Source organism: Lepisosteus oculatus, chromosome 3 (assembly GCF_040954835.1).
Source record: "Lepisosteus oculatus isolate fLepOcu1 chromosome 3, fLepOcu1.hap2, whole genome shotgun sequence".
NCBI classification, from domain to species: Eukaryota; Metazoa; Chordata; class Actinopteri; order Semionotiformes; family Lepisosteidae; genus Lepisosteus; species Lepisosteus oculatus.
Window position 1 is genome coordinate 1550750 of NC_090698.1, and position 119270 is coordinate 1670019.

Genomic DNA, 119270 nt, shown 5'->3' on the forward strand with positions numbered 1-119270 from the left:
CCTCTTGCCTTTCCGAATAAAGTTCCTTTAGTTTCTCTGATCGATATCACACTGTGCAAAAATCAACACAATTACCTTGAGATCTAAAACTGAGACAAGGCAGCTGCATAACAGAAAAAAGAGTCTGAGCCAGACCTGGGCTGAACTCACAGATGGGGTCGTTCTGTCGGGACAAACCAAGCTTGGCTCGCAGGCAGGAGAGGAATGGCAGAGCAGTTCACTGAAGAAGAATCTCATCAAGAGCTCAGTCTCCAGGAGGGCTCCCCATGAGGGCACTGAGCACACAGCATGGTGCAGTACAGGTGCCCCGTTATTCTGACTCTGCAGTTGAACAATACATAGTTCTCAGCCAGCGATCGTGAGGGCTTGGGGAGACGGGGAAGATCCCTCCCTTCTGAGGCCACCATCCGGATTCTAGATGCAAAGTATTTCGTTTGATAGACAGGCGACAGTATGAAACCCACTGGAGCCTGAGCACCGGAGGGAAAAAAGCAGAGGACTCACGATCAAGTTAAAATTTCTTACCCGAATGAAATGGCTAATATTATGAATGCTGGACTGGCTCACAGTGACAGAGTGACCTCTAAACGGCTAGCCTGTGGGTCTGAACAACAGCATGTCCACCAAGTCAGAGACAGAAATGTTCACAGTGCGCACAACTGTTTTACTTCCAGGGAGGACAGTTTGATTTAGTTTTACCACCGTCGATGGATTAACAGATCATTTTGCTCACAAGGCCCTGTTTTTTAAGCAGCATTGATCATGTGTATTTCACCAAATATGCTGCACAATCTCCACCCTGATGTCAAGCTGAATAAGACTTTTTTGTACCAACATCTCAAATGAGAAGAAAAAATTAAACATAATTAAAGCAAAGCAATCAAGCCTTGTTGCTCCCCCATCAGAATGTGCACACTTGGGCTGTATCTTTGAGTCACTCAATTCCAACCACGTGCCTGAGCTTAACCCCAAACCCAGAAAAAGCAGACAACGTTCCCACTTTGTGTTACTCCTACTGAAGCAGCTTGTGGGGGACCCCGTATTGAGGGATCCTTGACAGTCCCTGCAGTTCTCTGGGTCTCTAGCTCAAAAATGAAGAGGTCCTGGTCAATACACTTTTCATTTTGCACAGTATGAATTTAAAATATAAAATCATTTTAATATTAGGAGCAAACATTAAATAAGCCCTGTTTACCAAGAATAATTGTCTAATTCCATTTGTGGTTACCATAACTTTGTACAGTTATTTTACAAGAAAACAGAACAAAAGATATATAAAACATAGCAAAATAACTTATAAAGTGACTGTGACTGCAATGTGCACTAAGACAAAACCTTCCAAAGCATGATAAGAACTCCTCTTTTGGTAGCAATTTCAGCTAACTGTGCGTTTGAAATTATTTGTGAATTTAAAACAATAAATTAACCTTCTTATAGAAACAAAACTATGGCTATGCAGTTCCAAAGAAACAGACAAAGGATCATTGCAGCTCTGATCTAAACTCCACGATCTGGAAGCTGCTGAGCTCTGGAAGAAGAGTTAACCCACAGTGCTGCACAGCTCTCTTTGTCGTGTCTGTTCGTGTTTAATCTTTAAACGCTGAACTTGGTTTGTACATCATTAAAAACATTTGACTTTTTGTCGCAATGAGTTACAGTTTAATTCCCCTCAAGTTACTTATTGGACATAAATATGGCAACCCTTCCTCAGTAGTAACTTTAATAACAAAATGTTGCATGGTTTTACGGGAAACAAACCGTGATTGCTCATAACCCTGATTTACACAAAACACTTACAAAAAAACAAAACGGAGTAAAATAAAGTACGCTCTCAAAACAGAATCGAGCCATCAGTCTTGGCGGGCGTCTGCCCTTTATTTTTTGATACTCAGTATTTTCATCTGAAGGCACTCCTCTCGCAGGGCCACCAGCTCCGTCTTGGCCTCGTTGTAGAAGCTGGGCTTCTTGGAGGACAGCGGCGTCTCCACGGTGACGGAGGCGCTGGTCAAGATCTCGGGTCGCCGGGCCTTGGTGAAGATGCGCGTGAGGGTGCTCAGGGCACGGGTCACGTCGTGGCGGGCCCCCTCGTTGACGAAGCAGTACAGGATGGGGTCGGCCACGCAGTTGAGGCTGGTGAGCGCCAGGGACATGTGGTAGGCCGTGAAGATGTTCTCCTCGAAGCTGCAGTCGGACAGCTTGCTGAGGAACACGGCGCTGCGAGACAGCAGGATGACGTGGTAAGGGGCGAAGCAGAAGAGGACAATCACAATGAGGCTGAGGGCCAGGCGCTTGATCTTGGCTTTCTCCTGCTTCTCCGTGGAGATGTTCCCTTTGATGGCCTTCAGGATCCCATGGTAGGAGAACAGCATGAGGATCCAGGGGAACAGGAAGCCCAGAAATATGCGGTACAGGTTCAACCAGGCCACCCAGTCCTCCATGGGATACTTCTCAAAACAGAAGGTGTGGTTGTAGCGGTCCTTGAAGAGCTCGTTGTGGAAGAGGGGCGTGGAGTTGGCCCCGATCTCGATGGCCCAGACGACGATGCTAACCAGCACCGCAGTCTTGACCCTGCGGATCCTGGCAAATTTCAGCGGATGAGCCACAGCCAGGTAGCGGTCCACGGAGATGCAGCAGAGGAAGGCGATGCTGATGTAGATGTTGGTGTAGAAGATGAAACCAAAGAGCATGCAGGACTCCTGCCCGTGGATCCAGTTGTCGTGGTGGAGGAAGTAGTCGATCCACAGTGGTAGGGTAGCGATGTACAAGAGGTCTGCGATGGAGAGGTTGATCAGGTAGATTCCAAGCTCGTTCTTCTGTCTGACCTGCAGGTAGGCCGCCCAGAGGGCCATGCAGTTGGTGGGCAAGCCAAGGACCATCACCACGATGTACAAAGTTGGCTGGAAAAGATGGTCGATTTTCGAGTCCACATTGCAGCTGATCGAAGAGTTGCTCATTGTCTTATCGTCGTAAACAGTGAGTCAAAAATTAAAATAACTCCAATGAAATCAAAGATGTTTATAATCCACTTCACAACAGTAAAGTGTTCCCAGTGTCTCCTAAGGTAACAGAGCCGTGCTGGCATTTGGTTTTGAAAAGAATCCCACTGTCCTGTTTTGAGACCATTACCCACACCAGTGAGCCTTGATGACAGTTGAAGTCAGTAAGTGTCCTGAGGAGGAGGCACCAGTCAGCAATCTAAACAGCGCTCTGCCCTTTGTGCCTGCCCCCTGGGACGTACAGAGATCCTGTCAGCAACAGAAAGGGATAGAAATTTCCTGTGGTGGAGTTTTAGGAGATTTGTGCAGTACATGCAATAATACATAGTCAGGTTTAGCAGCCTTTGCGTCTTTAGCCTGGGGGTCTTTTCCAGCGAGGCTACCTCAGGATGGCTCTCCAGTTTCCGTCCCCTGTTCCTGCAAGAAGCGCTTCCCAAGGGCCAGAGGAGGTGCCTGTTATCACCAGAGGGACACGCGGTAAAGCCTGGCTCTCCCCTAAGGCTTCCATATATATCCTGCTGGGATATTCCCAATGTCTTTCCAGCACCACAGAGGAACTTCCTGGCGTCTTCCCTCTGTTTCTGTCAGGAAGGTGAGTTGGTCGCATCAGCGGGAGGCCAGCTTCACGGATTCTCTGCTGGCCTTTGCCTTTACCCCATCTGCAGGACAGAAAAACAGGGGGGTGACTGGATGCTTCTGGAAACGGTAATGAGAAGTAAACTAGACCAGCCGACAGGCATGGATTTAGAAAAGACAGGCCTTGCCTAAATAAATGGAAATCCTTAACTGAAGTTTGGGATGGATAGCAAAAAACAAGCCAATTTCACCCAGCTGTTCTAAATCAAAATCATTCCCACCGTCATCTCAAGCAAACACCTCATTTCACATTCCAATCCAGTATTCCTCCTCCACCCCATCTGCCACATTCCCAAGCAGATTCATCCAAAACTATCCTAAAATACTCAATAAACATTCACAAGGCATCTGATTGTTGGGTGTCGGTATTCATCAGGAAATTCTGTTACAAGCAACAGCAACAATGGATAGTAAGAGAGCCTTTGACATGGTGTAGTTAGGCTTTTAACAAAGTTCCTCATTAAGAATTTTCAGGGGGATGAGTCTGTTGGTATTGAGAGTTTAACATAAAACAGAGAGTACAGATTGGGAGGCGAATGCTCAAATTGGTCAAATAAGTAATCAAGTTACAGCAACAGGGATAATAGTGACTGAGCCTCATACAGTATGTATTTTAATGAGATAGAATATAGTATCATTAGTAAAATAGTCTAGGAGTAGACTATTTTTAAATATTCCAAATCCTAAAAGCCACTGACAAAGGGAACTGCATGGCCTCCTTTAGAATCATCTCACACAGGAATCGGAGGACACAGATGGAATCTGGAGAAAGTGTATTCAAATCTGAAAACAGGAGGAAAATCCTTACACAAAGGGTTGTGGGAGTCTGGAGCAAATTACTAGCCACGCTGTTGTTAGACCCACTCAGGGCTGCTGGTAGATGAGATCCTCAAATTTATTGAGGATAAGTGATTACAAAAAAAACTACTCACACTAAATAGCCTTCTGTAATTTGGAAACGTTCTTATGTTCTGTCTAATACATCAGCAAATAGATTCAGCTCATAATTTGTCCAGGCAATTATAAAAATAATTTCTCTACTCATGTCTTAAAAAGATTTCAAGATTTTGCTCAGGCAGCTCAAAACGTGAAGCAGAATATTATATGAAATTGGTCACCTTACATACTTCTGTGGGGTTTTACTATGCCAGAATTCTCAGTAGATTGATTTCTTTCATTTCATTGATTTTGAAGGTCCTGTACTAATAATAACAATAAGCTGATGGTTGCAAGTACAAAGGAGTGAGGATGAGTGAGTTCAAACCATTTGAGATTTACTGAAAAAACATATATGCTATACATATATATAAACATCTCCTATACTCGATGAGGACTGTCTTACTCATTAGCGTCTGTTTCAATTCAGGTTTAATTGCCAGTATTGTGGTTGTGTATTATCTAAACCAGAGGTCTCCAATCCTGATCCTGGAGTGCCAGTGTGTCTGCAGGTGCTCCAGGTCTCAAGCACAAGAGCACCTGAAGAGCTGGACGAGGCTGTTAAACCGGTCCAATTAAGCCAATAATGAGATGCTTCAGGTCGTTATGAACCACACTGGATTGAAAATGTCTAGACACACCAACCCTCCAGGACCAGGTCTGGCGGTCCCTGATCTAAACACAATCTTAAAAAAAATCTCTGTGTTGCACAAATTCTCAGCTTAATCAACAAACCAAACATTTAAAAAAAATATTTGTTATGATTAAGCTGAAGACACATGAAACTAAAATAAACATTTCTGCTGTCACAAGCACGGCAGAAAGATGACCCTGCTGGGCTCGGTACCTGGCGCAGACGGGATCTGCTGGCAGTGCTGGGGGGAAGAGATGTGAACACTTTGTTCCACAGCCTCAATAATGGGTGGAGCTGGGGACTTTTCTTCTCCATCCTGCCTGCTGGGGCGCTGGCTCTCTGGGGCACTGGACTGACTCAACTAGAGGCTCACTAAGGGGCTGAATGTCAACACAGCTTAAAGACTGACCCCACAAACCACACTCCTGCTCCTTTCAGGACCTCGAATGTCCAAGTAACGGTCATAACTGGGTCCTTCCTTGTAAGGAAAGAGACCTCAGGCAGGAGATGAATTAATCACATTATTTTGTTTTATCCTTGAAGCTTTGACCATCTCTGGAACTTGAAAGCAAACTGGCAATAACTACCAGTTCCTAGACTTCCAGGGAAGATGAATGCAGAACCAGCAAGGGCAGGATCTGAAATGGCCCACAGAAAACAGATCTGTCGGGACAAGGCAGACACAGAGCGCAGCAGACACGTTTGGAAAGCAGAGCTACAGATTGAATGGGTGAGGCATAAAAAGTGAATACAGCATGCTTGAACTGGTGAGCAGGGGAAAGCTCTGGGTTGCAGATCAACTGGATAAAGAACATCCAAATAAGGTTCAATAAAAAGCACTGAACAAGGATCCGTCCAGGGTATACTGAAGGAAGGACTCTGCACTGGAGCTTGGATACAGTGATGCATCTGCGTTTGAGAGTGTGTGCTGGCTGCAAAGGAACAAGTGAAAGCTAGTTCTTATGTTCCACTTCTAATTCCTCTTAGATGAATCTCTTCTTCAGGTATGAACAGCTGAGCCATTGCATTTCTTCTTTCTACTTTACAGCGCAGAATCAGCCTTTCCTTGCTCCTTGATGTCTGGGTCGGCAGCAGTGATGTCTCAGGGGGTGAAGTGGGGGTAGCGCACCACCCTGGGGTCCCCCAGAGCCACCATGTTTTCAGTGTGTTGGTGTGACAAGAGCGAGACTCAGCAAGCGCATGTTCACAAGTCTGCCTGTCACCACAACAAAACACAAAAAAGAGATCAAATCCACCTGAGCTGAAATGAAAAGAGAGGAAAAGAGCTTGAAGCTGTACAGCCGCAGGGCTACAGTGCTGTATCTCAGAGGGCCTGATAGCAGGAGTACAGCTGCTCTTATCTAGGTCTTGACATTCCAGCCAAACATCTCTCTTGCCAGCTATAATTAAACTTCCTTTGAATGCCTTCCTTTACAATCTTCTGTGAATACATTCTAGAAAAAAAAACAATAATGAGCGTAATTGCAATTTCAAAAGCTTGCAATCTGTGACTGGGGCAATTTACTTTCAGGGTACAACTTTGATAAAAATCTCATTTTGTGATTAGCTTGAAATTTCTCCTCTTGCTGGGCAGCTTATTCATAGCCTACTGTGTACTATATTTGCTGGATTATAGCACAAAAGAGATAAATTAATGTGTGTAGCCCAGCAAAGACTGATCTTATTCAGAAACAGAACAAAAAACAGCCAGATTGGATTTCAATGGGTTTAACAAATCTGATAGATTCCTTTCATGGTGGAAACACATTTGAAGAGTTTTTCTGTTCTACTTTACATTACTAAGGTGCAGCTTGCCTTTTCAATTCTATGTATATTTATATTTAGCTCAATGTAATTGCATGGTTACTGTACTTACTTACTGCCTGACGTAAGTTTCAGTATAAAAAGCAAAAGAAAACAGACCATGAAATGCAATACACCTTTCATTAACAGGAGTATCAGCAAAGCTTATCTCTCACATATCGTGATCGTGTGCACTTGTTTCCAGTTCAGATACAGGTTGCACTGGTTTATGATAAAATGGCTCACACAATTCTGGCCCTGCAGGGCTAGTGTGTCTGCAGGCTTTCATTCCTGCTCAGCTCTTAACCACCGATCTCGGCTCATTCTTTGCCTAATGAAACCAGAAAATCATTTACTTGTCCCAGCTCTTCAGTTGCTGGTGATTTCGGGGGAGCTGGAAGACCTGCAGACACACCAGCCCTCTGGGAACCAGGACTGCCCTGAGCTGACGCAGGGAGCTCACACAGGGGCTGGACGTGTCTTCTCTGTGTGCAAATGAAAATGAGGGCACCTGCAGGTAACGCTCACATAGCGCCATGTGACCAAGGGAAACACATTCAAGTCATGATATTTGGATGCCATTATTCATGTGCACAATGGGAGTGTTTGTGATAAGGATCAATATTGCTGCTTGGTGCAGCATATGATCAACACTATTGTCACAAGTTTGGCCAATGGCACAGTCTTTCACTGGCAGCACAAACTCTAAAACACACTGCCTGTTGAAGTCTCTACGGCATACTCTTGCTAGTGACTTTCATGTTACAAGGTCCCAGGGGTTTCTGGAGAGATAGTGGCTGGTGTGCTGCCTGATTTTTATTGGCCCCAAATAAGTTCAATACAAATCAGGTCAGGAACAGTTTCAGTCCTTGCAGTCAAGTCGTCAGTACAAATCAGTAGGAATCAAGTCAGGGACACCCTCATTGTTTTTCTTCTTTTCTAGTTATCATATATCCTCCTCCCTGGTTTCCTGCTTAAAGCTTTTAAGCTTGGAGAGCTGCCCTGCACTTGCCTAAAACTCTTGAAAGCCAGTTAAACTCCTGGAATTACAAAGGCAAACACTCCGGCCAGATTTCAGATGTCCTTTAAAGTTTCTTCTTTAGTCTGGTGGCACTAAGAAATGTGTGAGGTTGTCAGAAATCCACTTGTGGTAAAATAAAACAGAAAAAGACCTGCCTCAAATACCGAAAATCACACCGGGACCCACTCCAGAATGACAGATGTACAATCACAAGCCAATTCGCAGTGCTTTGTTTGGCTCTAAATCCCACTAAAATTAGGTCCCTGCTGTGTTAGACAGAATACCACAATCTCTCTGCCAGAACATTTGATCTCGCTGCATTACAGCTACGGTCCTTGTATCCGCAAGTTTCCAGACAAACCCAGAAAACATGAGGGTCAGACCACACAGTGACTGGCTGTAATCTGATTGCAACTTCAGCTTTTCATTGTATTTTTGCTTAATTTTTCAAAAAAAGGTATGGAAGCAGTAACTGGATCCACATGGGAACAAGAGGTCTGTAATCTTACTTAACCCTTCAATCAATTTAATTCAAATGAAATAAGTGCTTCCTGGTTTCAGTCCCCATGCATGCTTTCATAGTTTCCACTTGGCCCTCGACTGTCCCTTGGAGACTAAAGAGATTCAGTTACCCTGGCCTGTCTGTCCTTGAAATTTCTTTAATTGAATGTTCAAATGCAATTATGTTTAAAACACTGTGAGACTTTGGAGAGAGACAGTATGTGAAAATTGTTTCAGTTGAAAATTTAGACTCAATGGAGTATAGTAGTCAATAAGAACTCAACGGAGTATAGTACAGACAGTACAGTACTCAATGGAGTATAGTACAGTCAGTACAGTACAGTACTCAATGGAGTATAGTACAGTCAGTACAGTACAGTACAGTACTCAATGGAGTACAGTACAATTGCAGAGTCACGGAGAAGCCAGGAGCAGTGGTGACCGTTCAGAGACTGAGATGAACAGCAGCTGAGCTTCGGGATTTCTCTGCATTATCAAAAAGTACACAGCAGAGAACACCCAGAGAAGTGCAACAAGACTCAGTACAGGTCTTTAGCAAATGTCTTACACAGGAACTTAACCCTTTCAATTTCGATAAACCACAACTAAGAAAACTCTTGTTTTGAGGTTTTAAAAACTTTCAAAGTAGTCAATGAAACTGGCCCCGGTAGTTCCTTCAACACAACACTTGGGACAGATCAGCAGCGCACTTTGTAGAGCCAGAGATAGAAGAAAATGTCAGAGCTATTCCTGATGCCCTGATAGAAATGTATTGTTTATAACGATGACTCGATAATATCATTACCAGGCTTCCCGTGCCTGGAACAAGCACTCACTCCCACCAGCACAATATTAACACTCAACGGCCGTGAACTCACAGCAGCCCTGCCTGCACAGCAAGCAATACAGTATGACTGCCCTATCTTCCTCACACCTGAAGAAGGCTGCCCAGCCAAAACATCACGTTTTCTTTCTTCTCTTTTCAGCAGGAATAGACCTATTACTTGTTCCTAAGCAATCCGGTAAGAGAGCACCAGGGGAAAGTCCAAGCAGGCTCCACCTGAAACAGATGACCGACTCGTTTGAAAAACATGAAACGGCAGAAAAAAAATGAGTGTGCAGAAAAACATGGTGAATGTCCATTTTTAACGTTCTGTCATCAGCTTCGTACATCACATCAAGATTGTTCCATACCAGTTCTGCCAGAGAACTGTATAAATTTGAGGTTTACGTCTATAAAACATACTACATGCACATTAACAAACAGTTGCAGGAGTATCTGATAGCACTTAAAAACTGCCTCGGGGATTGCTGTCTTCTCCAGCGGCCCTAACTGAAAACCAATGTGGACACTGACTGCTGCAAGGCACACAGAACCAGGATGCACACTAGTGACACGTAGCATCTAGTGTCACAGTAGTGATATCACAGGTGTTACTCCTGACAGCGCAGGCCATCTCTGCACACGGCTCCAATGCCCAAGGCCTTCAAGGAGCATGGCGCTGAGGAACTGACAGGAGGTTCTGGGGCAGGACTGGCTTGAGTTTCTCTTCTCTTATCAGCATGGAATAACCCTTTACTTGTTCCATTGTCCTCTCTAGTTCTCCCGCTAATTTTGCTTCCTTCCAAAAACAGCTAACTCAGAAAGCACTCACACACACACATACAGCAGAAAGCAAGCAGCCTGTTGCAGGAAAGACTATTTTGCTGTTAACAATCAGAGATCAACAACCGTAGTATTGCGTCACATTTTGCTGCATAAGATCACCTAAGGAGTTCCTGCAGCAGATACTGCATAAGAGTGTGTTCTAGTTTCAGATAACAGCAGAGCTCATTCAGGAGGAGCTTGAAAACAGAGCTCTTGAATCCTCCTGAACAACAGGTCCAGGCATCCATGCAAACACTAAGTAATCTTTCAAAATAGCACCAGACTTCATTAAAACTGCAAGATCCATTAGTCCCCAGGACAAGCCCCGCTTGCCACACATAAAAAGCTTTTAAAATCAATACAAAGGATTTTTTACTCGAGGATATCCATGGAATGACTTAAAAGCCAATACTTTGGCAAATGTAAGGCCCTTCTCAACAGTGTTGTGGAAGCAATGCAGTTACATACCACTTAGTCATGATATTCAAAATAAATCACAATAATATCCCCAAAAAGACAATAACTAATGCATTATTCTAAGGGATCTGGAGCTACAGACCCCGAGTGCCTCAGGATTTTGTTTAGAGATTTAGGGAGAACCGTTATCAGAGCCTGCGGGGAAGATCCATCCCACCACACTGGAAACAGTGACCACATGTAACTGAAAGCAGTCAGATTCAAACGGGACAAGGGGTATTCCTTTGGAAACCGCTCCTACAAAAAAACACACAAATTCCGTTTGGAAGAACCGCATGGTGAACAGAGGAGAACGATAATTCGCACCACTGAGTCCGGCGGAAAAAAGAATGAGGGACAGGATGGCTGGAAATGAGCTCCTCTTCCATAACCGGGATGACGCCGGACAGGAGCTTTTTCCTGCATCTTTCACAGGTGGGAGGAGGCCGATCGAGGCACCAGCTTCTCCTCCCGCCGCCAAGACTCAGCCCTGCTGGGTCTGCTGCAGCAGCGTCACCCTGCGGCCTGTGGCTAACTGACCCCTGACCTCACGCCCGGACCCCCTAGCGGGTGCGGGGGCTGGCGTCTGGGGGTTGTGTTCTGATGCACAGGGGGGCGGCCGGGTGTAGGTGTGAGAGGGGGCGGCTGGGCAGTGCCGAGCAGCGCCAGGGCAGGAGAATGGCAGCGGAGAAACTCTGGAGTTATTACTGGCTCCACGTCCCCTCTGCTTCCTGTAGCCAGGAGCTTTCCCAGCTCTGCGCTGCTTCGCCTCCTCTCTGCCCTTGGCTGCTTTCTTAATGACGTCTTCCGAGCCTGAGCAGCTGGCCTGCCATGTCCTCCAGGGAGCCCAAGTGGACGAGGATGCTCTCTAGCTGAAGCCTGGGATCAAATCCCCCTGCTCTTCAAACCAGCAGTTACTGGAAGCCTTACTGGCACCAGGACATGTACGTCTCCCACAGAAACAGACCCACACACCAGTTACCAGTCCTGAGGGTTACTGGTAGCTTAAGTTCAGATCCCGTTTCTTCCGCTTGGCCCGAAGCTCTTAGCTGTTCTTTGCGTGAAAGTCTTCTCTGTCAGATTTCTTTCAAGGTGAACACCAGAGAAATGCACCAGGCCTGAGCCCGCCCAACGCACAGGAAACTGCTGACGAAGACAGCCTGCTCTCTCACTCTGCTTCCAAATCTCTTTTGTCCTGTTTCTTTACTAAAATACAGTAGTTAGTCTGTCCCATTCCCAACAAAGACACAGGCACAAGAAGGGGTGGAGCAGATAAGACATAGGAAGAGAGAAAGTAAAAGAGGAGGGAAGACCGCTATTAAATTAAAAATTTAACAACCACCAGTCAGCCAGAATGAAACACTAGCCACTCGGATACAACAGTCCAGAGCACCCAGACGAGGTAGAAACAGTTCCTCAGGGATTTTCTGCTTCGCCATGAGGGTCAACACTGATCTCTGTGTCAAAAGCACCCGTGAGATTAAAACTGGGAAAAAGAGCTGCCCAGCATGCTGGTAGTGCTGGCTTCCTTTTTGTCTTTGATGCTTTACAGCCATCTCACCTGAGACATGGTTGACGAGTGCAGAGGACTTGGACATGTTGCGAAAGTGAGTTTAATTTCTAGGACTGGTGGACAGAAAGGCAGAGAGATCAAGGGGTTTAGATGTTTGCTGTGAGGCACTGGGTTTGTGTACATTGGCATGTCAGCCTCGCTAATCTGCATGGCGATTTCGTCTGCAGCTTTTATCATCGGGGAACATTTTTGCAGAAAGCCAAAAGCAAATAAAAATCACAATAATAACAGGAACAGACCGCTGGGGGAATAAATAAAATGCACATTTGTCGTGGGAAGAGGAGCCCTGGATGACGTGCTGTTCAAACACAGGTTTTATCTGGAGGGTCACAGAGTACAGGAACTGGGCAACAGCCATTGTGCCTGCAGTCTGCCTTAAACATCACAATCTTTTAATCAAATGAGATGATAACAGTAATAATATGGCTCCCAACACTTCTAGAGGCTCCACTTTTGCCTTTCTTTTAGAAAGCTGGCTGCATGGAAGCTTCATGGAAAGTTCAATATTTATGTCATTTTTTTTCTTTTAACAGCTGTGAAAAGGCAGGGAATACCATGAGACTGCCTGCTTTCTCCTTGATGTGACGTGTCTGTGTTGAAGCTTCTGGGAGCATCTGAACTTCAAAGGCAACCAAGCTGTCTGTTCTGAGCTCACTGCATGGACCATCGCATGAGAAGCCACCACTCTGCAGCCATGCTACACTACACTAGGTCCCCATCGCATTGTTACAAACGCATTGTTATCCGGTAGCTCAGCCTTGTGCATCATGCAGGCCCTGACACAGATGCTCAAGCAGTAGGTTGACATTTGCAACAACAGTGCAAGAGGGAAACTAGCTGCTGACTCTGCAGTACTTTCTAATCCTGCAGAGAGTACTGACGTGGTTGATGCACTTATTTCTGAACCTCTAGGTTGCAGCATCTGCAAAGCAGACCATCTTACTTAGCCAAACCCTGAGTCTCATGAGGTCACCGAGGTCGGGTCAAGGAGAGGGACTGCACTGGGGATCTCAGTGTTGGGATCTTAGTGACTCCCCTTGGGACTCAAAGCAGAAATGGCACAAGCGCAGCAGGGCCTCGTGGAGATCACTTAGAAACATCTGATGGCTGCTGGATTTGACAGGTCTACTGTTCGTCAGAAGTTCAAATCAGGTTAAAAATCATTCGCCGACGCATCACACCGATACTTCTGCTCAACAACAGCCGATACATTAAGCTCAAGCTGAAACAAGCAGAAGAAACATCCCCTGAGCCCCAGAAGTGTTATTTAGTCTTCCTTGCAGATGCAGAACTACGTTGCCGGAAATTCTTTTCCATGCAGAATAATCTTTGCTGGGTCGCAGTACCCTGCAGGGCGTGGGAGTCTGGCATCTCAGGCAGCAGGAGTCGGCGTGGGACAATCCCGGGACACACGTGTAGGAAGTGCAATGAAATGTATGAAATCTATACCTCCAGAGGCTCCCAGGGCCCTCGCCAGGGGGCTTCACCTGTGGCACAGGACACTGCACCAGCCTGCTCAGTGCCTGGAGGGGCTCTTCCTCCCAAGCCTGCGTTCTAATGCTCGCAAGGGCACCTCCTGAAAATAAAGGAAGAGCTCGAGGGATATCTGAATATTTCTACAGGCCTAACCTGGCATTCCCAAACGTGGTCCTGGGGACCCCCAATGTCTGCTGGCTTCCTTTTCAGGTGAGCTCTCTTTTACTGCACCTCGAATTAATTTCAGTTTATTTGTCAGATGCACAGGTGCAAGGCAATGCTTATTTGCATGTGTGGTCCAATACAAAGACATTAAGGAGACACCTAAACACAGAACAGCAGCAGCAACAACAAGGCTAAATAACATACCACTGAAATACAAGTCAGCATAGGCAGTGTGGAAAAAAACATCACTGTGAGTCAGTGGTAGAGGTGACCCAATAACAGGATTAATTAGAACTCTTTAATTATTTTCAGCTCCAAAACATTGCAGGTTGCCTTGTAACTACTGCATTTCGTAAGCGTCTTCCAAGATCCTTTGGGAGACCAAAGATTTGTCAGCTTTTGAGCAAAAAAAAAACAAACAATTGTAAAGGTTCCAAGGATGTAGGTCAATTAAGGATTTGGTTAAATAACGGGTGGAATGAAAGCCAGCAGGTGTGGGGATCCCCAGGGCTGGTACTGGGGTTCCTGGGCCTAACCATGTGCCCTCAAATTCTGGGTGGGATTCCTCCTGTCGTCTGCAACCTGTTATGTGTTCTGCTGTAACACCTACACCACACAGCTTCCCGCGAAACACCCCCGGAGAAACGATGGAACTTTCCCAACAAACTTATTTTTAGTCACCAATAAAATGTCAAATTGCCCCATATGCAGGGATTCCACTAATTACGTTTCCCACAGAATATTGCCTGGGATCATACTTAACGGCTCCACACTGGCCTTAAAAGAGTTCTTGGTAAATAAAAAACTAAATACTTGAAACAAACCAAAAATAAAGAACATTACGGAATGATTTATGGAGGGAAAAAACGACTGGGATAAACACCATTTGGAGCAGATTACAGAGAAGTACAGAGACACTAAATTATTTAAAATCCTGAGCTGTTAAAACAAACAAATACTTGAAGATGTCTTTGTTTGTTTATGCCCGTAAATGGAGACATCTATACAGTTTACAATTTGCTTCCCCATTACATGCACCCCATTACTCCTGGGGAGTCTCTCCTCTCCTTGCTGCTTCTACAGATAATTGTCCCGGTATAGAAACACAAACGACACTGTGGATTGCTACCAAGAAGCACCTAAACTAAACTAAAAGCTGTTTTGGTCTGATGCTGCCGGGAGACCCGTTGCCCAGGAAACCACAGAGGAGGAGGAATGTGGATGAGGAGTGTGGCACCTGCTGGAGAGAGCACCCCATCCACAGCACTATATTAATGGGGTTCACTCACCGGGTAATTAGCCATTAAATGTGTGAGAGGAGAGATGGCAGCGAGAAAGATGTCAGAAGCATCTTAATTCTGCAAATGAAGACAAATCCTACGTGTGTAATTGAGACAGAGAGAAGTGAGCAAAGGCATGAAAATCTAATTTTTCATTTTATTTCCCGTTGTACAACTCTGAGACCCTGGTAGCAATAACTCATGAAAGAATATTTCCAGCAGCCGCACATTCCTGTTGCTACTGAATCAGTCACACTATCATCCTTGTGGATACCAGAGCAGCACGTGCACGAGAAGACATGTAAAGGACAAGATCAAGGTGCAGGTCTATTTTTAAAAGACGCGGAGGCTGCAAGTTCCTTTCTGAAACAATACAAGCAGGTGTTCACTGCTCCGCTCCAAAGAGCTTAATGTTACTGCAAAGCAGTGGGAGCTGGTCTTGCAGAAGTGCCACAGAAGCATTCCTTTCTCAGATCAAGTAGCTACTAACTACCAAATGAGACAGATGCAAAAGAGATAAGGTCATTTGACCTGTTCTTATACTCTTAAATTCAATACATGCAGAAGAAGGTTCACAGTGCATTTTATAGGACAGAGGCTGTGTGTACAGACCCACCAGACTGTGCAAGTACATCAGGGACGGGGAAGCCAGCACCACAGTATTATGTGTCTGGGGCCACAGTCGTGAGGAATGCTGAGGCTCCTCGAGCTCCTGAGGAATGCTGTTGCACTGCTGGGATCACACACTGAATTTGGACTCAGGACAGAAACAAAATAGATGCCCTAGGTCAGTGGTTCTCAAACTTTTTGGACCAAGTACCACCCCTAATCCAACCAAAGCATCCAAGTACCACCTACAAGTCATCATCTCATAGGAACCCCAGAAATTCTCATTGACCAACATAAGTGCACCTGCACACACACTCACACATACATATAATAAATATTATAATAATAAACTTTATTTCATATAGCGCCTTTAAAGGTGGCTTCTCAAAGTGTTTTACAGAAAAAAAAAACATTAACAACAACTAATAAAAAAGCACCATTTCAGTGAGAGGGGTGAGCCTGTTTAGATGAGCAAAGCAGATGTGAATTAATTTTTCGAGCCTTGATACAATTCACAACAGAGTCTAACAGATATTAAATCGTCAGGCATTTTCTTGACGGCAAAGGTCTCGCGGTGGATGTTGTAATGCGTACATTAATTTCTGGAGCAACCTCTCTAATTCGTGCAACTACACCGTTATGTCTGCTTGTCATTGCTCTAGCACCGTCTGTACAAACTCAGACGCATTTGATCCAGTCGAGGCCATTCTCTTCGATAAATTCATTCAAAGGCTGAAATATGTGCTCTCTTGTAGTTCCTGTTGGTAGCGGTTTACAGAACAGGAAGTCTTCATGGGACATACCCTCAAACTCGTATCTAACGTAAACGAGCAAATTGACCAGATCGACTACAGACTCATCTAATTGCAGTGAAAAACATCTGCTCATCTTAACGCGCTCTATCAGTGTACTTTTGATATAATCCTTCATTTCAATAATTCTATGAATGACTGTGTCTTTCAGGGGGAGGGGGGCAGCAGGTCGAGTTGTTTAGCAGCTTTTTCTCTACACATAATACGTGTCAGCTCTTTTGCCAACGGTAAATAAGGTTCTTCAAAAATAGTGTAGCTTACCTGCTTTAGCAATACGCAAGCTTGCATTTTTCTGCGTTTCCGTTTTTATTTCCGTATTTATTTAAAGTTTTTATTTCATGCGCATGGGAGCGAAACACAGAGACGCTCGGTGTATTTTTCTCAAATTAGAACAGTTCTTAAAGAGTTTTCTGTTATCACGCTTTCGTGTGCTCACAAGATTACCTGCGTTCGTAGCACGTATTTCTATGCATTCCTGTGTTTACAACGTTGGCATTGTTCCAAAATCACGCACATTCTCCTTTCTCCCTATTTGCTGGAGATACAGTAGCTTTTTTTAAATACAATTGGTCATTTGCATCCATAGCACGCATTCCTATAGAGTGGTATAGAATTACAGAGTATCTCTTGTGTCCACTGAAGTATTAGCGCGCACTGTATCATAGTACGTAGGCTGCGTATTCGACACGTATTAAAATACAAAATATGAAAACCCGTCCCGATTTTTCAGCGCACACGACACAGTTCTAGGGTCATTTGGCGTACCACCTGGCGGCACTCCACGTACCACTGCCGGTACGCGTACCACAGTTTGAGAACCACTGCGGCATAGGTCATAGGTCACAGCCAGTCAATATCACTGGGTTTTGTGTAACACACGAGTTCCACAAGAGTTTCAAAGCAGTTCCTCAGCTGCACAAACAATAGAGTCGAGTCTCTGAGAGCATAAAGAACAACATTAGAGTTATGGCATTTTCCCTCACTTTGCGGAAAAGCGGCTGAATCCAGATACCCGAAGGAGAAATCCTGTCTAGGGGATGGATTCAAGTGCGACTTGAGCCTGTTAATCTTCTTGGAAAACAGACTCACAAACATCTCATTTCCAGTTCCACATCACTGAAAGGCCACACGAACTCCAATACAATTTTAAGTCCTGTTCTAGTTCGGTTTTCCTCTGGGATCCTTTTTGTGGGTCCCCCTGTTGTGCCGTGCCTCAGAGTGTTCCAAAGTTGGGGATACATGCTAGCCCTGGGGAAATGTTCTCGATAACGAAAGCTGTTGAACTCCCTTTGAGGAGCTTTCTGAAGCGCTGCCAAGCCACGACAGGCCTCTGCAGCAGCTGGGAGCCCTGCATAGGATGCGATAAAGCTCCCATTATCTCCTTCCTATTAGCAGCACACAGCTATAAACAACAGATTCCTGACACTGTGGGTTCAAGTCGGAGAGTGTAAAATAGACAGTGGGACTCGAGAGATCTGCCTCAAGACTGTGCCTAGGCTGCCCGAATTCGGTACCGATGTACCTTGAACTCTCAACAAGGGTGATTATGAAGGAAGCCGTGCTGAGCTTTAGATTGATCACAACCCCATGTTAAACCCAGCCCCGTAGCTCATTCAGTCACCCAGCGTGGGGAGGGAGCACATGGAACACATTTCAATCCATTATTCAATGTCATTCTTTTTGCCAAGTGCAGTTTTAAAGCCTAGAACAGGCCTGCTGAGTGGCACCCGGAGAGCAGGCTGAGCTCTTTGATCCAGGTGCTGCAGGTTCAAGCCTGGGTCATGTCTCAGACCAGGATTCTCCCCGCTGCCGCGCACAACTTACTGAACACCGCCCAGGTTCTCTCAGCCCTCTACCTTATAGTACTACAGTGCAATTTGTAGGAAAACGGATGTTCAAACACGCAGGTTCGTTATTACTCAGAAACATTAGAAACATTCCTGTAGAAACGTCCTAGATCTGGCTTGTGATCAGCCTACCACAGGCAGGTTAAATATATATGCGCAATACAGAGATTTCATGACAATAGACACTGAAAACAGTCACTGTCCAAATATAGATCCCTGTGATACTGAACTAATGACATCACCCGAACCTGATTATCTATCCCTTATCTGTAGTCCATTGTTTTTACTTAACCGATCTGCAAATCAAAGACACATTTCCTGAAATGCCTACTGCCAGTAATTTGAAAAGCCATCTGAAATCTAAATACATTATATTGTTTGGTTTTGATAATTGTTTCCAAAGCCTTACATGCAATAGAAGTCAGTCTCATAGTTCTGTTTATTTGGTTTAGTTTTGTCGCCCTTCTTATGGATGGGCATCACACTGGAAATCCTCTAATCCCTGGAGAACGAACTGCCCTGTCTGGAACAGCTGTTGGAAGAGCTGCGTCAATGTCTTACACATAAAATCATTTCCCTAAGACGAACTGATAGGAAACTTTCAAGTCATGGAGATGTATTCATCTTACATGCTTCAGGTACACAAAACACTCCTGTCTCTTCTATGTTACTACTCTTAAAAAAAACTTTGTCCTTCCACTGACTGAGGCAGGTTATTGACCTTAATGAACACGTGATTAGACAAGAAACTGTATTTTGGATATCACTGTTGTTCTTTTCAATAAGATGACTTTTAGTCTTCAACACGAGGACTTCTACATCTTGGCCTCAATGCTACAAATAAGCTGCCTTGCTCCAGCGTTTCCAGAAAAGATCAAATGACTACCCCAGCTAGCACAGAACATCTGGATAACCTCTCATCCGGTTTGCGATCCCAATGATACAGAATTCTGACCCCTTCCTTCAAGATATCGGATGTGCTGGGGTTATACAAAGGCACGCTGCCTGTAGAAAGTCTTGCTTGTTAACACCACGTTGCCACTCCAAGTGGTATAAGCTGTTTTCTTTTTCTGCTTCAGCTGGCACAGTGCCGGGAGAGAGGCTCAGGGATTTGCCTAATCGAATTTTATTTGCCATCATGTCTTCCCGCACTTGCAGGTGCAGGACTGTCGGCCCGAGCTTACAGGGCAGTCTCAGCGCATGGTACTGTTCTTTGTTTTGCAAAATTGTGGTTTACAGCTCTTACCAGATCCTTCCTGAGAAAAACATGGCACTTACTGAGGTTTTTTCACATTAACATACGATGAGCATAAAGAACGTGTTTGCAATATATTTAAGAGCCACATCCGCTGTATATAAGCTGTGTATTTAAACAGCTTTTAGTTCCACTACAATAACTGCACCTTGTTCATAGGTGCTTTTAACTGGCGGGCTTCTATTGATAGAACTACAAACAAGGCAATGTCAACACCTCATCGTATTTCAAAGATCACCTTCAGACCCATGCACACCTGCATTCATGCATATACAGAGCAAACCATGCGAGTGAAACACCAAGCACAAAACGGAGCACATACAGCAAGATCTAGCTTGTGCAGGGCCCGGTGCAAATGCTCATGCTTGAGGCTAATATTTATGCCATTAATACAGCAGCGCAGCACAATAAGAAGTGGACAGCTTGGCTAGGCTTGAGGTCAAGAGTTATTTTAAGGATTTGACTGGGTGCTGGTGCGACCTCTGCCACCACTGCTTACCCCAAACCCCAATTTCACACCTGCAAGAAACAGTCCTGCACTGTGGAGAAGAGCTCAAGCCAGTTTATGTGCGAGAGGGACTTCTTCATTATTCTTCCTCGTGTGAGTCACATTCTATTAACTGCTCCAAATCTCTCGGTCTCACAGCTGCTCCTGCATGTAATGTACCCAAACCACTGAATATTAACATAATAGATAATAAGGAACAAGTAAGAGGTTTATTCCATGCTGAAAAAAAGAAGAAAGAGAACACAACGTTTCGGCCGTGGAGCCTTCTTCAGGTGTTCTTCATCTTCATCTATTATAATAGATAATATATCCACTATTTGCACTGGAACAGTATATGTCAAAACCCCAAAGTCTTCTCCATCCATGAGCAAGACAGTTTTTGTCTAATCTTTGGGATTGAGGTACAATTAAATATCAAGTTTTGGATTGCACCTTGACATTTTCTGTAACGTACACACGCACATCCTCTAAAGACTACTCAAATCATTCCTTAGTTATTAATCCTGCAATTAAATCTGAGAACAGGAGGCATTTCTTGACACAAAGTGTTGTGGGGGTATGGAACAAGCTACTCAGCCATGTGCCTTCTTTGGCAAAATGGCTGGATGAGATCAATTAGCTGCTGATTACTGAATTAATGTTAATGTTTCTTTATTAGCCCTATACAATTTCTTGCATTAGGAATGCGTCTTTTCGCATACCCCAGCTTTTCTCCAGGGAGACACAGACACACAGACAGGGAGAGAAGCTTGGGGTCAGAGCGCAGGGTCTGCCATTGTACGGCGCCCCTGGAGCAGTTGGGGTTAAGGGCCTTGCTCAGGGGCCCAACGGAGTAGGATTCCTCTGCCGGCCGCGGGATTTGAACCGGCAACCTTCCAGTCACAGGCGCAGATCCTTAGCCACAGAGCCACCGCTCCACCCCATAACATGCTCGCTGAGCCAACAACTCCTCCTGTTTGTAACCTTTCTAGAGCTCTTCCATTATTTAGAACAGCCCGAGAACCTCTACAGTCAACAGCTATGTGACTTGGAGGTATTTTGAAAACCTGAGCTGAGCTCAGAGAGATTAAGAACAAAAGATTTCAAAAAGGTAGCTCTCCAGATTGCATAAAACACGTGAGACAATGTTCAGGTTTAAAAGTTGAGAGGCTTTGCTCCAATTATACAGTACCTGAAGAGCTTTTTAAAATTCAGCAGAGAAGGTTTTGGTTCATCTATATATACATGATGAGTCACTCAGAATGAGGTATTCAGTCGGGCACTTTATATCTAATTATGTGTAGATCACTTAAGTCTGTTCACCAACCATACATTTTCAGGCTCAGTTATTTGCATGTGTATTAGAATTAGTTATTTTTACCACCAAGTGTGTTTCACTGTACTGCAGCTCTCCCGCCTGTGCAGTTCCTCCTTTTGGACTATCTATTATATGTGCGCTACTCACAAAGCTTAACAACAAATCCTGTCATCTCGTCCGCCACTATCAGAATAGATTTTTTTCTGCCCACTGTTAAAACTCCCTGTATTTGGTTTAAAAAATTCAAGGGACTTAAAGCAAACAAGCAGAATTTTCCAGATAAGATTTGTGGGATTACAAAGGACCTGTTTTTCAGTCAGGACAGCTGAACCTTTTTTGTGTCCTTTGTAATGGAGAAACATAGGGCTGAATACGTTACATACGCATGTCTGCACTGAGCATTTCTTACACTTACTCCTAGAAATAAGATCACGAGACATAAAAAATACCATATAGACGGGACAGGGGAAGTTTTACACAATACTGCATATTGCACAATACGTAACAAGCAATCAGTGACTCTCAATCACAGCTTTTGGTGTCAGATTTGTATAAATTAGCATCATTTCTGGGTTCATTTTCTGGTCCTATGGAGGTGAAAGTGTCTTCCGTAAGCAAGCGTTTAAGAATATTATACTGTAGTTGCTAAATCACCAGCCCTTAGCGAACCTCAGTCACTTTCTTGTTGAAGCTTTCATGTCAAACAAATGCAATTTTGAGAACAGTAGCAAGACTAGGAATTAAAAAATAATGCTCCGCCTTTGGAGGAAATTACAAAATTGAGGCTTTAGGGCTTACATGGCTGTGGTTTGTGTTTGTTAATCCATAATTAATACAAGAAACAACATCCCAATTCCTCCCTCTTGAAATCTGGGGTCTCTGTATATGAAACATCTTGGTGCTGAAGAATTAAACCAAAATTAGAGGAAACAACATCTCTTACCAGCTGTTGTGGATGAGCCCAGAGTTTGTGCCTTTCCTCATATTCTAGAAACACAGAAAGAAGCCTTTCCTATTCTCCATCCTAAATTTCCATTTAGTTTATATAATAGCCTCCTGTGCTGCCCCCATCTGTACCCCTCAAAAATCTCCTCTCAATCCCATTTGTTCCAGACTGAAGAGACTGAGTCCCTTGTCATATGTCTCTGCCTACGACAATTCCCCCATACCAGGAATCTTTGTTGTTGAACTCTTTCGAAGGCTATTTGTGTGCTGGCCAAATCTGAATGTCATATTCTAAATGCGGTCTTACTAAGGCATTGTTAAGCTTAAGCATGACTTCCCATGAATTAGTCCATACTTTTCAATATTTACACCAGCACTCTGCTATTTTATTGGTTCCCTGCATTGTCTGGAGGAGGACATGGAAGAATCTACATAAACACCCAGATCCTTTCATGCGACGCTTCCTGCTGCGCAGAATGAGCACGTGATCTGTACAGTGTGTTCATCATTCCTGTATGGATCACTCACCCATCACTTCTGTATTTTCTACTCCCTTTTATTTTGCACTGTCTGCAATTTCAACTTGTCTGCGGGATGTACAAGAAACTAAATGATTGATCTAGATCAAAAGATCACTTTATTAGCTCTATACAATTTCTTGCAGACCCCAGCTTGCTCTCCATGAGACACACAGACAGGGAGAGAAACTTGGGGTCAGAGCGCAGGGTCAGACATTTATACAGTGCCCCTGGAGCAGTTGGGGTTAAGGGCCTTGCTCAGGGGCCCAACGGAGTAGGATTCCTCTGCCGGCCGCGGGATTTGAACTGGCAACCTTCCAGCCACAGGTGCAGATCCTTAGCCACAGCATGAAGAGCAATAGGCATAAGTCAGATCTCCAGTCTACATGAGCCCTCATACTGGTGCAGCTAAAGGTTATATCCCATACAATCTGATATTTCATATTCATTACAGCAGTTTCCTATCCATGTATATACATTATATACATTAGTGGATTCCTGCAGCTTTTAAGCTTTCTACAGTTTATTCACGAGGAAGCGTATGAATCTCATCCTGGAAATCTAAACACTCCGAAGCATGTGACATGAAATTAAAACGTCTTGCTTGTCCTGCTTTGAACTGCTGGCGCAAAGAAATCCAGTCAGGTAAACAAGACCATCCTTTCCTAGATCCACATGGGCCATCTCTATTCTTGTGCAAATATTCCTCTAGTTTGGCTCTAACTATTGCTTGCATGACATCAGCAGCAACAGAAATAAGAAGTAAGGCCCGTGATTAAAAATCCCTCATTTCTTAAGTATTACTGCAAGAATACCCTGGTAAAAAACGCTAGAAAGCTGACGAATGAAACAAGGCTAATAGTAGCTAATTGTTTTGAGGATCTCATCTTTCTTGAATGAAGCCAGGGAACTGACTGCTACAACATGACTGTGTATCCTGTTCCATTCTCCCACAACCCTTTGGGTAAAGAAATGCCTCTTGTTCTCAAGTTTTAAACATTCTTACCTCTAGTTGCCACCTGTGAACTTTGTTTTCTGTTTCCCAGTTTATTAAGCAGTGCTTAAATAGCTCCTGACTGGCTGTGACAGATAAGCCACCAAATAACTTCCGTAGGCGATTTCTTCTGAAACGTTCGTTCAGAATGCCAAATTCCCCAATCATAATTTCTTCAGATTTCCCGGGAGCCTGGCCAGGCTGCCAGGTTCGGATTCAAAACCCACCCTGAAGCCGCGCCGACTCGCGCAAATCTCTATCTCGAGAAGGTCCTCCAGAGGCCGTCGGCCGAGGCCAAGGAAAGGTCGACCGATCCGGCAGGGCTGCTGTAGCCAAGAGCGAGCAGCTCGTTAGAAAGAACAAGAGTAACGTCACTGGCAGCAAGAAGGGAATGGTTAAAGAAGAGTGTCATCCAACAGGATGCAGAGCAAGCGAGAAACTGCGTAACAGGAAGAAATGTGTTGAGACTTTAATCCCAGTTGTGCCATTTGCTGGCAAAAGAAAGGTCAGGAAGTGCAGCTGAGGGCTGCTTTAGACATCTTACAGAGTCACCGCGGGTGTGTTGGGGTCTGCTCCGTTCTGCTTGGGGTTTATTGCATTTGCTGCTCATATAAAGAACATGCTGTTAAGCATCATGATCACAACCATGGGTTTAGGAGGTTTCTTGCCAACAATACACAAAGTAGCTGTGCCCTCCACTCCTCCCTCCAAACCCCCCACAATGGGATCAACTAGAAATATCACAGTTTCTTCACAGCTGTGTGTGTGGCCAGGAGTGATTGTGATATTTCTCAAAAGCTGCAGACTGGGGGAGTGTGTCCCGGTGAACAGGCTTCTCTGTTTCTGGCAGAGCTCGATATGTGGGACTGTGTGTGTGTCTGCATGCCACTACAGAGTCTGTTTATTTTCTAGCAGGTCTGCTGCTGCAAGCTCTTGGCCTTATATGTCAATCTTCTACAAATTTACAAAGAAGTACCAGATAACACAAATCCTCTACTGGTTTCTTCTAGCTAATGTTTGAATTTGTGGCTTCAAATCTTAAAGATACGAGTTCATCAATACTCATGTTTTCACACCCAACAAAAAAACAGGAACAAACACCATATCTCACATATAGAAAAATATTAAGTCGCAATCTCGGTTCAGGGTACAGGGTTTTGGAAATATCTTCTCATGATTAGAACTGCATTTTTCTAAATGAAGAGTCTGCTGAAAGCAAAGGCAAAAGTGTTATCTTGAATGCAGCTTTACCAACTTTATTTTTAAAATACTTTCTGTCCAGTTCATTATTACGTATCTACCTGTATCTGTCTGTGTAGTGGGTATACTGTGCCATCTCGGTTTAGTTTATATCTCCCACCTGCCCAGGGACAGCTACTACACAGCTACAGCTTGTAGCTCCAAAAAGCAGTTTTGAAAACTGTACAGTATCTGTATTAAACTTGTACTGTCATCCATATTAAGCTATCACTTTTGCCCAATTCTCCGATTTTATAAATCCTAGAAACTTTCTGCTGTATTTCCTGCACAGCACAAGCCCTCAGTTTAGTCCTCATCTGCATGTTAATCTCCTGCCTGTCAGCATGCACCACGCGGAACCTGCAAGAATCCCATCACAGTCCTGGGATCTGGAGCCCTGAGTGGTCGCTCCGTCAACAGGGTCAAAGTTTTAGGAGCACGACATCACTTCGTTTTTAATCCAGGCCCTGGCATGCTTACCTGGAACTGTGTGTCGTTTTCAATCAAGTGTCCTCTTACATCACAAAAGCCTAAGTCATCCTCTGTCCAAGGGTCGAGAAATGAAGAAACAGGTCTCGGCTCGCGCTGTGTGACGGTTCACCCTTGCTGAAAGCAGAAGCCGAGGGTTTTTTTAAGAGTTACCTTCTCAGTGGGACGGGAAAAGTGCTCTTGTTTTCACCAGCCGGGTCTGTACCGCATGAAACAGAGAGAGGAGCCGGGCCAGGCCCACAGGCAGCAGGGAAGGGAATTCTCTTGTGGAAGAAAATGAAACAAAGAAAAGCAGCAGAAATCCGGAACCTTTTCGCATTTTCCACCTTTCCTTCCTTACGGCAGCGGGGAGTGATTAAAGTCTAGACACTGTTGGCCATGGATTGGTGCTGTCACAAATTGTTATCTGCTCACCCCTTCATCAGCGCAATTATACCTGGGAGAAAGCTGTTAGGCACGCTTCACCCTGCTATTTCAGAACGTGTGGGAACAAATTCTGCACGGCACTGCAGACAGGCAGAGGAGAAAGTGACAGGAGGGCCCAGCCACCTGCACGAGCGAGGATGTGTAGGGAAGAGGTCTTGGGCATTTCCATTCAGCACAGAGGGATCCCAGGAGATTGCACAACAGTCACCTCTATTGACAGCAGTGCTCAAGGGCTCCATGGAGCCTTTTTGTTCCAGGTGTCCAAAGACTGGACTGCAAATGGTTTACTGTGGTTTCCTTAAAACACAAAATCACAGCATTGCTGCTCCTGTAGGTGTCCAGATTACATATGCCCGAAAAGTGCCCGGTCTCAAGTAAGCCTTGGTATGCACAATAAAAAGGACACGCACAGCCAATCCAACCGCAAATAAGGGACCAGACAGTTGTTCGCAACCTTGACTCAATACTTCAGTTAGCAGCTTTGAAAAGACTGCTCAGGACTGCCTGCTAAGAAGCGAGCAGGGGAGGAAATTTAGTGTTGCATAAAAATACACGTAATATACTACCCCAAGCTAATTAAGTCTTCCCTCTCTTAATTTAGGTTGCTAGCTATTATTAGTTTAGAGTGTTTTTTTCTGCCGCAATGCTCTGACACCAACAATGCCAGCACAGTCTAAATAAATGTATCACAGTGAACACATAATATGTAAAAAAGTCTAAGCTGACGAAACGGAGCACAAAATCTACTATTTTAAAAGAACCCAACAACATGAGAAAATCAAAGTCCTTTGCTCTCAGCTCATTTCAGTTTAGATCTGAAATTTCTCATCTTAAGCAAACTGAACAAAGGAAGTAAGAGGTTTCACCTTTCAGAGGTTTAACTTAATTTCAGCAATTAAAGAGAGCCTGGGGCCCGAACCACACTGTGCCCCAGACGTTCAGATTGAGGGGCTTTGGTCTGCAGTGGCTCACTCCCGGCTCCACGGCTCGAGCAGCGCAGTCAGAGTGTTTACCACCTGCCCTCATCAACACCACTCACTCTCTGTGTACACGGCCCGCTGCGTCTCATCGCCGCTCGACGACAACCGCGACAGAGGGGAGGAAAGGGCCGATTACTGCGGCCAGGGCGGCAGGCTGTGCCCTCGTGTCACAGCGGGCCCGTGAGAATCCCAGTGACCTCTCCCTGGCACGGGACAGGGGGAGAGATGCTCTTGTTTCCCCATTTCATGCTTCAGTGAAAGACAGTGGAGTGAGGAGTCAGGCATCAGGAGAAGAAATTTAATGACTTCAGTGAAACTGCAACGATTTTCACATATAAATTCCCGGCTGAGCTGTGACTCAGAAGATGAATTCATCCCTATTACTCTAGACCTCTCTATAGAATTGTGTGCGCTTTTGTTTTGCACAGTTTTTGTTTAGATAATAAATTATGAACTCACTTCCCTCTTGCTAAAGTGTTTTCAAAATTTAAGTCAAATCCCCCACTCACACAATCCCATTTTTGGAATCAAGTGAGTCCAGGGGGAATTTTCAGACTGTAGGGATTTAACAACAATACATGAGAGATTACTCTTCCTTACATCACTCCGATTAGTGACTGATTAGTGCTCTGTATCCGATAACTGTGAAGTGCCTAAAAAACATCTAATCTCTTTGAACCTTTTTATTTCATTAAATTGCACAAATTGCATAAATTGCAAAATTTTACAATATTGCCATAAAGGTACCTTGACCAGTTTGGGAAGGTTTTCAATTCAAACATTAATTTCAGTCAAAACTGCTGCTACTTTTATCTGTCCATTTCTGTCTCAAAGTGTCAACAGGCTGACCTGGTCCTCTTACTTTTAAAAACACCTCGTGCAACAGATGAGATGTTTAATTACTCAATCAGCTTATTATTCAAGAGTCAACAGAGAAGCGTGTATAGAGATAACTAGAAGGAACTGCATTCCAAGAACAAAACGTGCTTTTTACACTAAAAATCTTGGGAGTGTGGAACAAGATACCCAGCCATGTGGTTCTCTCAGACACAGCTGGCCGAGACCCTCGGATCAACAACTGCTAACTCCCAGCTGGCTGGATGGGCAGAATGGCTCGTCTTGCTTGTAATCTTTCTCATACTCCTACGTTCGTCAGAGCCCCAGAACCTCTTTCACCAGCAAGCAGCTTTGACTCTTTTCAGTTGAAAAAATGAAACACCAGTTTGGAAGGCAGAGGCTGAGAGATTTCTCACGAAACTGTAGCTGCAATGTGACTAAAACAAGTGAGGCTCTTCAAAGAGGATATTTCTCAGGCTCCAGATCCTGCCATTTCCACTTCCGTTATTCTTAAAACACTTTAAAAAGAAACCTTGCCCAGTACATTATTCTGCTGGGTTGTTCACCTTTCATTTTGTCACTCCCTCCAAAAAAAGAAAAGGCTACAAGTTTCAGGGAGGAAATTTTGCTCTTCGGGTGTTTACAGTTAGAAGCGAACCGCTACCAGCTGCTTTTTCCACTGGGTTAATGATGGTACAAGTCCAACCTGTTTCATTGACAGGCTGTGTCCTTCAGCTGGCCAAGTGCAGGAGGTCTGATACCCTTTCCTAGCTAGACCCTGTCCAGCAGAGACACAGCTGCCGTTTCACAGCTCTGAGAGCATCAGAAAGGTTACGAGCGAGAGGAGGCTATTCGACTCAATGACACGGCCACACGGTTTCCACTGGTGCTCTCTGGTTCTGCTGCTCTCTTCTTCCGCAGAAATCAGCACAGCTGCCTGTGTCAATGCCTCGCCAAGCTAAAAAGAGGCAGATCTCCAAGCGGACAAGATAGAGACGTTAGAAAGCACCACATCACAGGGCATCTCAAAGTTTGCAAAGGAAGGGTGGGCACACCAATATAACCCACAGTGGCACGATTATTAAGGGTGGAGCGCAGAAGAGAGGATTGTGTAAGAGCAGACTCACACACAGACTTTCAAGAGCGTAAAGCTTTAAGGAGGCATCAGCTCTTAACCAGGGAAGAAGCCAACAATATGTGTCAAGTCCTGTACTCATCTAGACTTGCGTAGAAGAAGCCGGAGTGTTACAGGTGGAATACTTATGATGTTACAGTAGGAGATGAGATATTGTTTATAGGTCATTAATAAAACTCTTCCAGCAGTCCTTGAACATAGCCGATACCAACTGACTGGAATGCTATTAACAGGATGACAAAACTGAACTGAATAATTATAGACTCACTAGCTTTTAACATGTAAGGTTTTGGAAATGGTAATTAGAGTTAACTGGAAGGTCATCTTTGGAATGAAAGCTAGACCCCGCTGAAACTACATTAATGTCAGAGTTCCAGAATAAGTAACAGCTGCTATAGATACAAAGTGCAGGATATTGTGTTATATTTAGATGTTCAGTAGGCTTTTAATGAAGTTAATATTTCATGTAAAGTTCTTAATTTGCAGGTGGCAGGCATTCAAGAAAATGCTTGACTGGTGTTTGAAAACTGGTCACCTGGTCAGCCAGAAAGGACAGATAAGGGGCAAGTGCTCACACAGGAGTGTTGTTATTGAGGGAGCACCGCAGAGACACCACTGCTCTTCCTCATTTCTTTCAACCATCTCCTGTTTCTTGTCTAGCTGGTAAAACTACTCATGGTTGCAGATGATAAGAAAATAATGTAGGAGCTGCTAAGCAAAATCCAAAGAATGTGGACAAAAATCAGAACTGGCAGGTGGTGATTAATGCAGACAAGCACAGAATATGGCACAGAGGGAGCAGAAGACAATTGTAAACAAGATGGGAGACACTGAGCTGGGCGCAGCTACTTCTGAAAACGACTTACAGTTTATTTTATGTTGACAATTAACAAGTTATATAAAAGGTGGGGAAGCAAAAACAAACAAGACCAAACAAAATGCTAGATCATGCATTTCAAAGGGATGTCTTGTTAAAACTGCACTAGTAAGAATTCATTTAGAATACGGTCCACAGTTTTATTTACCATGTGATAGAAATATGTCTGCTGATCTGGAACCAGGCCAGAGGAGAGCAGCCAAATATATTCCACAGCATAAAGAAATGTAGTGCACTAACAGGCTAAAGGAACGGGATCTCTTTAGTCTGTAACCAAAAATAACTGGTTTCAAATCTTTAAAGACGCTGACAAAGCCAAGGCATGAGACGACTTCGGAAACAACAGCAAAACACGAACCACAGGACACAAGTGGGGAGGTAAAACTGAGAACAGAAGGCACTACCCTACACAAAGAGTTGTAAGGGATGGGAGCAAGATACCCAGCTTGCCGAAGCCCGTAACACCCTGGCTGCTTTCAAGAAGGGGCCAGTCTTAAGTTCTCATGTTCTCTTCAAGAGCAGTGCAGCGGAGACAGAGTTGCACCCGAGAAGCAGTTCAGCGTAGTAACGTCTGCTTGTCTCGGCTGCAGGACTTCAAACCCACAGGAATGCTTTGTAAGTGCAGCGCAGCTCCTCATTTTCCAGTCTGTAACCGAGGGCACCATCTCATAAAGGAACGGTGTGTTTTGTATTTCAAGACCATGTAAACTGCCTACTAACTTGTCCTCCAAAGCAGTGCATTAGCACTTTTTATTCTATTTCATATAAAACACACTGCAAAGTCCAAAAAACACACACAAGGGTTTCTCACTTGCCAGTAAATGCTGACAAGCTGAAACTGCACACCCTTACATTTTCACTCTGGCCGAGCTCCTCAGGAGGTATTGAGCCTGGAGATCATTAGCAAAATAGGTCTCTGTAGTGATACATATGCTGATAAAATGAAGGACAATGTTTTTTCAAGTGACATGAAAAAGCCTAGGCCAGCAATTACAGTGCATTCCTGTCAGCAAGTCAACAAACTCGACAAATTACAAGCATTTTAAGTAAAGGCAAAGCTTAAAAAACATGCTTAAAAAAAAAAGAAAGGAGATCAATTTGCTATAACCTTATGATGGAAAGGACTTTTCATTTGCAATTATCAGTTCCATTGATTGGAACCAGGAGGATCCTTTCCAGCTCAGGAAATACAAGCCACACGCATGATTAACAGAATTCCACAGAGCCCGGACGTCAATCAGTCTTCACTGCAAGAATACGCGTCCCGGCCACTGGATTTAGTACTCCAGGGTAACTGAAGGATGCCTGCTGTCTTTGGCAAGACACCTCATTAACCCGGCTCCTGTATCCTGTTTGCTGGATAAAAGTGCCCATAAGCCAGCCAGACAGCCCGCTGGGACCCTGCTTCCTGAAGAGATGATGCAGATACAGCAGCAGAAACCGCCACCATGCCACTCAGCCAGGAGTGCTGTTGACTGTCAGGTGTTTCATTACATCTTCTTTCATTTTTAATTCTAAAGTCACACCGAGAGAGAGACAGAAAGACTGCTGGACAAAACAGAGAAAATAGTTCTTTGCTCCATAGGAACATTACAGAGACACGTTGGTGGCTTGTTTCATACCCCTGCACCCCTTTGGGTAAAGAAGAGTTTCCTGCTCTCACTTTCAAACACAGCCCTGTCCTTTCTGCTTCCCTGGTTCACATTCCTCTGACTGCTGATGGTAAAGAAGAAGGAATTTGAGTGTTTGAGTCGCAGTCTTCTCTGTCCTGCCTGTCTCTGGCTGCGGGCGCAGGATGTTCCCTTCAGCCCTGGAGTGTATCCACCTGCTCCTCTCTCTACTGATTCCAGAGCAGCAATATATGTTTTGTAAAGTGGTGATCAAAACTGTGCACAACAGTCTACATGAGATCTACAAGTTTAGAACACTTGTTTAGAACACAATTTAGTTTACGCAGGTTTAACAATTCGTCCTAAATTTCTGTCAGCCTTTTCCATGGCTTTTCCACATTTGTCTATGTTGATTTATTCAAAATAAGGCAGCAATTGTGAAATATCAAGCACGCAGCGTGACCCTCCATGCAAATGTCAGCAGCGCACGGCACCTGGGAAAGCCCGGAGCGGCTGCACAGCAGGAACCGGACTGGACTTCACTCCCTACGGGTAACCCTGCTGGAAAGGCAAGGTCACCTTCCTCTGCACCTCATCCAGCTCTCCTGCCCCTCTCTCCCAGAGCGCCTGGCCAGCCTCTCTCTCGTGCTGCCCCGCTGCTCGCTCTTCGCTCAGCGCGCCCCAGTTCTCACCTCACGGGGGCACAGCAGGACACGCCATCTCCACAAGTCACGGCTGCTCATTTCAACACGGCAGGGCTTCAGATTCGAACCTCAGGGCTGCTCCGGCACAAAGACGCTGTGCCTTGATCTACGACTGTCAATGGACTCCCGGCTCTGATATCATTTAATATCATCAAGAGTGATACCACAGCGCTGGTTTCAATGTCACAGAGCTGCTCTCGGGTCTAGCTGGGATATTTAGCTCCAATTATTCAAAGTGCATTTCTGAGGCTTGCTCTCCAGTATGGCAGACGGATTCCGTAAGAGGAGACTCGTCAGAAGACTTGGACACTTGACTCAGTGTCCAACCCCTGCCTGGACGGACAAGGTCTTCCCCTGTTCACGCTCGAAGGACAGGGTCCAGCCCCACACCTACAGTATTGTCCGCTAGGCCAAGACGGGCGACAGAGTTTGAGAATGAAGTATCCAGGATGCCCAGTTACCAGAAGCAAGAGGAAGTAAAAAAAGACACAGAAATAAATCATGATGACTGCATGCCTGTCAAGAGTCGTGTGACTGTAATTAATACAACTACAAGCTATACTCCAAGTATCCCTGTTCTTAGGACATTTTGCACCAGTAGAGAAAAAAAGGCAACATAAACAAAAAATGTATCAGGGCATCTATTTGCAGAAATTTGCTCCAAGCACAAGAACATAACCTAGACCTGACAATGGTTTCTCACACAAGGACCAGTCAGGTCAGCCTTGGTCCTGAAGGCTCCCAGTCCAGCAGTTTCACAGATGCCCTTAAATCAGCACATTAGACTGGAACAAACGTGAGTCTGATCAGCGCAGTCTTTCTACCCTTTTGTGCCAGTTACAGCCTAAATGGGCTGAGGGGCCTCAAGACATGTGAAACCTTTCCTGGTAATATATCTATGTACCTATCATAGGAAAACACATACTGCTCTGACGTGATTTTTTACATAAGGGTATGAATTCTACGTCATCGACCTGACCTCCTCCCACCCACCTTCTGTTTACACAACACTGAGATTTTCTACTCAACCACATGCTATTAAAAAAGTCAAGCGTTTGTCGATCAGACCGGCGTTACTGCCGTTCTGGTCAGCGGGGCTGCAGCCTGGAGCCGGGCCAGTGTGCAGTGACAGGGCCTTCCCCTGCACATCGCAGGCTCTTGCAATTACTGATGCTCATCCTGCAATGCAGGACGGTCCCATCGAGAGGGCCGAGAGCCCAGGGCCAGGCCCTGCCTCTGCACCTCTCCCGCAGCTCCTTCTTCACACTCCTCCTCCCCCCCCCCCCAGCCCGGAGAGCCAGCGGACTCCAAAACTCCGCGACAGCAGGGAGACGACCGCAGAGCACGTCCCGTCTGCTGCACGGATGACCAGCACACACCTCTGAGGTGCACTCTCGGGACGTCCATTTTGAGGGAGGTGTGCTTTTGAACGGGGGGGAAGAAAGTCTGTGTCTTTAAGACAGAGAACAAGGGACGTCACAGCGCTTTATAAAAGTGCGTGACACGGAAACATTCCGGTGGAAAAACTTGCCCTGATCAATAGTGATGAGGTGAGATTCTTCGGAGGCTGCCGCTCCGTAGATCAAGCGATTTGAGATCATTTGACATGAAAGGCGCTACATACGTGCAAAGAATTGCAAGAAGAAAAGAGCCCTTTCAGGACCAGGAGGTTCTCCTCGGGGTTTTCAGGAAACACACAAAAAAAAAACTTATTGCGGACACAACACTAGTTTTCATTTACGGCTGCGCTCGTGGTCGTTTATCAGGCCTTATTAAAATGAAGGGGGCAGTAAAATGCAAATCTCAGAGAGGAGACAGAGAATCCGGCCAGCAAGAGTGTTATGGCAGTAATTTCACACGGCTCGTGCACATGTACCAGAGCGCGGGTGCGCCACGAGCCCGGCGGCTCGTGTTTGTTTTTTCAGTTGAAAGCCCATTATCTCGAGACGACCTGTCACCCCTCCCAATTAACGACATACGCCACTACCGCGCGGCATTCGCCAAATAATAGTTCTCATTACCAAAATCATTACAGTCCTGGCGTATCGCCACGACCGGCATCTCGGAGACATAGCCGGTGGGGCACAGTCTTCTGTATTTATTAATAAGCGAACACCATTCACCTGCGTTAAAGTCACTTGGCCTCTCACTAACCCCCTGGCTGTAATGAATTATTTACAGTGAATATGACAGGCAACCTGCTCGTTTGTGAGCGGGTGAACAGAATGACTTTCAAACTTCATGTCAGACGCTGAAGGGGTTCATACAACACCGGTCAGACGCGAGTAGGGAGCGGACCGATGGAGGTCCCTCCTCCTCCTCCCTTCTCCTCGGCAGGCCAGCGAGGAAGGCTACCTCGCCCGAGGGGCAGGAGTACGTGAAACATCTGTCGCGATCACCGCGCCTCGCCATACTCCTCTTATTATTTTAAGTCTTTGGGGGGGAAGAAAAGTTGCCCCTTTCGCTTTGAATCCGCCCGGGACAACGCAGACCGGTACAAACCTCGAACAGCTTACGGTGCTGGTACTTCAAAAACACAGGACCGCGTTAACGCGATAAACCCGCAAGACTTACAGAAGCGCCTTCGCCCGAGCAGGTCCAGCCGCCCCGACGCTGGCTGCGAGGGAAGAGGTGCTAAACTCTTCATCCGAAGCGCCCCGCCGTCGTCCCGCCTGTACTCTCCTCCCGCAGGCGTGCACAGTAATGAGCACACGGTCACGGTCACGGTCACGGACGGGACCCCGGAGCGCCAGCGCGTGTGCGCCGCGCGCCCGCCCGACACTCACCTGGGCTGGGAGCCGACACGCGCCCGCGGCCCCGTGCGCGGCGCCAGAGACGTGTGTGTGTGTGTTGGGGGGGGAAGTTCAGCTACTGGCGCTGCAGACCCCTGCGCCCCATCGTCCGCAGGGCTGTACTGTCCAGGGGCCCCCCAGCCGCTGTCGGGTGCTCTCACGCGATGCCAGAGGAAGCGGGGCCGGCTCGTTGTGCGCTCTGCTTCCGCGGCTGCTCCGGAGACAGACGGGTCAGGTTGTCTTCGCTCCAAATTAAGAAGCCGGCGGCAGCGTGCACCCTATCTCCCTCCCTTCTCCCTCCCCCTCCTCTCTCTCTCTCTCCCTCCCCTAGAAGATGGCACTTGCTCTGCTCTGTGTTGCTTCTCACTCGGACGGGTTTTTTTTTTAACTCTTCCGCCGCCGACACGCAGCTCTAGGGCTTGTGGGGCAGACGGGTGGCCGGGACGATCCGGGTGTGTTCAAACGTGTCATAGCTGCTGGAAATAGCCAGCGAGTAAACAGACACCGCCGTCGTCATCACCCGATATCACGACAATAATAGCGATAAACACCGCGCTTATCACTGACAAGTTCACGAGTTCTGTTCTAAAACGTTCTGAAGGATTGTTTTCCCTTCTTGTGATGTTCAGCAAAGAAAGTCATGGACTAGTTGCTAATTCAACAGCGCACAGTTCAGATTCGCTTCTCTGAATGATCTTCGCCTTGCAAGACCCAGCCGGGGAGCCAAGATGGTCAAATTCTGAGGCGCAAGAAGACCCATTTCGCTCAGGGACCCCTCAGTCCCGGGACACCCCATCAGCACTCACACCCGAGGCGGGGGGAATGAGAACCGATCAGTTTCACCGGCTGAAAGTTAAAACGAATTGATATAATTTTCATTTCCACTGATTTCAGGAGTTTCTGCTCCTCGTCGCCCAGGCGACCGCTCGCGGAATAGATTCAATATTACATCCCTGTGCTCTTCCTCCTTAGTGTTAGTTATCTTAGCCTCTCCGGAGTAGAGGTTAGTTTGCCATACTGCTGTCCGCCTCGGGTTTAGGGGAGAGCTTCCGCTATTACTGACTGTTTCGGGGAAGCAGCCGCATGCAGGCGCGCTTGCTCAGATGCTGGGCTGTGTCGCTGGAGACTGTACCCCTGAACAAGGAACAACTCCCGGGCTCTGCTGCTCTGCCCTCGTTTGTTCCCTCCCGGCGTATCCAGCGACAAGCAGGAATCAAAAACGGCTTCGCTCGTTACGGACTCGCCCCTCATGCACGTACGGCGGAGGAGCGCGGCTCGGGCGCTGCGGGCCCTCGGTGTCGCACCGGGCAGTGAGGAAGAGCAGTAGCGGGACGGGCTGCCGCAGACACTGGGGTGCTGTCCTCCGAGGCTTCGCTGACTGACCCCAAAAAATTCAATCTTTACGCTAAGGGTGATGGGAGCGTGGAACAAGCTACCCAGCCAGGCTGCTGAAGCTGACACCCTGGCTGCATGTGTCCCTCGACTGGGTTAGCTCCTAGCTCCTGGGCTCAGGGGCGGGAGGGATGGAGTGGCCTCCTCTTGTTTCTAGTCTTTCTTGTGTCCTTGTGCAGCATTTCATTCTTTCAGCATTTCGTTTCCTCTCCTCTTCCCCTGCGAGCTCCGGGGCCGGGCGTGGCCCAGTCCAGACCAGCCGGGTGTAAGCACTGGGCTCTGGCGTGACCAGAGGGCAGCTTGAATTCTTATTGTCTTGAGTTACAGACATGCGTTCATGGGAATAACCAAATACACCAAACTGGTTTATCATAAATTGGTCTGAAACTGGAACCACATGACCCAGGTGCTCCTTGGGACTAAGACCCAAGAAACCCTCGATCTGTGGCTTCCCACACTCAGTACATCCAGACTTTTTTCAGGGGTGCTACGGAGACGATGTTCCCCCCCGTTCCCACCCCTGGAAGGAGGAGGAGTCGGACTGATGCGGGACACACTGGGCTTTTCGAACCTGCGCAGAAGGCCAAGCTGTTGCGTCTCCGCGAGGCCCCCGGACGCCCTTGAAGCCGCGCAGGCTGGGAGACGGAGGCCCCGGGTTCCAGTTTCAGGTCTGCTCGGGAAGGTCGCGGGAGAGCCGCCGCGCTCGGCACGCAGGGAGCAGGCTGAAACTGGACACCCCGCGGTGCTCTGCGCAGTCGCGCCTGCCCAGCCTGCAGGCCGCAGCAAATAAGGTTATTTTGAGTCTGAGGTGCCTAAATGCTTTTAGCCCTGACCGTATTGAGTCTCGGTAGCGCGGGGATATTGAGATAATTCCATTGTGCATCATTTTCAGTTGTGAGGGAAGTGCATTAAATAAATAGGCTTAGCAGGCCCCGCTGTGACCTCCGTTCCAGCCATTAGGCAGCGGATGAGAACCCCCCAGCGCTCAGGTGGCAGCGCTGGTGCAGCGTGTCCAGCTGTGTGCTGCAGTGTCTCTGTCTGCGGTGCTGCAGGAGCAGGAGTGTCACCCCTCCCCCACCTCTCTGCCCTGTTCGCAGCACCTCGTGGCAGGACCCCTGAGAGCCAAGCGCTGAGGGAAAGACGCTGTCGCAAATCGTGGCGGCAGAACCGTATGCAGTGAAGGTAATTCTGGTGCTCTTTCTGGGGCGATCCGGGGTGAGACGGGACAGGCTCACATACCTGTCCGTGTGGAGTCTGCACGTTCTCGTGTGTGTTGGGGGCTCCAGTTTTCTCCCACCTACCAAAGACATGCACATCAGTATTGATTGGCTGCTCTAAATTGTGAGAGCAAAGGGGAGCTGGATTGAGTGGGATTTCATACGAAGGGGCTATTCCCAGTGTGACCAGTCCTGGCTAACGGAGTGCGGAGAGTACGGAGAGATGGAACTGAATCCTTAAAAATCTTGGAAGATGAGCCAAAAAGCAGGGAGTCCAAGAGTACAAAGAACAGTTTCTATCCATCATGTTTCGTTCCGGGAAGGGAACGAGCCCACACCTCACTGGGAAAATGCCAGAAACCAGGAGTCTGAGCGGGCAGAGCAGGGCAGTGAATATTGCTGGGTCCGGCAGACTGGCAGCCCTGCGCCCTGTGTTCGGTGCTAACTGGAGGAGGAAGGTTGAACGCCACTGCAAAGATTAGCAACTCTGAGGGTGGCATGTCAGCAGCTGCTGGAGAGAAGAAAAGACGTTGGTGCAAGACAAACAAAAAAAATCTGTTTCACGTCTGCTGCCAGGCAACGGCTATAAAAAATGTTCAGCAATTCAGGGAGAGTTAATCTGAGCATTAGGGAAAAAAACATCTGTAAACTTCATGGAAAAAATGAGCCAGATCTTTTTTTTTTCTGAACACAATAAGCAGAAAAGTAAATAAGCGCTTCAGCCTCTGCTCTCAAGAGGCGAGAGGTCAAGGAGAAAAATGTCGTGGTAATCGAAAAGAAGCAGCGCAGCTCTGCACAGGCAGGACCTGCGGGGCTCCGGACAGCTCCAGGCCCAGCTCCAGGCCCAGCTCCAGGCCCAGCTCGCGGCGCAGAGCCGGGAGGCCGTGCGTCTGTCGCTGACCGTTCCGGCGCTCTGAGAAACTGACCGGGGCTGGGTCCAGGCCTCAGGGCTCAGGAGTCACGAGCCACAGCCGGGGGGTGAGACGGGAAGGGAGGTCGGTCGCCCGAGGAGGGCCGATAGGGCCCTGACTTTACACGCTGTCACAGGGGCCGTCCGGGAAAGCAGGGAGTCATTTCCCCGAGTCTGTCCTTCTGCCGTCCTCTTAAAATAAACCGAGACGGCTCAGGAATTTCCTCTCTCCGGGAACCTGGGCACAGAAAATCCCTTTCCCCCCGGAGTGCAGAACTGCCACCAAAGGAGAGCATGGGGGACAGCTGACGGGGGGGACGCTGTGGCCGCCAGTCCGGGGTTCTCGGAGCGCTCGCTGGGTACAGCGTCTCGCGGTTCCGGCAGCGAGCAGGAGCCGGGAATTCCACTGGATCCGGCAGAACTCCTAGGTAAACGGATCCCATTGGTCCAATTTGATGTCTCTGCACAGAATGTAAGCTGCTGGCAACTTAAATGATCCTAGAAGAACAGTTGGACTTCAGGCCTTCTGCACCAGAGTTTCGAATCCTGGTACTAGCCAGTCAGGTCATGTGACACGTTGAGCTATGCGAGACAGGAGCGTCTGAATTGCAGTGGTCATGAGTGTGTTTTTATATTTTGTTGTGCATGTCTAAGCAGCTCATCAAATTAAACTTGATTCGCCCCCCACGATGACCGTTCATGAGGTTGCAAAAATACAGAAGAAATGAAATCGTCTGATGCCCCTTCCTCTCTTCTCTTTCAGGTGGCTGATGGCCCGGACCCCCCTCTCACCTTCCTCCTCCTTCTGAGACTGGTCCGCTGAAACGGCCTCCTGCCCAGCAGCGAGGAAGACCCTTGCAGATGGTTCCCCCCTCACTCCCCTTGTCAACGAAACAAACCTCAGACAGGCCCTGAGCAAAATGAGGCCATTCGTCTCCTCCTGCTCATATGTTTGCTAATAGCTTATTGATTTCAGAGCCCTTTCACCCTGTCTCATTGAGGAAAACGTAGCAGCTCAGCGCAGTTGTGTGCTCTTTGCAGAGCGCCAAAATGTCTGCATTTCTTTGAACACCCCCTGCCACAAGTCCTTGATTTCAGATTTTAAACACTTGTAAACACAAGGTATCACAATTGCCTATTTCACCTATCTATAGATGAAGGATTAGAGTAGAAAAACTGCAGCGTGCAGTTCTCCATACGTGGACTTAGAGCACCCTTCTCCCAGAGACAGCTGAGCCTTAACACTGGCTGTATTCCTTTGAAACTAAATTGCAAACTTTTGTCTCATAATGATCCTCTTTATTTTATATTGTATAGTGGTCTTCATGACACTTTACAATCAAACAAAGCGAATGCAAACGGCAAACGGAATGAAAAGGTAGTGGCTCCAGTTTCCTTCCACTGTCCAAAGGAATGCTGTCCAGGATGTGAGGTGGGTGTGTGTGTGCGTGTGTGCGTGTGTGCGTGTGCGCGTGTGTGCGTGTGTGTATGTGTGCAATGGACTGGAGTCCTACCTTGTGCCCAATGCCAGCCCACTGCAGTGCTCTAAGATTGAAGAGGCTGCTAAAATGGATACCTGAATAAAAACTGCACAGGAGTATATAGCTGTATGGTAAGTACAGAAGTCAGTTGTATGACAGGATATTAAAAATTATTATTAGAGAATGCGTGGATTGTTGTGGTTTGAGATCCCAGATCTCCAGAATGGCTCCAGTACAATAGCCACATGCATACTGTAAATCCACGCCTTGGATTGGAGCATCAGCCGAATAAATTAACAGTAATGAGCAATAAAGTGCTAACTGAAGCCCTAAGATGGGCAGGAGGATCATTCCACCACCATAGAGCACCAGAACAGCGAATGTGTAGGTGTGGAGGGATTAAACAGGTCCCTGATGCAGTCAGGAGCCAAACCATGCAAGCTCTAAGCTCTTAGAATGAGCAGCAGTATTTTAAATATTCTGAATTCCACAAGGTGACAGTGCAAGGAAGCTGAAACAGTTTATATTTGCTCCTGCAGTTTAGTTTCAGTTCAGAGGCAAGCAGCTCTGAGTTCTGGGCATAGAGCAACTTAGTAAGAACTCGTTGAGCAAAAACTACAAAACACACTGCCAACACGAGCCCTGGGATTCCTAACCCGGGTGCTTGGAGTGGTTTTCCCTGACACTCAGGTATTCCCTGCTCATCCTTACTGAGACCTCGGCAGACTGCTAATCCTAAATAATATTAGGACCTCACTTATTTTCTATCTTTACAAACAGACAATCTTGAGGCAGGAATACACAGAATTTGATCAGTGTTGTGCTACATGTTGTTCAAAACCCAAGTCACTTGTCCTGCTGCAAACTGAAACTATTCCCTTAGTGAAAAAGTTTTTAAAAAACACGGGCAGGGAGCAATTGGACACAAGGAATGTTTAATCAAGTGTGTCGCAGTGGCCTCGCTAACTGTGTAAGTTATTGTTACACAAAACGAGTTCACCTGAAAATAAGCAGGTCTTGAAAACCACACTGTGCTCTCAGTTCGCTTGCTGTCACTCTGCACTAATTCCTGGTCTGAGATGGGATGAATTAGGGATCAGAGTCTACTGTGGTGTCATCTTGTGACGTACGGAATATGTCAGTTTTGCAGAGGAGAATGCCGGAGATAATGTGAGGAAGAGGTGCTTGAGGCAGGCTGGGTCCAAAATTAGAAGCGACTGCCCAGAAACACTGAGGAAATACAACGGAATTGAAAATCAAAAGAGCTGCTCTGAGGCCTGTTTCGTGTCTTATTGTGCGCACAATGATTACAATTACTTGGCACCTCGGATCTAGTGTCGAGGTGAACTGTTCCGACAAAAAAAAACGCAACTGTCAGGTCGTACTTGTTTTGCCTTTCTAAGACAAATAACCCATTAAAAACCCTATTAGGACCCAAGGACACACATGGAAGGTAAGAGTTAGAATGTTGATGACTGGGAGCAAGAGGCGTGTTTTACACCAGGGCTGGTGGTTGTCAGCAAGAAGCCTCCATGTCAAGCTGTGGCAGCTGATGCAACCAGGTCTTTCAAGAATTGGCCATGGAGGAGAGATCCTTGGATTAATAAGTTACCAGTAGCAAGCAAGGCGGTCATTATGGCCCCTCTCCTGTTGTTATCCACACAGATCACCTGTGCACAAACCTTTTATTATTTTAAGAAGTGCAAATAACTTGTAAAATAACAATCATGATGTTAAAGAGGGTTGTCAGTGTGTTAAACATTTACCCTTTGTCTAAATGAGTTGTAATAAAATATTACAGCTCCTGACTGGTGATTCAGATGATGACTTTTACGTACTGGAAGTTCTGGGGAAGAATTCCTTTAATAACGGTAAGCTGAAATGGAATTCTATGACAGCCTAAGACAGGAAGTGGTCATTTTCCTAAACATCCTGCACAGATTTTTTTAAACAATACAGCAGATGGGCCAGGTTGGTAAAAAAGGAAAAACCCAGCCTTATTCAGTAATCAGCTATCCACGCCTCTGCCTTTTCTCCCACACAGAAGCGTACTACAGAAATTGTTTTGCCTGCTAACTGCTGGTTACACACGTTCCGAGTTGGCAGATGCTCCTGCTCCAGGCTCTGGGAGAGATCCAGCTGGCTTTGATGGCTAGGAATTTTCTTCCTGGTTCCAGACAGCATTCTGTGAAGCCTGATAATGTACCCACGGTGGTTTAAGGTCAGAGTGCAGGACCATGCATACTGTCTGTATGGAAAAAGATATATACACGTGTGCTGAGAGTAGCTGGGAAGCGAAGGTGTGAATTACCCAGCAAATGCACGTTGCAGGTGGGGAAAGCGAGTCATTTTTCGATGTTTGGTTATTCCTGAGCCATGCCTGTGCTGCTATGCCTGCTCCGAATTGCGTGCTGTCGGGACTGTCATCAGTTTGGCCCAACCCAGGAGACTCTCCAAGGTCGGAATTCCAGCGATGATGAGGAGGTCTGTGGGCTGTGCTGGAAGAACCGGGAGCCCTACGCCACCATTCCATTACGAGGGCTGCGAACAATCTCCAGACAAGCCTGATGCGCTGCCTTCATGTGCGTGAACACACTGTGTCTCCAGGGGAGGCATGATTCACAGTGTGCGCAGTCTGCACCGCTCGCAAACATTCGAGCTCCCCAATGAAGCCAAAGAGGATGAGGGCAAGAAGACAAGATGGAACTCTGTCTCTTTAAAAGAATGTGCATGTGACAACCAGATGAGCGTGTACAGAGCAGTGATTGTCAGAGGATCTGCACATCAACTCCTGCATGTCCTTGTGTTACTATATTACTTTAAACACCTTTGACACCTGAAGAAGACTCCACGGCCGAAACATTGTTTTTTCTTTCTTCTCTTTTCAGCAGGGAATAAACCTCTTACTTGTTCCCTTGTGTTCCTATGACTGCTCTCTAAGGGCTGTGACCCTGATACATCAGAGGCCTGTGCTACACCGGTTCCTCACTCCGGTCGTCCAAGCAGAGTTCAGGTTTCAGATCCATCTTCCCTTTTGAAGCTGCAGCCTTTGGGAGCAGATCACACTGCATGTTGAAATCCCCCCCCTCCCCAAATCAATCGAGCTGTTGTATTCATTTAGAATATTTTATTACAGCTTTTAAAAAGGAATATGTACAGAGTTTTATATTTCCACAACATGGCATGCAATATAGGTAAACTGAAAATACCATTTCAAAATAAAAATGCTGCTTTGTTTTTAACAGGTAAGTATTTTGCAAACATTGTGAAATGTTGTTGGTATCTGATCCCCTGTTTTAAATGTCTGCGATGCAGCAGATGTAAAACTGCCGCTGATCTTGAACACTTTCGAGTTCTTACTAGCTTGTGCTTCTACAACTCGGCTACACCGTATCACATAATTGCCTTTTGTTTTTACAATCCGCAGGGCCAGGCAAGAAAGACCATCTCACACAGCAGCTCACGCACTGGGTAGTGATCTGACCGAGTCACTCTTGTTGGTTTATATATGTTTCAAAGTGCATAACACCAGAAAACATAAACACCTGAATTTTCTCTCTCTGAACCAGGCACCTTGTTTACCTTCCAGTACGTACACACAAACAGCGTGTCTCACGCACGGGAAGAGCAGGTTTCTAACTCTTTCTCGCCAACTATTCACTAGTGAGCCCTCCGAGGGGCTTGCATGGGGGCGCAGTGTTCAGCATTGCTGCCTTGCAGCTCTGGGGCCCTGGGTTGAGTTCCTGGGGTGCTGTCTGTGTGGCGTTTGTATGTTCTCCCCATGTTCATGTGGGTTCCCTTTCGGGGCTCTTGGCTTCTGGGAGAATTGGCCCTGCTGTGAGTGTGTGTGTTTGCTTCTGTGTCTGCCCTACAATGGCCTGCTGTCATGTCCAGGGCATACCCTGCCTTGTGTCTGTTGTTTGCTCAGCTAGGCTCCACCTCCAAATTGGAACAAGCGGTTAGAAAATTTGCTGTGCTTCTGTGTTTTGTGGCTTCTTTTCACTGTATCTCTGTGAGGACGATACGTTTCTCCAGGCAGGGCTTCAGAGTGACTTCTCGGCACACTTTAGACAGTGGTGATATCCTATGGCTTCCTGAGCTCATGTTCCAGGCAGCGTTTATCTGACGTTTTCAGGCAAATAAATAAGCTAATGCAGCTGATGTTTTTAAGTACGGTAGTCTTATTTTGATTCGTCCTGGCTTACTGTAGATCTCCACGCTTAAGGACCTCATTCAAACAAATAATGAAAAAGAAATGTATATATACACACACACACACTTTTCTATCAAAATATTAAACAATGTTTTGTTCCATAGTGACTAATCAGTGATCCACAGTGAACCATTCTGTCCCAAGTCGTGGGAACAGGCAAGCTCCCCCGTGACTCCCAAGCAGTGTGAAGAGGTAGCAGACTGGGCTTTTTTTCTAAGCATGTTGTACACTGCACATGCTGTGAAAGAAGGCTGATCTAAGCAGTCTCACAAGTGGCACGAATGTGGGTGCATGTTCCTCAAGCGCTTTACTTAAGGCAACAGCTGACCTGTCTAATGTGTCAATTCAGACAGCCCCCAAGGGGTTCACAGGGAATAGTTGGCAAAAATTAAACAGCCCAAACAGGAATAGCAATCTTGGCCACAATAAGATACTAAGCTGTTCCCCATATCTCAGAACTGAATCTACTGTTTTTGGTCCCATAACTTCAAAGACACATGCATTAGTCTTCCACTAGTCATCCAGAAGATGTGAACCTTCGGTAGAAATGATTCTGCAACACGCTCCTGCTGCAGTCACTGCTGGAGGTGAACTGCCTCTCTGTTAGGAGTATTCTCGAATCCCAGGACTGAACCGCAGAGTTAACCGAAAATGAAAGAGCTTAAATGAGAAGAGAACAATTGTGGGGACACAAAGGACTGAAGAGGTTCCAAAGCATGGTTTTCAATTAAAAATTTAAACCTTTTGTGCACATCACAAAGCCTTATGCCTCTTTTTTGATCTAAGTGGACACATGGATGCTTTTGAAGACAATAATCTGTTGCAAAGCAAACCTGTTCCCTCGCTGATCTGCGTGACTGTGGTTGCAGGAAGCCAACGAGGCCTGGCTTCCTCAGGTCTGTTTCTGCGTGCCAGGTGTGTGGGACGCTAGCCTGTGGTGTGTCACATCCTCCTGCCAGGCCAACTGCAGCTTGCAGTACACACCCAGCACAGGCCTGGCACCGGCACTGTAGTGCAGGGCTACCTGGCAAACTGCCTTTATTTTGGGGAGACCCCCCTGCCCAACACCCCTCCACTGCCCAAAACAGCAAATGATAGCAAAGAAAAGGAAAGAAAATCGTGACGCAGAATGTGCAGTGGGGATCAAGGGAGGACAGTCTCTGCTTCTCTCTGCCCAGGCACAGGAGCCAGACGTCAGTCACGGGGCAACAGAGACTTCCAGCTGTTTCATTTCCTTGCAGTCTGTGCTTTTTACCTGAGCTCCAGCGTCAAGATACTTTTTAAGAGGAGAAAAGTTTCCTGGCTTGTCTGACAGCCTCATAATAAGGATCCCCGAGCCAAGAGTGAGTATTCAGTGGCTCTCGAGCGCTCCAGAGGCGAAAGGCCTGCCAGCGCAGATGGCTGGGAGCGTGGTCGCTGGGTGTCTGTAGCACTGACGGAAATACCGTCTGTCAGCCATGATCCTCACTGATACTCAACAGCCATCAACACCCAGGCACCACCTGCGGAGGAAATAAAGAAGCATCTTTTTCTTTCTCCATTACACAGTAACATGATTTCCAAAGCCCCGCAGCATCTCCTGGCAGGGCCTGGGTGATGGATCTGCCTGCCAGTTCGATTACACCAGCGCTCCAGCTGTGCAGAGTAATGGCCTTTAAACCAGCAGTGACATCATAAATTATCTTCACATTATCTTAATGGCATCGCCTCCGTCCGCCCAGAGAGGTGCGCGCTGACACCGATCCCCTCCAGGGTCGGGGTTTAAGCTCGACACTTAATCATTTGCGGAAAAGCTTGACTTGTTTTGAAACGAAGCCTGGAGCCTGTTTCCAGCCTGCAGCTTGAAGAGAGAGCAGCTGCCTCTGGGAAGGAAGGCCTAGCATTACGCTACTCGTAGAAATGAATGCCAGGTGAGCAGTTTCAAATGGTGCTGTATTAAATCTGTTTTGTGACAGACATGTCTCTTCTGGTCATTTATTTCTACGAGAGTTATCTAGTCCTGTGAGAACAGCAAACTTTGAAGGATATAAAATGCCCTTTAAAAAACAACTCTACAAACCTCCCAGGTTGAGAGAGAAATCTACTGTAGCTTTCAGTTTTTAAAAAAAATACAATTTTTAATGCATTTTTACATGTATCATCTTTAAAAAAAGGATTCTGTAAATGCCATGCCCAGCATAAAGAAGCATGTCATTGTGTCCTGAATTCGATTCTGAAGTAGAGCACCATCTGTGTGGAGTTTGCTAGTTCTACAGGTGTGCATTTGGGGTTTCTCCAAATGCTCTGAATCCCACATTCCCATAGCTAGGTTAATCGGTGTCTCTCTGTGCTTACATGTGTGCCCTGCATTGGACTGGCATCCCTCCAGGAATAAGCCTTTTTGTGTCTGATCTGCAGAGATCTGCAGAGTCTGTATCTTAACCTAAGAAATTCTTCTTAACGGCCAGGAGGAAGCAGCAAAAACATGTGTTTTTTGTTTGTGGGTACAAGCTGTGAAAAAAATGCAGCATATTTTGCAATGAAAAAATCATCACAGCCAGAGGCTGCCTGCCCTGAAAAAACCCACAGGCGAGCTCCCCTACACCCCTGCAATCTGACCACTTCCTGTCTCTCCTGTGCGCAGTGACATGAGCTCTCTGCCAGTGCCAGTCGCCCCCAGAGGCAAGAGATAAACTCAGATTTCTACCTGTCTAATGTTGCCAGATCCTGACTGCCTGACGTAAGACAAGGAAGCAAACCAAGAATGGAACAACAGTGGAAATGAAGAGAGAATTGTCCCACAGTGGCCGTTTTATTGCAAGCACGGTGTTTACTCATTTTGCCTATACACATATAAACCATACATATAGAAACTAAGGTTAATAGTCAAGTCTTCTGTAAATGTTCAGATCATATGGGTTTTGAAGCATGCAAAGCTCCCCAGTCCCAGTCCCAGTTCAGATTACATTTGGATGGCTCTTGTGTGGAACCTTTATGCCCCTAACTCAGCAGACACACACTTATAGGTAAGCAATATAAGGCTAGTTAAAACTATAATAACTTTAACCCGGCAACTGCCGAAAGAGACAATGTAGTCCAATGTGATTCATAACCCCATAAACTAGCTTAGTGCCATGCACAACATGTTGAAATTTGCTTTAAGGGCAGTAAGAGCAGGTGGCGGATTTCACAAAGGGCCAATAAACTGAATGTTTCTTCCTTCACAATAAACAAAAGGGCAGGCTTTCTCTGCTAGTTTACCCCCCATTTAAACCAGACAAATAAACACTACATTTCGCCTACAGTCCGTCTGGCCACGTCCGATTCAAATCCCAACCGGGGCGAGAAATCCAATTTCGGTCCCCTACAAAGTGACCTCGACTAAAAACAGAATCCAAAATACGTGGCTTCTGATCAAGACTCCCTGAGCCCAACTTCACTATTGTTAGTAATAAGAGGCGCATCATTCAATCAAAAAATAAAACTTTCCATGTTCACACCCTGCAGCCATTGACAGGAATGACATTTGTGCAGCACAACACCAAGCACAGACCAGAGCAGCCACAAACCAGGCAGGAGCTGCTGTCTTGGCTCCTGGGGATTTCCAAGAAGGCTTGTATGTGCACACGGGTGGAGAGCCGCTGTGGGAAAACTGAACAGGTTCTATTTTCTCTGGAGGCGGTCGTTTTCATACGCCAGCGATCAGGATGAGTTAGAGGGAGGTGATGACAAGCCAATGTAAATATTATAAACGCAAATGATATGATAAAGGAAAAATGAAGGAGGTAAAAAAACAAGCAGATCTATTCTTGCCCTGCACGTGTGGTGGCATCTATAATGGCAAGCAGAGCGGATATATAGGCTACATCTGTGGTTCTCCCTGGTTTTTTTCCAAACAAGCCCCTGCTTTCTCACAGCTCGGGCTTCCTATCAAGAACATCTTGTTCTCGACTGACACAGCACTGAATAAACTGATCCCAGGGCCCTGATTGCAGCAGAACAAGGCAGAGAGCTCAGCTCTAACGGAACAGCAGCAGGGAAGGCTGTGACAATAGGAGTAGAACAGGAGCAACATCAGTTTTTTTATTCCCTTTCTCACAGCAGAGACGTCACGGCATTGCACGCAGAGGACAACAAGGACAAGACACAAAATCCAGGGTCAGCTGATTAAACTTCGGAGTAAAGAGAATGTCCTATTTCAGACATCCCTGGCCCAGCTGCTTTTCTGGATTTGACAGCAACGGCACAGGTCTTTGGTTGTGGGAAAAAAAGCCGCCTGTTTCCATGGTTTTGTTAAACGACAGAAAAAAAGAGACTGAAGCAATTCTGTCATTGAGACAAAACACAGGCCCCTCGCAGGAAAGCCTGCTTGGGATTGTTTCTTTTTCCATGAATTGCCTTCATTTTCATTATGGAGCTCTTATTTTGATTCCAGCATAAAAGAAAACGACATGTGTCATTAATCACTCCGTCCTGACTTTTGAGATCATAAAAACTTTGTCAACAAATGCAGATAGTGAAAAGCACACCAGAAATATCTGTCAATCTCAGTTCAGAAATGCACCCCAGAAGGCAATCGCTTAGCAAACGAACACGGAAAAAAATATTATTTTGAAAATGTCTATTTTGCTATTTTGAGGCACCCTGGACTAAAATGGTCAGCAAAACATTGCAAGTTGGCAAATACCAGCTGTTTGAAACTTGCTGTCAGTCTAATGCCATTTAAGAAATTAAAAACCTTTTTATTTCCTGATCCAGTCAACATTGTTTTCTCTTGCCTGGGGATGACTAAACTAAAGGCTCAAAATGAATGTTCCCACACTCCTGAGCCTAAAAACACCACCACATCTCGCATTGTTGCTTGGCAACCAATTAACCAAGATGTGCACTTCCTCTTTATAGATGAGCTAAGAGAAGTGCACACTGGCCTTATGTGTTGTAATTTTTAAAAAAAATGTACATGGGGTGAAGGTTTCAAGTCAGTTCATCCTGGATTTACACTAATACTGCCTTTAACAAACCTGTTTGAGTTATCTCCACAATCAATGCCCATTCAAAGCTAATGATATCAGGGCTGCTGGCATCTGTGCATCCCATAAATGACCAGCTCCATTATAATCCTCACCAAATTCCTCCGGATGGGGTCTCTTCTGCAATGCAACCCTGAAGCGAGAATAATCCCAAGAATTAATAGATCAGACAAGTCTTTCTTCTGCAAAACCATCAAGACAAAACATATTGATAAAAATCCAAGAGAGCAAAATTGCCTTCTTCAGTGGCAGCTTATACACAAGGATGGTGAAAAGAAAGTGCAGATTTAGATATTCTTATTAAAGCACGATTCGGCGTGACGTGTTTGTTGCAGATGCAAGCAGGTCCTTCAACAGAGAGGAAGAAGAGAGGGTTAAAGATGCGTCTCCAGACTTGCCAAGATGAAGTATGCACAAGTGCAGGGCCTGTGCACTGAGCTCTATCTTGATCTCGCTGAGTCACCTGTAGGGTGAAAACAACCTTACAGGTGACACAGCGAGCTCTTCCCGTGATCGACTGGAAACGACTGCAGGCCACCAGCACCGGCGCCAACGACGGGGGCCGGAGCCTGGCGAGCTGTGCCGAGCGGACTGGGGCAGCTGGGCGGCAGAGGCGTGCCAGGGGTCTGAAAGGAAGGGAGTGTCACTCTGACAGTCAGCCTGGACTCCAGCTGTAGCCCTCAGGAAGAACAAGGAATCCTCCAGCCTGAGGGCTACAGCTATCGATTATCAGGAGAAGTCAGAGTTTTTGTCTGAATTGTTCAGGTTCGGCAAATTCTCTCCAGTGTATTCCTTGTTAAAACCGGGCCGCAGTACAATGGCCTCGAAGACAACAATTGTGCTCTTCCCAAGGCCCAGCTGGAGTAAACGGGTCATCCCACTAGCTGCTGTGCCATTACTGCAGCAACATGGAGAAACAGCATTGTGCCAGCTGGACGGAGATGCTTTTTACTTAATTGCCCTCTTTCAGTGCAAACATACCATTAGCACTGCATTGGCAAGTTTGCTTTTCAACCTAAGAACAGACATTTTACATGCAGTACTTTCTTGACAGGTAACAAATCATTACAAAACAATTATCCAACATCATCATGATAATTGATTAGAGCCCCGTCCCGAGTAATTAACTAAGTGCCTGTTGCACAGCCCGCTCAGTTGCAATGACACTCACTGGCTTCAGAGCACTGGCAATCAGACAGAAGTAAAACACGCTCTTGGGTTTTATTGCAGGATCATCCTAGATGTTGCTCCAGCCATGTAAACATCCATTTTGAGCTACGTTTCTGCGTTGTCATATGCATTCTTTTTCTCTCAATAGGAAAAAACAGTGCATTTTCTAAACAGGCTGGAGAGCTGAAACTAAGCACTGTAAATATCAAAATAAAATAATTATAACAGCAGCAATATTACTAACGTGATGGCTGCTTCACAAAGGTGGTCGTGATACTCTTACTACTTACACAGTTTTTAGCACAGAAGTACAGAAGCAACCTTTTGGTTTTATGGAGGTGAACAGAGGAACACCTCATGATAAATCAATCAGACTGGCTGCTCTTGTGTAGTATACTTTACCTTGAACTGTGATCACATTTTTGAAGATCCTGATCACAGCAAGTTAAAGATATCTAAATGACAAAACTTGGTCATCACGGCCAGCGGACTCACAGAGCCCAGTTGTCATCATGGCCATCGTGGCCAGCGGACTCATGGAGCCCAGTGGTCATCGCGGCCAGCAGACTCATGGAGCCCAGTGGTCCTGGAAGAATTGAAAGCACAACCACCTCTTAGACAGGCCCATCTCACGGGTCTCACTGTCGGGGCGATGAAGCCTGTAGTGCCGATGGAGGAGTAACTCACTGGCTCCGGCACGGGGAGGTTTTTTCACACACTTCTCAACTCTCCTGATCCGGGCTTCTGTAGCAGAAAATACTGACACAAACTTACACACGGCCCTCGCATCCAACTTTCATTCTGCATATTTTTTAAGGATTCTGCAGGGAATGAATATGGTATGTCTAGGGCAATGGGTCAAATCTAAATTCTCTCCCAAGAACTGTGCTCTTTGTGCAGAGTGACCTATTTGGACGGGGGGTTCCTGACCAGGAACTGCGCAATCTCATCCACCCTCCCCCGTGGTGCCTGGCCGTAACTGCAGGGCGGCAGCCGGGAGGCGGATCGGAGCGACACGATGGGGCACCTGCAGGGGACCTGAAGGACTGCTCAGGCCCGACTCCTGCAGAACTTCTGGGTCTCGCCCAGATTTGCAGATGTGCAACTAGAACAGTAACAAGTGTCTGAAAATATCCAGCTGAAGAGTTGTTTTTTTAATTACAGAATTGCTTCGAAGGTTAAGAAGATGAAGTTTCCGAAGGTTTCCAAAAACACAGCACTGAAAAAGATGAGCTTTGTTTTAAGAGAAATGACAGTTGCCTGGTGCTGTTTTTCTTCATTTTGCTTTTCCTCAAGCCTCTGATTTTGAAGGCAGTTTTTTTAGCTCTACATTTGCAGATGGAAAAAATATCCAGTCCACAAAATGTTATCATCTCCTTCCCACCTCTTAACGGAAAGCTCAACTTCCACAACTTCTACAGCTCCTAGAAATCCTGGGGCTTTCCTGTTACCCAGGAAGAAAATCTTGTGCACAGTAAATACACCTACCTCCTGCTAACAGTGCTTGAACCATAATCTACAGCTACAGCCAAAACCTCTGCATGATCCTGGCAGCGCAGACAGCAGGAGAGGGATGAGCTCCTGGTTGTAGCTGCAGGAAGGCTGCAAATCCAGCCTTGCCTGTGCCAACCCTGTGTCCTGACGGCTCATCTTGGCCAGGGCTGCCACTCTCGTGAAAATACAATAAAGCTGGAATAACGAAAAAAGGAATCATGCCCACATCAAAGCAATAAAAAAAGTAAGAAAACACAGAGACATGCCGCTGCAGCACATATCCAAGTACAAACTTTATTAACCGAAAAAAAAAGAGGAAGAGGTGAGCCTAAATACAAGTTACTTAGGTCTGAAGTACCAAAGTCATCAGTGCTACAGCAAAATGAAATAATTAACCTCCACAGCCATTCAATAATAAATCTTAATCTTTCTCTTACAGAGTATCGCAACAACACTTACAGCATCTACAATTTTCTTTAGACATCTTTAAATAAAGTTTTCTCAACATGCTTATTTTCTGTTAGGCGGTGCCTCCCTCTAGTGGCTGCAAAGCTCATTGAAATGCTGTGTACCCTTGACTAGTGGAGAAGGGTTACAAACAGGGTCAGGCACAGCAGGGCTGCTGCCCTCTGGTGGTCAGGAGGCTGCAGTGTTAAGACTGGACAGTGTTGCCTAGGCAACGGTCCACTGCAGGATGCTGGTGTCCTTCCCTCCAGTGGAGATCAGGTAGCTGTCATCATGGAGAAAGGCAACATTGGTCACGTGGCTGCTGTGGCCACCATAGACATGGCTTGGAGCCTAGAGGAAGAGGAAAGACCAGAGAAGAAGAGTTGTTATCCCATGCTTCATTAACCGAGAGCTTCTCTCTCTCCCTCACACCTGAAGAAAGCTCCACAGCTGAAACGTTGCATCTCTTTCAGAAAGGGAATAAACCTTTACCTCTTCCTTTGCAGCCTATGCTGCGTGCTGACTCAGCTCCCTACTCAAACAAGAGAGACATTTTCACCAAGGCCGAAGGTAGCATAAACCTAAATCTGCCAAGATATTTTAGAAAATGAAATTGGTGGGATGAGCTCTTAAACAAGGGGCTGGGCTGTTCTTCCCCCGAGCTGGTAGAGCCGCCTGCACTCGGAGACTCGGCGCTCTCACCCGGGGATGGGAGCAGGGGTTGCAGAACAAGTGCACTTTGCCAAAGTCGTCCGCTGAGGCCAGGAGCTTCTGACTGTTGGACCTGCAGACGGCATTAATGTCCGTTCCATCCACCCCTTCGGGCCAAATGCCTGGAGAAACACGAAGGAGAAACCAAAAACACGCTCAGTTAAAGGAGCCTGGTTTAATATTTTGGGGTTCAACTTAGGTAATGTAGTCACACAGCCCTGTTTGGCGTCTCTATCAATCGTCAACATTTTACAGAGCTTTTCACCATGTTACTGAATCATCACCATGTTACAGGGTGATGAACTGGAGCCATTGGCTTCCAGCAGAATACACTTAGAGGAAACAATAGCCAGAGCTACTGTATAGCTATGCTGTCCAGTTCCGCCGACTTCTCTTACCGAACACGCTGAAGCCCAGGACGCAGGTAGAGGTTGCCCAGTCCAGGTTGCGGACAGCGTCTGCGTTGGTCACATGCTTACAGCTTGAGGATTCCCCTTTCAGACAGAGGAGGATTTTTATAAAGACGTTAGAGTATATATGAGGATTTCAAGACAGTCCCTCAACCAAGAGAGACTGTTATCTTGACATAAGCTTACATACAAACTGCCAACACCAGCAAACAGTCTATGTGGGCAACTTAACTCGAATCCGAGTTTTGAACCCACATTTGACTGACATTTCTGTTCTTTCAAAAAAAAAAATAGAGAATGAAAATAAAAGACTTACAAAGCTTTTCTGCTCGGTTCTGTGAAAGAATGAAAGTGAAAACACTTCCAGGGAGAGACCCATAGGATGATTTCCTGTGTTCTTTATAAATCACAGCTGGTGCCTGGAAACGTGCTGACTCAAGGACTACAGACCACAAAATGTTTTTTTTACATGCATGCAGGGACATACAGTCCCCCCCCCAGTAAATCTTTATCTCCTTTCGATTAGGGCCCTGAAGATGAGCAATCTAAATATTTCTCATAGTAAGTGGACAAAAAGATTGTAAGACATGTGGACACACACTGACAGAATGCACGCGAGTGTCGTTGTACACCGTTACATCCCTCCATTATCTAACAGCTTCATTATCTAACAGCGAGAACATACAGACTCCACACACACAGGCGTCCAGGAATCAAGCCCAGGGCCCTAGAGCTGTGAGTCAGCAACGCTCACCTCTGCAGCACCACTCCAACCAGTGCATGGTTATATTTCACAGGGAATTCAGAAAGAGACCTGTTTTAAAGAGTTCTTTATGAAACACCTCAGCAGAAGTTTATTTTCAGATGCTATTTAACCTGTTCTGTTGGGTCACATTCTGGCCTTCACTGTTTTTTCTGCACTCCCTCTCATGAGAAACCTTCCCAATTGGTTTTTTGTAGGCAAAGGGAGGTGCACCTCCAGAGGAAACTCACAGAACAGGATTTCGTAGTCCCCTGAGTTGGTGACGATATACTGGCTGTCCACGGACCAGTCCAGGTGGGTCACGAAGCTGGAATGACCCTGCAAACCAGACAGGGATGAAAGGACTTCCCGGATTGCGGAATGCAGCAGGAGAGGCTACGCAAGCGAGAAGGATATTCATCTGGGACCCACCGTGCACTTCCCCACTCGGCTGTACTTCCTGCCGTTCTCCGACGCCGCGTAAAGGTAGATGAAGTTGTCGTGGGACGCGACGGCCAGGTAGGCTCCATCTGTAGATGACGAGATCAGTCAGCTCTCTGACCAGCTCAGCCCAGCGCACCTCGCCGTGGCCACTTAAAGGCCCCGATCGCCGAGCAAAACTCCATATGTGGTGACAAAGCACAGATTCTGATTTCAGGGATGGATTTCCATAATGCTGGAAAGAAACTGTTCCCCAGTCAAAGCAGCTTTCTGCAGACTAGACACATTGCTAGATATTAAAATAAAATGTGTGCTTAGGCTGCAAGTAAAAAAGCCCCTTTTGGCGCATTTTGCATTTTTAGAAGTTTAGAAGAAAACACATGTGATTGAAGGAGGTTTGGAGCCTTTAAAAGGAGGGGATTCTATGCTCTAGGCTGGACCACACTGTGTCTGTGGTACTTTGACTTACTGGATGTGTTCACTCTAAGAGCACCTACAGTACCTGGAGAGTATTTCACAATGGAGATGATCTCATTGCCATCCGTGTGCGCACACACTACGTCTTGAGTCTCTGTGTCCAGCACCAGCCACCTACCAACAGAGAGGAGACATGACAACCAGCAGATTAGGACCCGAGCTTTGAAGTGCGTTCCAGTTCCCTCAGGGCTTCTAAATCACCCCCGTGGGCACATGTGTGCTCACCCTGGTAAGGACTGACGCCCTGTCCCAGGTGTAGTTCCTCCATACACTTCCAGCACGGGCTATGGGATGTTGTGACACTCAGCAGGATTAAGCGCTGGATATCCTTCAGTAGCCGTGTCCTGCAACTCTCTTCTGTCCCACTACAACTACACGGGAAGGGCTTGCTCTCAGAAGCACTGGAAACACTGCTTTTCTCATGCTCCCTTCAAGAGTCACCGTCGCCGCCTTCCACACCCTGCCACGCTGTGGAACGACTGCGCTTCGAGCAGTAAAAGTGAAAGGTAGATGATTTACCTTCCTGTCATGGTTCCCAAGGCGACCACTGATCCGCTGGGATGGAAACCAGCGGAGCGTGCCGGTTCCTGTGAAAGAGCGCAATAGAAATTCAGAGAGCAGCAGGTGGAGCAGACCCTTCCTTAGAAATTAAAGGCATGATTTCTGACACAACAGAAAATGAAATTAATGGTCGACTCCATGTACAATTTCCACTTCTCGTTAGTTTTATACCACATGCCCCCCCCAGCAAGCCAGCTGCATGTTTCCTCATACACCAGAAATTGCGTCATTTACTTGGCACAGACAAGCCATTGCAGTTACATTATGATATACACAACCTTATCAAAGTTCTGTCGACTTTTATTGGACTAAAGGGAATAGTACTATTTAATCAATGCTATCCTGCCATGTTGTTGTGGCGAACACCCTAAGATCCTCCAGAAAATGGAGGATGGAAGATTTTGGGGAAAACAATATTGCAATAGCAAATACATTTTTTCCAGGACAACAACAGCAAAAGAACTGTAAAAGCGAGAGTAATAGAATGAACTTCGTCACATTAAATACACTGCAGAATGCAAATGTGTTCAAGAAACACTTAATTAAGAGGTTTAATGTTACAGGCTTGTTAAAGTTATACAGAAGGAACCAAACAATTACAGAAACCCAACAGAACAACCAGTTTCCCAGACTTCCAAGGGGTGGGAGACCCAAGGGGAAACCAGGGTGCTGCTGTAGATGGTGCTGGTGGACCAGTAGGTGGCCCCTTTTCCTCTGAAGTGGAATTTCCAAACCAATAACCAGTATGGTGACAAGGGACACTGTCCTGTAGGTGGTGCCATCTTTTGATCAAGATGTTGAACCAAGGTTCTGACTACTGGGTCATTAAAGGCCCCACAGTACCGTTTCTCAAGAAGAGAGGTGTTAACCCAGGTGTCCTGGATGAATTCCACCCTGGGCATGTGCAGTTTACCCTTTCTAAAATCCCCCTTAGTGAAGCATTTTCTGATTTCTGTGTAGTGGGGCTGCTGGTGATGAATGGCACAACCCAGGTGGGTGCTACAGGTCACTGCTGGGTGAAGCACGCTCTTACGTGAAAGTGCTTGACAATCAGGAACGAAAGCACCTACAGTATGAGTCCAGTTACGAACCGGGCTGAGTTAGCACCTTACCTCGATGTACTTGCTCCACAGGGGCTGGTGGGACACAGCATCCCACAGGTGCACCAGCTTGTCTTGACCGCAGGTGATGAACTGCTCCAGGTTGGGGTGGACGTCCAGCCCCCACAGTTCATCGGTATGACCCTGGCAGGAGGGAGACGACGAGACTGATGACCAGGGCTCAGATTAGCTGGTTGGAGGCTTTCAGCTGAAAGTGGTTTCTGTACATGGGACTTGTTCAGCACAGGTGACCCTACAGTGATATCAGTTGTCGAGACACTCCTGCAGCACTAACTCTCCTATAAGATGTTTTGGAAGCTATACTGTGTCCAGAGAGTAGCCCAGACTGGAGGGCAGATGGAGGAAATGATTCTGTAGGCGTATACATGTCATACATGTCTTTAGATGAGCCTGTACTTAACTGGTTCTGTTCTTTACCCCTCTTCTCCTACTACCCCCCTTTACTGTCTCTTCTTATTGTGTATATCTAGTGTATTTGATTTTTACAAAAAGCACTTAGAGAAGCCACCTTTAAAGGCACTATGTAAAATAAAGTTTATTATTATAATGTACCTTCAGCAACAGCTCTCATTGCTGTTACCCTGCTTGCGTTGTAGTTACTACAAGTACACAGTGCTGCTACTGAAGACAACAGCTGTGTTGCCGGGAGCCCCTGCAGGGGGCGGTGCCCAGCTTCACCACTTCACACAAAGCCTTGCTCTCACCTGCACTATGGGGCGGAGCTCCCCGGAGAGGGAGCCCTGCAGAATGCAGTTCCGCGTCGTCCCCACGAACAGGCTCTCCTGCTTCCCCTCGGCCAGGCAGCGGACTGGGCCGAACATCTCGGGCACCTGCAGCGGCAGGCCGGCAGTCAGACAGGAGCCGACATGCGGGACAGAGTGCAGGGAGCCCAGAGAGGGGTGCACAGCGAGGACACAAGGACACGAGCTCCAGTTCACAAGGACAGACGCCCAGCCAAGATACTGAAGCCAAGACCCTGGCTTCTTTCAAGACACAGCTGGATGAGTCCCTCCAATTGGGACAGGAGGCACTTCTTTACACCAAGGGTGGTGGGAGTGTAGAACAAGCTACCCCTCCATGCTGCTGAAGAAGATACACATTTCCTTTCAAGAAACAGCTGGATGGGATCCTCCAGAACAATTAACTACCAAATGGGCTGGATGGGCTTTCCGGCCTCCTCTGGCTTGTAACCTTTTCTATTCCACTAAATAAATGTCATGTAAGAAGTGTCAAAGCCAAGTTCCAGGAAATTCAAAAGCGTTGCTCAAAGCTGCAAAAGCTAACAAACCGACACACCATCGCTTTTTCGCTGTTTAGTTTTGAGCGTTCTTCACTTTCACTTCTATTTCCCGGCAGTCACCTCAGAGAATCGGTGCCATCTGTGTTCAAGGCCCCAGTCAGACGAGACCCAATGTAAATGGCGACGGACACGCACACCAATACAGGCAAAACATAAAAATCGAAACACTGTATAATATTCATTTTTGCTGATAAAACAAACTTCCCAATAAGAAATTGTGGGAAGAACATTTCTGAAGTGGTACAAAGGAAAAACAAAAGGCACCAGAATGAACGGAAAGAGCAGAGGGCCCCTCACCTCCAGCTCCTGGCGCTTCTGCAAGGCGCTGTCCCACAGCACCACTCTGCGGTCCTTCCCTCCGCCCGTCACCAGCGTCCCGTCCCTCAGCACGCACACGGAGAAGACCCCGCCCTCGTGGGCCCCTGCCACCACCTGGCTGATGCGGTTCCCACCTGTCAATCACACACTGACCGTCACAGAGAGCGAGTGAGCGAGCGAATGAGCGAGATAGAGCCCTCTCTGCAGCCAGGCCAGCACCAACATTCCTTATCTCAACAAAAACATTCTTCTTACCTTAAAAAGGCACGGATGTTTCCATCAAGCTTTTTTTTTTATGTTCCTGTTTGCAATGACCTATTAAATGAGCAGTCTGCAGCCCCAGTCTGCTTTGAACATGCTCAGGCCAAGCCCAGGTTAGCGCAGGATGAATTGCAAAGCAAAACACAAGCTGCAGTAAAAAGCAGCTGAAACTGAGAACTGTAAATGACGTTGGAGGAAACCCGGAAACGGAGCAGTCTGGTGGGAGAGCAGTCAGATACAGATTAGGCATTCGCCCTCTTGGCTGAGTCCGGATCTGGCAGAGCGCCCTGCACCGACTAGAGGCCAAGGGAGGGAACGGAAACAAACGTCACAGGATCCGCGTTGTCAACGAAAGATGATCCGTAGCTCTTGAACTTCAGGTACAGCTTCCGAGAGCAAGTGGCAAGCCGATTTTCCCAACAGCCGGCAATTACTGCTCTGACCATCTGCAGGGGCGTCACGGACACAGCACACTGACCGTGGGGGTGCGAGAGTGAACCCACCTTTGCCCCATATGTAGATGTTCCCGCTGGAGTCCCCAGTGATGGCATCTCCATTCTCCGCAAAGGCGATGCACAGAACGTACTTTGGCTTCTCATGTTTCTGAAGCAAAATTACAACAAAAAACAACCGGCACGATAAAACCACGAATCCTAGGATTAAAATAGCTGGTACTGATGCTTAGGCGCATTGCAGTATTAAACAGCAATCATAAAAGTGCAGGTATAGTTTCACAATAGTTCCAGGCTCAGTTATAGAGAATTAACATTACACAGAATAGTGGTTGTAAAAGTAAATGAGCCTAGTTCTCGTACTCATCAGGATCTGGGATACTACAGTAATTCCCTCATGTATTTGAATAGTTCATTCACTAGAACGTAACATTATTAGAATGAAGGTGTGTTACATTAATAAACATGGTAGATTTGACCAATATTAGCAAATACAGAGATTCCAGTAGAATAAGCTATAAAATCTGCTTCTTGGGACGCGTCAACCAGCTTTTTTCAAATAACCGAAAACTGAAATCTATACGGGATTTCAAAGCACACTCTACGATGCCAAGAGCACCTTTGTGTCTCAGAGCAGAACAGAGCTTTCAGGAGCTGTGCAGAGAGACAGTGCCAAGCGCTGGGCTGAATCCTACCTCGAACAGGCCCTGGCGCTTGGTCAGCGTGTTGCCTTCCATGGTCCAGAAGTTGATGTGCGACTTCCCACAGGTCACAATAAGACCGGCCTCCATGGGATGGAACACAGCAGCCAGGACAGAGTCATTGGAACACTGTCACACGAGTGAAACACAAATACCAAGCTGTTGACTTTAGGAAAGCTGCTGGACCGAACTGACCGTTGTTGTCCGTCGTTTACTCTCCCAACCTGGAAATCGACTCAGCGTGCCGAGTGGCCGACGCGCTGCGCTGTGCCAGAGGGCAGAGCTGTTCTGGTGCTTCGCTAACCGCACAGCGCTGCCTGGGGAATCCCAGTCACACTCGGCTAATGGCTGTGCTGAGCAGGGCTGCCTTTTTAAAATACAGCAGGTCACCTATCCCACCGCAGTCTGCATTCTCAACAGCTAACGGCAGGGCCCAAACACACATCTGCACTGCGCACATCTTGCATTGTCTACCATGTATTTCTTTTGTTTGTTTTTGGTCTCACTACTACATATGGATTTTTCCACAGCATATTTATGGTTCCTGTTGTCTACACTGTGTGGTGTTGTCTGTTGTACTGTGTGTCCCGAGAGATCAGCGCGATAAAGAATTCCAATGCACATGTACATATGGCAATAAACTCCTCTACTCTACTTTTTTAGCAGGAACTGGGAAGGCTCCGGCATTTGGTGGCATGCTTAAGGAGTTACAGGTGAACACTGTCATTCAAGCAGCCTGGAGCCTGTCTCATTAACTTCACCTTCACATCCGCGAGCTGCTTCTCTTTCTGCCAGTCCCACACAGTCAGGATGTGGTCGTTTGCATCATCCACAACGCACAGATTGGCACCACCATTCTGGGCCACAGAGAAGAGAAATGAGCAGAGTCAACACCCCCAACTGCATTTGTATTAGTTCTCACCTAGATCTATGCTAACTCCAGTACAGTGTGATTCCTTACACTGTACAGAACAATCAGCTGCCTGAACAATCAGTTCCCTCCTTAAGCTGAAATAGCAAATGAACAGACCACACAATCTTGTAGGAAATTCAAAACAATACATCAAATTAATGCTCATAACAACCTATTCACATTTTAAAGCATTTAATAAGTCAAAAAGATAAACAAATGATTTTGAGCAACAGTAAGCTACTAGCTGCTATGAAACGCTGTGGTTTATTCCACCTAAATATTTATTCATTCATGTTATCTGAAATTTGAGAAGTCAGAAAGCTGAAATCTAATTATGAAATTGGAATTAGTTCCAATAGATGAACTGTTTTTTTCTCAAAAGTATGGATGACTGTAAATGACTGCAAAAAGTACTTGACCTAAAACTAAACAACAATTTGACTTCTACTAATCAAAAGATAGAAACAAACCAACCTCAGGTATTCAGTAATGTCCTGGCAAGGCTAATGTTGGTATAAACATCAAGTTACACCTGTAGGACTTACAGACTTGGAGAAGGCCACACACGTGGCCGCCCGATCGATCACCCCCATCCCGATCACGTGCAGAGTGTTGAGACTGACCGAATCCCACACCCGGACATGGGGGGGCAAGAGCTTGGGGGGGGGGGGTGGATAAGGGAGAAAGAAAACCGGAGTCATGGTCAGTAACAGAAGCCCAGAAGGAGCTCAAGCGAGACCCATCCGCCAGCTTTCTTGCTAGAAATCGCAGGACGGCGGTTGTTTCTCATTTGGCAGAACTGCCGATGTCTTTTGGCATCGGAGTTTATTTTGCTCCATGTTCTCATGAAGCATCACCCAAGACGGGCCTGCGAACAGAATCCGAAATATAACTGGCAGGCAGCCTGGACAGCCCCCGAGTCTCCACAGTTTGACTGCGTCCGCCGTGACCAGGGAAGCACAGCGAGACATCTCTAACAGCCCAGGCTGGGGGCCCACGTACAGCTCACAGACACCCCTCCAGAACAGAATAGGCCTGGGAAGCACAGCGTTTTGAAAAAGTCTTACTGACTGACCCCCCGAGTGTAATACCTTGCCATCTCTGGACGTTCCAGCTACTTGTCCTGTTGCTACGGTGACCATATCGGGATGGACCCCCAAACTGCAAGAGAGGAACTACTGATTATTTCCAACGTACGCTGCTGAGCGAATGAGTCCCTGCTGGGTGACTTCCCCAACAGCACCTTTTTGTTTCTGTACACAGACACTGCACACCCTCCTTCTGAATATTTGCTCTGAGAACGAAGGCAAGAACGGGGCTGCCTGTTCCCTAGCTCTCAGACATACGGGAGCCACACTGCACTGACACACAGTGTCTGAAGAACACAAGGTGTGATAGCACCGTAAAGCCCTTTAAGTGGCTACTGCAGTGTACTACGGTAAAACACGTGACAGCCTGGGAAAGGCTGAGCAGAGCAAAGAGCTGTAATTCATGAATGGAAAGGACACAGAAAATAAAGGCCTGGCGGGGATAACGTATTAAATTATAACACGCACGTGTCTTGGGGAGACAGGAGGAACCCACAGCACCTGTGGAGGATCCACACAAGCTCCACACAGAAGGGAACGGGCCCCAGACTAACTGCCACATAGTGCTGCGCTCGCTAGCCCAGTTAAAACTGGGGATTCAGGTGCGTCTCGCAGGCCAACGTTACCATTTGACGTCATCGTTGTGGCCCAGGTAGTGCCGCTGCTGTTGCTCCTCCACGTTGTACAGGACCACCACAGAGGCCACGAAGTACACGACCTCGCCGGTGGGCAGCAGGTACAGGTTGGAGCGACAGTCTCTGCCTCTGTATCCGTACCTGGGTGCACCCAGTCAAGGCAGATCCGACAATGCTCTAGAGAAACACTCGGCCAGATCAGACGAGGGTACAAATGAGGCTGACAAGAAAAACCGTCTTATGAAAAGTGCTGTGTACCTTCTGCAATCTGGCTCTGCGCGGATAAGGACTGTAGCCCTTGTGAAAGGAGAGAAAACAAAAGGCTGCTTGTTCATGTCTCATAATTACCTGTACCTTGGCGATTCTTAAAAAACGGATAGTGTGGAGCCCACTTCTCATTCTCACACAACGGAAACACAAAAATAAGAGCAGGGAGATAGGAAGATGATACCCAATGCTGCAGTGCAAGACGGCGAGGGGCAGATTCCCCAGAACTTGAACATTGTGTGTGGGTGCAATTGTTTTAATACTGAGATTGTACCATGCATTTCAGATGTGCCCGCAGTGTTGGTGCCATCACACACACACACAGGGGCATGTCACTGCTCTCTGCTTTTAGCACGCTGTGAAAGTCATTTAAGCCTGGTCCCTCCATTAAAAATAAAAACAGGAGTTCAACAGCAACTCAGTTCTGCTGGGATTCCTCCTGTTGGTTCAGAGAAATGCCTTTTGCCTTGATTACGAGCCAAGGGCTAAATTAAACGACCCCAGTAAACAGGCTCACTAATGCTGTATAGTGACCTTGGCTGTTTCTCAGGGGCTTTATTAATCCTCTTCTGGAGCGATTATTGAGTGAAAACTCACATCCACCTATGCAAGGGGTCAAAGGTCAACCGCTTAACGCACTTGCCAGGCTACAGGCAGTTTACATTTATTGGTGCTGGTTAAGAATGAAAGCAAAACCCACACAGAGGAAAATGCAGTCTGTCTGCTGTACACCTCTTTTTCGCAAGCTCTCACTAAAAAAAAAAACACAACATACGCAATTCAATTACGCCACATGTTGGAAACTCAAGGGGTGATTGTCAAAGCTTCTGGCGATATCTGCTCCAACCTTCCTGGCTAGGCTCAAAGGTCAAAATCTACTCATGAGACAAGGAGAAATAGTGTTCTGTAATGAAATAGAGGGCTGCATCTGAGTTAGCAGAGGGCCAAAGCAGAGCCGGCCTCAACCAGGAAAAGGATACACCCACTGCATCTTGAGCTTGTGCTCTGGCAGGTCTTGCTTGCCATCCAGGCTGTAGGTGCCTCTCAGCCGGTCGGGCAGGTGCATGGTGACCGGGCGGCCGCGCACAAACATCTTCACATGGCCATCGTCTGGGGGGGGAGGGGGGTACACACAAGGCTATTCAACAGGTGGATGTCACTCTGCAGTTAGGAGGTGCACAGAGCACCGCCAAGTAACACAGGTGCCCCTACAAGCACAGCAGAAGATCCCCGCATCTCGGCCACACCCACTCACACCACCTTCCCCTCACATTCATCACAAACAACGGCAGGTTGCATTGGACACCTTGCGGAAAATGTACGCTTAATGCCGCTTTCATGTTCAACATTGTTGCAAAATGTTGCATCTTTAACCTTAGTTTCTGCACTATTTCAGCCAGCAGCCACATCACCCTGCAACTCACAGCTGGCAGCCCCCCTGAAGCCCAGCAGGTGTGAGCCTGGTCAGTACCTGGATGGGAGACCTCCTGGGAAAAACTAAGGCTGCTGCTGGAAGAGGTGTTAGTGGGGCCAGCAGGGGGTGCTCACCCTGCGGTCCATGTGGGTCCTAATGCCCCAGTATAGTGACGGGGACACTATACTGTAAACAGGCGCCGTCCTTCGGATGAGACGTAAAACCGAGGTCCTGACTCTCTGTGGTCATTAAAAATCCCAGGGTGTTTCTGGAAAAGAGTAGGGGTGTAACCCCGGTGTCCTGGCCAAATTTCCCATTGGCTCTTACCAATCATGGCCTCCTAATAATCCCCCTCTATGAATTGGCTTCATTACTCTGCTCTCCTCCCCACTGAGAGCTGATGTGTGGTGAGCGTTCTGGCGCACTATGCCTGCCATCGCATCATCCAGGTGGGGCTGCACACTGGTGAGGCTGGAGGGGATCCCCATTACCTGTAAAGCGCTTTGAGTGGAGTGTCCAGAAAAGCGCTATATAATTGTAAGCAATTATTAATTATTATTATTATTTTAAGGGCCAGTAATTTTGTATTTAAACACTTCAAGGTGACATGATCTGATTGTTAGCAGGACCAGCGCACTAGACAAGGGAAATGCGCAGGGCCCATACAGCGCCTGCTCCACTTTTCTCAATAGAGACTGGCCGGCCGGCAGACTGCTGCTCCTGAAGGGAAAAAAAAACATTCTTCATGACTTCCAGCTCTGCTCACCCCCTCCATGGTCTGTGCCGGCCAGAGCCTAGGAAAGCCTCGGAAGGCTTTGTCCTGGATAATTGGGTCATTAAAAATGAACGAGGCTTCCATTATAGAAGCAAATTAGGTCTACAAAAACACTATGGACTGCTTTTCTTTGACTATGACTGGGAGTGCCACTGTTCCCCAGACTGAACAGAAATAAGTGCACTTCATTGTCAAAGTGATGTCCTCTTTCCTCGTGTTCCTCTCAAGTTCTGCGGCTGGGCTGCGGGCATCATTAGTAATCTGGTGCCGTTGCCATCCTCATTCCTCTTCTGCTGCTCTGTTTTATTCTGGCTGGACTCCACAGAGCAGAGCGCGAACCTGCGAGGCAACGTAACTCTCCAGCCATGTGATTCAAACTTACCAGCACTAAAGGTGGTTTCTTTGGATTTGCTAGAGAAAGAGAGAAAAAACAGACAGGGATTAATGGTGCACTCGCCATTCCCCCTGTACAAGTGCAATCCTCCACGTGAGCATCACTTGCAGGTGGGAATTCATTTTCATCTCCGTTCTCACAGTCCTGTCACCATCTTTATATTAATAAAGCTGCACTGGAAATTATTTCTGAAGTGCCTGGAAAGAGCACAGTGAAAAAGACCTTTGCACTGTTTGGAAAATGCAGCATTATTTTGTACTTCAAATTCTATTAATCACAGAAGCACTGTCCTCAGAATGTTCCCACGACAGACTGAACGCTCTAACCCTACACATTTCAAAATCTTCCACATCTAACAGAGAAACTCGACTCTACCCAGCCAGTTAATAAAATAATAAAACAGACTGAACTGACAACACGTGTCTAACAGACACCATTAAAAGCTAATTCTGACAGACACGTGAGCCTGGTACCATCTGGCCAATATCTGTGAAAATGGTCGTGCTCACGTGTGCCTGTGTGGATTTGGCTTTTTCACAGTTAAGGTGTACAGAACCCGATTCTTTGAACTGTTAACAAGATGCAAAACCAGGAAAAGGAAGTTACAACCAACAATGGGGGATCTTTTAAAGATAATTTTGAATTCATTTTTTTTTTTAAGATCTGATCTGGATTAAATTTGACTGTGCTCAATATATATCAATATATATCAGAGGAAGGAAAGAGCTTCTCGAAGATAGCTCATGTGAGAACCGACGAGATAAGACAACAAAGCGTGCGGAAAGCAGCGTGCGCCAGGCATGTGGTCAGCACTACCGCCCTGTGGCTGGAGCAGATTTATTTCCTGCTTGGGGGATGTCTGTATGGAGCTTGCATGCTCCATCTGCGGTTCTTCCTCAGGCTCCAATTTCCTCCCTGTTCCAGAAAATGTGCAGTTTAGGTTTGCCCGGCTGCTCTTAATTCTTTCTGGGGGTGGGGGATGGAGGGGCAATTTTTTAATTAGTAGCCATTCTGATGCTTGCAGAAAACTAATGACACAACTGCTGTCAATGCAATTCTGCGAGTGTGCGCGCCTACACTGCAAATTATAAAGATCTATGAAATCCCACAGGGCCAGGCAGACAGTATGTCGATTTCCCATAACCTGCTCATGGAAAAATCGCCCAGGCGTCAGCTTAAAAGCCATGTGGTTCTGTCAGTGTGTTTGACATGCAGGGGGATGAGGACACAGGACCAACATTAAAGGCTACAGAGGCCACAGTCTGTGGTGACTGCTGGGAAGCCAGGATTTGTAGGTACCATTTTAGCTTTCCTGATTTTACTTAATATATTAAGTAAGAAATATTTTGTCACATAACTAACACTTGTGGAAGCATAGCACATATTACATATTACACAATCACATATTTGAGGTAGGATTTACAAACAGAAGCAGTGACCACACCTACTGAAAATCCCACAAGAGCACAGTGTTTCTTCAGTCATGTGCAGGTCTGAGTCTGAAGGACTTTATTGTACAGACCAGAGGAAAGACTGTGGTTGTTTGCAAGCATCTGACCGGAAAATGCTTTTACCGGCCGCTGAGTTTTGCGTGCCTTTGCAACTCTTCCTTCGACGACACATTCTGGCTTAATGGAGCTGCATAATATCAGCTCCCTTGTTTCTGTTTTCTACCCTGACCGCACTTCAGTTAAAACCCAGGAGCTTTGTGGCTTAACTTAATAACTTCTAACACTGCAAGAGCTCTCTCTCCAAATAGAGCCAGGCTAAAATATTTCAGCGGTAATAAGTTATATTGTATCTTCTTCCTGATTTTTGTTTTTACCGCTTCCAGAGAGCAAGGAGCATGTTTTGTGCCCAGATCTTTAAAAGCCCTGGAAGAAAATGCAGGCTCAGAGTTTAGAGTGCGAACTAACATGGTGCACTATTATCTTCACGCTCTGTAACAGATCTCGATACAGTGCTAGGGAGGAGAGGTGGAAAAGGCATTTGTTTATATTGTTCCAAACAGTGTTTTGGCAAGAAACCAAAAATGGTTTCTCCTATTTGACTACAAAGCTACATATTTAGTTACAGGCCATCTAACTACTCAGACCTCCCTTTGGCAGGAGATAAGACGTTAACCCCCCCACCCATCGTGGACTCCTCAGCCCGAGCTTGGTTTGTACGCCTGTTACAGCACGAGCAGGATCGTGAGCTACACCACCGCAAGCAGGGATAACACTTCCAAAGCAAAAGCAAATAAATGACAGGAGATGCATCAAACATGGATTTCCAGAGCAGAGTATGTGTCCAGTAATTAGATTTGACTTAAACGGGGCAAAACAAAAGCCAGTGACTAGTTTTCTTTTTCTAAAGTCTGCAGAGTGGAACCCATTTCTCTTTTCTTAGACTAGAGCAACCTTAAGGAATAGTGGGAGGCAGGCTGTCCTGACGTGGAATCTACAGTTCCAAAACCACTAATTGCACAGCAAAACAAACAGCAGCAGGAAGACAAGGAGCAAACTGGGAAGAAGCGCTGGCTGTCCGCTGCCGATTCAGCCTTTTGAATGGCGCAAGCTTCCCTCCAGGTCTCTCTTCACAGCTGACGCCCCACACGGTGTGCTCACTGCGTCCTCAGAAACACCAGTCCACTAGCTCAGAGCCGAACACCAGCAGACAGAACTGAACTTCAGTTCAGCTTCCTTCGGGAGAAACGCACAGCAGACCGCCTCAAGAAAGGAAATCAAGGAACTGGAAACCAAGTTTCCACCTTTAAAAAAGTGTGAATTGATTTTGTAAAAAGGGAGTGAAAAATAAGTCTCACTTAGAAACTGAAAGTTTAATCCAGTGTTTACTCAAGGTCTGGACACAGGATTACAAAACAGCCAGGTCTGCATGCAGCCCACTGTCCTGTTGTGCACTATTAAGCCATTGATCCATTAACCCGCAATTTCAGGATCGATACAGCCAGGAAATGGAATTTTTAAATGTATTACAATCAGAGATGGGGGGGGGGCATCCATAAGCTACTCCACAGAGGTCTTTCTTCCCATCTATTTACTGTATCTAATTACTTTTCTTTTCAATGCTTGTGACAAAGAAAGTATTTTTCAGCAGTTTCTTTGTTTTTCTCTGAATTCATTGCTCGTGCACTTTCATTAAATGAACAATAAAGCTTAATATATTTTGTGCAACCTTCTAAGTCAAAGGAAGCGAAAGTAGCTACTCTTAACATTTAAAAAAAAACTAATGACAGTACTGTATGATGTGAAATGTGTGCTGCCATTCCAGGATCTTTGCTTTAAACAGTCTTGGATAATCTACACTGCTGGACGCAAATTCAGGATCCTGTGCACAGCACAAGAAAGCTGATAAGGTGGGTTTTAGGAAGCACCAGGACTGTATTGCAGTAAAAGAAGGGAGGGAGGGAAGAAACCAAATTTCAAAGGGATCGCAGGGCTGAAAGGGCAAGAAAACTTGGCATGTTTCCCCAACGAGCACATTCTCATCCGACTGGATCGGTCCCAGCAGAACTGAGAGCCAGATCTACCCTATCCTTCCCCTCCCGCAGGCTTTTCCAGAACAAATAAAAAGGTTTGTCTCCAGTACATAAATGACACGACTACCTTTTTTCTTTACTGTCACGAGTAATTATCTTTCTGTATAGGTGCCTTAACAATAAAGCATTATTGACCTGCGAGTATAATGTGTCAGCCAGCTGACAACATCCAACCTACTAACTGAAGATTTTGATATATTAAATTGACACACAGAAACTCAACACAGCATGTTCTCATTTCCCTGCTTCAGAATGCAAGCACTTTAAACCTGGATTTCCAGTGTCTGACATTTCCTTTACTCATGGGAGCCTTGAATTAGTATCTTCATGTACAAAATCATTAAAATGTCATCTAAAGCTGTGAAAACTCAATACAGGAGAAATCAGAAAATAAAGTGGTGGTTAAGCTTTTAAGGAAGAACAGTCTAGTAGTAGTTCAGGCAAGAGATTTGATGTGAGCAAGCAACATAGTTCCCATGAAATTTTCATTTATGTAAACGCTTAAACAAATGTCATGCAGTGTCACCATGTCCAGAGCTCTGTCTTCTTTTCCACTGTGGCTTGGGATTCATTTTGAGGATGAAAGAAATCAATGTGCACTGACAATATTGAACAGTATGTGTCTGAAAAAACTAATTACCCCATTGCATAACACTAATCCCTTAGGTTGTAGGTTTAAAGTTCTAATGTCATTGTGGAACACTATAATTATATATATTTAGAAAAGCATAGTAAAAGTTGAGAGCACAGCTTTTTACTACAAAATGTCACACAAATCACTTAAAAACAAGCAGCTGTGGTGATGCTGCTATTATTAGTTCTGCTACTTCATATGTTAAAGAAATTAGTTTACCATGTTTTCTACTTCTCCTCATGACTATACTTCAGCAAAACCCATCATGATTTTTAAAGTCTGTTATAATTATTAAGTGCAGATTAAACTACTGTGCAAGCTCACACAGAGAGAGTTCTACTTCATCGCTGATGGCCTAGCTGCAGCTTCAGAGAGCGAGCTCATTAGAACAAACAAACCAGAAAAACCACACCAGGATGTTCTCAAAAGTACACAGAGCTAGACTGTATAAAACAGAACCCCTCTGACATGCAAATGCAAGTTAAAAAAATGAGCTCCACAGCTACATACACATGAATTCTTCCCACAACTTTAGCAAAAGGACAAAAAGTTTACGGGCAAGAGATTTACCTGGATCCCTTTTTCATGGCGAGTGGTGTAGTGTAACAAAGAAGAGCAGAACTTCAAACAGACTGCTTCAGCCTTCCCTGTTGTTTCAGTGAACTCCAGATCCTAGTATATATATAGAAGGCTCACATGGCCCTGTGAGCCAATAGCAGGCCACTTCCTGACTAACCCTGCCTGCCTGACGCCACTCCCACTGCCTGCAACTCTGTGGGCCGTCTGCCTGCCTTCATGAGGACAGGGGAGGGAGTGGCCGGCTCATGAGAGAGCTCACATCTAACTTCATTTACAACGTAATACAGCATGATTATGGCTGCCTTGCCTTGTCTTGTTTATTTCTGCAACAATACCCAGGTGGTAGGGGATGAATTAACTATCAACTATGCTGGACTCTGTGAGCTGAAGGTGGAGGTGTAGATTTACTATTACATGCCTTTAAAACTGCAATCAATCAATCAATGAAAGAACTCCTTTTAGAGTTAAGGTGTCTTTTTAAGAGCAAGCTGCGTCTGTGAATTATGGGAATGAATATTAGCTCTCGTCATTCATTCCCATCATTCCTCTCTATCAAATCTTTTGTTAGGGCACACTCTGCCATTTTTGCATTATTTGTTCTCACTGCGAGGAATTCAAAATAACTGGATTTTCAAGGGCAGGTTTACAGTGGCTATGCGTCACGAGCCTATAGTCCATGTCCAGTATGCATTCTTACACTCCGTGTGCTGAGTGCTTTCGCCCAGTATGACCCTGCCCTGTGTCTGTGTGCCCTGGAGAACTGTTCCAGTCATCAATATCCCAACTGGGCTGGTGGGCTGGGAGCAACAGTCAATTAGGTGCTGAACAGCCACCGTCCCACAGTTCTCACCCCCTGTGCCACCCATGACTAAAAGCCTTAGCAGAACAATTCACCCATGAAGGAAACAGAGCTCAGGGAACACAATTAAAATGGAAAAGATTTGAATATTGGCAACTGAAGTGTCGGCATACCTTTTGTGATTTTATAGCCAGCAGCCATAATCACTCTGCGACTCACAACACTTGTATATAATAACATGTACGTGTGTTTCCTCTGAGTGCTCTGGTTTCCTCCCACTGTCCAAAGACATACTGGTAGGTCGGTTGGCTCCTGTGAAACCTGGCCCTGGTGTGAGTAAGCGTGTGTCTGTGTCTGGATCTGTGTCTGCCCTGTCTCCCGTCCAGGCTGTCCCTGCCTTGTGCCTCCTGCTTGTCCTGATGGACTGCGGCCCTCCCACTACCCTGTACTGGATACAGCAGCTAGAAAATGGATACATGGATAGTAATAGTAACCTGTCATTATAATAATTATTATTACATTTAAATTTTTTACATGTGAATTTTGTGAACCTTGAATATCGCGTTTTGCTTAAAAAGAAGTACACTACCCTGGAAGAAGGGCATTGTCCTTGAAAAGACAGATGTCCGTAACTGTGAAGCACCCAACACCTCTCCCCCCTGCTCACAGAAAGGTGTGCCTGTTTCTGATCAGTACATGTAGAAGGCTTATGGCTCCCAACACTACAGCACTTCACTTCCTGGAGGACGGGGCTGAAGTCACCGACTGACGTTCACTGCTGAAGACTGAAAGAGCTAAAGCGTCTTCTTCACCATCTGCTTTCACTAACAAACAAGCTAGTTCACTAAATGCAGTGCAGCTAATGCAGCCATTTCTCCTGAAAGGGTCAGCTGGCTCTTGCTTGTGCCTCATCTGCTGTCTAATAAAACAGGAAATGACATGCGGAGGCCGTTGTCCCTCGGCGGGGTACGGGCTGCCCGGAGAGGAGGCCGGCGGTCAGTCACCTGTCCTTCTTCCCGCTGGACGAGCTGCTGGAGGAGGTGGTCCTGCTCCTTGAGTCCGACAGCACCTCCCTCCGCACCGAGGACAGGCGCTCGGTGGAGCTGCTCCTGCGCATGCTGAGAGGAAGAGAGGCAGGCCCGTTAGCACTCGGCTCGACAGGGAAACGAACGGGCAGCTTTTGTGTTTGTGGGGGAAACCGTGCAGGGCGTTCGAGATCACCTCTGGCAGGATTTCTGTAGCGTAGCTAGACCAGAACAAAACCCATCATGCTCAGTCTTTTCATCATCATCATCATCGCTTTCCTGTGCAACACATCCGGAACAGAAACCGATTCCCCTTCCACTCACTGCGGCTCTGAGGAAGACAACAAGCAGCCAAAGGCCTACTGGTTTCTTTCAGTCGAGCCATGCTGTGAGGAAGAAGAACCATCTAATGCTGCACGAAGGACCCAACTCAATTTGTCATCACACACAGTATAAAAGGAAAAAAACCATTCTGCTACAAATGTGACAGGTGAAGTTCCAGCAGTCAAGGTTCTGCTCACCTGGCCAGTAGCTAACCATTGCTGTGCTCCCCCCCCGGCCAGAGCAGAGCTCCTCAGGTTCCTCACCGCCATGTGTACACACAGGCCCAGACGCTAAGAAACCCTGCTACCTTTCCCCCAGTACCATACAGTTCAGGATTCTTTATGGGTCACACAAAACCATGGCCTGCTTTGAATAAAGAGGAAGGCAGGAAAAAATAGGAAGTGTTTAGTTAACAAAAAGCCTTTGTTCAAACTTTGTTGAATAATACTGTCAATGTCTTTGATCGATATGAATCTGAGTGTATTTGTTTAAGTACTGAGAAACAGATTAACCGTCCAAAAGCACACAAACGCATTACAAACCTACTACATACAGGTCTGCATGTGTCCAGTACAACCTGAATTCTTATGATGAAAGTAAATGGGAGAAACAGAGCATCCTGTTCAACTACTGGGATTCACAATACATCAGACTAGTCTTGCCCAGGAGTCATAAACAGATTGCCCGTTTAGATTTTAGTCTCTAAAATTAACATCCGAGAAAAATTAGAACCTAATCTTACAATATAAAAAAAACCTGCGCCTCTATCATGGGTTACAGTGATATGCCATTGTAAAAGCAGGGTAAAGTGTAGTAGGACAGTGAAATCACAGTACAGTACAGAGCTGTCTGGTGATAGAAATTGAGGAACTGTGAATAAAATAAATACATGGCATAGAAAAACGGCCCCTTCTAAAAAAGTTCATTGTCAATCTGACATAGTAAATTGTTCTGAAGGTATATACCTTACAGTTACATACTGAATACAGTTTACTATGTTAACTGTAACTGTTAACTGAAATCTCTAACTGTTTCACGCCACAAGGAAGCGAATATGTCTAAAAAGACACATAATTCTCAATTCACAATTCACAGCAACTGCTTGTGCTTAAAATAAGCAGACACCGGAACCCTGAAACATGCCCTATATTCTAGATATTTACAGTATCTCACAGTGCACGTCTCTCAGAGGGAGGCCTTCCACACTCTCTTTGCAAGTACTGTAGCTACTGTTGTTCAGGCCCTACTGAACAATGTGTCATTTTTCCCATCTCAAACCTTTTCAATGGATAAAATGAACAATTCTGAAAAGACTGCCCCATCTCCATGGAGAGCGCCTTGTTGAACCAGTGCTGTCCGGAGCCCTGGAGGCGATCCTGGGCGGAGGACCCGGGATGGCAACTGCGTCAACAGTCAGCCCTGCTCTTCTCGGCCGGAGGCGCAGAAACATGGACGATGCACTTGTGGACACTTGTGGACACTCCCCCCCCCATTCACCTCAACGCCACAGCCCAGCGCTCAGAACAAATATGGTGTCAGGGTTCTGGGATATCTCTGTATCTCAGTAATAATTACACCATCCTTGACTGAAGAGAGAAACTGAGACCTACGTCATCAGTGTCACATGTTGAGGGGATTATAGGACAATCAGTGTGGATTTAGGGGATAATCAGCCTCATTTCAAAGGGCAGGTCTTACTTGACTAAGTCATTTTTTGAGCAAGTGACGGCCAATATGGATACAAAAAGAATACATGATATGGTATTATTTACGTATATTTTCAGAAGGCTTCTGATAGAATTCCTTAGTAAAGATGAATTCCAAATTTAATTTTGCATTCACTGTAAAGCATTATTTGGATTAAAAATAAAAAAAGGATACAGGTAAAGGGTGAAATTAGAGTACTGTAATTACCTCAGGTATCTGTATTGGAAGCACTGCTCTTCTAGAGCTATAGCAATTATCCAGATTATGGTATAGTTGATAAAACAGTCACGTTGAGTGATGGTATTTAAATATAATTCAGTTAAAATAATCTGAAAATGTATAACCCAGAGTACTACATACAGGTTGCAGAAACAAACTATGTACACAAGATGAGAAACACAGAGCTTCCAAAATGGATCGAAGAAAAAGCCAAGGGTGTTTATTGTCGACATTTTTCTATTCTAGATGAAAGGGGGCATTGATATGTGAGGACAAGAATGCTATGTAGTTAAAAGCACTAGAGAGGCCTCATTTAGAATAGTGTTCAGTTAAGGTCACCATGAGGCCAATACAATATTGACACTCCACTATCAATCCAGAGAAGACAATAATAAAGCTGTGAACAGGAGGCACAAAAAAGGTTTGTAGGTATCTACAATAAGATGACGCTTGGTTCATTGCAAACAGCTGGATGAGATCCCCAGATCAGCTACAGATTACTAAATGATCTACATGGGCTATATGGCTGTAGTCTTTCTTGTGTTTTTTTATACAGGGAATTGTTTACAGTTAATTTTTACCACCAAGAAAACAGTAGTGAGCAAATGTATAAATATCAAAGGTCTTTGATATACCTTGTGTATCCTGTCATTCCACAACTCAATAAAAAAAGATACTACAAACCATGACTTTGGCGGATGGTAAAATATTTGAATGTTTTATGGATGTTTCTGTATTTTGTGGCATAATAGTTCATTTGTGGACTGGGCCTCTTACCTTGTAAACGAATTGGGATTTAAATATATCAATTAAAAAAAACTGTAAAGCTTTTAAAAAGCTGGAGTGATCATGTTTAATTGTGGAAAAAAATATAAAATTTAACAGTACTGTATACTGAAAATAAAATGTGATTCCAAACTATGGGTCAATGCAATAATCCTATTCAGTGCCACTTGTTAGTATGAGATGGCATTGTTTCAAATGTGTAATTTGTTCTGTGCTTATAGCTTGTCTTTCTCTGAATGGGAATAAACCACACTATTGACTAATACATTACCAGGACACTTAGAAAACGCACATTAAGATAGCAGGCAGGCCATCTACAGGCAGGACATCTAAAAGGAAAGCTGGAGTGGTGTCTTTTGAAAGCACAGCTGAAGAGTGGGTTGCATTTCACACGTTAATCAAGCTTAATGTTAAATCAGAGGGACGAGACCCACGGGGTATTTCACTGTGTGGTTTCTGGTTTTATTGCCCTGTCTTTTGCAGTCTCAACACTTTCATATGGATTTAATGTAAACATTTCAAGTTAACTGTCTCTGTAACTAGCTGGTCGATATCGAACATAGAGCAGAGAGACACCAGAGCCTCAGTCATTATGGCAGACCTACACCAATGGGTATGAGAACACGCAAACTCCACACAGGCAGAACATCCAAGACCAGACCAGAAGCCAGGACCCTGGAGCTCTGAGGCAGCAGTGTTGGCCACAATGCCAGAGTGCTAACTACACTCCAACAGCATGTTTAGGTTTGTGAGAGCTAAGCTGCCCTGCCTGTACGTTTGCCGGGCAGAACCGAGGGATAGACATAATATCACTTCATCACACATACCTGACATTCTTCAGTAATTCATTAGCATTGTTCCAAAGTCACTTTGAAACCTAGCAGCCTATGCTACACAGGCTGCAAGGTTATTGGGATTTCAGCACCCACCCCCTTGCCGCAGAGAATTCCAAGCAAAACAAGGTTTTACTCCCTGTCTCTCTTTGTAATGTTAATATGACAAAGTTCCTGTATTTCTACAGAAAATTTGTGATCGTGCTGTTTTTGGTAAATGCCGCACTTTTGGCAGTCTAACACAGCACTAACTGTGAACACTCCAGCTCAAATGTGGGCATGTGCATATTCAGACTGTGAAAACTACTTTGTGTAACTGCAGTTATTTTACCAAGTTAATTTTGTGAACTACACATCTCAAAAGCAGTCCCTTTTGGATGGATTTTGTGATTTTATTTTGAGGAAACACTGAATGTCATCTATATCATTTTTGTGATAATAAGGCAACACTGTTATGTGCATGTGGTTTACTAAATAATCTGAGGACCAAAAAGGAATGTATGTGCATTTTAAATTCGTTTATTTTATCAATGAATCAACCCTGTTCACCTTACGTATTTCTGTATTTTATTTGTATAAAGGCAACTCAAAAGGCAACTGGCAACTTCTTACCACTTCAGATGTAAATTACTGTCAATGTTACCATCTTTAACAGTGAAGTCTCCTTAATGTACTTCACTTTTTAATGTAAAACTGCAAGTGGAATTCGCTATGCACCCATAAATTGCTTTTATTTGTAACAATACAGCATAACAAAAATACTAGGACCAGCTGCCTTTCCAGAACTAGTGCTTACCTCAAGAATGCATTTGCTAGATTACGACACTTTATTGAATTTACTGAATTGACATGAGTAATGCAGATCTGCAGGTCTATTCTCAACATCCTTGACCGTGCACTGTACATCCACATTCCATATTCGTATAAAAATTTATTGTAAGCGGCAACAGCCCATAGATATTTCTCATTTAACAGTATCATATCAGACAAGGGATACACTGACCTCTACTGGCAAAAAAATGAGAATGCATTTCTGGCTGCCAGATCCCAAGCTTTCAGAAGATCCAAGTGAAAGAGATTAAAACATTAATACGATTTAAGACGTCTTCTAAAGCACCTCACAAAAAAGGGATTAGAAGAAGAAAGGAGAAGATCTATCCTATACATGCATATTGACATTTTCACACAGATAAATCCTATTTGTTTAAAAACAATAAGCCACTCACTTTTTGATAGACTGCAGCATGTCTTTCTTGGGGGAGGACGGAGATGAGGGGTAGCCCCCCAGCCTCTTCTGCGGGAGGTACCCATTGCTGAAGTTGGGCTTGGATGGCAAGGCTTGCAGAAGCTGACGAACTGAAACCGAAAAAAGAGGAAACCGGAGTTTATATATACTCGTCCAATACATGAGCATTTCATGGGTAATACAAGAGCAGCTCTGTTTGTCTGGAAGCTGAACATCGATGCTTTCAGAGGCATTCAGATACAAGTGAACAGGACAGAACTGAAGCTCTGATGTCAATGAAACAGCAGAAGCAGATGCCCGCCCCTGACTTACAGTACCAGTGCTGAGAGGTATATGAAATGTAAAATGTATGTCTTTCTTTTACCAGTTCACCTTCTCCCCATCCTTGCCCACATCTGTTGCCTTTCCCATAAACACTCATGCGCCTGCAGTTATAACCCCAGGGGCAGCTCCGACACCTGTCCCTACCCCTGGAGCTGGCAACGCAGAGATGCACTCTGGGACGGAGGGCACCGCCCGCCCCTCGAGGGGAACACTGCACCCCGCCCCCCGGGCCCCCACCTCTTGAGGGCGCCGCCCTCTTGCCGAACAGCTGGCTCTGCTCCTCGCAGCAGCCCAGGCGCTGCAGCGCGTCCGCCAGCGCCGCCTTCAGCACGTGGATCTCGTCCTCCTGCAGCTGGACGCGCTGCTCCAGGTAGGACAGCCGGTCGTCCACCTCCATGGCGCTGCTGGCCGACAGGTTGTCATCTGCCCGGCGCAGGGGAACAACGCAGTGCATGTAGAGAAGAGAAGGTCTTGCATTAGGAATTCATCTTTTCGCCTACCCCAGCTTGCTCTCCATGAGACACACAGACAGGGAGAGAAGCTGGTCAGAGCGCAGGGTCAGCCATTTATACAGCACCCCTGGAGCAGCTGGGCTTCAGGGCCTTGCTCAGGGGCCCAACTGAGTAGGATTCCCCTACCAGCCGCAGGATACGAACTGGCAACCTTCCAGCCACATCTGCAGATCCTGAGCCACAGAGCCACCACTCCGCTCATATACATCAAACAGAACAAACTCAGGCTCTCCGGCTGGTGCACAACAGACAGTACTTTCTTTCCTTAATATGGATCCAAGGGTTCCGACTTCTGCATAGAACACATACCAACCACAAAGTGTAGCAATTTAGCCTATTTCTCCTGTGGACAAAAAAAAATACAAAAATGGCAGTGACGTCTTTAGGAAGGTACTGTACTAACTGCTCTGGTTACCGGCCGGGAAGGATGCAAAGCACTGACTCTTCAGAGTCTCTTCATCGTCAGAAGCAGTTCTGGGAACAGCCTGCAGCAGATTCCCAAACGAACGGCTGCCCCTGGCCACAAGCAGCCACACTTTTCAAATAGAGCGATATGCAATGTTTGTCTTTTCTTCTTCTTCTTTTTTTTTGTTTGCATTCTATTTAAATGTACAGGAGTGCTGGGTGTCCATAAAAGATTTCCCTAAGGGGACAATAAAATCTTATCTAAAAAGATACAGTAAAATACAATTACCTATGACAAAGCGGCATCTTGCTCGGACAACACCGACGATCCTATTTTGCAGTCCAGAAACAGGTGTGACACAACAGAACTGATTTGTAGTGGAATTACTGTAAATCCTGCACTTCGCGCTCAAAAATTCACACGTTCTCCAAAACGATTGACGCGGGTCTTGTCACAGGGCCCAGACCAAAAACACCCCTTTTCATTTCGTTTCGGATAGCAGGCTACCGATGCCTGGGGCGTCCCCTGGTCCAGCTTTAAGAAATGAATACAACACTCTTGGGGAGTGATGATCACGATCTGACTGCACCGGGAGAGCCAGCCGCTGACTGTGCCTGAAGAGCCTTTATTGAAAATCTGATGATAACAAAACGAGACGACTGCAAAGACAGGGAGAGGAAAGCCAGGGAACCTGGACCAGGATGCTACAGGACAAGAGGATGGCAAGCAGCATCCATGGCAGTCGGCTTGCTGAAGGATTAAATATTTATTGACGTTCTGCCTCACCGCCTGCTTACCTGCCATTCTGCTTGTCAGTCTGTAGGTCCAGCCCCAGCCGGTCTGGAGCTCAGGTCCTTCCCCTGGGGTTCCTCACCAGCTCGCGTGCCAGCTGTCCTCGGCACACGGGAGCACGGCGTTCCGCAATCGGAAACCCCTGCCCTGCCCTGCCCTGCCCTGCCGGTCTGCAGACTCCCTGATGCAGCGTTTTGCTCCATGCTGGCTCGGGCCCAGACACGCACTCAACCATCCCAGACACCCAGTTGAGAGGGAGGCTAAGCCGGGCGGAGAGAGCAGCAACTTCCTTGCTCCTGATCTTTTTGAAAGGTTCTTCAGGATTTAGGAAAGAAAAGGTTCTTTTACAAATTAGAACTTTGTCCGGGGAGGAGGGGAGGGACTGCCTGGGGGAAACACGACTTAACTGAAGATGCAGGCTCTAATCCACATTTTGTCAGCTGAGACTAACAGTCTACAGCGAGAACTGCAGCCACCCTTTGACATGGCAAATATCTTTTAAAAGAGGCAGCGTCCCCGGTGTCATCTGACACTGTCCAGCCAGCACAAGCAAAGTCAGATTAAACGAATTAAAAACAGGCCTGCATGCTCCTTTAATAAAAGCAACCTTCAACTGCAGTACATTCCTCCGTAATTTCGCAAAGGTAAAACTCACATTTAGTCTTTTCCTTTGCAGTAAAACTAAACTATATCTGCATATGTTTAGGCATTACAGTATGTCATGACTTTTTCTGTAATGCATTTTGCATGTGCCATTGATGTCATGTATTCATATGTACATAAGCAATGTGTGTCCATAAAATCAAATTGCCCCTAGGATACAATAAAGTTTCTTATTTTACATATTATCTTAAATATTTAAGATTCTGACCAAGATATGCTGTTTAATCTCCTGTGAAAATAACTGCTCTGTCCCACTGTAGGTTTTAAAGTTGTGTGATCATCACTCACACATTACCCAGGACAATCTCAATAATAATAAAGATCTTGTATAAAACCTACGCTTTCAGCAGGGAATTGGGCTTCAGTCCTCACATTAATTATTTACAGCAGAACAGGAACTTTGTGGCCTTGTCATAACCAGCAGAACAGTGAGAACTGCCTTTGCAGTCAACCATCTCCCACCCTTCCTTCCCTGACGGTTATTTCATGGGTGACCTCTGCTGGTACTTGAAAAGACGTCACAAAGCAGCAGGAATCTCGTCGTCACCCCCAGCACGTCGGGAGGCTGGTTGTTGTGCCCTTCAGAAGACAGCCTTTCCCCAACAGCCTCTCTCGGACCTGCTCCTTAATCAAAAGCCCTGTCTTCCAGGAACAGGTCTGCCCTGCTCCTTACTAAGACCGTAGTTCATGCAAACGCAGCATTTTCACATATAACGCCTCTGATGGTGCTGGGGTTGGCCGGCCGCCTCCGCCGAGCTGCCCCCTTGTGACCGGTCTCAGGGGAAATTAAAGCCGCGCGGGCCTGGAATGGATTCAGCCACCTACATTTCTTTTTCCAGGGATACAAACACCGATGTCACCGGCAGGAGGAAAACAGCTCTCCCAGCAGCGTCTCGTCTTGTCTCGTGTTTTCACTTGCAGTGCTCCCCTGTATCTGCTGCCTTAAGATCTTCTGCTGTTTTCCAGACACGTCACAGATCAATAAATAACTAACCAGAGGAAAAACACTGGTGACATCAGACATCCCTCCATCATCAGACGGAGACTTAAGTTTCAATCATACTAGGATTTTTGCTGCTGTTGTGTATTCATATTATTGGGAATATTGATTGAGAAGAGTCTGAGAATTACCTTTTGTTCTTCGTGGAGAGAGTTACAAAATGGGCATGAACACCAAACATATCTCACACATGTGACATTCCAAATGTCACAGTCAATCGCACACTTTAGGATGAGGTGTGGGAACATTTCACATAGCGGACTGGTTTTTACATTATTCATAAAAAAATACAGACGAATAAGTGCTACATGAGTAGTCAATTTATTTCCCTCAAATAGACATTCTTCACAATTTCCTACTTGAAGCAAGGAAGAAAAAATGCTTAATTCAATTATCCATGATTGATACAAAATCCCCAAACACTGCAGCAAATTCATTTCGACAGACAAAGAGCTGCTTTTGTTCAAAGTGTTTCAGGCAGCCCTGCTGTTGTCAGACAGAAGTAAAAACTCTGCTACCACACAGGTAATGTAGGGGGCTGGGTCCTCTGCTGGGATCTAACCTCTAAGGAGAGAGAAGCCTGTCAAGTTCTACAGAATGACATACAGTACAATGCTTGCCTGCTGCAATTCTTTAAAGATCAGAGTAATAATTCTAAGCAATCAGTAATACTTCCTGAACATCTGAGCAATATCATTTTAAATGTCTCTGGCAGATTCGCTGTTCCATTGCTCCTCCATTCAAACCAGGTCATCTGAGTCTTTCTGGTCATAACTGTCTGATTCTATTTTATCTTTCTCTTCCCCAGATCTACAAATGAACTTTTAACATTCTGGGAGAGAACTACTATTTGAGGTAGTCCAGTGTGCATGTAGCATATAATACCCCAAAGAAAGGGAGGTGAGGTTTTGTTAAATTAATGTTTTAAATAGTGAACAACTACAGTACATTACACATTAGAGTAATGCAGAAATAACATGTCTTGTACACAAATTTCACCAGAGAAATGCAAACCTTGTGTTTTGTTGTGGGAAAACACTCAAAAATATGATCTAATCCTCCATGTGAGGTGAAATGGTACAGTATATATTCCTATGACGGAACAAGAAAAGGTTTATTCCGTGCTGAAAAGAGAAGAAAAGAAACAATGTTCCGTCTGTGGAGCCTTCTTCAACACTCAACGAAGCTAGCTAGTGTACGTGAACCATATTCTTATGATGATAACTAATAAAAGTTAGAAAATAAAATCCACATCAAGCTCCGCAATAGCCACAGATCAAAGTTAGCAATTGCAGGTGTGTGGCTGTCTGCTCTGCACTCTCTATCGTGGCCCAGATGTTTCACCACTCCACTGACGCGTCTTGATTTAAAAAGGCAAAGGTGGTCCTCTAGGCAGAGGTAGAGGAAGGAGAGATGGCAGCAGTAAATCCAGACTAGAAAATACCGATCCCATCTGGGTCAGATGCACTCGCTTCTCTAAGAAGGCTGGGTGGCGGTGACACCTGGGAAACCGCTCTCTGAGGCGGACCTGGCAGATCAAATTGTGGTAACTGGATGATCACCCAGCAATTAGGGCTGTCTGTGCTCATCAGCTGTTTCCAAGGGGGCAGTGCACACAGCAGTACAGAGCCCAGGTTACTGTACAGCACCGCGCACGGACCTGCTGCTGCCTCTGATGATGACATCACTCGCTGCTTTGTTTTCCTTGCTACAGACTGGAGTCACATGACGCAGCCAGGAGCGGCTGCTCTGCAGGGAGACACAGAGCTGGCGGAGGAGCGTGGGTAAGGCACAGGTGCCAGAAAAGAGGCTCCTTCTCAAAGACGGTGCTGCTTTGAAGCCAAAGTATTCCAGCCATGTCTGGTACTTGAGAGGCGCTGCTTTAAATTCTCCGTTTGTCACTTTGCTACAACCTTACGGATGATACGACCTGCAGCAAATTACCAATTTAAGCCAAGGAAAGAAACAGCCAAACAAATAACAGCCAGTCAAAGCAGGAATGTCACTTGAGCCTGTGGTGAAACTTAAAAATGAGTCACTGATGATGAACTTGTTTTCATCCTCTATCAGATCCATTCCTGACAGCCCAAGAGCCTGCCCCACCAGATGAGCTTAACCCCCTGCAATGAGGGTCCCCACCTATTCACACGGGCAGACTCAGGCACAACAACCCTGCCTGCGACAGGGCCTCGAACCCACAACCAGCCAACCCTGAGCTGAGTCCAACCCACTACTCTGTAATAGTCTGCATCGCAGAGCCCTGCTTTCTCTCTCTACAAGACAACAGCGATGAGACCCACAAGAGTCCCTTCTCTTCAGTCTTCCACATTTATAGAGCTCAGCGGACCTGGTTACTGTACATACTGTAGCACACTTCAGCTACTTAACATTAAGGACAGCTCCATTGCCGAAATACTGGATCACACACTGTTCGCGCAAGACATCATAGAACCAACGTTTTAACTATCATATACAGTACTAGTAGGTCTGAAATGCACAATAACTTTGAATTCAAGGAAGATAAAGCAAACAATGTTTTTAATTTACGCTTAAATTTAAGCACTGGGGCGGCCTCTGCACGCCTCACCTGTACCTCTGAAGGTGTCTTACATTGCAAAGAAGCCCTAAGGTTTTACTCAAGGATGCAACACATACCGGGCGCAGTGATATCTGCCACCACATGCATGACACCTTTCACCGGTGCGCCGTGCTGGCATCGCCAAGCTATGAGCCCACCTGCGCGGCCTCGCCGTGTTTACATCGCCGCCGGCCTCGTCCTCCCCAGCACGGCGCACGGAAAGGTCGAGCCCCTCTCCGCCTCGGGGTCAGGAGGGGCGAATCAATCGCACACGCACGCACGGATCAGGGTGGCACAGACTCTATAACCTGCGCGGCCCGGCGCCCCGACAGCGCTCCGCTCCCGGTGTGCGGGCGGCGAGCTTCCCGGCCCGGTTACAAACTTACCGTTGCAGTACTGGAGCAGGGAAGAGGTGTCATAAAGGTTGCCGTACGACGATACCCTCTCTGCCATTTCGCCCCCCTTTCCTGCACCCCTCTTTATCAACAGACCTTCCCGAACGTCTACACCCCGATCTCCACCTCCCTAAAATCCAATTCTTCCCCCTCCGTCTGCGCATCCGCCTCGGCTCCTCTCTCTCCCACCTTCTCCCTGCTTCGCGTTTCTATAGCAACCGCCTCACCACCGGGACTTTATTTTTCTTCTTCCACGGTACGTGGCTCACAGGAGCAAAAGCTTTCACATCACCCCACTCAATAAATAAAGGAGCTGCCGTTCGTTTCGATTTTTTTTTTTGTTTAATAAAAAAACAAGCTTTTGACGGCTTTTATTTGTCGCCGTTTTGGCTCTCTCTGATTCGTGCGCATCTTCTGTGAAGCGTGTTACCACTGTCGCGGGGCTGCGTGGCGTGTGCACGCGTGTCGGGAAGCTAAAGCCCGGGAGCTACTGTCTGTGCGTGGGGGAACTACACGCGTGAACCCACGTGGAGTCCAGCATATCCGACTGCGATGTGAAGCGGGAGGACCTGAACGCATTTGATCAAATTAAGACACTTTTGTTGTGCCTCCACTTCAGCCTTCTAGGAAAATGAATATGTGAGCCTCCTGTGTTGACATAAAGAGGCTTCACGCGTGGGGGACGTGCAACTTTTTCTAAACCACGTCCTGTGTGCCACGTTCTGTTGACTGCTTCTGCTTTCTGCTTTAACTGGCATCGCTGTACTGTAGACACATCCAGCGGTTACGCGTTTTGTCTGTCATATTCACCATTCATACAGGTCTGCAGAACGGAGCGTGGAGCTGTCGTATGAATGTAGGCCACGTTTCACTGAGTCGCCCCCAGACGGGGAGCCCACGCCTGCGCAAGGCAGTGCACACCCTGGACGGGACGCCAGTCCATCGCAGGGCAAGCGCAAGCCAATGATAGGACCTTCATATTCATACTGTTATTTTTTATTTAATCCTTTATTAAACCACATGCATCGACTGAGAACAATATAATCACTATGGGGGGCATGGTGGCGAGGTGGTTAGCATTGTGCTGGGGCCCTGGGTTCAGTTCTGGACCTGGGGTGCTGTCTGTGTGGAGTTTGCATGTTCCCCATTATTACTCTGATGCTCATGTGGGTTTTCTCCCACAGTCCAAAGCTGGAAGGTTCATTGGCTTCTGAGAAAATTGGCCCTGGTGTGAGTGTGTGTCTGTGTCTGTCTGTGATGGACCTTTCCAGTTCGTACCCTGCCGTGCGCCTGTTGCCTGCTGGGATAGTCTCTGGCTCCCCCACGGATGGATTTGCTGCAATACACCCAGTACAACAGAGCAGTATTGCAGCAGTCTGAGTGAAGAGCTTTACTCAAGGTGAAAGGAGCAGCGTCTCACCTGTGCTCCACACATCTGCCACTGACTGCGTACAGTCCCGTGTTTAGAATCCTTTAACCACTTCAGGCGGCAGAGAAATCCGAACCCAGCCAGGAGACTCCAAACACTACCGCAGAAGAAGAAGCACTGAAAGAAAGGAAAAATAACTCAGTAAAATCTAGCTAGAACACAAGACGTAATCGGATGCGAGTCAGGCTTGGTACTGAGCAGTTTCGATTCTGACTGAGAAGTTTCCCACAGCCGTCTCATGAAGGAGTCTGAGGGTTTAGAAGTGTGTAACAGCGGGTCTCTGTTGATAGACAGACTAGCACATAAAAATGATGAGCCTAGCTAGATTAGGCAAAAAATAATCCATGTTTCACTGTTTACAGCAGGTCTCTGTTACACATCATGTATCACTCATTTACTATTGCTCAGCATGCTGTGCTTTAGTAATAAAGTACTAAGAGAAGGCCTTCGGGTTACTGCTAAAAGTAATAAGTGATGTGTTTTAATAGTGGTCACCATGAAAGATTCAGAGCGAATGATGCCAACCGAGTTCTCCTTCACCTCCAGAGCCCGTAACTCGTGATCGTGACGTCGTTACCCAGAAGCCACTGTTCTTCGTCTTTTTTGCGCCCCTCCCCTCCACCTGTGCAGCCGCCCCTTGGCTCACTCGGGGTTCCCCAGCGCAGGGCGCTCACGAGTGCAATCCGTCACATGCAGTAATGTCCGCGAGCACTGGAGGGCGACATTTCCCCAAATACAGGTTTTGGTTGAAGAACAGTTGTTTTCTAATCTTCCCTCCTGCTGTCGCTGTGGTTATTGCAGAAGTGCGATACTGTGCCTCTCACACGCTCTCACACACACTCCCAGAAACACTCACCCTGCAACCAGGAGTCCTCCAACCTTCAAGAGTGCAGCAGGGATAAGGAGGAAAATTCAAGGCAGGATTCTTGTTTTTAAATCTAAAATATGTTTGAATGCTTGAGGGTACAGAGGCATGATAATAGACTGAAAATGAAAAAAAAAATGCTGTTCTTCCATAGCTACTATCCAGGTTTAGACTGCAGACGAACCTGACAGCAACTCATCATATCAATTTGCATTGTGCAGAGAGAAAATTGTCATTCTTGTTTCACACGTAGTCTCTGAGTTTTGTGGTGGCAGAAAATGAATCACTTCCTTCACAATGCAGAGAAACGCAGGTAACTAAAACCATTTCAGGAATGACTTTATGTTTTATGAGCTCCAGTTACACTGCGAAACAACAGCCACACAATTATATTGCTTATTTTAGAAAATCAATTTTCTAGGCAGTTTAAGTTCAGTGATTCACAACTTATATTTATAGCTTTTGGTTCTGCTACCTGCCTGCACCACTCCTGCTGTTAACATTATAAATCATCTGTTATGCGTGTGCCCAGTCTTGAATTATTTTTGAATTACCTTTGCTGCTCCTACAGATGATCAGTTGACACTGCAGAAACTTAAAAATGATCAGTGGTGACTGGAGGCCTTCTCACAGAACTGACCTGATTCCAATGTTCAGAAACCTTAAAGGCTTTGACAGAGTCGCACCAGTGGATTTTCACAGCATCAACAATGAAACACAAACCACAAGACAGAAATGGAGACTACAGTATAACTGAAAAGAAGAGGCATTTCTTTACACAAAGGGTTGTGGGGGTCTGGAACAAGCTACGCAGCCATGCTGTCAATGTCAGGTTCTACCAATAAATGATTGAATTAGCTCCTCAGATAAATTAGCTACTAACAGCCAAACATATTGGCCCCCCTCCTGTTTGTAAACATTCATATGTTCTTATATTTTAATGAATGGCATTCGCTCTGAAAGGTTATTTTAACATGAAATTGAATGCATGACTCTGTATAGTAGGATGTGGGGAATTGTAATATTGGCTCATGGTGGTTCAACAAGCTATGCTGCATTGTGCAGATTTGACTGGTACCCTTACAACAGGGATTAATTGTTCATCATAGCAGAGAGCAAAAGCGCATTCTTCTCAAGCCCTGAGGCAGATTTAGAGAGAGCCCTTTTAAAATAAAGGGTTAGAAAGGCCAGAAAATTAAATTCACAAGTTACATCCTCAGACCCTGACCCTTTATCTTAAATAAGGCTTGTGTTACCAAAGCCTAATGTTGTTTGCTGAAAGGAAGCTTGTCTGATAGATTAATATGGTTCTAAGAAGCTTAATTTAGGATTATCGTCCAAGAGACCTGGGTGTGAAAATAGCTCAGCAGGCAGTAGGAGTCAGAGCCTAATGACTGCAGATTTGCAGGCTGAAGGAGTAAGCTACATCGACTGCATGTCTGAGCTTTGTGACAAACACAACAGTCATTACTATTACTGGAACCAACTCTTTTCTGTCTCAGACTCAAAAGCCGATGAGTGGACTTGGCTCATGTGTTAGAACATTATCAAACGTGCTCTTGCAGTCACCCCACGACCCATAGAGCTTCAATTCAGCAATGAAGAGAGGCCTGGGAACAAGAAGATAAAATTAAGATGAGACACGTTTCTGTTGATAACTACAGGACATCTTTCCGCATAATGGCCGTATGGGATGGGCTGCAGTACAAACAGCCCCCTGAGCAAGATGAGCCCAGCAGTTCCATGAAATTCCTGCACTGGTGGCGACCTAGAAGGATCCAGCAGGGCTGGAACCCCCTGCTGCCCTAAGGATGGTGGCTGGGTATATAATTAACAGTGAAATATGAATCGAAGTGTCAAAGTGGGAACTGCCTTTAAAACCAAGAACTGAAGGCCCTTCTTTACACAAAGAGTTGTGGGAGTGTGGAACAGGTCCTATAGCCATGGTGTTGAAGCTGATACCCTGGCTTTGCTCAAGAAACATCGGCATGAGATCCTTGGATCAATTAGCTACTAATTACTAAACAGGCGAGATAGGTCACATGGCTGCATCTCAATTGAAATCTTTTAAGTTTTTCTTTCTGTTCTGTTATTATATGTTACTGACGTACGGCACAGGCACCAAAACTATCTGATGCTTGTGCGTTATGGGCTAAGTGTTTTTCAGTGTGTTTTATTACGTTAAACGTACTGAAAAGTGCTCCGAATTGGGCTTTCATCAAAAGCTCCTTAAGTGTAACTGAGCTCGTCTAATCTGAAAAGGTTGCTGCCTCCCAGGAGGAACGAAGAAAATGAAAAATGCAGACTGATAATACAGAGCTTTTAGGCCTTGGATGCAGGTTCCCCACATCACGTCCTCCTCTTGAGCACTTTTAGAAGGATTTCCATTCACTACTTTTGCTGGAATGCTTTGCAAGTCTAATCACCACCTATGTAAACACCAGCAATATACTGTATACTGTAACATTACGGAACACTAGTAGCAGGGCCTGTAACCATGACACAACCTCAATGGAAAGTGACGATAATCCTAAGGCTCTGCTGTAATAGGTGGACTAAATTATTCACACCTGAGTCCTGGGGGGTAGGACCCTAAATGTGATTCGAGGTGGGACCAGTCAAACTTTGGTAACCACAACGAGACCAGTCTTGGACTGATTCTGTAAAGGATCTTGTATTACAGAGGCACCAGGGAAGTAAGAGCAAAATGAGTACTTGACAGTCTGAGGAAGTAGGAAAGAAACTAGGTAAGACAAATAAATAGAAAAATATTATAAGTGAAAATGAAAAACTAGTATTAATAATAATAACAATTACTTACACTTAAATAGCACTTTTCTGGACACTCCACTCAAAGTGCTTTACAGGTAATGGGGATCCCCTCCACCACCACCAGTGTGCAGCCCCACCTGGATGATGCACCAGTCCTCTCCCCACACACCAGCTCTCAGTGGGGAGGAGAGCAGAGTGATGAAGCCAGTTCAGAGAGGGGGATTATTAGGAGGCCATGACTGGGGAATATTTGGCCAGGACACTGTGGTTACACCCCTACAATTATTAAAAGTAGTATTAAAACTTGTATTAAAAGTTATGCTTTTTACTTAAACATGTTAATAATACAATGAACCAAAAAGTCTTATTGCATGTTTGAACTGCATGCCAGTTTATGCTTAAACTTAAATTAAAAATGTAATGCCTGTTTCCCTTAATTAATGTAATTCTACACTTAGGTACAAACCATTTATCTTGTTTAAGCAAAACTGCAGTTCTTAGCCTGGTGAACTGAGATTCCTTCTAGAAAGTGCTAAATATAAGACTTTAACGGCACCAAGCAGAAATATGTATCAGCAAGCAGAGATTTATAAGGCAGTTCTTGTAGATTCGTAAGTGTCGTGTCAAGACCTGGTAAGCTTTAGGTTAATGTGTTCTTGTAGCTGTAAGAGAAGCCTGGAAGGTTGGTTCTAAATCCTGTTACAAAGATATTCTGTACATCCCATTGCAAATTAAATCATGTTCTGTAACAGTAAGCTAAGCAATGCCCATTGCCCAGCTGTTTGATTCCTTTTCCAGTTTGATCAAGATGAGTTTATGTTTAATTATACTGGTATGATGGGACGCAGTGGTGAGCATTGCTGCCTAGCAGTGCTGGGGCCCTGGGGTACTGTCTGCATGGAGTTTGTATGTTCTCCCTGTCTTTGTGGGTTTTCTCTGGGAGTCCTCCCACAGTCCAAAAACATATTACATTTGATCTTAGCCAAAAGGCAAGAAACAGTATGGTAGGCTAACTTGCTTAAGGGAAACTTGGCCCTGGTTGGTGTGTGTGTAAGTGTGTGGCCCTGCGATAGACTGGTGTCCTGTCCAGGGTGTAGCCTGCCCTGCGCCCATTCCTGCCAGGACAGGCTCCAGCTCCCCTGCAACCCGAGGGGGAAGAGGCAGTTAGAAAATAGATGGATGGACAATATGACAGGGAAAGGATACATTTTCATTCCATGTATTTGAACAAATTTACTAAAAGGACATCTGCATAGATAAATGTAAACCAGCCACAGCACACAATCTGATGCTGGGTTACATAAGGGCATGCAGCTTGTCAAGTCTGAAATACACCAGTGGAGCTCTTACCAAACTTGCTGAGAAGCACATGCAGAGTTTTTTATACATACAGTGCTGTAGCCTCAGGTCCAGGTCAGCTGGCTGCTTAAACTGCAAAGACCACCTCGCAAACTGGCTCGAGCCAGGTTCGTCCTCCTTCATCTCCTTGATATGAACCCCAGCCTTCTGTATGCTGGACAAGCAAACAGATACTGGGGTGTTTGTGTCTACTACATTTTGTGCTCTGCATTTTGTGCACCCACTAGCCTCTGCAATTTACTTTCTGTTCATAATAATTCATTGTTTTCAGCAGTCTATTCAAACTAACTGCAGCCTGGCTCATCAATGTTATGTAAGGTACTGTAGTTCACTTTCATATCAAGGGGTCTGTACAGCTGCAAGGAAATGTGTACAGTATCTATAGGTCATGTAAGTCTATGCAGACATACTTTGGTCATCTGTACAATATCTGCGGGTTTTTCTTCTTCCCTGCCACATAATGTTTGACTTCAAAATAGTCAAAAAATGTTTTCTTTGCAGAAGGTCATGTGCCACTTTGCGTAAAACAGGCTTAATCTGAAACAGGTTAGTACTGGCACTGTGCGCCCATCCTGTTTACACAGATTTACATTGATCCTACTGCATTCCTTAGAATAATGCAGAGTTTCTGGTGTTTACCAGCAAGGAGCTCCAGAGTAAATCATGTGTTGACAGACTGCTGCAAGTAGTTTTCCAAGTGGATCTACTGCATGGTCTTAACCAGACTGCATTATTCTTGCCCTGATGCTGTGTTCCTCAGCACAATGGCTTGGCATTGGTGGAACACTGTGGTCTAGCTATCTTCTGCCACAAGTGGCTCAAGGATATTACAGAACAGGACTGCGACTGGGAACTACAGTTAATGCCACATACAGTAACTGTGTTGCAATGGTGACAAAGCTTTCAATGAAGGTACCTCAAAACAGAGATGAAATATGTCTTTTACAGGCACATAAGCTGGTTGCATGGCTGTACAGTGGTAAAACATTGCTGATTTGCAGCATTGGGACCCTGGGTTCAAATTCAGATGTGGGGTGCCATTAGTGTGGAGTTTGTATGCTCCCCCTGTGTTTGAGTGGGTTGAACAGATCACTAGCTTAATCAATATTTCATGGGCTTTCCCAATGTTTAGAAACGGGTGACCTGTATGAATATAGGTATCCTGAAATGGGGCCATCCAGGGCTTGGATTGGAGCTGCCTGCTTTAGACCTTTTTAAATTGTTCTCCACCCCTAAAATGTGTTTAAGTGGCACATTTACTTGTCAGTAAATTAAGAATCTCTTAGTGTTGCACTGTTGAAAAACATTTCTAATGAATAAATAATGAGTTAAATCTGGGGTGTAATACAATAAACAAGAGCTCCCCTGAAAGCAGACACTGTCTTACAGGGCACAGCAGCTGGAACAGTGCAAACAGAATGAGTGCAGAGTGCTGTGTGGAGCCAGTCTGATACTGTGAATATACTGCAGAAAGTTGAAGCATTAATTTAAGAACGGTGAAGGACTGTGTGGGGGGTATTCATTAAAACACAATACTGAACCTTTCAAAAAACACCCACACTCTTAAACACCCACAGTCTTAACACAATTGTTTACATCTGAACTCAAAGCAGCTGTCTAAACACGTTTTACTTTCTGTTCACACTAATTCATTGTTTTCAGCAGTCTTTTTCAGCCTAACTGCAACCTGGTGTCAGGTACAGTTCTTTCCAGACCCTATGCGGACAACACAATCCGGGTTAAATTGAGAAAACAAGGGAAAAAGTCATGCAGGAGACGGGAATAAAGACAGGGGGTGTGTCCATAGAGTGCTAGTGATCTGGGGAGGTGTAGCCGATACAAACAATCCAAAGAATAAATCCATAGGCGAATCCAAGAAACGGGCAAAAGTCCATGGCCAAGTGATCCATCCAAATGCAGGATTAAAAACAGGAACCGGTTTGGAACTGGCAAGGGGAACAGGAACAGACTTAGAAACTTAAAAACATAACAGAGCCAGGCACAACCAGGTCCCAGGCTCACACAATATGGAAATCAGATGCAGAGCCTCAAGCGCCTGGCTTTTAAAGGTGAACTGAAACGGGGTAGGAACAAGGAACAGGTGCGGGGAATGAGGCTGATGAGGAAGGGCTGGAGCGCCCTTAAGAGGAGGGGTTTGCGATCGTGACACCTGGCTCATCAACATGAAAGGCTGAAAGTGTACTGACCTTCAGTTTTCGAGCAAGAGAGAGCGGAAGAGAATTTATAAATGGAGAATACATCAGACATTAGGAAACCCACAAGAATTAGAGAATGTGCTGTATTCCCCAAGACACCTTTCGAAGGTGAGGCCCGAGGAGGAGGGAAACTCCAGTTTCTGACACTGAGTCAATCCCACCAGGACCAGAGGTGGGTTCTTCAGTTGGGCCAATGGCTCATGTGCATCAGATAAGGGGTGCAAAACAGACACATTATCTGGTTGGTGGTGGGGGGGCTTTATGTATTTTCAGTCTGAAGGCAGGTGTCCTGAGCAATGTTCTGAAATGTTGTTTTGTATTGTGGTATTAGACTGTTGCTGTATTGTATGGTACAGTATGTACTGTACCTACATTTCCCTTCCCAGAATTCATTTCCTTGTGAAAGTCACCTTAAGTAAAGCATTCAGCTATTTAGGCCCCTGCATTGTGAGTGGAACATGGCATGCAATTCTGGTTAATAAAGGTCCAACTGTGGGCTCCTTTGCAAGAAGATAATAAATTATAATTCCAACACCATGCTGCGGGATGTTACGTCCACAAAGCGGAGCCCGACACCAATGTTTCATGACCTGTCCTGCTCTGAAGCACTGTACTTCCTTATTTATTCTGAGCTGTACTGCAGCTGCTGAGCCAGTCGCCCCTCCCCCGGCCTCCCCCGCGCCCGCGGTGTGGAATTAGCTGCTGAGCAGGCCGTGGGCTCCCTTCACACACTGGGGGACCTGGTTTCCAGTGAGCTCAGGAGAAGGCTCTGTGTCAAGCCGAGCACTGGTCTTTGTCCTTATAAAGCTCTATTAACACGTGTCAGAACCTTTTATGGGCCTGGAGGCCATTCCTGTGAGTGAATGGCCTCATCTGGGTCTATGGAGGCCCTCATGAATTTCCTTTCAAACTTCCCTGTCCGCTGCGACTGTTCCACTCTCGTACTGTAGGTCCTCCTTAGCCAGCTCTAACCTCACACATTTAACCCCCTACTAACTCCTCCCTCCGACGCGCACTACTCACGCCAGGGAGAGCTCCTCATTCGAAGGCTTTAAAATCACCTGCTAGATGAGATGTCCCAGGTAATCATTTTCTCAGTTCGCCAATTTGCCCATAGAATGACCATGCACGATTCATCCACAAGCAGCCCCCTTCTGGATTATTTCTGCATTGACTCCTGTTCTTCTGAGTTTTTCTGTGGTTTCCCAGGCCTGTGCAGAGTTGAGCTCTGCTTGTACACTGGTACTGGTACTGGTACTGGTACTGGTACTGTGGGATAAGGGTGGGACAGAATCAACCTCCCTCCCTCCTTTCTCTCCAGCCCCCCACAGGACAATTCTTTCTCCGGCTCCTGGACCCCAGCTCCCCGTCTCACAGAACAAATGCGTCTGTGCTAAAGACGAACACGGCTCATGAACAACACTCGTCCTTTTCAGACTGGAACGACAACACATAAAAGATGTCATTAGAAGCTGATAGTTGTGAAACAGTGGGGTTCGACCCGCCATCTCAACTAAACCAGCTGGGCTTCGCTGGCCTTAAAGAGAGGATCACACACACGGACAAGATATCCAGTCCACCATTTTGTTGGATAACAGTGGGGGCGTTATATACTGTATGTCATATAACTTCACCACCGGCAACCTGATTTTCTTCCTTCGTGCAAAAACTAAAACATGCACGGATGAAGTTCAGATCTGTGTTGAATTCCTTGCAATCCGACAGTTCTGTAGACACCTCTGCGTAGGTTTGGACACCTGAGTGCATTTGTGAAAAATGAAATGCGATACAAAACTACTGCAGTTCCCTGCAGATATCAGCATCATTCCTCTGGTTTGCTGGACCTGTGGACTGTTTCTTTCATGTCAATATCAAGGCGGAGGAGCTGTCATTCCTGACCATTGCTACAATGCACCAACATCCAAAGGTTTGTTGATTGTTTATTTTGTGGTTTGAAAAAAACTTCTCCTGTAAAGCTTCAGGAAATTCTTTTAATCTGTCTCATTTCATTCAATAAATACAGCAACAGAACTAAGAATAACCTGTTTATGTCAAAGTGACCAGCTCCCCAGGTGTAACAGTCTATAATTCTTTTAGTCTGTCAAGGCCCGAGTTCGTAGTCAGTGTGAAAGGGGCTGCAGTTTACACTGAACATGAAACACTCCACTTACCACAGTCACCTGCTAGTTGTCACACACAGGGCACCACTGCAAACAGGCAACATCCCTTGACAACGTCCTCTCAACACTCCATATTTATGACAGCTGAAGTCAAATAATCCCGACCTCTCCTCCACACTAGTCCCAAACACTGCCAGACATCACACCAGCAAGCTCCTTCAATTACATACAGTACTTCAGCCAACATACTGTCAGCTGGCAAATGCACCCTTCAAATTTATTAGCCCAAACTAGAGAAAGGCAGAAACAACATTTTAAATTATTTAAAGAAAACTAAGAACGGTTCATTCAAGTCAATGTCTCAGCCAGCCTCAATGGGATTTCAGAGTGATCTAGAAGAGGCAGACTGGAGGAAGGCAGGTCCATTTTTTTCTTCTCTCTGTATAATGTGCAAGGCCAAGTGTTTGTGGCTGCTCCTTTTTGTGCTTAGTGCTCTGTTGTCGGCTCAAGACTGCTTGTTTTATTCAGGTGCAGCTAAAAGCACTGAGCTGATTTAACAGTCACCTTATTTGCTGTCTGAATGCAAATCAAAAGGTCTGGGAAAGGCGGAGGTTTTCCTGAACAGACAGCCAACACAACTAAAGACACATCAGTAAGCATGAGCAAGCAGTATGAAAAAAATACATCTCAAGAAAAAGACTGATTACTGGAGCACTCAGAGTTTCTCTCAATTTCATGAGCCCCCTGGTCATGCAGTATGTGTCCTAGATCATGAACTGGAGTCTCAGAACAGCAAAACAGCAGAAACAACTTGGGAAGAACATGGGTGAAGATTACTGTACCAGTAAAGTTGATCAAAACAGGCTAATCCAAAGTATTGAGCAATTTTGTGACCTCTTATAGGAAAAGTCCTGTACAGTATGTCTTTATTTGGGATGCCTCTGAAGTCTGATCTCTGGGGTCAGAAGAAGAGTGAGGTAAAAACTTCAGGCTATATTCATAAGAAACTTAAACTGGCACATTTTTACAGCTATTTGGTATTTTTATAAATGAACCCGTATTGCATCACAGAGAAGTCAGAATGCTTAGAAGACATTTTTAAAGTTAATGTTGATGTTTTGGTACACTGGCAGACTTTTAAACCTTATTAGTTTCTAGTACATTAAAAAAGGTGCTGTTGAAGAAATAAGAATATGCCTCTGTGTCATGTCTGCTAAATAGTTGATGTTAAAACTCTTTTATCAATGGCAAAACGATTTCAAAATGGACCAAGAACTACGACAGAAAAGTCTGCACCTGCTTAACACAGTCTTCAGGATTTTGGTGTAAAAGGTAACACCCCTTTATCCAGTACACAAGAACTGCAATTAAAAAGTGAGCTACTGTAACTGAGTAATTTTGTACTTTTGAAGCCGAGATTGCGGAAACCTGTCAACAAGGTGACAGTTAGGTGTTAAAATATTTTTCCAGCCCTTGCAGGATACTACAGCATGATAGTAAATGTATGAAGTAAATAAAACTGTATAAAATTGAGTGCATTTCTACGGTGCGATTGATACAAGATCTTGTAAAACCTGAAAGGGATGAAAATGCTACAGTATGTGGTGGGAATCTGGAGCTTTTTCTCATTTCATTAATTTCTAGTTGTTTCTGGTCTGCGCTTTACCCTAAATGTTTCAGATGTAATGTTCAGATAATAGTTTTTCTCAAAAAAGAGAAGACAGGGAATACTTTGTTTAATGTGAATTGGTTCTATTCCACTGAACATAAACAATCAGCTTTCGGAAGAACAAGATATTTTAATCCAGCACGGCAATCAACCATGTATCAATTTACAGACTGCACGGGGCAGTCTTCACTGTTTGGAAATAGACCTATTTTTCTAAGTGCTATACTTATATTTTATAAGCTTTTAGAAGAATGATTTATTGCTGCCTGGCAGCCATTTGAATATCATAAAGGGCATAGAAAGTGGGACAAAGAAACTACAATAAATATTTGACACTTTCTGTAATCAGTTCTGCTGAAGTGGGTTGTGACAATGTATGTGAAGACACAGGGTTTGAGCGCCACCATGATCCATTCCCTCTTTGACCTGACACAGCAATGAGGTGTTTTTTAATAACTGCAGTTCTCCCTGCACTGTATGAAAGTGCTCTTATCTGCACACTGTGGCTGTGGCAAGACTAAAGAGGACAGACAGAGGCATCGGTGAAGAAGAGGCTCGTGTGGCATCTGTCCTGTTTTCATGAGAGAAGCCAAGTCCGGCCCCTGCAGAAGCCTGGCTGTCTCCGAGGGCATCTGTCTCAACGTGAAGCTTGTTGCTCCTGCTGGGTGGCTTCTGACACGGGAGCTGACACTTACTCTGTGAATATTGTGACAATATCCCCATCCCCATCTCTGCAAGAGCACTGGCGGCCTGCTGACTGGAGAGCCCCGAGAGAGGAGGGGGTGAAAGCAAGAGACCTGGGGTTGAACAGAAAACTGTGGGAGAAGACACTGAGTTCATGGCACAAGCACAGAGAGGTGTCAATAACCATGATGCAGAACTATAGAAAAGCAGGGTAACTTAAAGTGAAAGCATGCAATATAAATAAGTTAAAACCATCAGACTGACTGACTGTCCTCCATTTCTCCTTGGAAATCTGTCTTTCAGATGTCTTGCACCTAAACTATGGAATACTCTTCAACGGGCATATTTCTTCATGAAGAATCAAGGCTTTTTGCTTTGAGGACACAGAGACGAACGGGCCATTTAGCTCGTCTATCCTGTTTGAAACAAAAGTATTTAAGGGGGCAGCAGCAGTCACAAGCTCTAACTGAAGTACAGCTTTTACTGCTTCAACAAATAGGGTAAAGTGCCTGTTGATGAATGGACCTTTACGCTGTGCACATTTTAATGCATGCTAACAGGAAGCATCTGTATTGCACGCGTCCTTTCACAGCCTAAGCTGGTCTGTGCCTCAGCCAGGTGGGGGGAACGAGTCAGGAGCGGATTCATCGCCCTTTCTCTCCTGTCTCACATTGCACATCAAATAACCACCTTTTTTCATCCAAACGAACTGGATCTCATTTCATTCAGGCGCTCCTGTCTCCAGACGTGTGATCGTTACCATTCAAGGCACCAGCGCCCTCAGCAGTGACCGCAAATCACACCAGACAGCCGCTTTTTCAATCCTGGGGATTCCATCACCCTCCAACTAAATGTAGGCCATGATTACTCCACCTCCCCTCCACAGCAGCTCCTCAAGTTATTGTTCCATTATCTTAAAAGCTAAGCTAAACTGTTAAATGTAAATCTGCATTTAAAACCAAGAACAGGAGGCACATCTTTACCTAAAGGGTTGTAGGAGTATGAAACAGGACGCCCAACCATGTGGCTGAAGCCACTATCCAGGCTCCTTTTGCAAATTGGCGGTATGGGCACTACTAACTAATACTAACTACTACTAATTAGCTACTAACTATGCTACAGGCTGGAGGGGCAGAGTGGCTTCCTCTCATCACTCCTAATCCGCTTTACAGCCACGGGGGCAATGGACTCCCAGAACAGGCGTCACCAGTCCACTGCGCTGCAGGGTTTTGCCAAGGCTGGTGTGTTAAGTGTTCAAACAAAGGCAAATTCATTTAACGAAGCGGGGCTGTACCACAGACCTGGACCTGAAGGAAACTGGCAACCCCTGACTTATGCTAATGAATGTTTACCTCATGTGGCATTACACAGGGGCGTGCCCAGTGTGGAGGCGAAGCCCTGGGCGAAGGGCGACGCCTCACCTTTGTAGTCCTATATACTGTACGTCCTATACGCACAAAGGTCTTGTTTTGTTTTTCCTTACGCGCGCTGCTCACCAGACTAGACCCTGCTGAACAGAGTCAGTTCAGTCTGGTCACCGCTGTGTGAACGGTTCTTTTTTTCGTGGCACAGCGGTACGTTTTTTTGCCTTTTTGTTTATTTTTTTACTCCTTTTGTGTTATTTTTGGATCCTGCTAACTCTGGTGCTTCCCCCTCCTCACCTGGCGCTTTGACTTTTTACCGCTGCTTTTTACCGACGTGTGCGGTATTAGTTAGGATTATTCCCTGCCCTCATTGTGCTGCGCCTTGGCTCCACGGGTTTGTGTCATAAATCATTGTGTCACAAGTCTCTTCTCTGCAACCAGTCACAGTGCGGGGCTACACTTTTTTTTTACCACGGTAACCTGCTGCAAATCTTCAATTTAAAGACAGGTTGTTAAGTTTGGGGGCTATGGATACTCATAACACCAGTGAAGAAGTAACACAAAAATATTCACATACATGCCAGGTGTCCAATGGTATCACAAGCTTTGGAGCAAAGATGAAAACCAGGTAAAACAAATGTCCAATCTTACACAGTTCATATAGAACACAACCTTTAAGATTATTCACTCAGAATTATTTTTTTCTTCTGCAGGATGAAGCAAATGGCTGCATTATAGAATTCGCATCCTGCTCCATTAGAATGTGTGGGCTACGATTAGTGGATATCAATCCGGCTGGCTCTGTTGTTGTAAATTACTTTTTTAATGCACCACTTTTCATCTCCGGGATAGTAATGGCTTCTGCTTCAGTGCAGATCCTTATGATCTCTCCCTCACATATGTTGTCCTCACATCATTTTCTGAGAGCTAAATCACGCAGGCAACGGTCCCAGATCAGAGCTGTGAAAACAGGATTCGGAGTCATACAGCATGTTATATAAAGACCTCTGCTCTCGGGACTCCTGAAGGGTTTATTGTCAGCTGGTAAAAACATCCACATTTGAAATGAAGAAAGAAAGATATAAAAGAACGAGATTCTTTTGACAAAAGGTTACTGGCATCTGGAAAGCATGCTGTCCCACCTGTGGTGCTGACAGTGTTTTCCCTCCAGAAAAACCTGGACTAGATTCCTGGATTAGCAAGCAGATCCTAGTCAAGTAATCAAGAGACTAGTCCACCAATCGGACAACACAATTAAATTCAGCTCTTATATTTCAGGAAAGCAGTGGAAACAAACTAAACGCGTTGGGCTGTTCCAGGATCTTGATGGAATAAGATGCAAGTCCTCTGATTATGCTGCATTAGTCAAATCTGTCCCATCTTGCTCTTTTCTTGTCTTTAACAGCAGTGTACTGTATATGGAAGTTCTCTCACCCCTCTGATCAGTGCTAGAGAGAACTACTCCAGCAGACACTGGCAGACATGTCAACAGCAGAGACACAGCACCAAATCTGTGACCTCCCCTCTTGCTGAGCTTGGATTTATTTTTTAGAAATATCCAGTTTCAGATCTTCACTGTGATCAACTGGCATCATATAACGACAGAACCTGCCAAATTAATATGAGAAGAGCTGGCGAAATACAAGATAACAAAACTGCAACAGAAAAAGAAGAGTGAGACACAGCCCACATCTGGTAAGGCACAGCCTTGTGCATCATGCAGGGCCTGACGCAGATGCTCAGGCAGCAATGTAAGATAAGATAACTTTATTAGCCCTGTACAATTTCTTGCATTGGGAATTTGTCTTTTCACAGCTGTTTGCTGTTTGCATACCCAAAGATAAGAGATCACTTCATTGGCCATATACAATTTCTTGTATTAGGAATTTGTCTTTTCACAGACCCCAGCTTGCTCTCCATGAGACACAGACAGGGGGAGAGAAGCCTGCAGTTAGAGTGCAGGGTCAGCAATTGTACAGCACCCCTGGAGCAGTTGGGGTTAAGGGCCTTGCTCAGGGGCCCAACAGAGTAGGATTTCTTTGCAGGGTATGGGATTTGAAATGGCCACCTTCCAGCCACAGGCGCCGATCTTTAGCCACAGAGCCACCGCTCCACCCAATGTATAAGTGTGCCGGACAGTTATATGGTTTTTGTGGGATGATGACCTTTGTTTTACTTTTGGCAGATTCTATACTCAAAGAATTTAAGTCTACAGCTAACTTGGTTCCTTCTATCTATATCTAATAATGTCTGTGCAACACTGACTAATGTGCAACACTGACTAATGGTCCATATCCCCTTTTCTACTGTCAATACTGAAAAGCCTTTCAGAACAAAAACTGCTTAACACAATAAACGTCAATCAAATCGGTGAGAGCAGCACCAATTTCCTGAGGATACTTAGGTTATGAATGAGGATGTAATCCAAATAAATGAAGCAACAGGAACCTAAAGATGACCAAACTGCTCCTATCTTGGATACGTCTCCCCAGTGTCTGTGCTCTCTGAAAATACAGGGATGTTCACATTGCCCTCTGGCTCATTACCAAGACACGATAAAAAGACACAATCCACCTTGAGCTCGTTTCCAAGGGTCAGGGTTCAGCAGATCTGACCTGCTGAAGAAGAACCATTGTGGACATCGCTCCCCCCACTGAAGGCAGTCTGCAGGGCTTGGTTTTGGCCTTCAGGTGTGGAACAGAGTACAGCATGGGCAGGAGGAAGGTTGAGGTAAGGACAGTGGTTACCAAGAGGCGCTGTCGACATCGCTGCACAATACCACTGTGGCTCCTAACTGCTGGGCTCGCAAGAGTACATCCCCGTGAGAACTATTCCTGCACAGCACCATTACCAAGCAACATGGTTATTTACTATTTATTAGAGAAAAACAAATACCTTTTCTATAGGCTGTTGTGTTTGTGTTACGCAGTTAGCTGCCATGCGATTGTTTGTTTTGTTTAATAGCGGTTGCTGCGAGCAATTAATTGCGTGCAAATAATTTCTATGGAAAACATTATTATTAAGGTATTCCGGGTACTCCTCCACTCAGCTGCTGTAGGTTTCTTGTGACCGGTAAGACTGAATGGACAGTTTCTGATGGGATCTGAAAAGAAATGTAGAGATGAGATGATGATGAGGTGTGACAGCTTTATGTGGTTTTCAGGAATGATTTATGGTCCTGAATGATTCTTACATTCATACATTCATACATCAGGCCAGAACAGCAAAGGCTACTGCACATACTGGATGCACAATCAAAATTCTGTTACTACTCAATTAAAACAGAGAGGGTGAGCTCTTCTTGCTTCTTAGATTAAGATACAGGTAAGGTGTAAGGCTGATTTTGAACTACAAAAAATAAAAGATCTAGTTGCATGTTAACTTGACGAAGAGGAAATTCAGATCTGTCACAGTGTCTGGCTGCCAGTTAATAACCTGTTACCTGCGTGACCCACAGCAACAAAGGAGGACCAAATTATGATCAACCCAACGACTGAGCCCCTTCGACAAGTCAGCAGCCATATCGCAGCTGGCAGCCCACTGGAGCCCAGCCCACTGGAGATTGTAAAAAAGGCGCTTTGAATAAGACATAAAACCAAGGTCCCGACTCTCTGTTGTCATTAAAAATCCCAGGTTGTTTCTCAAAAAAAGTAGGGGTGTTACCCTGGTGTCCTGGCCAAATTTCCTCCTGGCCTTTACCAGAGCTCTGTGGATAGTTTATTGACTCCAAGCATGAAGTACAGTCCCTACATTACAACATGGGGCAGGCAGGAGGTGCAGTTAAACCTCTTGTAGCAACCCCAGGTCAGACATTTTAAACACCCTCTCTCACCTCCCCCTGTGTCAGCAATGCAACAAGTCTCTCTGAAGTGCTAAAGAAGGATTAGGTTCTGCTTCCACAATAGAAGAGAAAAAAAACACATTCTTTTGGCAAAGGTAGGGTAGCCTGCAGTTTGTAAAGAAAAACAATGGAACCATCCCAGCAGCAGAAACCTCCATTGAGACCAAACAAGGGCAGTCACTTCCTTTATCGTGCTAGTCCAGTGTCTTCCAGAGGATTCTCTTTTCCTCACTCTGCTCTTTCCCACCAGCCAGGCGGACACAGCAGAGCTGGCTGCCCAGAGTCTACACAGAACTGCTGACGATTTTAAACAGTCCCTCCAGTCAATACAAAGTGACTTGTTATCACTCTGCGTGGCCCCCTAACGGCACAGACCAGGAGAGAACAAACAGGATGTCGGCACAGGCCTCTTCCAGCTACCTGGCTTCTCAGGACACAGGAGAGCTTGGAAACATTCGGCCCGTCTGGTACAGTCCAAAAACTGACCCGAGGACTTCGTCCAGCTGTTCTTGAAAGAGCCAGGGTAGCGGGTTCAACACCATGGCTGGGGAGCCTGCTCCATACTCCCACAAGCCTTCTGCCAATCCTCTTCCTCGTATTAGATGGGGACAGTAATTGCTAAGATCTGGACACTGTCCAGTGTCCCAGTGGATAGGAGAGGTGAGTGGGATGAGCCCATTATAACACGAACTCTCTCGTTCTGCTGCAGCCAGAGAACTCTGTCACTGGAAGAGTTAGGAAGAAATGGCTGGGGTAAAGTAGCGACTCCGACTTTAAAACAATTCAGGAATCAGTTTTTCACACTGGTGGGCTCTGAAACCTTTAATCCTCAGTGCTGTGGGGTGAAGGCACAAAGGAAGTCTCTGGATCAAAACATGTACTGAAATGTTATTTTTGCTGTCCAATCCAAAGACAAATAGACCAATTATAGGTATTTTCTTGGAATTTTATTTTCGATAAAAAACACATAAATGTTTTCCTTTCAGTTTCAGCTCCAATGTTTTTATTAGATGACAGTTATCTACTGCAGGTGAAGGAATATATTCTGGAACCAGGGAAATAATCCTGTAACATACACACTCAAGCTGAAACTCCATCAGCTTGCAGAACTCAGCACTGTTCTCTGGTACATCTCAGCCACACAGCTCATGTAATGGTCATGGTGCTTTTATCCTAAAGTTGTGAAAACCTCTGAAGGAGCTGCTAAATCACTCTGCAGCAGATGATTTCCAGTACAAAGATTACACGACACCAAGCATGCAGGTACAGTAGCTTTAACCTCCAAGTGCATGAAGAATTGTCTTTGTCAAAGTCACTTCGGCTGATATTTTAGGGTTAAACTAAAAAAGTTTTCCAAAATTGATCTTTCCATCACCTTGCAGCAACCCGTTAGGAAAAAGGGAAATTATACATTACAGATGTACAGTATTCACAGCTGTTGTGCTCCTCCCAAGAGAACTGACTATTCAATGTGTTCTGAGGCTATTCAGGATTCAACAGTTCTAATGCCACAAAATCAGAGTCTTTTCTAAATAAAATCAATTCCTCATCAGCAGGAATTTATGAGGATACATTTTAATGTTGTTAACTGAAAAAATATTTTCTCCATATGTGCTTGACACAAAACATGGATAGTGCCAAAAAGGCGGTTTCTGTTGAATGCCAAGTCATCTCATTGTAGTAGCTCTTACATGTGTTTAAAGGGGGAGGAGTTCATGAATTACAGGGGTCTTCCAGCTATTAGTATCCTCACACAGAATGACAAAATAAACTAAAAGGCGAAACAAAACCCTTTTATTAACGTCGCCAAGGGTGAGCGAGTGGATCTGCACATAAATTACTGACAAAGGATCATTAGTAAGCTTGAGTATAAATAAACCATTAACAGTTTTACACGGTGCATTAAAATTTATAACCCAGGATATCAGTGTTTTGCCTGCAAACTCAAACAGGGTCCAGACTAACTGTAGCTCCTTTTGGCAGATGGAAAGAGACTGCAAATGGCTTTTGTTGCCAGGGTGAACATTCTCTTCTTTAATCTCTTCCTTTGTTGCAATTAGCTGCAGCTTTTTCCAGGGGTTCCACCAACATCTGTTTTGAGCCCAACCTACTGGTAAGGCTTATGAAGAAACAAATTGATACAGAAATAGGAACGACAGCCAAAACATGTTCCTTTACTAATCATCTGCGTTTCATGTCTCACACTGTTTTTTACTCTCCAGCTCCCTGTGTTTCTCTACCTCTAGAACATGCAGTGAGAGCAGAACCAGTTTTTGAAAGCCATCATTAGTTTGAAGATGATCTGCCATTCTGCTTGTTTTGGATTCCCTGATTTCTGTGACAAGTATGTACTTGTAGATTGTGCTGCTGTCTGCCCGTTTGTCGATAGTCTATGAATTAAAAAACAGGAATAACATGACATCATGCAAAATTGCAGATCATCAGTTAGAGAAATACCCGTTGAGCTGCATAAAACATTCTTTCTTGGTATAGATAATGGTGCTTAATCTAGAATCCTTCATGATATGACAAATAGTTTTCAATTAGCAATGAATCTAATGCTAAACAGAAGAGGAACAGGTGTTTTGTACAAGCCGTATAACTCTCAGGCCCTGGAGGATTGGAGTGGCCCAGCCCATCCCTGATCTCAAAGCTGTGCGACATGAATATGCGTTAGCCTTCAAATGTCTTGAGGTCCAAATGAAGGGCCCATTTATGTACCAGAATCTGGCGCCTGCGGGTCTGTGACACAGTATGATGGTGATGGATCTGCAGGGTGTTTAAATGCCCATTTTTTGAGCTTGCTGTAATTAACTACTATGGAAAAGAAAAAAACAATGGAAAATAACAGATTGTTTCACGCTTAATCATAGATGTGTAAAAATAAGTAACTTCGCGAAAATGGAGATACAAACGTAGGAACACACCTGTGATGATGAGATTCAGGATAATGTTTTTTCTGGTGAGAATGCCAGACTGAGACAGCCGCAGTGAAGAATGAGTTGCATTGGCAGATGTTTCATTTTAATAGGGAAAGAGAAATGAGCTGATTTCCGATGCGCTTATTTCACTGCAGTTATACATTTTCTATGTTCAAATCTAATTTTCTGGCTCGTTAAGATGCACATCTGAAGTATCCTTCTTAATATTGGATTTTCTAGTTCTGTGAAGCTGCCTGTATTGAGTGGTAAACTACAGGGATAGAATTTTAATTGGGCACCATGGTTTGCTCGTAATGCTCTGCCTCTGCTCTGTACCTTTTTCCTATTTTGATGGCAGGCACAAAGGCTGGGGTGTGTCTGCACTGTGGGTCATAACGGGCTCTGAACACAGGATGCCTGCGCTTCCACAGAGGCAGGTGCAGAAGAAATGAGTGTGTGTGTGTGAGCGTCTCATCCTATCACACAGCACAGGGAATTGGTGCTCCTGACCAGCAAAACTACTCGTGGTTTAGGCCAGGGGTGCCAACTCTAGTCCTGGAGGGCTGGCTTGCCGGAAGGGTTTAATTCCAGCTCAGTTCTTAATGCCCCACTTCAATTAATTACGGGCTTCACTGGAGCATCTTTTCCCAGCTCTGTAGGTGCTGCTGGTTTGTGGTAACCCATGACCACACCTGGGGTATCTGAGCTTAAGGCAATGAGAGCGCTGATCAGCCACACAGCAGATGCAACACAAGCTACGAGATCTAGCTCTGTCTTTCCATAGGTTACATGCCCAGGGCAACTGTGTGTACATTGTGATTCTGTTGCAGTGCTCGATTCCTCTTCAAAGTGCAGACATACCCCAGCCTGTGAGCTTGCCATCATCACAGACATGCAGAGCATTACCTGCAAGCCAGGCTGCACAGTTAACATCCCATCCCTCTGGTCTTGTACACCCCTCAGAGAAGCCCAGCTTCAAAGAACTAGAAGAGAAGAGCAGCTGAGCAATGCAACAGCATCACAATGTGCAAGAGGCCACCCTGGGTATTTAGGCAAAGTCTAAGATTTTATCAGGAGGCTCAGTTTAAAAGAACTTGCAGTAAAATAAACAAATAAAACATCAAAAGCACTTCTTTTCTTTTTCTCCCTTTTAAAGTACCCTTTGGAATCACAAACGTCTTTTTTTTTTTATTTGCGTATGCCGTTTGTTTTTGAATCGCCGGTTGTTATCCACCTCAGCTGTGCCAACGCCACGCTCACGCCAGCGTGACAGTGGAATAAAGGACAGTGAAACGCAGACCTGTCCCAGTGCCCTGGCGTGGGCAGTAATCACCCACTCATCGCCAGCTGCCCTTGCCCACTAAGGACGCATATCAGTACAGTACAACACAACTCAAATCCTGCTTCCGAGCCTTGTGTGACAGAACAGAACAAGCCAGTGAATCCATTCCTTCTCTGTCAGGAGCTGCATGGCAGCAACAACTTGATACTCAAATAACCAAGTACTGTAACTAAGAGCAACAGAGTCCCTGTTTTGTTTCTTGGCAAGAAAATGCAGACATAAGCTAGCTTGCGAAATTAATCCAACAGCCAGAATATTCATGCTGCTTGTTTCGTGCGTTTGGACAAACGTGGCCATGGGTGTTGTGTGTGCATGTGGTAGGAAGATTCTAGCCTGAGCTGGGCATGACAAGGCATTTTAATTCTCCATGTAATCCTTTCATAAAACAATTTACAGGTTATCCAGAGGTTAAGGAATGAGGCAAACAGTGCTTAATTACTGCTATAGCTGAGACAGCTCACCTTTAAATCCTGCAGAATCTTCACACTCTTTCAGCAGGTGTGTCTTTAGAAACAAACACTGGACTCTAAAATCATTCAGACTATACTGCAATTAGACAACACCACTGTAAAATGAACAAGAATGAACATATGAACAAAAAATGCAAGTGAAAGTAGCACAGCTCTGGTATATTCAGTAGGAATTAATGCAGTTGAAGCCCTGTGTACACAACTGGACAGCATGTATCCACTCAATGTTAATATGGCCCTGGTCCTGTTCAGGGCAGCTTTCCAAAGCTTAATGTATCACCAGCAGTGACAGGTCCGCATGCTGTGAAGCCCAATCAAGAGTCACCCAGACTCATCACATCACCTCTCTTATAAAAAACAACCTCCTGCCCCACACACTGTCCTAAGGCAAGGACAGGCTCCTCTGCGTTATCTACCCCCTGTATATGCAGTACGTTGTCCTAGTTTTTCTTTTTGCATAGTAAGTGATGACATGTAAAATAAAGAATACTTTCCAGCCCTCACTGGATTCTATTTTCAGAGCTGAAAAATCATCAGATAAGGCCTCACCTTGTGCTGACTCTCCTGAGAACAAAAGCACAAAAGTTCACACTTTCTCACAGGAAGCACTAACTCCTTTTTAACAACGCTGTATTTTAATTGGCTTATTTTCTTTGTTTACCTGCCTGCGGTTTAACCTGGATAGCTTGTCACGAACACAAGAACACAGAAACGTAAATAAGAGGAAGCCAATTCCGAATCGACCATACTACCGTTTGGTAAATTAGTAGTTAATTACTCGGAGGATCTTATCCAGCTCTCTCGGAAGAAACCAGGACACCGTCTTCAACAACACGGCTGGGTAGCTGGTTCCAGACTCCCACAATCGAACACAAATAAGCACACAACCTTATTAACTAGAGTGAGCAGACCCATGGAAAATCATGGTTTTGTAATCCATGTGTCACACAGGTATGACTTTCAATCTATTAAAAAATAAAAAAAAACATTCAACTTGTTTTCACCTCTGTTTTTTTCCCCCAAGTTAAACTTCCATGAAGCCATAAGAAAGTAACTGGGCGAGCACAAGCCTTTTAATTCCCCTCTGACTTTGTGAAAGCGGTTCTCAAGGTAGAGCAGGGAGCTGCACACTGCAAAATCAGAAGATGGACCAAAGCTGCAGCACTCTTGCTGGGGGAGCCCTGCCCAGGCGTGTGAAGGACGGAGAGGAGGGACATGAGGGACAGGGGTGGGAAAGAAAAAAGTGAGTGCGTGGGCAGGTAGAAAGGGCAATAATGACATGGACCTCTGGGGCACAATGTCCCCAGGAAGTCAGCACGCAGTAAATGAACGAGGAGATTAGTCAGCTGCAGCGAGCGAGCTAGAGGATACAGTATGTGGCTCACGTCTAAATATACTGTATATCTGACGTTTTCAGGTCCTTCCAGTTCAGTTGAAGAATCCTGTTCAGTCAGGGAATTCCGTTGGAAGGGCACACACAGGGAGGCCAGCTGTCTCTTGATCAGGACAGGTGGGTGGACAGGTGAACTGAAAGTCAGCTGTCTCTTGATCAGGACAGGTGGACAGGTGAACTGAAAGTCAGCTGTGTCTTGATCAGGACAGGTGGACAGGTAAACCGAAAGTCAGCTGTCTCTTGATCTGGATTAACTAAAGTGTATTTAGCTCGCAAGCCAAAACCCTCCTGCTACTGCTGGCAATATCATCTCTGTTTCCTGTGGAGCCGCTGAACTTTTGACAGGGTGCACTATGCATCTAGAAGCACACACTGGACTCTGAAACTGCTTCATTTTACATTTATATTTTGCTGGAAACAGGATAAAGGACAGTTTGTGATACAGGTGAACTATAAAAACAATACACTGCAATTAAGCTGACAGTACAGATTGTATCTCCTCTGTAAAGCAAACACGTGCTTGTTAATGCAGTTTCCTCGGAAGGACATTTCAGTGCACAGCAAGGATCAAGTAAGATAAGATCACTTTGTTGGCCATATACATTTTCTTGAATTAGGAATTAGTCTTTTCGCATACCCCAACTTGTTCTCCATGAGACACACAGACAGGGAGAGAAGCTTGGGGTCAGAGTGCAGGGTCAGCCATTTATATGGTGCCCCTGGAGCAGTTGGGGTTAAGGGCCTTGCTCAGGGACCCAACAGAGTAGGATTCCTCTGCCAGGCACAGGATATGAACCGGCAACCTTCCAGCCACAGGCGCAGATCCTGAGCCACAGAGCCACCGCCAAGATGCAGTGGTGACATACTCAGCACCGTACAGGTATTGTGCAATGTGCCATTTGTGACGGGGAGATACCTCACCCAGGTTGGAGAGTGGAGAGATCCTGCAGAGTTCTGAGTTCTAGCTAATAAAGAAAAGCAAAATCACCATTCCAGCTGGCACAACAATTGTGCAATGCCCTTTCAAGAGTCTGATTCACTTATTACATGCAAATAATGTCAATTGTGTTGTGCCAAGTCTCATTTCTATTAAAATAAACAGTTCCATGGGGCTTTTTTATTTTTTATTAAAACACACAAAAAATAATTATTTCAACTTATTCATAGTGTATTTTGCTTGCACTGCCACAAAAGTGCTCATTACCAGCTGCCTAATGATCCTTCATCTCTTCCCTTACAGTTTGGAGAAAATATTTACCTTGGTTTATCAGGCCACCAGATTCTTCCTTGAACCAGGTTTCAGTTCTGTAATAACCTTCAACACAGCTGAAAACCAGAAAAGGCTGGTGCTGCATTTTCTTCAAGTAGGACCCCAAAAGCAGACAAACCTTTTCTTTGACAAAGCATTAAACTACAGATGCTGGAGATGGTGCTTCAAAGCAGACTTGCTGTGAACCAAAAATAACAATTAAATTGTGGCTACATGTACATTATATATTTTATGTGAAATACCTCATTATTGTTTTTTTAATCTGATTTGAAAATCAATTTAATTTACTGTATTCAATTCAACTCTGAACTTTCGTGTTTCAAAGATCAACTGGGAAACAAAAGATTTGTTAGCATACATTATGTTTAAGGAAAATCAAACTTTTAAGTGCTATTAGTCAAATACATTCAGGACATGCTACAGGTCACGTCATTACAGGCCAGACTACAGTCTCAGAAGGACATCCCATAAAATGTAGAATTCTCAGAACCTGCAGTGAACATCAGAAACTAAGATGAAATAAGGTATTTATTTAAAAAAAGAGAGCTGTTTGCAAGCCCAGGTTATTCCTGTGGTCACTTGAAAAAAGCTTTTATTAATATTCAGAATTACATATCCTCTTCCATCACAGTTTTGAGCATTGCATAATCATTCTAAACTTTCCCATCCTCTATATCCTTCAAACTTAAACTGATTAAGAGACGGAAAATTAGAAGGTTTTTTTTTGACAAACTGCAGATCTCCTCACTGCCATTTGCTTTTGGCTTAGATCCATTAAGATCAAGATTAAAAAAGTTAAAAGCTTAACTTTAAAAGCCCAGTGTTAAAATTATGAGGTGGTGTAATGTTACACAATGACATACCAAATGCACAGCATCTGTCTTAGATGGGAAATCGTTTCTAAAGAGCTGAAGAAAAATTGAGTCTTTCTTCACTTCTAATCACTTTTCTGTTAATCGAGCATATTTGAACCCCTGAATCTGAAAGATCATGAGAGACACACCTCTGAGTGCCAGATGCACACAGGCTAAATGGGCATCAGATCTGCTATACCACAAGACAGCGCCCCCTAGTGCTATAAACCCACTTGGGACCAGGGATCGTTTCAGCTGGGACTTTCCAGGTTTGAAACTCTGCGTTTGCACTTTTAAATAAAAAAAAACGGATTACACCCAAAGAAAAGCCTGAGTATTACAGTCTCCTTTCCTTCAAATATAACTGTCATATAAATGTAACGTAGTGTTGACGACCACAGGTAGTTTATAAGGAGGCTGTAATTCTCCGGCTCTTTTGTGAGGGCTGATGCTTCAGCTTAAGGTGTACAAGGGTTTAATATACGGTCAATCAATGATCACTTTTCTATTGATTGAGGTTCTCTAGAATGACAATAAAACATCCACAGACATAACACATCTGTGATGTTATAACCCTAGCTTAACAATTACAGAAAATTGATTATTAGCAGGAAAATGATTAAATACTTAGGTATACAATGTCAAACATGATCAAAGCTTCTTCTGCAGCGGGCTGGGCTGGTTTAACAATGACGAAAGGGTGTCGCTTCACCATCGGAATTTTCTCTCATGGAAAAAGACCTGAGCGAAAACCAGCCAGGCCTTGTGTCCCAGTTTGGGTCTTTTGGTCTGGCTGCTGCTGCGTTTCGCTGGCACCTGTCCCATTCTTGCTCTAAAACCGTTCCCTGGAGAACCGTTTCAAGCCCAGAAACCCGGAGCACTGGAGTTTTGATGGCCATCAAAAACTGCCCTGTCCTTAAAAAGGGATGCTGTTTTAATACTTGGACTGTGAGTCACAAGCACCAGGAGTGTGTTTACAGGGGTTTACAAGACGCAGTGCCCTTGCTCACTTGTGACAACCCAACAGTATTAAACAGTTTAAATAAGCAGCCTCAGCTCTAGAAAAATCTCTGGTTTTGATTATAGAGGAGGATAAAACCTCCAGTAGCCTCAAGTAATCTTGCATATTTAGTAACAAAGCAATATAGAGGCACGGTTTAAACCGCTGTGAAACGTGATGTGTGCTGTATGTTTTCATCACGTGAATACAGAGGTGTATATACTGTACACTTCTGCCATGTTTAATCGAACAATTAATCTCCAATATTCAAAAAGAAGAATGGCATATCCAGCCCAGGTCTAATGTCTCCAGGTTGTGGGAAGAGTTCCAAACACAGAAACAAAATTGACTTTTACTGGGGACCTGTGTCCTAGTTTTGTAACCTGAATTTCAGTCCTGCAACCACAAGATGCCGATATAGTCTCTTCAGTAAGCTACCAATTGAGCAATAACTAACAGTCATCCTATCTCAGTGCTTTAATTTTTTCAGATACTCTTACAACTACCAATTACAGTATGTACCCTACTGCCTTATCATGATTAAAAGTGTGGTGTCATTGTTATATTGCACTTTTAAGTTTAAGTATCATTCCGCACTAATAGTATGTCACTATAGTATACTATAGTCACATATAGTATGGACATAAATTTCTTTCAGCATTCATGGAACTGATATACTGTATACAGCATACATTTCAGCCTGTTTGTGACAAACTAGGAAATAATTATTTTAACATTCAAACACTATAAGTGATGATATGATTAATTTGATATGTACAATGCAATATACAGTATGTTTTATTTTGAGGCAATTTCAGGAAGATAGGTATATTAAATCATATTAGAATAAAAACATACTTTGTGTTCAACCCAGTGATTTCAAGTATGGCAGACATAGTCACTTACGGAGAGCCCTTGATTTTATATCCTTCTGAGTCAATAACTGTGCGACCCACATCTGGGACTCTTTTCCAGGCATTTTCTGCTGCCACTTTTTACCTGTTCTGACTTCATTTTTTCTTTAACATGTGAAATACATGTTCAATTGGATTTCTATCTGGAGATTGACATTGTCAATCCAAACTTAATTGGCAAATCTCAGCCAACGTTTCTGGCCAGTCTTAAGATTTTCCACTTTTTATCAGCATAAAGTCTAGTGAAACAATGTAATACTATTCTTTTGTAAAGAGCTGTAAAAAGCATTTAAAACTGTACACATCTACACAATACACAGTACTTGTTTTCAGCTTTTCTATTGAATGGTAAGGCCAACTAGACTATTCCCTACAGCTCTAATGGTCTGATCTAATCACAGATCTGTGCTAACAATAGATAAATAGAAATAGAAAAAGGCATTTTCTTTATAAACAAAGTAATAGATATTAAGATGAATTCCTGCAAGCTTAAAAAGCGCTTGATAACCCTAAACAGTTGTATGTCTGTTCACTGTTCATCGCATTTAGATAAAAATACTTAAGGAAGGAAAAGAAAGCTGGTTTTGTTTTCCACCCAGCCATTGGTATATTAATATGGCTGCATTCTCCTCAGCATTCAGTTACTATAGATACTACTGACTTCTGCCTTATCTTAAGACACTCCCTCATGTTTCACAGCCTCTCTGTGTATGTTAAGGTTGTTCGGCTGGAAAAGAAGTTTTCTACTTGTTTTCAAATGAAGTAAATACTTGCAGATAATATGGCTTCTACCCAGATTTCATTCTTCAAAACAATTTCTGTTTAAAACGGCCTGCCCTTGACTGTTCAGGTAGGCCCCACCGGCCACTGGTGGGAGAGGAAAACACGGAGCTGCACCTAACCTCAGAGAGCTCGAACAGCGTTTTCCCTTCTGCCTGTCTGAACATTCGAAACACAGAGACCCAGTCCAGTACAGAGGAACCAATATCAAAATGTCAAGCATGAGGGATGGTGTTGACCATGAATGAAATAAGACCTGTTGTGTTAACCCGCTCGGCCGTGGGCAGAAGGACAAGGAAGATACACAGAAGGAGATGGGGAGGAGGGGTGAAGAAAGGCAGATGCGAGAGAAGGCTAACTGTGGTATTTATCACTTGTCAGGAAGAAACATCATGGAGGATTATGAGTTAGAGGGGCAGATGTGAGGGAGACTGAACTTGTATTAGAAACTCCATGTAAAATGTGACACATCACGTTGTGTAGCGCTTCACCCAGGGGTAATAATCATGGAGGCAGAGCTCGTGAGACAGACAATGTGCAAGCAAAAGACCGAACCTAGTGAACAGAAAGGCATGCGTTATCGCTGAAATGGGAGTGTTTATTTACAAGGGACCGCAGGCGCTGTGAAAGCCCTGTAAACTACAGCAGGAATGTACAAATACCATGAAATATTTCCCAAGAAAAACACCCGCAGGAGCATGTAAACTTCTTTTCTCTTCTGGTCATCCTTTGCAATCACACTCCATTACAGGAAAACTTGCAATAGCAAAGAGAAATTCTACAGCGAAGCAATCCCAAAAATATTTAGCTGCTATTATGAGCCAACGTAAATTCTCCTAGCTCACATCAAATGTACTGTCAATAGCTCAGATAAAGTGGGTAAAGAGAAGCAAACAGATCTGTTAGAAGATCCCTGCACTGTCATACAAAGCAGAGAAACTGCCAGTTCAAGGTCTTTATCACCCATTATGCTGCCCTTTACTGTATGACCACACTTCTTTTGATGCCAAACACAATTCCCATTCATCCTGGAAGAAAAAGGCTTCATTTCATCAGCATCTTTTCTTGTTTCCAATGTTTGGGGAAATTTACTTCTAGAAAAGAAATTCATTACAGTTATGAGTAACAAGTTACAGTTGCAAGTATTGATACGGTCAACCTAATGAACGTCTTCAGGACCAAGAGTGTGAAGGTAAAAGTGCATTAAAAACTGAGAACGGGAGTCATGTTTTAACACAAAGGGTTGTAGGAGCATGGAACGAGCTGCCCATTGTTGTTGCTGAATGTTTATACCTTGACGTCTTTCAGGAAATGGCAGGATGGCTTCTTCCCATCGATCGTCCAATAGCTGGACGGCCTACATCATGTCCAGCCTGTCGTCTGTTCTTGCTGTTTCATGCACAATTGCTGCACTCAGTAAAGGCACGGGCTCCTCACCTGGTACTGCAGGACACTCAGCCCACGTGACTGCCTGGTACAGGACAAAAACAGCAGCAGCTGTGTCTCTGGAGAGACGGGCAATTAGAGGTAATGAGCCTGAACCTGAAATTTCCATCTTTAAGACTGCTTAGCAAGAGCATGCAATGCCAGACTGCTAGGAGGAATTTCACTTCTGACCAACCTTAAGTTGAAAGATACACTTAAAAATAATTTAACATTGATGAATCATTTAAGAAGGCTGATCATGATGTGTTGCATTTTCACTATATTCACCTTTTGTGACTGCAGAACCCAAACCCCTCCATCTAGTCTTGTCTCCGCTAAGAGATCTGCAAAAAAAAGCTCTTTAAAAAATACTTAACAGTGCACTTACAGAATAGGATAGGCTCAGTAACCCAATATCTGTCTTCAAGGGATTTGATAGATATGTAGAGCAATATATTTAATGTAATGTAAGAAGCAGGTGTCATAACCTGAGATAAGAGTTTCTGTGTTACTATTCTATGTATTTTACAAGTCATTATTATGCAAAACTGTTATAGCGACTTTGCTGTTTTAAGACTCAGTGCTGAAGCATTCGAAAATGAAACACAAAACGGATGATTCTGTTGGGAAGTTGAGAGAGCAAGAAAGGACCCTAGCATTCAGAACTGGAGAAAGTCCAGGAGCCTGGAAGATTTCTATATAAGAAAGGAGAATTTGTTGAACCAGGTATTTACAGGCCATAAAAGACATTGAAGCTCATTTTCAAAGACATACTAGAATTATATCTGTACATCAATGTTCTTATTGGGGACAGTCAACATGGGTTTCACACAGGTGAAGATTTTGGTTAATGAATGTTACATAGTGTACAACATATCAATCATATACAGAAAACCCAGTCTGAGGGATAACCTGATTCTGCTTTGTATCACAGAACAAAATGCAAAATCCCAAATCCCAAACAAGATTTATTCCTGATCTGATTATCCCACCCCTGCAGGTTTTAACAACATAAAGCTTCTACATTCTTTCAAGCGCTTTCATACAATCCTGGAGGAATCTCCTTGATATTCCGTGATAACAAGGAAGGTGTGGCTTCCTCAAATAGTGCTGTACTCTCGGCTGTAACGGTTTCAAAAACACTCTAAGCCACCATTTTACGTGTAGAGCTGTTTTTGCTGATTATAAAGCTAAATGGATCAGTTTACATTTCAGTTTTAGTTGAATAAAATCAGTTTATATTTAAGCTTTTACTACTCCATTTTCAATGAGAACAAACTCATGAAAAGGATATGTGCCCAGAGAGCTGCATCTTGGTCGATACATCGAAACTGGATTCGATGATTCCAGCCAATATTGAATGTCTACTAGAGTACGGATGAAATTAGGCATTGTCTGTGTTGCTTTGCATCAGCTGGCTTTGTGCCTTGCGGCCTGTTGCTTTCTTTTGTGTGATCAAACATTAACTTTACAGGAAGGATGGCATTTTTAAAAGCAAGACGACAGGGTTTATTACTACATAACCAACAAAGGCAATTAAAGAAAATAAAACATTCAGGAGTTCGCATTCTTCATATTTTAGCTGATACACAAAGAAAGCTTCCTTCCTGTAAAACAGCAGTTACCACTGTCCACTGCAAGGCATGACAAATCAAAGATTATTTGATTAGATTCAAAAATGAAAGGAAACTCAATCATCCTCTGTAGTCTTTTCAAGGCTCATTCCATACCCAGATTAGACAAAAGTCAGGGTTTAAGCACATGAATGTAATTGTATTTACAGTCAGCCTGTCTCAGTCCATATCTACCTATTTTCTCAACTTAATGAGAAACTAAAATGTCTCTTAGTTATTTGTGCAAGTAGAATTGTAAATGTAACTGCAATGAAAACATGCCATCTCTTTAGAATAACATATCTAACAGCCTATCTTAGGAGTGGTTTCAACCATACTATAGCCATCATTCCATCAGTGTTGTTTTTGTTACTACCTTTTAGGGAACTAGGTATAAAAATAATAATAATAATAATAATAATGGCTCACAGGGCTCATGATCATCTCAGCCTGAAAGGTGCTCGCTCTCATTGCATGTTGAGCTCTACCACACAAAACCTTGTGAGTTCAGTCTTGGTCACCAGAAAACTGCGAGTAAGGATCTCCAAGCGGTTCATGCGTTCAGCTGGGCTCTTGTGACTGTGTGTGAGACAGTGATTCCTGCAGCTTCCTGCCTGTGCTCCTGTAATCCCTCCTAACGTTCATACTCCTGGTGAAAGACTCTGCCCAACCTGACATGTGACTTCCAGCTGGCTTCCCTTCTCAGATCCTTTGGCAGGACGCAACGCAAACAGTGTTGGGACTGTGTGTATTTTGGGAGGATGGGGGGGGGAGGGGGGTTCGTCAGATGGAAACAATAACAAACCAGTCAATAATGGTTTCCGCAGTAACGCAAAAACCACCTTGAAAGGGAGGGTGGTTGGCAGTGATGAGGAAGGAATACTGGAGTAGACAATAAATACGGTATGAGGATATATTGTAAATCAGCTGTTTCGCCGTTTTTCCCGGCGTGTCTGGTCTCACAGACGACTTGCTGCTCACGCCCACCGGTGCTGGTGAAACAAGCGCAGGCGACTCTCACACTCGCACAGAAGCCCGTTCCCGTGCTCATTTCCGTTCCTGCGGCACGATGAGAAACCCGGGGGAGCGTCAGGCCCGGAGACTGGAGGCTGGTCCCAGGGCAGCCCTCCGCACAGAGGGAAGCACATCTCCAGTGCCACCGGCAGGGCCAAATCTAGTGACTGGAGAGCTTCCAAGACACACTGTGGGGCCGCGCATTGGAAACCCCAGCTAGGGTAAGGTGAGCCTTGCCACACTACACACACGTTTTCACAATCAGTGCTGGATTCTGGGGGCCAAGCCCGCTTTAGGACGAGTGAGAATTTCCTCCTATGAGCACTTTTATTTTTCGGAGACTTTTGCCTGCCAGTACTGTACACAGTATATGGCACCGTTCAGTGTTTGTATTCCAAAACTAAGGTAGTTTGAGCAAAACCGCTTCGCAGAGGTTAACACTGTAGTCAATATTCAAGGGTTCTCATAGCCCTAACCCTACACTGGCCTAAAATGAATGCTGGTTTCCGTACCATTATACAGCACATTCAACACATAGTACAACAGGCTCTGCCCCTGAGGATGAATTAAATGAAGAGAATAGAAGTGCAGAAAAATAAACTGAGAAAAATGTTTGTTTAACACCAAATACTCCTCTTGGGGTTTTATGATGGAGTGTTTGAAATCAAGCTCTTTGATTTAATTCCACATGATAAGGTGCCACTGGGCTGCTTATAGAAGATAGAATTCCCAGTAAGAGCTGGCTTCTTACTGAACACTCGGGACACAGGTGTAACATTTAACAATTTAACGGGAAATGGGATGGCGCAGTGATACAAAGCCCTGCGCAATTCAGAAGGAGATACTGCAGTTTCCAGGTTGAGAACTAGTTTCATCTCTGATTTCCTTCTATTCATTTGCTTCAACCTTTATTACAGCTAAAATTCAAATTGATTTCTCACGCTTAACAGCGTCTTTCAGAGGAGTTGGGATGAGATTCCTGTTGAATGGGCTTTGAAGGAAGATGGAAAAAAAAATGAAAGTGTCCCTAGATGGGTTTATTGGAAATACATGAGCTTTGAAACGCACGTTTTAAATTGATGTAATTCATTTATTAAGACCCCAGGGTGAACTAACTGAATAAGCAGAAAGGTAATGCAATAATCCCACTTCTGTGTATTTAGCAGTGATTTGCACAGTTCTTTTTCCACCCAGTTACGAGGAACTGCACAAACAGAAACAGGTTGTTGATTGATGGTTGAGAGCTCCCCAGAAGGCATTAAAAAGCTGCAAGATCATTGAAAGAAAACCAATAAACCTCCAATGGCAGTGATCTGAAGTTATCAGAGACAACAGGTATTCACCTCTCGTCATTACTTTGGTTGCAAATTCTCTGGAGGCCCAGTGTGTCTAGGGGTTTTCTAGTTTTCTGGTTTTCCAGGTACCTGAAAAGATAGAAGCTGTTAAACATGTCCAATTCAGCTAATAAAGGTAATAAATGATATTCAGCTGAACTGACAACCTCTAGACACCAGCCTGCAGGACCAGATTTGGGGATATACATGTGTATAAAGACAGATATTTGTGATATTTGCTTTCCCTCCCACAGGTATGTCAGTTGGACCTCAGGCTAATCTTTTCATAATTGCCTTCGGGTTTCTTTCATCTAACTGGGTATGATAAGTTATAACATTACTATGTTATCTTTAAATCACTACTTCCTGTTCCACCCTTGTTGAGCACTCTCAGGGAGGAAGTCCTTTCCATTAGAACCTGACAGCATTTTCTAGACTGCCCAGCTGTTAGAGCCAGACAGAGCCTGGCACTGTTAGGACACAACCTGGGAGACCATGAATTCAGACACCATGCCCCACCGCCAGCGAGGTTCACATGTGATGGTCTGGGCTCTACAGAGCCACACTTGCTATGGATGGTAACCTGATGGCACAGCACTACGCTGGTCAGGTCCTGGGACCTCAGCAATGCAGACAAGGCTGAGTAAATAGTTTAATAATAGAATTGTTTGCATTTATAGAAGGGACACTGCTGTAAGGGGTGATGTACGACTGCAGCCCAAAGAGACATTAAACCTTGGTCCTGACTTTATTAAAGATCCCAGGGCACTGTTCAAAAGAGTAGGTGTCATTCCTGGTGTCCTGACTAAATTCCACTCCATTCCACTGTGGCCTGTGGTCGGGGCTCATCCCAGCAGGACACCACATGTCTTCATGCTGATCCTGTAACCACAGATTCCTTGTAAGATAACAAGGTGACCGTTAAGCTGAAGTAAATAAATATCA

At 45.2% G+C, this 119270-nt stretch overlaps 2 protein-coding genes and 2 long non-coding RNA genes across 13 annotated transcripts; all 4 read right to left on the bottom strand.

Annotated features, from left to right (window-relative positions):
- Positions 1–1134: 1134 nt before the first annotated feature.
- Positions 1135–35313, bottom strand: gpr4 (G protein-coupled receptor 4). Of its 9 annotated transcripts, XM_069187723.1 has the most exons (5): positions 34994–35313; positions 25630–25755; positions 24138–24236; positions 13654–13780; positions 1135–3655 (listed from the first exon to the last, which is right to left on the bottom strand). In XM_069187723.1, the coding sequence occupies exon 5, from the start codon at positions 2952–2954 to the stop codon at positions 1875–1877; it is 1080 nt and encodes a 359-aa protein (XP_069043824.1). In that variant the 5' UTR covers positions 2955–3655; positions 13654–13780; positions 24138–24236; positions 25630–25755; positions 34994–35313; the 3' UTR covers positions 1135–1874. The 9 variants fall into 9 exon arrangements, with proteins under 9 accessions (XP_069043824.1, XP_069043825.1, XP_015196576.1 ...); XM_069187724.1 differs by lacking the exon at positions 13654–13780; XM_015341090.2 differs by lacking the exons at positions 24138–24236; positions 25630–25755.
- A 7852-nt stretch (positions 35314–43165) lies between these two features.
- LOC107076660 (uncharacterized) lies at positions 43166–51617 on the bottom strand. The gene is made up of 3 exons (XR_001477844.2): positions 50794–51617; positions 49213–49354; positions 43166–45714 (listed from the first exon to the last, which is right to left on the bottom strand). It is a non-coding gene; the product is annotated as an uncharacterized lncRNA (long non-coding RNA).
- A 537-nt stretch (positions 51618–52154) lies between these two features.
- Positions 52155–83989, bottom strand: eml2 (EMAP like 2). 2 transcript variants are annotated; one of them, XM_006627610.3, is made up of 22 exons: positions 83668–83989; positions 77568–77753; positions 76987–77116; positions 71871–71984; positions 65302–65330; positions 63711–63840; positions 62455–62604; positions 61832–61901; positions 61286–61396; positions 60589–60684; positions 59822–59956; positions 59178–59277; positions 58393–58547; positions 57500–57625; positions 56787–56918; positions 55633–55700; positions 55139–55227; positions 54628–54725; positions 54447–54534; positions 53442–53537; positions 53035–53165; positions 52155–52683 (listed from the first exon to the last, which is right to left on the bottom strand). In XM_006627610.3, the coding sequence occupies exons 1-22, from the start codon at positions 83732–83734 to the stop codon at positions 52558–52560; spliced, it is 2427 nt and encodes an 808-aa protein (XP_006627673.2). In that variant the 5' UTR covers positions 83735–83989; the 3' UTR covers positions 52155–52557. The 2 variants fall into 2 exon arrangements, with proteins under 2 accessions (XP_006627673.2, XP_006627674.2); XM_006627611.3 differs by lacking the exons at positions 71871–71984; positions 76987–77116; positions 77568–77753; positions 83668–83989 and adding an exon at positions 70059–70166.
- A 963-nt stretch (positions 83990–84952) lies between these two features.
- On the bottom strand, positions 84953–85654 carry LOC138237882 (uncharacterized). Its single transcript, XR_011189205.1, has 3 exons — positions 85601–85654; positions 85097–85222; positions 84953–85012 (listed from the first exon to the last, which is right to left on the bottom strand). It is a non-coding gene; the product is annotated as an uncharacterized lncRNA (long non-coding RNA).
- Positions 85655–119270: the final 33616 nt, after the last annotated feature.

Coding starts and splice junctions, on each gene's coding strand:
- gpr4 (XM_015341085.2), bottom strand. CDS start 2,954: ATGAGCAACTCTTCGATCAGCTGCAATGTGGACTCGAAAATCGACCAT.
- eml2 (XM_006627610.3), bottom strand. CDS start 83,734: ATGGCAGAGAGGGTATCGTCGTACGGCAACCTTTATGACACCTCTTCC. Junction 55,228..55,632: donor TTGGGAACCATGACAGGAAG/GTAAATCATCTA, acceptor CTCTGTTGGTAG/GTGGCTGGTGCTGGACACAG. Junction 54,535..54,627: donor GCCGAGTGGGGAAGTGCACG/GTGGGTCCCAGA, acceptor TCTGGTTTGCAG/GGTCATTCCAGCTTCGTGAC.